This window comes from Anastrepha obliqua, chromosome 1, assembly GCF_027943255.1.
Source record: "Anastrepha obliqua isolate idAnaObli1 chromosome 1, idAnaObli1_1.0, whole genome shotgun sequence".
Lineage (NCBI taxonomy): Eukaryota > Metazoa > Arthropoda > Insecta > Diptera > Tephritidae > Anastrepha > Anastrepha obliqua.
This window is the reverse complement of record NC_072892.1, coordinates 137,464,316-137,571,566: the sequence shown is the minus strand read 5'-3', so window position 1 is coordinate 137,571,566 and position 107,251 is coordinate 137,464,316. Positions and strand designations below refer to the sequence as shown.

The 107,251-nt window shown below is 39.6% G+C and overlaps 2 protein-coding genes and 2 pseudogenes across 2 annotated transcripts; 1 reads left to right on the top strand and 3 right to left on the bottom strand.

Annotated features, from left to right (window-relative positions):
- Nucleotides 1-48,090: 48,090 nt before the first annotated feature.
- LOC129236288 (trichohyalin) lies at nt 48,091-49,890 on the top strand. Its single transcript, XM_054870585.1, has one exon. It carries the CDS (start codon nt 48,226-48,228, stop codon nt 49,783-49,785), a length of 1,560 nt encoding a protein of 519 aa, XP_054726560.1. The 5' UTR covers nt 48,091-48,225; the 3' UTR covers nt 49,786-49,890.
- A 19,691-nt stretch (nt 49,891-69,581) lies between these two features.
- LOC129236499 (U2 spliceosomal RNA) lies at nt 69,582-69,767 on the bottom strand (annotated as a pseudogene).
- A 237-nt stretch (nt 69,768-70,004) lies between these two features.
- Nucleotides 70,005-70,188, bottom strand: LOC129236548 (U2 spliceosomal RNA; annotated as a pseudogene).
- Nucleotides 70,189-95,120: 24,932 nt separating this feature from the next.
- Nucleotides 95,121-96,323, bottom strand: LOC129236287 (alcohol dehydrogenase 2). Its single transcript, XM_054870584.1, has 3 exons — nt 96,143-96,323; nt 95,622-96,023; nt 95,121-95,551 (listed from the first exon to the last, which is right to left on the bottom strand). The coding sequence occupies exons 1-3, from the start codon at nt 96,233-96,235 to the stop codon at nt 95,273-95,275; spliced, it is 774 nt and encodes a 257-aa protein (XP_054726559.1). The 5' UTR covers nt 96,236-96,323; the 3' UTR covers nt 95,121-95,272.
- Between the last annotated feature and the right edge of the window lie 10,928 nt (nt 96,324-107,251).

Here is a 107,251-nt window from a genome sequence, read left to right as displayed (position 1 = left end):
TACATAACGCTGATCCAATTTATGATTCCTGCGGAACTGATTCCGATTATTGGCTCTGTCCCTTGTGTTTGAACCGCTGATCCACGGTTGGCCAATTCATCGGTAATTTCGTTTCCTTGAACACCGGAGTGTCCTAGAACTGATATATGTAAGTACATGCCTGTTTTGTCTTGCGACAAAATTAAGCTTCTTCTTACATTCTTGAACAATCTTTGAGGTTTGCTTCGGGTTCTCCAGGGCCTTCAGTGCAGCCTGAATGTTACTGAAAACTCCAACCTTTTTACCGCTCCATCTCCTCCTCTCCACTGTTTGGAAAACAGTTGCAATTTCCCCCATAGCAGAGTGATACTTATTACTATCTATTAAGTAAGTACCATCCGACTCCAGACCCTATTTCATTTTTGGATTCTGGATTGTTCCATTGCTCACGCAGTGGAAATCAAACATCAAATTTTCTTTCAAATAAAGCTATGGGTATCAGGTCGTCCTTAGGTGCCAAAAACAGTGGATACTGCTCAGATAGCAATTTAAAGATTTCTCTGTGTCCCGAAGTCCGGTCTTCGTGCCAGAAACCATATTTATGGAGTCTACACATTGCTTTTATTGCTTCCTGTTGTATCTTAAGATCCAGGGGGAGCAAATCAAGTATAGCATTTAGGGCATCACCAGAGGTTGTACTCATGGCATCCGTGATGCATAAACATACACTTTTTTGTAGCCTGTATAGTTCCCGGATTGTAGACTTAACCATGCTCCGTCACCACCAGACCACAGAGGCGTAAGTGATGATTGAGCTAATAAACGCTGGGTATATCCATGGGACCACAGCAGGTTTCAGACCCCAAGTTTTACTAAGAGCTCTGCGGCATTGCTGAAAAATCCTTAATGAGCGATTCACCTTCAGTGAAACGTATGACTCCCAAGTCAGCTTCTTCTCCAAGATTACTCCTAGATATTTAACTTCATCGTTCGGGGTATTAAATCACAAGATCTTAATGCCCAATTGTGATTACCTCTTCGCGAGATAACACGGTCCGGAAAATTTTCCCGAAAAAGATCAATGGTTTCGTTGCTTGTGTGGCACGTAGCGCCGTCTTGTTGAAAATAAACGTTGTCCAGATCAATACCATCCAATTCGGGCCATAAAAAATCGTTAATCATCTATCGATAGCGCAATCCATTCACCAATAACACCTGTTTTTGGAAAACCCTTTATTTTTTCAAAGTAGTGCCTTAGCGCATAATAACTAATTATTAGAACTGATACAAGCCAAATCTATTTAGTATAACTCTCATTTTCTAGTTGCGACTTAAATTCAGTGTACTCTCTCCCAACGGACACCTCTCTTAAACGGACATCTCCCTTAAGAGGACAAATTTTTCAGTCCCTTAAGTCCTCTCTACTCTACAAGGCTCTCATCATTCCCGTCTTAACGTATGGCGTAGAAGCGCGGACGTTGGAGTGTTTGAAAGAAAGATTCTGCGCGAGATTTTTTGGACCTTTTCACGTTGGCGACGGCGAGAATTGCAGGCGATGGAACGATAAGCTGTATGAGCTCTACGATGGCATAGACATAGCACAGCGAATAAAGATCCAGCGGTTACGCTGGTTGGGTCATGTTGTCCGAATGGATACAAACGCTCCGGCTCTGAAAGTATTCGATGCTGTACCAGCTGATGGTAGCAGAGGAAGAGGAAGGCCTCCTCTGCGTTGGAAAGATCAGGTGGAGAAGGACTTAGCTTCACTTGGTGTGTCCAATTGGCGCCGGTTAGCACGAGAAAGAAACGACTGGCGCACCTTGCTGAACTCGGCCAAAATCGCGAAAGCGGTTATCGCGCCAATTAAGAAGAAGAAGAAAAATTTCACATAAAAACAATTTTGACTAAAAAAGTTTTAAAAAGAAATGCATCTATTAAATATTTCAGGGACGAAAGTTTGATAGTTCAACAGCGTTCTCTGAAAATACAATGTGGCGCAAAATTAATAAGCCTATTGTGAGATTTATAATTGTTGCAATTGGTTTCGTATGTCAATCATATTTGACGCTAGTTCACAAACGTCCGAAAGCTGATGAAGCGCTTCAAGGTCAAAATAAGGATTTTCAAAATCATGTTTTTGTTTAGTAAAAAATATATTCAGAAACAAAATCGGATGATTAATTTTGTGCCAATTTTATAAAATTTGTACACAAATTTGGTCACCAATCACCTATTAAAGTGAAGATCCGAATTACATACAAATAAACGAACAACTGAGGCTTTTTGAAGAACACTCGAACTGAAATAGGCTGCAGCAGTTGTCACTTTAAAAATATGAATTTTTTTATTTGCTCTAAGCTTTTTCGGAGTCTGCTGTAGGTAGCGGCGCATTTACTTTTTGTGAAGGAAGGAGGCCCTAAAGTGTCAATAAAATGTTGTGGTCAGTCTGCAGAAATAGTTTAATAGGCTTTCCAAATAAATTAGTTTTATTAACATTGCAAGGCTCTGTGCCTTGCTTTATACTCTTAGCACAGTTTTCTTAGTAGCCCCTCTTAATAAAAAAATGTCTTTTTTATGCTGTGCAGCCAAACTGCAAAAATGGGTTCAACCCGCATTTGGTGTTGCTTTAAAAGAGGCGCTAACTTCCTCTCTTTCCTTGCTTCTCGTTAGGATTATTTGCGATAGCATATTCAGCTTTTCTACCCACTTAGGACCATTGCTAATTGCAGGAAAGAACTTTGAGTGCAATCTTGCTGAGACCTAAGTTGATAAAGTGCCCGCAGTCGTAGTTTCGCTGAGGGTTTACTTTATGGCTTTTAAGATATGAAATTCTGCCTGGAAAAGGGCAGTCCCCGTTTCTAGCTACAAAAATGACTGCAGCTAAGCCTTTGGATGTTCTCGAGCCATCTGTGCAGCAATTTAGTATTGTGGAGTGATTAGCCTTATTTTTTAGGTAGGTAGGTATCTGAAATCCCCAAGTAGCACTACAGTGCCGTTTTGATACCATTATGAGACCTCCAATAGGTTGATATCTACAGCCAGCCAGAGCTGATGATGTAATGAAGAAGATTGATGAGATTTATGTTGGCGCACAGCCTCATGCTGTCGAAAAAAGGAACCTCCAGTGACCTTAAACACCAAACCCGGACATTTACAGAGAAAGTGCTCAACAGTTTCCTTCTCTGAATGGTCACCACAGCTTCTGCAATGGGAGTTAAATGGTAAAACTAGCTTTTTAGCGTGTATGCTGATTATCCCATGGTTAGCGTGGAGTCCCCAGAACTTTCTGCGTCGTACGTCTATTGTGCTAAGGCTAAAATGTTTTCGAAAAAGCACATAAAGATATGGAGCTCCATCTTTTATGCGCTTACCTGAGAAATAAGTTGCGTAATTTGCCTTTTAACAACAGTCAGAGGAATGCCGATGACCGGATAGGAGGTCTCTGAGACCAATCCAGGCCGCTTCCTGGCAAGCATGGCCTTCATTTTACTCTATGTTCTTATGTCCTGAATTTGATATCTTCCTTACAGAAGTTGATAAGTTTGGTTCAGCACCATGGCATTGTCGGAGCCTTGATCGCATTTGTATATGCATTTTGCGTGTCTGAAAAACACTAGCAATTTTCGAAATTTTTGAGAAAATATTTATATAAATGTGGGAATGGTGTAATCCCTACTCCTCCTCTCGTGTTTCTGGTAACCCTGGTTGACAACAACGGCGAACGAGAGAGTCGTGTTTTAACTGGCGTGGAAGGTGGTCGATTTCGGGCAAAAAACTAAATACACCATTATTTAATTCCTCAGTAAAAACTTATCTTGTTAATACTTTTATTTTAATAAAAGTACAAACCTATATAAATTGGCTGACTTAGAGAAAATCTCTGCGTCCACTCCTGATTCCATCTTGGAGCCGTCAGTGAAGACAGTGGTACCAGCTTTGGCGCAGATTCCTCGTTAAAATACTGCCGACCTAGAAATTTTGCCCTGGCACGACGACTCTCAAGCTCCAGTAAGCGGATAAAAAGATCTGTCCGAATTTCAGAAAAGTACGATGTTAACTGCCCAAAAATGGTACCGTGGCCTGTGAGATATTGCCGGCAGAGGCCAACCTCCTTTAACCCGAATGCACTTTAAGTAGCGATGGGAATTAAGTGCAGAACGACATAGAGAGCAGCTCTGGGGCAAGTTCTACCTGCTTATTTTACTTGCGTGTGTTTTATTTTCTACTTCTACATGGATTTTTCTCTCAAAGTGCAGGACTTGAACTGTGACATCTTTAGGCAGTTGATCAAGATAGAGCTGTGTTCTAAGGCCTTCCATGTTCCAATTTTCCTTTTTCGATTTGTGACAGCTGCTAACTCTCCTTAAGAGACGATATGTCTACTCAGAAGTTATCACGTTGTTTATGACTTGGCAGCTTTCATTGCTCAACTGTTTTCTCCGCCAACTTTCGCGTGCTTCACACTCAATAATATTCGCACAAGGCTACGATGGCTTGAATATAAAAAGTGAAAGTTGAGATCCTCTATACAAAAAAAAACATAAATTTTCGTAAAGTGGGATTTACAACATTTTATTGACTGCCTGTGCAGCAACAATTGCCTTGCGAAGCGGTGTACATCCCAACATAAAAGGATTATCGGCATGAGTTTACATTAATTTAGCACAAGGCGCAACAACAAATGATTAGCCAAGCGCTAAGTGAACGCGCTAAGTGAACACACCAAGGCTTCTTAGCTCCTATAGCTGATTTGTTGCTTTTTATTTATTTATTTAATTTAATTTCTGTACAATTCTTTCTTTTGCAGTCGTAAAGCGATATCTGCTTCAGCTACCTTTAATTGCACTTTTTTCACCTGCCCGTAACTTCTTGTGGTGAGTTGGCTCTAATGCCCTAAAACAAATTACATTAAATCAATTCCCTTCGAGCCATTCCTGCTGCTTCAAATGCTGGCTGGCTGCAAAAAATAGGTGAAGTCCCCCAAGCACAGCCGTTTTTGCCCGTATGCTGCCACAGTTAATGTTATAGCCATGGCTATGAGCTTCCTGCCTTTATTCTACAACGGATACAACATTTTTTGTTTTGTTTCTTGTGTTGTTTCGATTTTTTGCACTGTTAATTGAAACCTGTAGAGCCATCAGCTTCAGCCTGTTGCAAGCCTCATAAACGTATTAAAGACGAAACCATTTGAATTGCCGCCATTTATGGCATGAGTTAAAGTCTTTTACATAACAGGCACTGTAAAAATGTTTAGCTAAGCTCAATGCAACTCCAGCGCCATTCCTTTGCACACCATCGTAAACTAGATGAGCGTGAATGTATGTATGTATGTATGTATGTATATAACTATGTGGTAGTAGCATCACTCTGACTGACCATTGCTGTTCGCTGCATTTGGCGGCGTGTTGCTGATGATTTTTGCAACAACAATTGCCCTCAAGTGAGCTTGTCTACACGAATGTCTGTGGCATTGCAAGGTGTTTTGGGTAGTCTGAGTTTATGTTTTTTATTGGTTGTTCCAAATTCTTTTTGCAGCCCCTGACATTTATTGCCCGAGATCCTTTAGCCGTGTTTTAACAATTTTATGATCTGCTGTTTTGCTCACATTGCCCTTAATTCGCAGCAGTTAAAGTTGAAATGGAATGGAAACAAAAAGAAAAAAATAATTTAAATCATAAACACGCCGTCGGCCCATTTCTTGGTGCTCTCGAAACAACTATAACACTCATGTTCGTACTTAATTTTCTTTAGACTGTATCGCGCTCTTTAAGAGTTGGCGAATTCAAGTTTTTCTATCTGAATTTATTGCATTGCGTTTTTCGCGAAGGTCGCTTGAAAATTGTTTCGGTTAAAGGCAGAGAAAAAAAATTAGATTTGCATGTATGAAAAATGTAATTTCGCTTGAAACACAAGTCTTTATATGAATTATAGATTATTTTGGTATAACCAGCGCTTTTTCGCTCGAGTTTTTATACTGTCCCTTTGTAGCAAGGCGCATTCATTCCAACAACAATGTTTTGTACGTTTGATTGTCACGGCAAATTATTGGCAAAGTAGAGAACAAAGAACGAATTCGCCTTGTTTCATTCTGTGCTGACAGCCATATGGACACGGCGAAAGAAAAAAACCTATCAGCTGATTTGCCAATTCCACGTTTAATACAATCGCCTTGATATGTAGCACAACTTTCAATAAGAAGATAAATCCCCTCACACTAGAACAGTGTTAGCAAATTGACCTTCCAAGTGAGTTGAAAGGAAATGATTCGTGTCCAACGTAACCAGGTTAGGTTAGGTGAAATGGTTGACCTTGCGAGGCCCCCACTTGGACAAAAATTTAAAATGTGTCCGCTGTGATGTCATACAGGGAAGAAAAAGGAAGACGGGGCTTGGATTAGATGGTGACGACCAACAGTAGTGATTTACGTTTGTATTAATCTCTTCAAGCTACTGATGAATTCCACCAGATGTGTCATGTTTAAACCCGCAATATCCGCCGATGTAGCGAAAAAGTGAGAGCCCAGATATTTATTCCTTTGCCCGACGAGAGCAGAGCAGCTGAGAAGAAGGTGCTGAGATGATTCCACCTCGTCCCCCAGACAGCTTCTGCAGAAACGACTTAAAGCAATACCAAGCCTCATCGCATGAACATATCATTTTGCGATGCAGCCGTCTCCAGGCATCCCTGTTTAGCCAGCTCATCGGCCCAGCAATTTCCCTATATGTTGCTGTAACCGAGAACTCAAATGAGTCTAAGGTCGAAGTATTCCAATGCAATCGAGAGAGAATTTAGGCATTCCCCGACTAATTTCGAACACACATTCAACGAGCCCAAAGCCTTAAGCTGTTTTGCTGTCCTTTACAATAATTACAGAAACGAGAAACGAGAAACCAATCCACTGTTTCTGTAATTGGAAAACATAACAGTGGTCCAAAAGCCTAAATGTGAGCTTGATGGGGAGCTCCTCGCAGAATACTGCAGCAACAGCTCTTCGAGCCATCCGTAAACATGCTTGCCATGCTCTGCCTCCAAATGTTACACCTCACTCACTCTTCCCATGAAGGAATATGAATGGAAAAAGTTCCGCTCAAACCTACCGTGGGAGCACAATGATCCAACACCATGGGGATGAACTCAAAGTTATTAGGAATGCTAAAGTGTCCGTAGCTAAAGTCTAGTTTATGGCCCGAACACCTGAAACTAATTGCGGCGCGTGCAGCAGCAGTTTTTCCTGCAATGTCTTCGGGTGCTACATTGAGCACAGCGTTAAGTGCTAGAGTAGGAATGGTCCGAAGCACCCCACTTATGCCAATGAGGGCAGACCTTTGGACTCTCTCCAACTGCCTAACTGTACCCAAGTTTGTAAAAAAAGTTCGCTAGTGGTCAACACTTGGCGATAAAAAGACTGAGTTTTTCTAACTCAATGTAGGCGTATCGGGAGGTCTAATAACTTTTTCATTATTAACTTTGTTATTATTAACCACATGAATTGTTTAGGGCGTGACTACCTTCAGAAGTGCCCAGGTTCGAATATCCGTGCATGAACATTAAATAACAGAAAAAAGGTTTTTCTTAATTTGCTGTAGGAAAGGCTTACCGAAAGAGCGGAGTCGTGCCCTAGCTAGTCCCGGACATTCGCATAAATAGTGCACAAGACTTTCTTTCACCCCCTCCGCCAGACTGCTTTTGCAGTTGGATTGAAAGAAGGGTAAGTCTGACTGCATGATCCCCCACTTTCCAGTGACCTGCAAGGGTTGCAGTGATACGTAAACTGTTTGGGCGAGAGCATCTTAACAGGTAATTCGTCCTCTGGATGTTGCAGGACGGCCTTATTTTTCTTCTTGTAGTGCATGTAGTTAATTGCTTCCACCTTCTTTCAGCTAAGGCATAGTAGTGTGAAGCAATGGATGGTTTTATTTTGTTGAATGGGGTAGCAACTGCCAACGCCTCTGTTTTGTCTAGTGTCGAACGTCTTCCCGCTAGCTCATCTGATTAATCTCTACATCCCTATGACCGGGAACCCATATCAGAGTCATTTCAAGGCAATGATCAATCAGTTCTAGTTTTTCTCTATACTGGTAAATTAGTTTGGATGAAATAAAATTGGAATCTAAGGCCTTGATTGAAACTGTCTGAAAATACAGCTACTCTTGCACAAGTTTCGTTTCAGTGTTTTAGCGATTTGCATACTTCTCTGATTGCTAGTACTCGTAGTTGTGCCTGGATCTCGCTGGCATAGTCAGGAAGTCGAATTGATTTGGATATGTTGAGCGGCTCCGAATAGAGGCCAGCTCCCACACCACGGTTCGTCTTAGAACCACCCGTTTAGATTTCAATGGCGAATGTGCCAATCACCATCGCTTTCCTCCATTCGGCTCTAGGTGGAAAATGTACTGTAAAATCTTTCTTGAATTTAAGGTCGGGGGTTGTGAAGTATGGTTTGATTTTGAGGCGTGTGAGTCCTTGTAGAAAGATCTTACTGCGACCGTACGATCTTGTTGTACAGCTTCCTTTGTCTCTGAGTCTCACCGCGCTACATAAAGCAATTGTTTTTACGTGGCAATCTAATGGAGAGTGGAGAGACGAGGATGTAAGCGCCCATTATATATATTGCAAATATTATGACAGAATTTAGCAATTCATTCCTTCACAGATTCTGCTTCATACTTTCTTAACAAATTTTAGTATAATGACGACATTGTACCCAAGACGTTTCTGTACCTGTATCAAAAATCCCTACCCAAAAAAGTCTGATTGAACCAAATCCAAAAATTCATTGTTGTATGTGCAATATCGTCCGATTAAAACTCTTTTCATGCATTTACGCATACTCAATGAATTTTCTCGCCACCCACTTTCTGAGAGATTCGTTAATATGGCCTTTTGTAAGTCCACAGAAAGACTGAGGTCCAGTAAGAGGCATGTTAGTGTTCAGAAATTTCATTTCCCTCATATCCCTCATGTCTTGGAACCCAACCTAATAATACCGTGTTGAACTTCCCTAACTTGTTAAAGAAGAGCAAGGCATTCATATACCATATTTCAAGTGATTATAGCTGATAGATACTGGCTACTTGAAAGTATGTAAATGTGGATTCCTCCCATTTTCGTGCGGTGACATTCCCTCGCACATATCTCGGTAGCATGTATTTCTGCCTGAAGGATTGGATCGGTTTTTTTTTTTTTTACTTTAGATCCATTGATTCCAGCTCTATTCTGCCATCTTAAATTTTCGGCCCATCGGCAAATCATATCTGTGAGCCAGATTTGAAGTTGAGAGAATTATTTTTCTATGCCGTTCGTTCGTCTTATGGTAAATTGACTATGTAAGCGTGTGTGAATCTTGCATTTTAGATATTTGAAGTGTTCATAGTACCAGATAAAAACAAGGCAATCATTTTTGTGGAGTACTTTAACTCTCTAACTATTCGAAAGATACATCTCTTTGCCTCGTTTGTGGAAAACAGAGTGATATAATGGGCTACAACGTATCACAAAAATATTTGCCGTAAAATTCTACGAAAAGTCTTTTAATACACCAAAGCGCAAAATTTAATACAAACGCCATGTGACATACTCATAGGGAAGTGAGTTTAAGGGTTAGTTTCGATAGACGAATACATCAAATTTTGGGCGAGGTCGGAACACTTATATATTTTTTGTGGTAGCCGGTATCAAGACTATTAGCACGGAAAATATAAATTTAGGACTAACGAGTTCCGAAACGTTGTATTTCCGGACGAAAAAAAGTTGAACTTAGATGGTTCAGATGGTTGTCAGCAATATTAGCGGGACCTTAGGCAACCACGGCGAACGCACCATAAGCGGAACCACGGTGGCGGGTTTTTGATGATTTGGGCCGCTTTCGTACACGGTGGAAAGTCTCCAATTTGCTTTATTCCGACAAGAACCAACGCAGAATTCTATATTGAAATATTGGAGGATGTTCTCATTGAGTTTGCTAGACAACACCCCAGTCCATACGGTTCGTTTAACTAAGGCCTTCCTATTGTCAAGAAAAATTTCAGTTCGGGATTGTCCGGCACTAAGTCCCGATTTAAACCCTTAAACCCTTAAACCCAATCTTGAAAACTTGACAGACTCTATGCATAAACGTATAAATGATGATGTTACTAGAAAATCGAAAGTTATAGAAACGTTGAAAAAAGTGTAAAGAAAGGTCAATGCACATATACTTATTTCTGTGAGGTATTTGACACTTCTGAATTAGACAGCTTACATAACATACAAACAGATAGACAAAGGAGTGCTTAAAGGTCAAAATGAAGACTTCCATCACTCAAAATCATTTTATTTTTATTTAGTAAAAAGGTATTCAAAAACAAAGTTTTATGATTAATTCAGCGCTATCTGGTATTTATTAATAACGGCTGATTTTTACCTATTATATTTTTAAACAGTTGGTTTAAGGGGGGAAGCTGGTCTAGAATTTTGAAAAAATGGAAAAATTTTTTTTTGTCTTAAAAGGTGCTTTAATGTCTTAGAAATAATATACCAAATGAGGGATGCCAGCAAAAATGTCTAAATGCCCAAATTTTTCATTCGACGGCAGTGCCTCGCAGGTATGCCCCGAACGCTACTTACAACTTTAAACGCGTTTTTCTCGAAATCACTTTTTTTAAACTGGCCGAAGACATAAGTCGAACAAATCTTTACCGATTCTTACGAAATTTTGACAATACATTCGAAATACCTTTCTCCGGAGACGTACGTAGGATTTTTTATTTATATTACATAGTTTTTTTTTTAACCAACAATTTTATGTCGTTCTTTATAGTGAAAATTGTAACTTTTTGTTCAAACGTGCACCATTTCGCGAAAAAACAAAATATCGAAAAAATCCTACGTACGTCTCTTTCTGTTGTTATATAGAAACTAAAAAAATTTTATTTTTTGATCCAGGACAAAAATTAAGGAGTTTACGTCTTCGGCAATGGACCCACTAGAAAAAAAGGCGCCTTAGGAGAACTGCTGGACAGCGGCCATTTTGAAATTAATTCAGACGAAAAATTTTGTATTTGTACCATGAAAGCTATATTATTAAACCTATTTCACAGATTTTCGATTGATTCCTTTGTTGAGTCAAAATAAATTCATAAAATATGCCCATTTTTTGCGCTCTAGACCAGCTTCCCCCCTTAAGCAGCTGACGCACGTTTCGTGGTTTCTCTGTCAAACATCTCCCGTTTGGTCTATAATTTAACCATGAATCGTCTTACAAACGAACCACGCTTGCAAATCATTGAATTTTATTATAAAAATCCGTGTTCTGTTAAGAAAGTTTAAGTTGGCCGAAGATCCATTTTTTTATCGAAAAATTGTGTTCAGCAACGAAGCTTATTTTTGGATCAATGGCTACGTAAATAAGCAGAATTGTCGATTTTGGAGTGAAGATCGGCCAGCAGAATTGCAAGAGCTACCAATATATCCAGAAAAGGTCACAGTTTGGTGCGGTTTATGGGCTGGAGGTATCATTGGACCGTACTTCTTCAAAGATGCTGCGAATCGTAACGTAACTGTGAATGGTGAGCGCTACCGTGAAAAAGTCAACTATTGAACCCAAGAAAAATGAAAATTATATTTTTTTAGATTTTTTTTTAACTAGAATTAAGATTTTTTCTAATTTTTTCCCTTCTCTCAATCTAAGTAAAATTTTTCGCTTCTGGCGCTAATGTGTGAGGAAAATGGTTCCTTTTTTGTTTGTTCATTTCCGAGCATAGCGCCATCTTCCCCGCTTCACTTGCAATATTGATTATCAAATCACTTTACGAATGAATTTAATGAGTAAATAAAAAAAAAAAATGAACAAATGCAGTGCCACATTAAAAAGAAAATAAAACAGAAATGGCTGCAGCCATTCCATTAAATATCTCAGGCTTGGCTGAATGAAACCCAGCTGCGAAACTGAAGTTGTACTTAAAGAAAAATCGACGCATATTTGAAACTCACTCAAATGAGCAAGCACCGAATTAATATGAAAGTAGAACATGACTAAAAAAAAAATTAGATGACGCGCAGTAAAAAAAAAAATGCTTGTAATTTATTAATTTTTTTTATTTATTTATTTAATAATTTACTAGTAATATAACTATAAATTGCAATTACTCGCGCCAGCGACAAGGACTATCGCCCTAGTTGTAATTCAATTCAGACTACAAACAGTAAAGCATATTTTTTTGCTTTAATACAAATTTATAACTTTAAAAATATCAGCGTTAATAAATTTCACAAAGAAATATTTTATTTTTATTTTAAATTAAATAAAAAATGACTTCCGTTCATCAAAAATCTCATTAACGCAAATCAATATAGCCCCGAATAACAAAAAAATGTATTTAGTATCCGAAGAAAAATGTTATTTTCCTTTAAAATTACACTTTGAATTAAAAGAAACACAAATTTTTGCTTACCTATTTTTAGTAACAAAATATTTTTTAAAACCACTGAAGACACCACTAATTCACATTCACATATAAAGTTTTGAAAGTTTTTTGATGCCTTCGTTAACACAAAATACCCAGCGCCCTCATCAATGAATAATTTATAATATATACTTTTGTTTTTTTGCAAATTTTTTATCAAAGTGGGTTCGGATTTTTTTTCTATAAACGAAATTGGCTATTAATTTACTGCATTTCTGTACATCTACTCATTGCAAACTAACTCCCATTATTGCATACATTTCAACCAAGATCACTCTCACAAACATTCACACGCACTTTTGTCTCTTCAAGTTCTTCTACAACTTCCTAATAGTTAGTACGGAGAACGGAGTGCAGCAACGAACTTGCGCGTTGTAAGGTCGCCGTAGAACTAAAGCCTATAACCGAGGAAAAGTGTCGTTATAAAAATTAGAAAACTTCTTTCACTACACCAGCAGCCCAAATATGTGGCAGAAGATATCTTAGAAAAGCCATCAACTACGTACCACTTTGGGAAGTTGTGCTGCATACCACACACACACACACATCTGAATAAACGCCACGATATTGCATTTGACAGAGCATGAGTTACTCTCCAATAACAATTCTTTGTATTTGTTGGTATGTATTTAGTTATTGTTAACCAATATGCTGGAGCTGGAGTTGAGTAAAGAGAAATTTAACAGTGAAGTTAGCAGACAATGATCAGCTGAAGTAGCAGCATCATTATGAAGGTCAAGTAAAGGTAGAGAGCATCATTAGTATTGTAACATTTTTTCTTACATATTTTCATTATGAATGCTTATTAATTAATAAGCATGAATACTAATATTGTGGAGAGATTAAGGTTACATACGTCCAGCAGCGCGAAAAATGCGTTCAAAGAAGAACTAGAAGGCATAACAATAGAAATAAATGTAAAAAAATGTTATACATTGTTATTTAGTACTTGTACTTTATAAAAAAAAGTAGTATAATTTTTCATTACAAAAATTAGTATATAAAAAATCACGTGACCCAAAGTAAAATGAAAAAAGCGAATCCGTGGTGATCAGCTGGTATATGTCTGAGGTCGTTTCTAGCAGATTCTACAACGTTCTGGGTAAAAAGTTCATTAAAACATAGCTCTAAAAAACACTGTAGTAAAGAGGTTTTCATTATGTGTGCTCGAACCTTGACACTGTATAGTATAGCGGTCATGTTGGAAAACTACAACTGTCAAATTTGGGAGGAATATTTATCTAAGTAACTGTAATTTGACCATAGAATACTATGCGGTCTATCGATGAGATGAAATTATTAAAATTTATCATCGAAAACGGCGATCTGTTCGCCAAACGATCCGTATACAGCATGTAGAGAGAAAATCATCTTCTGCGATGAGACGAACTTCTCGTTATTTGGCTTCGTAAGCAAGCAACCTTGCCAGATTTTAAGTGAGAAAAACTTACGACAGATTTTTCATGCCGTTTAGACATAGAAAAAGTGATTATTGAAGCGGGTTTTGCTCCGATGACATTTTCGGCTATTATTTCATTACCGGGAAATGTATTTTAAATATAATATAATGCCATAGAATGCTTGTGAATATAAAACAAATTCTATTGAAGCAATACCATTCAAAATGTTTGCTCTATTTAGTCTCATAGATTGGGGGATCTTAACGCAAAACCCAAAGCAATTACAGACATTAAAAAAAAATTGCAAATATTTGTATCTAACCTAAAATAGAGTGAAGAATATGCAAAAAATTCAATTTAGTTAGTTTTTTTTTTAATTCATTGAAGTTGTAACTTTTTAATCGATTTTTTTAAACAGGTGTATACAGTCACATCAAAATTATATTTGATTTTTGAAACGAATTTTAAAGGAATAGGTTAGGTTAGACGAATAAAGATTCGTCCTTTGTGATACCATTATGAAGAAGGTGAGGTGAAAGGGAAAGACCGATGAGATGCAGGGAGAGGGCGGGGAGAGGCGGTGCTGGGATGGTTAAGAGCGTGCGGATTACGAACGATGACTATGTTTGCGTCAACCGCTTTGTGCTGCTGATGAAATTCGTCAGATTTTTAATGTCAGCGCCAGCTATGTCAGCAGGCGTGGCAACGAAGTAAGAGCCAAGATGCCTGGATCTCCATACATCCAGCGCAAAAAGGACTCGAGGGGATTCCAAGTCCACAGCATGCATTCCTCGCGCATTGTGTCCTGTGAGGAATAAAGGAATAAAGCTTGTAAAAATTGCATCTCATATTTACATGTATAGCAAATACCAGAAAAATATCAAGGCAATTATACGTGTCCGCTCCTTCTTGTAGACCATAGTATTTATAGTGAACTTGATGGGAGTTTAGGAGTTAAAAGAGAGTGAACGCATGAAATGCAGTGAAAATATTTGACATTAAAAATGAATTCTCTGACGCAATTTAGTATATTACAAAAAAAAAATTATATGTTTAGCTCATGGCACATTGGACAGGTAGGATGAGTAAAGGTATGTAGGTAGGTGAAATGGTTGAAATTCCAGTCTGGCACTCCTCAAGTAGCACTGAAGCGCCGTTTTGATACCATTATGAGACCTCCAACAGGCACACATCTACAGCCAGTCAGAGTTGTTTATGTAATGGAATTGATTGATGCGATTCAGGTTGACGCACAGCCCCAGGCTGTCGAAGAAAGGAAAACTCAGTGATATTAGTCGTTTAGCTGCCACACCCGGACATTTGCAGAGAAAGTGCTTAACAGTCTCCTTCTCTGAAAGGTCCCTGCAGCTTCTGCAATGGGGGTTATATGGTAACCCTAGCTTTTCCGCGAGTGTGCCCATTGTACAGTGACCGATAAACACAGCTATGAGCTTAGAAATTGAACGGCGAGGAGTCGAAATGGCTTTTAGAAGCCTTCGGAGTAAAACAGTCTAATTGGTTTTTTTTTTATTAATTTGGTCTCTAACTTGTCCATTTTTATTTAAATATTTTGACATTTCAGTGACCAAAAGCAAAAGCAAAATAATAAATTGCTCTTGTTGTTTTTGCTCTACTGCTACTACATGTTAAATGGCGTAGATTGTTGGCTTAACATAGATTGGTTTAGATTGTTCCCACTGAAAACAATTTCCAGAATTATATTTCATTTATTTTCTACATTCGACCGAATATGTCTCTCCCGATTAATCATTGATTGAAAATACACAATCAAAATATTTTATGCAAAAGCTTAGGTTGGAAAAGGAAACGCTTCTATTCCTTATTGTATGAATTAATATATATCAATGAACACCATTTTACGGCAACCATAGTCAAAATGTCAAAGCAATTCTCAGTCAGCAATAAGCACGCGCCAAACAGTTCTCCTGATATTGACAAAAGAGTTTCTTAGAAGATTGACTTGCTTGCCACCTTACGCACACACACATCAAGTCTCGCATTCCATCACTCATGAGTCGCTCTTTGTTTCCGTTTGACTATCTCATTGTTTGTTAGTGATCTTCAAAACATATCATCAGCCGACACATAATGAACATAATAATGTAAGTAAGTAGAATCTCATTACTGTGCTCAATACTCGGTGCTCCCAATTATGTGCACTCTCCGTAAGCAACTCCCACTTCCGCTGCGACGATGTCAGATGATTTTTGAGCGAGTCACCTGTGCATGCGTTACTGAGAAGCAAGGCTGTTGTAGATATGCATGTGTGTACGTGTGTACGTGCTTAGTTTTTCTGTTTATAGTATGGCCTTTGGATGCTCTTGTCATTGTCGTACAATGACCGTCATAACAGCGCAGGTAATTACATAGAACATACATACATAAGTCGTAGGCTAGCTTCTGCAATGAAGGTAAACAAATAACATTCTCTATAATTCTCTCGCCATCTCTCAGAAAAGTTAATTTAAGAAAAAGTTGTAAAGCTTGTGTTCTCCAGAAGCTGAATTGAGACGTCCGTACTTGCAGGCCTTAATAGCTTTTGATATTATTTTATTTACTTTTCTTTTATTTTCTTTTGTTCAATTTAATATACATTTTTTTATTTTATTTTTTCATTAATTTTATTAAATTTTTGTTATTATTTTTATATTGTTTTATTATAAGTTGTTTTATTTTTGCTTATATATTTTATTTTAGTTTATTCATTTTATATTTTTTATTTTATTTTTTTTTTTTAATTTATTTAATTTTATATTATTTAATGTTTTTATTTTGTTTTTTATTTTATTTTTTTCATTTATTTAATTTTGTTTATTTATTTTTTTTTTTATTTTTTTTTATTTTATTTGACCTTAATCCATCTCGGCTATTGCCGGAGATTACACATCCCGTATAAAATTTTCAAGGGATTGTGCTCTGGTGGAGCGTAGTCCAAGTTCTACGCCCATGCGATTTCTATTGCTTAAATATTTAAAAATCTACGTACTATTGCGCATGTGTCCAGTATGATCGACTTCTGCATGTCTTCTAAGAGGTGTTGGCAGTCATACCTACTTCTTCAAGTTTTTTATTAAATGCTTAGGCACTAATCCAGTGGAAGATATAATTATTGGTACTATATTAACTTTCCTCGCTTTGTACATCTGTTTCAGTTCTATAGCCAAAGCTGCATACTTCGATACTTTGGTGGAGTATGTGCTTTGGATGTTGCGATTAAGGGGCACCGCTATATCGATTACTTCGATCGTTTTATTTGTCTTGTCGAACAAGATAATGTCAGGTTTGTTGGCTGCTGCTGTTTGATCTGTGGATATAAATCTGTCCCAGTACAGTTTAAAATTTGTATTTTCGATTATTGCCTTTGGTTCATATTTAAAATACAAGACTTCTGCTTGTAAGAGACCGTGTTTTATCGCAAGTTGTTGGTGGAGGATCTTTGCTATATTGTTATGTCTCATGACATATTCACGGGGGGCAAGTACGCTACATCCAGCAATTATATGGTCGATTGTTTCGCCGTAAATGCCGCACCTTCGGCATCTATCCTCTATTGCCTCGCCATGTATCGACCTTCGGAAATTCCTTGTTGGAATAACTCGGTCTTGGATAGCGATTGCGAAACCTTCTGTTTCAGAAAATAGTTTTCCTTTTTTCAACCATAAGTTGGATGATTGTGCGTCGATCCATTCCATTTCGAGATCATGGGGATGGGCACCGTGTATTGTTTTTGCCTTCCATGCTGCGATCATTTCTGCGGGGGCTTTAACCCCCTCAGGTACTGGGAAATCCTGCTCCATCAGACTTAGCGGGGTAAAGCCGTTATCTGCCATAGCTATAGCTTTAAATAGATGAGACTCGCTGCTTAGAAAATACGTACGTAGCTTTAAAGTTTGCGAGAAGTGTAGACGCGCTATATTAATGATTCCTCTCCCACCAATGTTTCGAGGAAGCGATATTCTTTCCACAGCGCTTTGAGGGTAATGGCTTTGGAACTTTGTGAAAGTGGTGCGTATCAGCGTTTCAATCCGAAGGATGTCTGTCTGGGACCATTTTATTACTCCAAACGAGTATGTCAAAAGGGGTATGGCCCAGGTATTGATTGCTTTGCATTTATTTCCACTGTTCAGACTAGTTTTTAATATAGCTTTCAGTCGTGCCTCAAATTTTTTAATGAGGTTTTGCTTTACTAGCGTGTGGTTGATTCCTTTAGGTTGTTATTTTATTTTATTTTATTTTATTTTATTTTATTTTATTTTATTTTATTTTATTTTATTTTATTTTATTTTATTTTATGTAGTTTTTGTATTTAATATATTTTCAGATTTTTTTATTTCACTTTATTTCATTTTGTATTAATTATTTTTTTTTGTTGAATATTTTCTTTCATGTAATTCAATTAATTTACTCTTTTAATATTATTTCATCCATTTTTTTGTATTCTTTCACCAAATTTTTCTTTGTCTTCTGTTGAATGATGAGAATGTGGGGCTAAATCACTTGTGAATAGAAAATACTCGCACTTTGGCTATTCACCTTGCCTCTGATTTTACCATTCAATAACCATAAAGTAATAATCATATATACTGCTCTCCTTACAGTTTGCTTACCTCCTGCTGGCTTTTAATAATCTCACTCAATTGCTCATTTTGATCCCAGTGTTTGCCGGCATTTAACAAAAAATAAAAGAATAATTTACCCCATACGAAGATGCTTTACTGACGTAACAGTTAATACCCGGCATGCCTTGAAATAGCACTCAAAAAAGTGGAATTTTTAAGTTTTTGTATACACTACATTTTATGTTTTCCAACTGGTGCATAAACGAGTAAAATTTAGAAAAGAAGGTTTGCAACTGATTGAGTTCGTATAATACATCAGTTGATGTGCATCTTAACATCATCCCCTTTAAACCCATTTAACACAGTCTAAAGCATCGATAATTATATTTATTATGATTGTACTTGCCACAGGAAGCCTGAATGTATGTAGAATATTTCAAAATATCTGATGGGGTCCAGATCATATATTGGAACTTGAAAAAGATGTATAGACCTTTGCGCGTATGCTTTTATCAACGCACTAATATTTTATCGCAATTCGTCCAACTGGCTACGATCACACATATATAGGGTTTGATTTCCCTTTGTTTCTCTCATTTTGAAATGAATAGAAGAAAAAAAAATATGTATCAAAGTTTAATTTGAAATATTATGCACCATATGAAATTTTTATTCGCCCCCATAGAATTTAAGTCACATCACATCACATCAAATCAAATCACAGCACATCACATCACTTCATATCACATCACATTTTCTCACATCACATCAAATCACTTCACATTTACATCACATATGCTTATCACACCAGATGACATTACATCACGTCACACCACATCACATCAAGGCATATATAAATAGTAAAATAAGTTGTAGTGGCCTCGTCTGTCCTCAAGGTAGTGTTCTTGGACCGGACTTCGTTGTCCTTTTTATTAATACCTAATATTGGAACTGGTTCTAAGCATTCAGAATTCGAGCTTTCCGGGGATGCTTTTAGACTTCGCAGTATAATTACATGCTCGTTAGGTGTAATTCTACTGCAAAATGACTCAAACAATCTAAATGAGAGGCGTATCAATCACTAAGTTATCGCTCAACTTAATAAAGGCTTTCACATAACTCTGTCGAACGCTCAAAATCTTATCACAACAAATTATTCGATAGTAAACTTTGAACTTTTTACTGTTGAAGTGTACTTTTTGATTCAGTTTAACCATACGTATTAACTTTATTAACTCAAAAGCTTTTTTAAATCGTCATGCGAGAGATTTTAAGAATTCTTATTCTAAAAATCGCTTTTTTTCTCGTGTTCGTTCCAAGTTGGAGTATGTTTCTATTATCTGGAATTCGTTTTATGCTACTCTGATAGAATTGAACGAGTACAACGCCCTCCAACCTTACATACTAAATACTTTATTATAATATTTTTATTGTCTAGGTTATTAGTGGCTTAATTGACTGTTCACATGACTGGAGAAGAATCTAATTATTTTTATTTTGCTCCCGTTATTAGAGCAGTTAATAACCCTAATAATAAAATGTATAAAAAACTGGAAATACTCTCGGAGGTTTGCCATTGCATACTGGGGTAAAAGTCATACTAGTTTTTAAGATAATTTGCGGAACAGCTCCTATATAATAATGATTTTAATGATGTGATGTAGGAAACACTTCAAAGTTTTATCAAGCAGTCATTTTTAAATGTCGGGGCTTATTTAAAATTTTATTGATACTATTTAGCTAAAAATAGAAAAAAAATCGAATACTAAAACAAAAGCTTAAAAGAATGAACGTAGAAGCATAAAGAAACTATTTTATTTAAATAATCATTTAAATCGAACATCTCCAACACGTTAAGTTTTGTAACCCAATTAATCATAAATTCTTCTTCTTCTTAATTGGCGCGATAACCGCTTACGCGGTTTTAGCCGAGTTTAACAAAGTCGTTTCTTTCTCGTGTTAACCGGTGCCAGTTGGACACACCAAGTGAAACCACGTCCCTCTCCACCTGATCTTTTCAAAGCGAAGGATCCCTTCTCTTCCTGTCATCGTCCGAACTTCTGCGTCATACGATAGAGCGGGCATGATCAGAGCCTTGTCGAGTGTTAGTTTTGTTCGGCCGAAAGAGGACTTTATTACTCAATTGCCTACTCAGTCCATAGTAGCACTTGTTGGTGAGAGAGATTCTACGTTGGATTTCAAGGCTGACATTATTAGCGATGTTAACGCTGGTTCCTAAATAACGAAGTCTCTTACAACCTCGAAATCATAACTGTCAATAGTGACGTGGGTGCCGATGCGCGAGTGCGCTGATTGTTTGTTCGATGACAGGAGGTACTTCGTTTTGTCCTGGTTTACCATCAGACCCATTCGCTTTGCCTCTTAGCAGCTTAGAAGAGGCTGAAATAACAGCGTGGTTGTGCCTGGGCGGTGAAGTTTTACGACTCGTACCATCTTTGCAAGCATCAGGTTAAAGAATTCACACGACAGCAAGTCACCATGTCTGAAACCTCGTTTATTATCAAACAGCTCGGAGAGGTCCTTCTCAATTCTGATGGCGCTGCTGGTGTTGAGCAATGCCAGCTTGCATAGCCGTATTACTTTTGCAGGGAAATCACAAATTTCTTAAGTAATAATGGATTAAGTATCTAGGATGATTTGCCAATGATATTTGCTCCAGAAATTAGCGCTGGTGCAAGAAACAGCAGCAAGAGTGGCAAAACAAAAGTGATGCGTATCAACACCACCAGCACGCAGATATTCCAAAGTAACAACATAGAACTTGCTATGATCTGCTAACGGTGGAAGACGTTTTTAACCGCCTAAACAACCCAAACAAGCTTTCGGCACTCTTAAAGCAGTTTGTAATTCTTAAAAATATTTAACTCCAACGTCAAATCTACTCCTTTCTACGATTTGGAAACTTGGAGTTCACTATCTGCGGACATGCAAGCAATACAGGTCTTTATAAACCGATGTCTTCGCATAATTGTACGCATCTATTGGCCCAACACAATATCTAACACCAATCCGTGAGCCAACACAAACCAAATACCATTACGACTAAGAATTACAAAAAGGAAATGTGGATGACTAGGCGTAATCGATTGGGGATCCGCAAGGAAAGCAGCGAAGGGACAGACCAGCTGGAGAAGGAGCCTGAGAGCAGACATAACTAGAACAGGCAATAGCTAGGGCAAAGTCAAGATGTTGGCGCTTGATAGAAATAAATGGAGGAAAACTGTTGTGGTGCTGTGCTGTCGCACAATATAATAGGAATTAATGCAAATTCTGTCAAAAAATGCCGGGTATTGTATATACACTAGGGCGGGTCGATTTAAAAATCACTCAATGCTCTGTGAAAATCGTATTCTAGGGATCAAAATAAGAAACTTTGCCGAAGGAACCATACCTCTAAAACGAATTCTGATGTCCCCCAATTTGAGTCGAACGAAAAATCCCACTTTGACCCATTTAGAGTGCTCCAATCGAGTCCAAATGTATGACCGACCCCCACTAATTTTGGACGGCCGATCCACCCATGCCAGTGGCACAACCCCTAGAACTCCCCTGGGGGATTCCCCATAAAATCATTTCAAAATATCACTAAATATCACCAAACTAAAAAGTTCGAATCAATTCGCATCACTTTACACCATCAATTGGGCCTGAGACGCGTTGCTGCTCGACTCGTTCAAAGAGAGTTGAATTTCTTGCAAAAAATTCATCGAAAGACGTTTATCCAGCGCATCTTAACAGGTGACGAGGCATGGGTATATGATTTTGACATACAAACCAGTCAACAGGCGGCTGAATGACGCTATCCACATGAGCCAAACCCCAAAAAACCACGCAAAGTCGGTGAATGGTGAAAGTCTGCTACTCGTTTTCTTTGATTATCATGGAGTTATGCACTCGGAATTCATTCCAAATGGTTCTACGGTAAATAAAGAATATTATTTGGAAGTTATGCGACGTTTGAGGGGGAATGTGCCTAGGAAAGGGTAGAATTTGTGGAAAGAAAACCCATGAATATTGCACAATGATAACGCACCGTCTCACAAGGCTCGTATTGTGAACACTTTTTTGACCAAAAACTCGACAAATCCCCGTAATCATGGAACAACCAGCGTATGCACCGGATTTAGCCTCCTGTGACGTTTTTCTTTTCGCAAAACTTAAATTGCCACTCCGCAGACGCCGCTTTGAGTCGTTAGAGGTCATTAAGGAGAATTCGCTGAAGGAGCTGAAGAAGATCTCTTCAAATGCATTTAAAAGGTGCTTTGATAACTGGAGTAATCGTTGGAATGTGTGTATTGCTTCGAATGGAGTCTATTTTGAAGGCAACAAAATAAAGTAATCCTCCTATCAGAAAACACTATAAATTTTGCGATTGGCCCCTAATGTCAGTTCTGTTTTGACATTTGTGTAGTAAACACATGCGAAATACACGTTAATAAACAATGTTACGCTACACTGCTCCAGAACGCGGAATATTGCTGACTATTTATTTGACCAATAATCGGTCGGAGACTTTGGCACAACGTGAATTTCGTCGCAGATTTCCTCGCCGTCCCACGCCTACTGGTAAAACACTGCGACGTTTAGCCGCTCGTTTCGAAGAGACTGGCACAACACGAGATGCTGCCAGACGTGGCAGACCCCGGAGTAGCCGTTCTGCAGAGAATATTGCTGCTGTAGCCGAGGATGTCATGGAAGCGTCGTCGACATCGACCAGACGACGTGCCACGCAAATGGGTATCAGTCGACGGTCTTTACAGCGAATTTTGGTACAAGATTTGAAGATTTTTCCGTACAAAGTCCAGACGGTGCACCAGCTGTTAGCTGCTGATCGCCAATCGCGTCTAACATACGCTCAAGCCATCCTTAATCACCACCAAGAGGAAGATGATTTTCCATCAAAAATAATCATTCTCATCTTAGCGGGTACGTAAATAAGGAAAATTTACGCTTCTGGGGCACTGAAAGTTCGCGTGTAACCCAAGAGGAGCCATTACACCCGCTCAAAGTCACTGTATGGTGTGCTGTTTTCGCTGGAGGAGTCATCGGACCTTTTTTCTTCGAAGACGTCGCGGGCCAAACGGTTACTATGAATGGTGAGCGCTACAGAGCAATGATCAACGAGTTCTTTTTGCCGCAACTCAATGAATTGGGATTGGAAAACATGTGGTTCCAACAGGACGGTGCAACGGCACACACTGCACGTGCCACAACCGATATGCTGAAGGACGCATTTCCCGGGCACCTAATCTCCCGTTTTGGCGATTTGCACTGGCCAGCAAGATCGCCTGATTTGACCGCTCCAGACTTCTTTTTGTGGGGCTTTTTGAAGTCGCGGGTTTATGTCAACAAGCCTCAGACTCTTGCAGCTCTTAAAGATAATATCCATCAAGAATGTGAGAACCTATAGCCGGAAGTTTTGGCCAAAGTGATGGAAAATGCCATAAAAAGGGCTCAAATGGCAATCAACTGTGGAGGTGGCCATTTACATGACATCATATTCTCGACTTGATGTAAAAAAAATTAAAAGACCAAATAAAAATAATCCACAAGAAGAATCAAAGTTTTTCATTTTTTTTTTTTTAAATTACAGCCAAAAAACATCGCAAGGTTATTTTTGCGCCACCTTGTATATCTAGGACGTCTTGCCCGGTAAGCCTTTATAACATTAGTGGTATCAACCAAAGGAGAAAAATATGAGTCAAGCTTCAGACCTAGTAGCTATAGCTTCTTTAAATAAATATATAAATAATGGCAACAACACTTTATTGTTTATAAAATATTTTATGGGATACAATTTATGTTGCATATTTCAATTTAATTACCTTACCAGATATTCCCTATTAGCTTAATTCTGCCTTAGTTACATATTTCAACTATAAATGAGAAAGACATTACTCTTGTTCACCACAATTTTTCTCAGACCAAGAAGTCATAGTTACAAAATAAGAATCGATATCATTAATTTGACAGCAAAAATTGCTCTGTGAACATTTGCACTGAAGCGCCCCTAAATTTAGTCGCCCGACTAAAACTCTAATACAAAAATGCAATGAAATTCAGCACTCACATAAGTTCAAGGGAGAAAATTGATCTCAAGTAACCGCACACGCAGCTGGACATGGCCTAACATAAGTATGTATGTGTGCACAGACAATAGCACAAGCGCAAGAGCTAAACAAAATTATCAATGCACTTAAAGAAAGATATGGCTGCAATGAAAGCATCGCGCGATACGAGTGTTCAACATGTTAATGCAACTGTATATATAAACATATAGGTATACATTTACACACATACATATACTCCAAAGAAGTATGCACGCAAGTGACCCAATTTCCATGGACAAGCTCGCTTAACTGTACTAATGCGCCGATACGAAATTTAATGTTGCCACAAACGCCCTCAAGAAAATATTCATTAACATCAATGTCACCACTGCCCAAAAGCAAAGCGAATAACTTTGATACACACAGTTCAGCGGATTAAGAGCAGAAAGGAGTCAATAAGTTCAGTAAAAGCAGTTAAATTTATTTTATCGGTTTTAGATAAGACTTAATTTGTTCTGCTGAGCTGTGTTGGCATTTGGCTATAGTAATGGAATTACTAAACGAAGTCCACATTCATATCCTTACTTCGACGAGAGTGCAATGTTTGCCGCGTGAACAAAATATTTGTGCTGGAGTATAACTAAAAAAAGCGCCTTTGGGGAGCTATTCTATTGGCCTGCTGAAGTGGTTCGCAAGGCGACCAAGTTGGCCCTTGGCGTGTTTAGAAATTATATTGGAGCAGACTCTGTAGCTTTCTAATATTCTAATAAACCAGGCAGCCCCTCCAGAACAATTTTAATTCACTTAATTTTTAACTAATATATAAAAATATAGTAAAACTTATAAAAAATATTCCCATCATGCATCCTCCAAGTTCTAATATATGCTGATGGTTGGTTGCGTTATACCATACGAATGCATTTAAAGGCTTGAATATTCTAAGTGATTCGATTTGGTACCTGACAGTGGTGCGAGGTGTGGCTATTAAATAATTTAAGCATTTAATTTTAAATTCAAAAATTTTGCCTTTATTATAACAATTAATATCATTAATCCCATTAATCAAAATCGAAGTGCGGCCTCGGTAGTCTAGTGTAAATGCACTAAATGTGGGTTCGAATCTCATGTAAAGCACGATCCTTGCACTCTTTCAAACTTATCTACTCCCCTAGTTTCTCATAAAAAAGATAAAAAAATAAAAAAAATTAATAATGATAATAATTTCATTCCTTAACCCCAACAACCTTATCCTTCCAATACTTACTCCCGCACAAAAGTTAGCGCATTACTGGCATTGTGGCTGCTATTATAGAACAAGCAAAAAAAAAAAGACAAAAGAAAAAGACACAGTTACACAATGCATCAGTGGCGCCAGCAAGCGGGCAATCGCGGTAATAGCGCAGACACACCAAATTTAGCGAAGCCCTCAACCATCTGTGTGATCGCTCCGGCAGAAAAATGTGAAACACAGATGGCGCTCTAAACAGTTAGAAGGTGTTGTTCCTAAGCAACACAAAATCAGGGTTGAAAAAAAGTTGTAAAAGTACACGCCGGTATTTAAAGCTTATAGATGTTGAGTGGATTTCGGCACCATACACATTTTTTATATCTTCGGAGTTTCTACGATCCTAAATTCAAACTCAAGTCTTATTTTGAATAATATTTTTTCAATATCGTGCAGTCCAGATTGTGATTGAAAGTATAAGGACTAGTCCTCCTAGAATATGACTGAACACAACATTTTTGAACATTTAAGGGGGGAAACCGGTTTAGATCGATCACTTATACTCTCTGCAGGGAGTTTTTTTCGTGCTTCTTGCCCCAGTGCGTGAGTCTTGATGTTGTTCTACAAAGGAGAGCATCTACAATTGTATGTCGCCTTCGAGTAGCAGATGGACTTATATACTGCTTCTATGTGTGAAAATAATACAAACTTAATAACCTAATAACCTTGACTATGGCGTTGAGACGGTCCAGAAACGAAACGCTAGTAGCCCGAATGTAACTTGCAGGTGTTTGGGCCCACTCGCGGACAATGACTTTTTTCAGCTTGCCGAGACTGGTGAACCTGATAGTTCGGACCTCGCTCCCCAAAATAGCCCAAAGAGAATAATCCATCGGATTCGCGTCTGGTGAATTCGAGAGCCATTGTGTGGACGTTATGAAATTCGGAACGTTGTTTTTTAACCATTCCTGGTTCACTGGAGCTTTGTGAGACGATGCCGAGTCCTGTTGAAATGTCCATGGCCTGCCACCGAAATTTTTATCTGTTCACGGCTTCAAAGCAACCTCCAGTATACTTTCCCGATAATATTTCGCATTTACCTTGACGCTAGGCTCGATGAAAACGATTGGAGAGCGCCCATCTGCGGTTACAGCGACTCAAACCGTTATCTGTGGCGGGTGCTGCCGCCTGGTTACTCAAATTCTCGTATGAACGAGCGGTCAAATGAAACCTATCGTTTTGGAAGTTAACGAATTGCTTAATTTGAAAAATTTTCTCCTCAGAAAACACAGTTTTCGGAATTTTACTGCTTTCGGCCAAGCGAAGTAACTCCTTCGTTCTCTCAAGTCTGACTTGTTGCTGCTTTGGTGTGAGATCATGCGCCGTTTGGATCTTGTAAGGCTCGACTTTGAGAGCATTTTTCAGTATGCGGCGGATACTGCGGTCAGTTATTTCAGTTCTTTCGCCATTTGATTGGCACTTCGTCGGGGGTTTCGCTCAAGTCACTTCTTCTCTTTTTGAACCATTTCACGTGACGTTGCAGACTTTTGATAACCGAATCTATGACGTTTCGCGATGCTATTGTACCACAATCATTGTCATAAGTAGTGGTGCGATAAACAAAAACTTTATTTACTTTAAGATGATCGAGCTCGCGAATAATCGCCGGTTATGATTTTCCAGTCAAATATAATGCAATCACACTAATACGTTTGAAATCCATCACTGATTTTCTTTTTTTCGCGTTTACTCTCGGCAAAATGTTTCCGCGTGCTTGTAAACAATACTCTGGACTGTCATTCAACCAACTAACAGACAGCTGATGCCCGTGCATCTGCTGCGCGAGCGGTCTGAAGTTGGTTCCACTTCGAGTGTTGGACCCTGTAATGCTGTAGATCATTTTAATAACTGCGTTCAGCAGCAGCTTGCAAATCTACACCTTCCGTAACCAAGCGACAACGCTCACAGATATCTCGTGTAGTAGAAGAAAAACGCTAGGCGAGAAAGCATTGGCAACAAACCAGACACCCTGGAGGCAAAAAAACTTTGAACTCTCTTACACAAGAATTCAAGGAACTTCTCAAAAACGAACGTAACTGTCAACTACAAAACTATCTCAGTAATCTCAAAAAAGCTCAAATATTTGCTCGTCACTTTACCCCACATGACATCGAAGCTTCTCTAATTAGTGCTCAAAAAGTTAAATACACCCTGGAGCTCATCCAACAGGTGGACCCATCCACGTTAGGGCTCGTCGTACCAGCGTTTCATAGTGGCTAAGTGTGATGCTTCACTATCAAAAATCGATTCGAAATCATCAAATCATTTTTTGAAAATTTTCACGAGTTAATTCCTTCTTTTGGGCGAGACGATCTTTTCAAATCACAGGAAAAAGAACAAATAACGGTCGTAAGTGAGAACGTTGTATGTAAGTTCATGCTAAAAAATACCAAATTTTCGATAAAAATACTGAATTATAGCTTAACGCGCGGAGTGTTGCAAAGGCACAAAATATAAAAGGCAACCCTCGTACAAATGTGTGGATAAATGGGAGAAAGTAAGTCGCATGAGTATTGAAAAAACAAAAAAATATTCTTATTTCTCTAGTAAACTTAACGTTTTGCTGCGAAAAAATAACTACGAGCGATGCTGCGCACTTGAAAGAGAAGACTTGCCGCTAAACTGCTGATGGTCGCTTGCCTTTGGCGCATGCCTACCTTTTCTATAACAGTGCTAGCCTCCTTATTTAATAGCTACACCTCGCAAGCACATATGTACGCATATAGAATACATATTTACGCTTCTCGTATTTCCTCGCAATTGGCAATGACATTTCTCGCGCTCCGGCAAGGCATTACATTAATTTATTTAAATTATCTCCATTGAGTTGGTCTGCATTTGTTACGGCCATAAATGCTACAATACAGTTACCACAGTGGGAGTGCGAGGGGACGACGTTTGAATGCACATGTTTTCGTAGCACACACATACATATCTATGTGTGCATGTACATATGTTGCAACGTCATGCATATGTATGGATGTGTAGAATGCAATAACGGCAATTTCACAGCACAATTTACATTTGCAAATGTGTTTAAATTGTTGCAATATTCCATGGCATTGTGTTTGGCCATGACTAAAGGACAAACAAAGGTGAATAGCAAATGTGTCGGCGTGTTTCGGGTGAGGGTGTCAAAGTTGTTGTTGTACATGTGTAGAAATCTATGTACATTTGTATAGGCGTGTGGCATGTTTGATATAAGCACTCACAATTTAACCGTGTTTTATTTTCCATTTCGCCAAATGCTCACTTTTTTTTTTGCATTTACTTTTGCTTTAATTTTTCCTTATGTGACCACTGACATTTGACAATTTACTTTTATGCCGCTCACCTGTAAAAGTTGCAACATTAAAATTTAACATTTAATTCCAATCCAAATAGTCAAACTATTGTAGTATAGGTAAGTGTGTATGTGTTGCACGCCAGCTCCTTTGTCGGTCTCTTGATATGCCGAAAAGTGCATGTGTTTGTGTGGGCGTCTACGTGTGCGCTGTTGCTGGCATAAGAATTCGTTTCTCTGGACTGTCAAAAGTTCGTCGCACGAATTGGTACTGATTTTGTTTCTGAATACAAATCTTTTTCCATTTGCCTTAGATTTACTATTATGCCACAAAGTCAAATATTTGTATGCCACATTGCTTCTACAGCACTGCAGGTTAGTCATTGCTTTGTAATTGTAATCAAGTGGCAATTTTAGAAAAATTATCTTATAAAAGAGTGTATTAAGGAAAAAATAACTTATTTCATATTTAAGTGAGACAAATGTGAAACTTTCTTTATGTGGCGAAAATACGCCGTACACCTTCTATGTTGATGAAGTGGTTGAATATTTCCACTGAATAATCCTAATTAGTGACCAGCAGCGTTTTACTATCACTGTCCTCGTGTGATGATGTCCTGCTTTTTTGCTTTTTTTTTTGTTTCCTTCCAAGTCAGATCCATTTATTGAGGTCCAAGTATAACACCAAATCCTTTATCTCGATGTCTGAGATCTCATTAATTTGCTATAAGAAAAGCTTACCGAAGGAGGGGAGTCGTGACCAAGCTAGCCCTGGACATTCACGTAAGTAGTGGAAAAGACTTTCCTTCACCGCTTCCGCTTCGCAGCTTCGGCAGATGGGATTGAAGGGGAGGTTGAGTCTGGCTGCATGGTCCCCTACTTTCCAATGACCTGAGTTATACTTTTATAAAAAAATAATGAACATTCCAAACCAAAATGAAAAATATTGGGCATGGGAATAAGTTTCTGTCTTTTCTTAGCCAAAGTTGCGAATTATTTAACACTTAAGGGGTTACATATGTCCTGCAACTCCAAAAATTCGCTAAAAGAAAAATTGTTTTTAGAAGGGATAATAGAAATAGATAATAGAAATAAATATAAAAAAATTGTACATTGTTTATTAGTACTTAAACTTTATAAGAAAAAGTATTTTAATTTTTCTTTACAAAAATTAGTATATAAAAAATCAGGCGACCCAAAGTAAAATGAAAACAAAGTTGATCCACGGTCTGCATTATTTTCCCTGGAAATGTTGATGGATCTGTAAAAAGTAAAAAAATTTGCTTAAAATAAAGTTGTAGTTATAGTCTGTCAAGCCGGATTTTTGAACTTCGAAAAATTTTGCAATTTACGGCATTTAAAAAAAAGCATGCGTTTTACGTCATAAATGTCAGACTTTAATTATGTTTATAAAATTTTTAAATAAAAATATCAAAATTCAAATATTTTGAAAAAAACTGCATCAAAAATTATTAAAAACTGTATGAGTTATCATGCAGGCCGTGCCGGAAAAAGTAGTTTCGAGATGAAGGAGTTTAAAGTTTGAGGTACAGGAGCGCGCGGACCGCTCTCTATCTAGTTAATAGGCTGTAGAAGCTATAATATTGGGAATTTCCGCATGAAAATTTCACAGTATATTCTTAAGATACAATACTTTCTTGTTTCTCAAAAGAAAATCGACTTTTTAAAATTCTGGGCATATGTATCCCTTAAAAAGCGCATTATATTATGTGAACTATGTGCCAGTGGAAGCTACAACTTTACTCCATCTTTCAGGCAGCATACGGAATCCTCTGACGAAAAATTCGAGTTCTTTTGACTTTATCCATTCATTGAGCTAGTTTGCGATGCTCTCGTAAGAAGTGAGCCAATAAGGGCGCACTGCATTGATCGGAACAGATGTTAATCCGAAGGTGCAATGTCTGGGAAATACGACGGATGGGGCAAAATTGCCCAATTCCGTCCTTCTAAATAATTCTGGACCGATTTAGCAACGTGTGGCCTGGCGTTATCATGCAGAAAAATCAGTTTGTCATGTGAACCATCCAATTTCGGTCGCTTTTCTTTGAGAGCTCGATTCAAACGCATTACCTGCAGTCGGTAACGATCGCCAGTGATAGCTTCATATGGTTTATGGGGTTCATAATAGATGACACCCTTCTGATCCTACCAGATGCACAAGACAACTTTTGAAGCATGAATATTTCTTTTCACTGTCGATGGACCTGGTTCATCTGGCTCACTCCAGCATTTTCGACGCTTTGATTATCATAATAGATCCATTTTCCATCGCTAGTGACGATGCGTTGCAAATAACCTTTTCTTTTCTGCCGTTCAAGGAGCATCTCACACAAATTCAAATCCATTTTTAAAACCTTAAAAAATCCAAAACTTGTGTAGAGATAAATTTAATCAAGACGGCGTATTTTTTATAAATGCCACGGAATGGAGATACAATTTTGGTAGGAATGTTAATCACAGATTTGCCAACCTACTAAAAAAAAAAAACAGAACTTAAATCAGTTGACTTAGCGCGTCACTTGGTGGTTGTTCTGGGAACTTTTTGATCAAGGTAGTACTACGAAAAGGTGCAGTATTATGGTGCATGTTTCTCAAAACAGCATGCTTGGTTCAAATTTGTATCTTCTCAAGCTAAAAATCTTCATGGGTTACCTCCCTCTCTTATGAAGTTGCACCATCTGTCAGTACCAGGAACCGGTCATTGACTCACTTGTCATGAGCTACTTAGTATCCACCAGTAAGTCAAACCCAGTATAAACGCATTGCTTTGGGTACTCGTATTTAATATTTGCATGTCCTTACAATGGAGATGGCAAAATACATACATGCACGGGGACAATCGCCACCTTTGCATTACCCTTCGTCCGTCTTTCGTCAGTCTCTACGGCTGAATATGCATATGCAGAAGGACTGTGGCTAATAACAATTAAAAATGCAAAATAAACGTGCTTGTATAAGGTGGCACCAAATTAATCATGCAATCCAATTTTCCAATCCAATTTTTGAATAACTATTTACTAAATAAAGAAGCAAATTTTCAGTAATGTATATTAAATCTTTATTTGGACTTCCAGTGCTCCCTACTGCCTGTTCGTTTACTGCAGCTGTCTAGTTAATTAATTAATTTATGAGATATTAAATAAAAAAAAAAACACTTACCTCTTAACAACCATCTTGGATTATCCACAAAATTATATTGTTACAGCTTCACTCATGATAAAATGACTGAAAACTGTGCAAAGAAAATCACGCAACAATAAAACAAAAGATATTTTTTAAGTTCTTCTTCGTCTGAAGCTTCACGCACTTTATAGTAAAAGTACTCTCAAGAATGTTTGGCCCTATATGCTGCAACAGTGGAACTTACCGAATATGCTACAACGATGAGTGGCCGAGGAGAAGAAGTCGTTAAACGCATTAAATCCCAAAGACTTCGATGGTTAGGACGCACTGCGCGCAAGGAAGACAGCCGCTCTCAAAACTCCTATTTAACAACAAACTTCTTAACGACCAGGGCCCGAGGACGCCCAAGGTTAACCTGGCTTGACCAAGACATAACCGACCTGAAAAAGCTACGAGTGAAGAGCTGAAAGTCTATTGCCATGAACCGTGCAGATGGGAAAAGGATTATGGACGAAGCTAAAGCTCACCCTGAGCTGTAATCGCTACATGATGATGATGATGATGAAGCGTACATTTTAAAATACCAAATGTCTGAAAGCACAAACAAATCGCAGCGGTTGCTGAGTACTTGTTTAAGAACATAGTTTTATTTTCGCTTCATTCTGCCTTATGCCTTTCGCGTGGAACAAAAAAAAAATAAAATGGGACTGGCAAAATGTGATGCTAGACTCCTAGCACATATTACATTATCTACAATGTAATGCTGCGGTGGCGATTAACTCCGGCAGACGCAAAATTCTATTTACGAAAAGACAAGAAAGCTCAAATTTAAAATATTTTTATTTCATTTTATTTAAGTACGCGCGTTGCTACGCCAACAACTAAAATAATTTTAAAGAAAAATCAGTACACAAATATTCAATTCATCCTAAAATTGTGACATTACAAAGTTGAGTTTCAATTCATTTTTTGTGCTTTGTTAACAGTCATTGCGAAAGCGGGTAGTACCGGGAACTGTAAACGTTTGAATTTGAATGGCATATCTGTCGGGATCATTGGGATACGTGGCAACAGTACGTCTTCACCTTTCAGTTTTCCATTCAAAATTGTTGCCTCGATAACATTGTTCATCATTTTCTTGACTGAGAGTCTTATTCCGTTGCAAAGTCGTGGTAGTTTCATGTTTCGAAGAAGAATGATGGGTACGCCAATTTTCAATGTAAGAACGTGCGGCGGCATGCCTGGAAAATCAAGCGAATTCAAGCATTCAGTTGGATAGTTGACAACCTCGTCTTGATACTCCACAGTGTCGATGGACTTATATGTTGTCGTTTCAGTGGGTACTCCATGCTGAATGGTGAAGTTGATGGTAGTATATATATAGTGAAGTATATCGATGTTTAGGGCTGCTAATATAGCACGCGTACTGAGCCACTGATGGTTTTTGTAGTTTTGTGCAATGTACTTTCAAGTCTTGGCAATTTCGCACAGCTCTCTAATGTCGTCGCCATAACAGCCTCTACATTTTCCGGTATAACCCGTTTGGAAACGCTAGCTAGCAATTGAACATGTCGTTTCGTTTCTTGTATGTGTGATTGAATTTTTGGATAGTTAAATGGTGGATCATCTTGATTAAAATATTCTTTCAATGTATCGTATGGAATGCTTCGCGTGAATGGTGGTTCAAATACGATATTTATATCATTCAAATTGATCAATTCCGTATAACTTGTGCAATTAAAGTTTATATCTGGTTTTTTATAAACTCTAAGTTCCATTGGCTCGTCAACATCGGTTCGATAGCGTAGCATTTTCTTGATGGCACAGTCGCGCTTTTCTTTGCTTTCATCAAACAACACTGACAACAAGATATTTTCCGAATGCGCATAATATGAATTATCTTTAATTACTTGATTGACAATTTTGCGTAAAACGAGAGATCGTGACCAACCAATGAACTTGAAAAATAATGCACTGCCGTACACGACAGAGCTGTAATACTTGATATTGAAGTACATTGGCACATAACATTTAATTATAAATTCAACCAGAATTCTTAAATTTGCATCTGGATTTTCCGTTGTCACATATAATCGAAATAATCTAGCGGCCTTGGTGAGCCTCCGAGAATGTACAATTTTCCCTGGTTTGATGTTAGCCAGATCCACCGGAACCACGCCGCTGGAAATTGCCATGTCGTATAAGTACTTCGAATCGGTGGAAAATTCAATTTTTTCTGGAGCAGGGGGCATATTTTGCAACTCAATTTTCTGGAAGCCGTCCACCACCTGAAAATATATAATAATAAAATAATTAAAAATGGTTGACAATTATAATAAATGAGTGATAGCAATAACTTACCGGAAGAGTTTCACAAGTTTCGATTTGACGGCTCAGTTTTCCGGTTGCCGATCTTAGTCCGGTGCTGGTTGATTTATCCAAAGCTTCAAACAAATGCCGAAACGGAAGTTCGTTGAAGTGTAGAAGGCAAACGAACCAATGCAATGGTCTTTTTAACAGCAATTCGAATCGTCGTATAATTCTACCGTGTGGGCCAGTGTTTGTTGGTTCACCGTCAGTGCATATTTCAATTAATGTATAATGCATCCAGTGATATATTTTTATCGTTGAAAAAACCATTTAATTTGGTTGTTTTGTATTCAGCGGTTTCATGTTCCAGTCTTACGTAACCAATCAATTCAGAAATGCGAAGCACTTCTTGTCTGCATTTCTCTTTTTCTGTGCGAACTTTCGATTTATCCATGATGAGCGGTTTCCCATGCTTATCTTTAATTTTAAAATCTTGTAAAAGAGTGGTTCCCAATGCTGATGCTACTCTGTCAGGCACACCAAATCTGTCACATACCAAGGCAAAGTTAAAACAATCGTATCTCTCTGTGTATTGTGAACTTGTGCTTCTATCTATATCTTCTTGAACCGGTCGCGGTGCGTATGTTGAATCATCGGGATCTTGGTATGTTGGCATTGATGACATAGACGTTGCTCCTTGCTCTTCAGTTTCTATCACAAATGCATCCATTGTTAGTCTTCTCTGATTATGTTGATCGTGCATGAACTCTTTGAGGCGTTCGGGAACCCAGCCGCATGCACATGGAGCTGCCTTCAAATCGCATTTACATATTCCAATGTAAAAAATTGTTTCCAGAGATTTTACATACTCTGTAAATTGTTGGGTGCTGTTTCTTCTCTTGATTCGCTCTTGATATTGTCAAGCAATTTATTCAATTTATTAAATACACTTTTTTCAGCATTATTTCCATACCAAGTTTTTCCCAAATTCCAATCAACTTATCTTGTACTTGAATAGTGAATGATTTATGGGAAAACTTTTTTTGTTCTGTTTTAGCACGTTCGCTTAAGGAAAAATAATATCTCAAGATATCCAGATGTGTTGGTTAAGATCAGTTAAATCAGTAGACACACCAAAAACAGTAACATCATGCTTGGGTATAAGAATCATTGGGTTTTCGATAGTTGTTGGATTCATTGTAAACTTTTTGGAATGGTCACTTCACTTATTATTTTTTTTGAAATATTTTTTTATCTGAAATTAGCACTTCACACTTTGAGTTCTTCATAACGACTTAATGCATTCACAAAAACTGTTGCGTTATATATGGTCTACGAGACGAGGTAATAAGAATGAAATGGTAATTTCAATTCCACCTGCTGTGTATTGTGGTTGCTTAAAAAAAACAACACAAGCAATTTTACGATCTGCAATTGTGTCACAGTGATATGTACCTTCATTGTTTAAAATGGTTGCGGTGCATTCCAGTGATACCTTAATTGTTGAAATGGTTGCAAAAAACGGGCATTTTTTAAGAAGGCCCCTACCCAAAAGTTCGACCCAAATTGGGGGTCATCAGAATTCGTTTTAGAGGTATGGTACCTTCGGCAAAGTTTCTTATTTTGATCCCTAGAATATGATTTTCACAGAGCAATAGGTGATTTTTTTGCCTCCCCACAAATCGACCCGGCTTAATACTTATATACCCATTTTTATAATAATCGGTCCAGTAGTTTTTGAGTTGATCGATGACATACAGACAAACATTTTTTTATATATAAAGAAGAAGATAGGGCTTTTAAAAATTATATCCACACAAATATTATTTAAATGTTCACTGTTGTTGAGAACTGCCTGACCGGTCTCATTTTGGAAAAAATACGGCCCAATGATGCCGCCGGCCCATAAACTGCACCAAACAGTCACTCTTTGTGGGTGCATTGTTTTTTCATTCGCCCAAATGCGGCAATTCTGATTATTGACGAATCCATTGAGGCGAAAATGTGCCTCATCACTGAAGATGATTTTTTTCGAAAATTGGTCATTCACTGTTGCCATTTCCTACCACGATTCTGACCATTGACGATACTTGAAATGGTCAGGAGGCTTTAGTTCTTGAGTGAATTGCACCTTGTAAGCGTGTAAATACAAGTGTTTATGCATAATGTTCTTCAACGACGAGCGAGAGAGGTGCAATGTTGGGCACGACGACGAGTTGAGGTGGACGGCTCTTCAGCCACACCAACGCGAACAGCAGCAACATTTTCTGCAGAACGAGCTGTACGAGCATCCACTGGTGTTTTCACATCTCCTACAGACCCGGTTTGCTCAAACTTTTGCACAATTTTTCCGATTGGTCGCACATTTGGACGATTAAATTTACCGAAATAATCACGAAATCCGCGATATGCATTTTGATTTGAACGCCAGTTTTCATAATAGGTTAGGTTAGGTTAGCCTGGTTGGCAATAAGCCGCGCATAGACCTTTTGGTCCCTAGCGATACCAGATGGAGACCGACCTCTATGAATACCTGAAGTAGACATCATGTAGGATGTCAGCGCTTTTAGCGAATCTAAGTAGGGCTGGGAGCTCCGCTTTAGAGACGTCTTCCAGACCCTCAAACAGTGGTGCTCCCAGGCATTTTAGTCGCGTTTTTAGTAATGCCGGACAAGCGCACAGAAGGTGTTCTAAAGTCTCCTCAACATCCTCTCTGCATTTCCTGCATTTGTCCGTGTTAGCAATCCCTATCTTGTACGCATATGCAGCCAGTAGATTGTGGCCTGTTAGCATACCTATGATAGTTCTGCATTCCTTTCGCGAGAGCGTAAGTACGAATGGAGTCAGTTTTTTGTCGTTAGTCCTACACATGACTTTTGCCGTTTTGCATGTGGTCAAGTTAGTCCACCTAGCTTCCACTTGCCTTTTCATGTGGTCGTCCATTTCGTTGTATATTGTGTTTAGCGGTTTTGGTATGTCGTTCTCTTGATCAAATGGTAGCCTCACAGCACTTTTTGCTATCTCATCTACTATTTCGTTCCCCATAATGCCTTTGTGACCAGGTACCCAGTAGATATGCAGCCTATTGTTTCCGGCTAGCCTTTCTATGGCCTCCCTGCTCCGTCGAACATTTTTGGACTTAATACAATATGAGCTTATTGCTCTTATTGCTGCTTGACTATCCACGTATATATTAATTGTTGAGTTCTTTCTTGTTCTAGAGTAGGCTAGCTCCGCGGCCTTCCCCACAGCAAAAACTTCCGCTTGGAAAATACTGCTGTGGTCTGGTAGCTTGATAGGCTGCCTTATTCCTAGTTTTGAGCAGTAAATACCTGCTCCCACTCCGTCTGGAGTTTTCGAGCCGTCTGTATAGATGTGAAAAGTTCTATGGCCAGGCTTCATGCCTTTGTGCCATCCCTCCTCTTCAATTGTAGTGCGAAACCTTCTCTCCCAATTAAAGTACGGAGTCATGTAGTCCGTGCCACCTGAGCTCCACTTTCCTATTGAGCTGTGACCGAAGGTTCTGCAGGTGAATACCCCCGCAGCCATTAGCCTCCTCGCGGATTTCGCTGCCAGGTTTTCCGCCATGAGGTCAATAGGTGGCATGCTGAGTATCTTCTCCAGTGCCGCCGTTGGAGTGGTTTTCATCGCTCCTGTTATGCACAGAGCAGCGAGGCGTTGAATCCTTTCTAGCGGCATTAAGTATGTCAGTTTTTTTGTCGCAGTCCACCATACTAAGGTTCCATACAGCAATATCGGTCTGACTACTGCTGTGTAGCACCAATGCATCAGAGAGGGTGATAGACCCCAAGTAACACCCAGCATTCTTTTACATGCGTACAAAGCATTACTGGCCTTCTTCACCCTCTCCTCGACGTTGTGCTTCCACAGCAATTTGCTGTCCAGTATTACTCCGAGGTACCTCGCATAGTCTTTGAGAAGTAGTTCGTTATTGCCCAGCTTCGGTAGGTTCCACGCCGGAACTTTGTACTTCCTGGTAAAAAGTACCATGTCCGTTTTTCCGGCGTTTATCCCTAGCCCTGCGCGGGATGTCCATTGGTGTATCGTTTTGTGAGTGTTGTTCATCACATTACTGATGGTGTCCAGGTACTTTCCCGTAACTATTATAGCTATGTCATCGGCATAAGCCACTAGTTTAGGTGCCCCTCCGTCAAGTTTCTTAAGAATTTCATTTGCTACAAGTAACCATAATAGCGGTGATAGTACCCCACCTTGCGGAGTACCTCTACCTGCATATTTGGTGACGCTCGCATCGTTCCATTCCGCTTTTATCTTTCTGCTAGCTAATAGCTGCCTTATCCATAGATAAACCGCGGGTTGCACGTTAAGTGACTCAATGCTGTTTAGAATAGCATCTTTTGTTACGTTGTTAAAGGCTCCTGATATATCTAGAAATACTCCTAGAGCATACTCCTTATATTCTAACGCCTTTTCTATGTTTAGTATAAGTGAGTGAAGTGCAGTTTCAGTGGATCTGCCTTTAGTGTAGGCATGCTGCGCCTTGGATAATTCGTCCGGCGCAATTGTGTCTCTAATGTATGTGTCTAAAATCTTCTCTAACGTTTTCAGGAGAAATGAGGTCAGACTAATGGGCCTGTACTCCTTTGAGTAAAGAGGGTTGCTTTTTCCCGCTTTTGGAATAAACACAACCCTCGCCTCTCTCCACAATACAGGAACGTAGCTGAACCTCAGGCATCCCCTGAATATCGTTTTTAACCATGGTACCACAAGATGGCTTACCTTTTGGAGCATGGCCGGGAAGATTCCATCCAGTCCTGGCGATTTGTATGGGTCGAAACTTTGTATAGCCCATTCTATTTTGTTGTTTGTAATTATGTTCGTCGGGATTTCGTGCACAATATCTCCTCTAGGTTCGAGATCTGCAGTGTCCGCACACCCTGGAAAGTGTGTACTGACTAGGTCTTCTAGAGAGTCCTCACAGCTGTCAGCCCACTCCCCGTTAGTTTTTCGTATTGTTCTTGGCATAGACGGATTCTTGGATAACAGTTTCCTAAGTCTAGCCACATCGTTAGTGCCTTCCATACTGCTACAGAAGTCTTTCCAAGATTCTCTCTTGGCTTTACGTATCTCTTTCTTGTATACTTTTAGCAGATCCTTATACTCTTTCCAACAGAACTCATCGTCAGCCACTTTTGCTAACCTATAGAATTCATGTACCCTACGCCTTTGTGCTCCTAATTCCCTGTTCCACCAAGGAGGCTTCACCTTGCGTCTATTACGTGTTGGAGGGCAGGATCTTTTAAAGGCTTTAACAAGCGTAGTTGTAAACAATTCAACCCCTTTCTCAAGCGCGATGTTTGTCTTGTATTTCCGGGGTATTATTGGTGTTTTTGATAGTATATCCCTATACAAGTCCCAGTTCGTATTCTTAGGATTTCTAAAGGATGTAAGCTTGTTTTTTGAGCGAAATATCACCTGAAAGCTTATGTATCTGTGATCAGAGAATGAGGGCCTACTCAATACTTCCCATTCCTGAACCATAACATGCCTGCTTGTGTAGAGTGTTAAATCGAGTACATTCTTCGAGGTTGGTCCCACATATGTTGGTTCCTCACCTCTATTAGCTATTTCTAGACTACTTTGAAGAATATAGGTAAATAGTGACTCACCTCGGTCGTTTATGTCTGCACTTCCCCAGACTGTGTGATGTGCGTTTGCGTCCGTCCCTACCACCAGAGCATGCTTCTTTCTGGCAGCTGTTTCTACCAGCTTCCGAAGTTCCGCTTGTGGTGCTTCCTCATCATGTGGCATATAGCAGGACCCAAAGAGTAGCGTCTCATCCTTGCAGCCCTCCAGCGCCACCACTGTCAGATCGTCTGAAGAGAGATTGTGATCAATATAAGAACATATACTTTTTTTGACTAATATCGCTGTTCTTACCTTATTTTTTACAATCGGGATGTATGTGTTGTAGTTTTGTGACTTTAGACCGGAGACTATGTTGCCCGACGCTATCCATGGTTCCTGGACTAGAGCCACATCGTAGCCGACTCCCTCTATGTTGAGCAGGAGCTCGGCTGAGGCGTTTTTACTTTTGTGGAGGTTTATCTGAAGGACTTTCAGCATCTAGCCTCAGTACCTCCTCGGGGTTGGATACTACCTCCAAGTCGCCCTTCTCCACTTCCTGTATATTGAGGGAGGCTTCCAGGATCTCTTCTATGCCGAGATCCTTTTCCACCTCCCCCGCAGCGAGCGTGTTGTGATTGTCGTCTGCCGGGTTGCGCTTTTTGAGGCGAAGGTGCACGCTACCAACTCCCCAGGCCATCCTCCCGAATCGCGCGTAAAGCAGGTCCTCTGCCGGCTTGTTGATTTGGATAATGTAATCCTGGCCACCATCAGCAGTTGTTGGTTTTGCCACGCTCAACACTTTCCAATCGTCTGTCGGCACGTCCGTGTTTTGACGTTGTAGTAGTCGCAGCGCATATTCCGGTTTTACCACTCGCGGAATGAAAACCTTTGCCTTCGGTATTGAGGGAATGCAGCTGCGATCAACGATTTCCAGTGATGCCCCCTCCCACAGGCCGCGAAGCGTTCTCACCGCTTCCTTTAGCCATGTGAGCGTGGGGTCATCCTTGCACTTTATTATTTTGACGCCGCTGAACCACCCTGCTCCGTCGAATGCTGGCATGGGTGCGTTCGGCTCCGCGTCCATTTTAGTAAACAAGGTTTCCAGTAGCTTCATCTCCACTACCTTCCACCGTTCCTGCGACATTCGCCCCAGCTGGTCGCTGCGGTCAGTGAGTGCCACTATGAGATGCCTCTTGGCAATTTCACTGGCCGCTACCGCTGCTTTCGACGTCGTAGGTCCTTCGTCTCCGTTTTTAGGTTTAGCCGTCTCGTGCCTGTGCTTCTGCTTTTTTGATGGCCCTGAGGCCTCACTATCCGCAGAACGCTGCCTCTTGATGGCTAGCTCTTCTTCGATTTTGTTCGCATATTTCGGGTTCGAGGCTGCGAACATTGGCTTTGCTGCGTAGAAGGCCCGGCCATTTTTGATCTCCTCTCTGGCCCAAGCCAACCGTTCCTCCTCTTGCTTCGTCAGGTTGGACTTGCTGCCAAATCGGTCACAAACTTTGACCGCAGCCTTGTATCGGGCTTTGGCCTTCAGCTTCTCTTTATCAGGCTTGATCCTTGGTCTGTTCTTGCTATCCGAAGCAGCACCACTGGACTTAGCCGGAGAACGCAGAAGAGCCTCTTCCTCAGCTGTATTGATGCTCCCGGCGCTTTCGTGGTCCGAGTCTTCGTTGACAACGGCACCTCCGCGCTGAAGAGCGTTCTGTGTGTGTTTGGCAGTGGGATTGCGACCACTGTAGCCTGCTCCCGCTACAATGGAAGTTTTGTTGCTTGATTTTTCATCTGTATTCATCTTTTTCGTACGACCACCTGCTCGACGAGGCGAGCGCAGTGGTCTATCTGTATAATGGGGAATTCAAAACGGTCCACCACGGCAGCGCCCCATACCGTGGCAAGGCCACAGTTACTTCCTAAGGCGGCCCGGTGTTAGGAAGGCGCCGTTGAAATACAGCCGGTCTGGTGAACCCCCTGGCTGCAAACCATCCAATGGGCACGGTGTCGCATAACACCCTGGATTAGGGGGTGGGCTAGGAGAGGAAATAGCGGGATGTGAGGGGTTTGGGGATGGCAAAGGGATCTTCGTCGGTACGGTGATCTTCGCATGGTGATTGGTTGGCCACCAGGTTCGCCGTAAGGCGCTTGCAGAAGTGCCATAGCGGCCATTTTGAATATTTTGACTTAAAATTTTTTTTTCAAAAACTTAAATATATAATAAAGATAAGAGTTTAAATAGATTTTATGTACGAGCAATATTTTGTTAGAAATAAAATCCGGAAAATAAGCCTGTTTTTTCCCTTGTCACAGTAGACTTCCCCCTTAAATATTTTCCAGATGAGATTCGAGAAAATTTTCTCTAGTTATGTTTTTTTAGGTTCACATTGAAATCTGATCAAGACAGCACCGATATGGCAAAATGGAAACGACGTCAGCTTCCATGCTGAAGGTAATAAATATCTTCCAGGCTACGGTTTTGTCAAAAGTAGAGAACAGGCTGCGCTTTTCAATCAGATATTACCTCACACACTCACACCCACACAGCGACATTAGTGACTTGCTTTGGCGTAGAAAGGCCGAATTCACACGAAATAAAGTGATTAGAGCTGCAATCAGCTGATTTAATATATTCTCGATTTTTGGTGGCTTGAATGTCAAAAAGATTTGATTTTTCTTATGTTGCTTCGTTTGTTTGTTTACATTCTGATTGAAATTGTCTTCGTAATTTTTCTTGCCATGGAATAAATTTAATGTTCATCAAGAAAGTAAAATGTTTTGCTTCTGGGACATTCTAATGTACGCACATTTTTCACTTTTTTTTTTGGTTTTTGGATATTTCTCTAAAATTTTTACTACTTGCATATCGAACATGAATAATTCTCAGCGGCTATGCAAAGCTTTGAACTTTTCTTCTAGAATCCGGTATTTTCCAAAGTCATGCCATTACCACCAATTCGTTAGTCTCAAGGCATCAAACGCAACCCTATGTAACCAAATACAAATCGCCATGCCGCCAGAGTAACCACTTTCTCTTAAGAAGCTGAATGCGTAATTCATGAAGCCCAATGAAATAGTTATAAGAAATAAAAGAACAAACAATCATTATGACTGACAACAACCATACGATTGTTACAGCGGACGTTTACAATAGTTAGAGCAACAACAACAAAGGTAGTCATAGTCGCCAATTATACATCTGCACATACACACACACAGTACACATCAATGTGGCAACAATGACAGTGGATACAAGAACAAATTGCAAACTGATGACTTCCAAGCAATTGCATGACAAACGTTTTTCCAATACTCACTATTAAGAAGACGTGAATACTTTTATACGCAGGCGCGCCACTAACTGCTGTCGTTTTCATGGCGCAATGCCATTGCTGCGTTGCCGAACAGCAAAAACTAGTAACCAATTTGTATGAAATAGCAGGAAAAACAGCAATAGCTCAAAATCCGAGTCAATGACATCGCCTCAAAGTCAAATTCAAAGCCAAAGTCAAAGTCAAGTCGAGAGAAATGGTTCCACTAACGAGACACTTGCATTGCTGTCAATCAGCGGCGAAATTCTCGGTAATTTAAATTTGTAAATGCGATTTATGCTGAGCTGATATGGAGAAGTTGGTTGGAAAGGACTAGGGCCAGGCGAATGTGTTCAAAGTGATAGGTACAAAAAAAAATTTACATGTTTTTTTTCTGTGCTTTTGGGTTTCCGATTGTCAAAGCAAGCTGATTATTTCTAAGGCAGATGAATGCGCTTTGACAGAAATAATTTAATTTTATATCATTTTGTGTGATTGGATTAGAAAATATAAACATAAATTTATACAAAATATTAATGAAAGTGCCCCACATGCAAGGTGGCGCAAAATGAATTTCCCTATCCGCAGATTTATACTTTTTGGAAATGGCGTCTTACGTCAGTCATATTTGACACTTGTGAACTAGACAGCTGCAGTATACAAACATACAGTATACAAACATACTTTTTTTCATGAGTTGGCAGCACTGTTAATAACATCTAGGCCAACTTTCATGTGAATGTCATTATCAGTAATATATTTACGCTTGTGTTTACCAAACGACCAAGAGTGCATTTTTCGATTTTTACAATGTCTGATTTGATTGAGCAGAGAAGTGCCATCAAATTTTGTTTGCGGAATGAAATTTCGGCTGCGGAAACGTTTAGCATGCAGAAGGCATTTGGTGATTTGACCATGTCGCAGAAAAATGTTTATAAGTGGTACAAAGACTTCAAAGAGGGTCGAGAACGTGTTGATGGCTTGGAGCGCTCCGGACGACCATCGACGTCAACAGATGACCAACACGTCAATAAAGTGAAGGAGTTAGTGCTCAAAAATCGTCGGTTGTCTGTTAAAGACCTTACTGATATGATCGGAATATCAGAAGGATCTGTGAAAACCGTTTTGAAAAACCATTTGGGCCTACGAAAAGTCAAATCTCGTTTGGTACCGAAAACTCTCAATTTCTTGGAAAAAAGTCGTCGCGTTGATGTGTGTGAAACAATGCTTTCAGACTATCAGGACAAGCTCAAATGCATCCTTATGGGAGATGAGACTTGGACCTATGCTTACGACCCTGAAACAACCGACCAATCAAGCGAATATCGTGCTAAAGGCGAAGCCTGACCGAAAAGAGCACGTCAAAGTCGTTCAAAAATAAAGGTCATGATGACAGTTTTTTTCGATTTTCGTGGTGTGGTGCACTATGAATTCCTTCCACCTGGCCAAACTGTTAATAAAGAATATTATTTGAGCGTTATGCGTCGTTTACGTGAAGCAATTCGTCCAAAAAGACCAGAATTATGGGCCAACAACTTTTGGTTTTTGCATCACGATAATGCACCGTCTCACACTGTACTCGTTCTTCGTGACCATTTCGCCAAAAAATCCACGCATATCGTTCCGCAACCACCGTATTCGCCTGATTTGGCTTAGTGTGACTTCTGGCTATTCCCAAAACTCAAGAGACCACTCCGGGGAACGCGTTTCGAGTCGATTGAGGAGATAAAAGCTGAATCGAAGAAGGTGCTGATGGCTATACCGGAAATGGACTATTTGTCATGTTTCGGGGATTGGAAAAATCGTTGGCATAAGTGTATTTCATCGAGAGGGGATTATTTTGAAGGGGATGAAATTGATTTACAAGAATAAATAAAGAGTTTTCATTTTACAACCAAATTCATCTTACTTTTTGCCCACAGTAGTACAAGCAATGGAGCGCGTAAAGATCGAAATAAAGACTTCCGTCACTCAAAATCATTTTTTGTTTCTTAACTAGTAAAAAAGTTATTCAAAAACCAGATTAGATGATTAATTTTTAACCATCTGCCAAACTTGCCGGATGCACTCTGCCTCAAGGGCATGGGTATGTCGACCTTGTTCTGACAAATTTGAGGCGAGAAGCTAAATCTAGCTAACTCATCTGCCTTACCTTCAATGTCAGTATGTCCGTGCGCCCAGAGTGGATTAATAGAAAAATACTGTGCAAGTATTTTTAATAATTTCTAACATTCCTTTACTGTCTTAGGCGAGTAAACGAAGATTTCGCTAACTGTGACTACACTTTTATTCAGCAATAAAAGGTTTTCTGCGATTGCCAAGATTTCGGCTTGGAGTAGGCTGCAATGATCAAGCAAGCGAGAGGATATATTGGCGGCTAGTTGTCTACAATAGATGAACTTTTAGGTCAATTGGCAATAAATGCAGCATAATATTATATTTCGAGCCGAAGTTGTAATTGTTTTGAGCGCCCCAGTAATACTGAGGCTAGCCGCTCTTTGAATACTATCTCGCCTCTTGATTGCCGTTTTCTTATCAAGGGTCAACCACCAGACCATTAGTGCATAGGTCATAACTGATCTGAAAAAGCCATATTGGGTTGGAGAAAAAGTTCATCAGGTTTTTATTTATTTTTTTCTTTTACAAACGATTTGCTTGCCTTGGGAACAGGTTAGGAATTCATTCGATAGAACTCTTTCTGCTCTGCTTGCCTTGGGAACAGGTTAGGAATTCATTCGATAGAACTCTTTCTGCTCTACAAAACTATGTAAATTGTTTTTTTTTTTTTTAATTATTTTATTTTTTATTAGTTTTGAGGCTTAGAGATGGAATAGGTAGGAGGCACAAATCAACATTTTCGACACCTGATCTTCTTTGCTTTTCAGCGAGTTCAAAAAGCAGCCTGGGACATTTGCGATGTGTATGGAAAAGGTATCATAGACGAGTCTACAGAATGGAACTGGTTTGGAAGATTCAGAACAGGGGACTTTGATGTCGATGATGCGTCCCGCAGCGGAAGGCCTGCTGAATTCGACGAAGAACATCTCAAATCACTTTCGAAGGGGAACGGTCGACAAATCAGTCGTGAATTGACGGAAAAAATGAACTGCAATTATAAAACGATTCTCAATCACCTTCGTTCAATGGGATTTATCGAAAAATCGGGAGCCTGGGTGCCTCACGAGCTCAACAAAAAAAAAACAAAGAAAGTCGCCTTCAAATTGCTTCTCAGCATCTCGCTCGCCATCGAGCAACACGCGGTCATAAACAGCGCTTTTTGTACCAAATCGTCTCGGGAGATGAGAAATGGTGCCTATACATCAATATGAGGCAAAGAAAGGAGTGGGTGGTTCCAGGAGATACGCCAAAGCCGAGAGTCAAGCCGGATCTTCATCCAAAGAACATCATGTTATGTGTTTGGTGGGACTGGGAGGGCAGGGTGCACTGGGAAATGCTCGAAAAGAATGCTACCGTCAACAAGCATGTGAATGTGGCTTTACGACCGAAAAGACCTGATCGACATGATCAAACCATTTTCCTTCATGACAACGCCTGGCCCCATGTTGTAATCGTCAAAGCAGCACTCCAAGAGCTCGATTGGGAGGTCCTTCAACATCCGTCGTGTTCTCTGGACCTTGCACCGACCGAATACCATCTTTTCCGCTCCCTGTCATACCATATGAAGGGCGTTACCTTCGATAACAAAAAGGTCCTTAAAAACTGGCTCAACAACTTCTTTGACTCCAGACCAGGCGATTTTTGGCGGAACGGCATCAACAAATTAGTCGAGAGGTGGGAAGAGGTTGCAAATAGCAACGGCGAATATATAATTCATTAACTTATTGATGTAATCATTGCTATTTGTTTAAATGAAAAGCCTTCGGTAAAAGCGCTACGGACTTATTCCCCAATTCAATATTTTGGGGGCTAAGCCTCATTTTAAGCATCCTGTTTTTACATGAGTAGAGCACCGTAGCAACCTTCTTCACTCTGTCCTGAACATTCAGTTTCCATGAAAGTTTCCTGTCAAGGGTTAAACTTATGTAGCTTACTTGTCACCGACCGGCAGAAAAGTTCCAATGAATGTCGGAAGCCAAAGGTCGGGAATTTTATACTTGCTTGTAAGCAACCATAGTTCAGCCTTGGTAGCATTGAGGCTTAAACCACTCGTTTAGCGCAGGTATCTATGTGTGTTTAAGGTACTTTGCATTAATACTACAGAGAATGTCTGGAAACTTCGACAGAAGTAAAGAAAGTGCGGAGTGCCTTCAAAATTCTCAAGAATGTTATTTCTCTACGAATATTTTCCAAAACAAGGTAAAGAAATTGGCGATTATGTATCTCTTTTATCGATATAGAACTCGTAGAAGAATTACAACCCAGTCTAAGGCGAATCTATCAAAGGTGGTATTGGTAAATCAGCTGATTTGTGTTTCTTCTTCGCCGTGTCCATGTGACTGTCAGCACAGAATGAAACAAGGCGAATTGATTCTTTGTTTTCTATTTTGCCAATACTTTACTTTGAAAATTAAACGAACAAAACATTGATGTTGGTCTAGTGACACCACTTTTTGCGCCTTGACTCCTGTATGACCTTGCCTACAATCCACAATTAATTCTTCACTTTACATTTTTGAAAACTCTGATTTCTGTCTAATATTCGAAGTCAAACTTTTTTTTTTTACTGACATTACGTATTTTTTTACGATTGCACAAATTTTATATTAATTATTTCTGAAAATTTTTAAACATTTTTTTTAGAGAAATCATTTTACATTTTATCTAAAACACAGCCACAAGCGTAATTGACTGGAGATGATAGCAAGTGCGGATATAGCAAGACATTACTTCATTGAGCGCACAGACCGTAAGAGTTTATACGCGCACCTCAAAGACCTTGTACAAACCGCGCAAGATGTAGCGGCTAAAGAACTGGAGCAACGCCGTCAAACGTTGCGACGCATGCTAGAGCATGAGGATAAGGTCTACGAAGAAGAATTTGCCAAAAAAGTCAAGTCACGCATTGACGAAGATATCCAAAAGCGCAAGAACATTTTGCTCAGGATCAAAGAGGAACGCAATCGCCAGGAGCAGACATTCCTGGAGCGGAAGAAAGTGCAGCAACAGTTCGAGAGTTGTTATGAGATACGTGAGGCGCTGCGTCACAAAGAAACCTTACAGGTGAAAGAAACACAACTTGAACAAATAATTGAGAAAGAGCGCGCTTACATGCGTGAGCGTCAACAGGATGAGTTTTGGCTTAAAGTTCGCGATGCCACTGCCCAGCAGTACGATCAGAGGCACGCGAATGAGAATCAAGTGAAATGTGATTTGAAACGCAATACGCGCTGTGTACTTGAAGAACAAATGAGAGACCACCAAAGAGAGATTGAGAGGCAACGTGAGTTGAAGCGTGAGGAAGCCAAGGAGTTGGCCAGAGTTATGGAGGAGATGCGGTTAGAAGATTTCGATCGCAAACGTTTAGGCCAACCTGCGAAAACGTTCATCTATCGCAAAGAACTGCTCGATATGATGGCGGAAAATAAGGCACGACGCGATGCTGAAGAGTGTGAGCGCGCAGAAGAGCACCGCGAACTGATGCGTCAAGTGGCGAAGGAGGAGCAAGAATGGAGCGCATCAGTGATGCAGCGTAAGCGTGCCGTCTACAATGCCACATTGGAATACCTCGACTATGTGCGACGCATGCGCAAATTGGAGGAGAGCGCGGAAAAGTTGCGAGACGCGCGCATTGATGATTTGCGGCATGTGGATATCTGCACAAAGAGCAACATACAGTGGGAGGCGAAACGCAAGGCGGAGATCGCCGCACTTTGCTATGCCGAGCTGCGACGTCAAATATGCGAAGAGTACGAGCGGCGATTACGTGACGTGCAAGAACAACGTGAGCAAAAGATCATCGAGAATCGCTTTGCTCGTCCGGAGAAGACACGCGCCGATATTATGGCCGAACGGTGGAAGATGCGCCAAGGATTGGATGAGCAATTGGCTGAAAATGCACGAATACAAGCCGAGGAGGAGGAAAAATATAATAACAGCTTGAAGTTGGCAATCAACGATTCCGAATTCTGTCGGCAATTGGCAGAGAAATATTTGAGTGCGGGTGTCGACTATTTGCCGCCGCACGCCAATTGGCTGATATTCGCGTGTCCACAAAAAGACTTTGTTGGCAAGCACGCGATGGAGGTGATGGAAGAAAAGGCGCCTGGTGATGGTAAATCTGATATCGTTGACACTTGCGTTAAGCCGTGCGGCTGCAATGTGCGCACTGGCATCGAATGTACGCAGCACAATTGGGCAATAATGAAGCGCGGACCAGACGCCGAAAGAAAACGAATAGAGCGCGAAACTTGCTAAAGTGCGGAATGGTTGCGAAACGTTTTTAAATATTTGCTCTTCTTTTTTTTCGGAGAAAATTACAAATTCAAAATTAAAAACAAAAAAAAAAATATAAATGCATTTTTAGAAATATAGACAAATTTTTTTATAATTCGTTTTTTTTATTTAGAAATTTTCGTAAAACAAAATTAGAAAAATATAAAACTCCGTAAACTTTGAAAACGAGTCTAAAAAATTGCATTGTATGGGCTATTAATATTTATAATCCGCAATACATGCACAAACCACCACCATTAGCGCTAATGGCTTCACATCTTCGAGCCATGCGTTATTTTGTGTTAATTTCTGCGTAAATTTCTGGAGGTAATCAGCTCCAAATCAGCAGAATTTGCCATGATAACTGTTTGCCTGTTTTGCTTAACTACTTAAATGTTGCCCCCACAATTTCAGAAGGGTTTGCATCAAGCGACTGCGCAGGCCAATCCAACAAACAAATCCCATTCTGCTGTTTCACTCTACTCGGTTTCTATGCTTGAGACCGTTCTTCTTCTTCTTAATTGGCGTGATAACCGCTTACGAGATTTTGGCCAAGTTCAACAAAGCGCGCCAGTCGTTTCTTTATCGTGCTAACCGGCGCCAGTTGGACAAACCAAGTGAAGCCAAGTCCTTCACCACCTGATCCTTTCAACGTAGATGAGGTCTTCCTTTTCCTCTACTACCACCAGCTGGTACCGCATCGAATACTTTCAAAGCCGAAGCGTTTGTATTCATTCGAGCGACATTACCCAGACAACGTAGCCGCTGGATCTTTATTCGCTGCGCTATGTCTATGTCGTCGTAAAGCTCATACAGCTCATCGTTCCATCTTCTGCGATATTCGCCGTTGCCAACGTGCAAAGGTCCAAAAATCTTGCGCAGAATATTTCTCCCAATCACTCCAAGCATCGCTTCATCGGATGTTGTCATCGTCCACGCTTTTGCCTTGGGACCATTGGCTATATAAAATCCAAGGTTGGCTAATTCATTCAAAATATTAGTAAAAAAAAAATTCAAATACTTTTTCCGAGAAGCAGTCCCAAACAGGAGCCTTGCAGCCCGGAATTAAAAACGAATTTTCTGACAGTATTGCTCGGAATTTTCTTTTGGACTTCAGCTACACGGAGGTCAGTTCCATAACGGTGTATTCTGCATTTTTAGAAACTCTCTGGTAAATTTGAAAATACGCATAGCAGCGTTATTTGATGAAATGTAAAATTTTCACTGAATAACGTATTTACTTGGCCTACAGAAACATTTTGTCTGTGGATCTCTAAAGTTAATTTTTTTCATAGACCATGTGAGTCATCTTCTCATCTGAAAATATATATTTTTGTCGCTCTTCCTCCCAATACTGGTACGCTTCAGCGAGGTTTCATCTGTGAGCGTTTGCAGAAATATCTTGAGGGGCCAACAGGACTTGAGGAGACTTTAGGCGAACAAGATTCACTGTCGACGCCTTTAGACTGATGGCCGAAATAGCGAACGAGGCCGTTAATAGAACAGGTGGGGCATTCGGCTCTATGAAATACTACATTGTCATAACGCTAGACATAAAGAACGCTTAAAACTCAGCAAATTCGACGCAAATTCTTTTAGCACTAAGTGGTCTTGGAGTGCCTTCGTACCTCTTTCGGATTATCCAGAGTTATTTCGATGGCAGAATCCTTGAATACGACACCGATGACGGACCTCAGAAATACATGGTGATGGGTGGTATACGGCAAGGCTCGGTTCTTGGCCGTATTATGTGGACGGCAATATACGATGGCATCCTCAAATACTCATGAATGCGACACTGGTGGGATACGTAAACGAAATTGCGCTGCTTGTAACGAGGAAACATGTCACTGATGTGGAACTCACCTGCAGCGATGTGATAGCGAGGATTGAGCGCTGGTTATAAAATGCCAAGCAGTGTAAAAAACTGAAGCAGTTTTGTTGAGCAAAAGGAAGAAGAGGTAAATGTTGGAGGTCTCAACATCCCGTTTAAACCGGATATACAGTACCCAGGGTTTACGATTGACTCGCGCAAGACCTTCAGAGAGCACGCGGTGAAAGTCAGTATGGAAAGCGTCGTATTTACAAATGCTCTAACACGGTTGCTGCCGAACATTCGGGAAGCCCAAGATGCAAAGAGGAGCCTTCTATCTACTGTGACAGACGCCATCCTGGTATATGCCGCTCCCATTTGGCGGGAGACGGGAAACAAGCCAGGCAGGTTTATAGAGTCAGCGCTTTGTGAGTAGCCTGTGCTTACCGGATAGTATCGGAAGATGCGATTTGTGTGATTATGGGAAGAACTCCACTGGATATCCGAGCACATAAACTAAACCGTCTCTATTCAAGGCAATCAGCAAAACCAACAAGAGACCAACGTTGGAACAGCGAATTGTGTTACTTATAGAATGGCAGCGAAGATGGGATCTTGCTCCTAATGGCCGCTGGACACACAAACTCATCATTATCTTGCTACGTGGTTACGACGAAGACACGGATAAGTGGATTACTATTCTCTCTGATGCTGAGCGGACACCGCTGCTTCCAGGATTATCTTCATAGGTTTATCTCTCCGCTATCCTATTTGCCCAGAAGAGTTTGAAGACTCGAGACGCGGTCTAAGGTTCGAAAGAGAACGTGCAGAGTTAGCCACGTTCTTTGGAATACAGCCAAGTGAACCAAATTTAACTGGCAGTATGTGCAATTCAAAACATTGCTGGGATGTAATTAACATGCATTTGCCAAGCAAGTATTGCATACGTTACACAAGCAGAACGAAGTAAGGCGAACAATAGAACTGTTTCAGTAATGGCAGCCAGAGCTAATTAATATCAACGCCCATCTGATCTCATCGAGCTTCCCGACAATGACTGAGGTGAACATGAAACAGTGCTCCAGAGGAGGTCGATCCAGACGTACCGATGCTTGAGTTAGCGACTCACGACCATATCAGACGCAGACAAGACGGTAATGCACATGGCATTACCGCAGAATTTCGAAGTTTCATCTGCTTCATAACGAAAGTAATGGAAACTATCAGCGACGTATAACCTCCATACGTCATAGGTAGAGAGCCTCGATGCAGGTTTCTTTTGATATCCACAATCACAACTCCACCGTCGATGTAGTGCAAATGCGGTCCCGGGGTGGAAGTCAGTCGAAGAGAAGAGGTCGGTTTTAGTGGAAGCATGCCCCACATATCATTGGCGCGACGACATCAATCGAATGTTTCTGATGTTTTTATTCTACCATAAAACCAAAAAAACCATGAGCCTTATGGTTTTCTAATAGTTTCCTTTATGGCCATTATTTATTCTCTGTACACCACACGCCATCTTTGTTCCACTTCGCTCAAGGGTTTCGCGCGAAGAACTCAGAAAACAATTTCATTATTTTTCTGCTAAATAATCCTTTTTCAAAACAATTACTTGAAGTAAAAGTTATAGAATTATAAGCCCACAAACTAGATAATTTAACAGTAAGTTAAGATTTTGATAAATTTCACACTTTGTTTCTGGTTTCACTCGCCAAGACATATGAGAAAAATAGTAGCACTTCCCAGGTATTTTGGGGTGCCACACCTTCCAGTTAATAATAATTTTTAGTGGTTCAATTTAGAATACAATTAATTGATAAAAATGTTTGCTTTCAAAATTATTTTCGCCCCTACAGAAACTGGCATCAGCTGATTACAAGTAAACGCCTCGACAGCTGTGGCACGCAATCATTTGCAACAAATTTGCTATAGCTGCCAAATTGGATGAGGAAATGCCTATCTAATGATGCCAACATTATTTATTTTATTTCAATAATTTATTCTAATTATAGGGCCATAGCTAGCGGCTGTTGGCTTTTGACTGGCCGCCTGACGTGTGAGCGTCGACAGCTTCCGTGCTGGCGCTCAGTTAAGTTGCCACACGCAGCCGCACAGGCATTATGTACGGACGCAAGACTAGTGATTATAATGCATGAACAGTTAAATTGGTAACAACAACAATGACAGCGACAATGACAACCATAATAAAACAACATGCTTGCAATTTTCCGAATGACGTAAATGGACAAACCAAGGTCGGTGGCCTTGAGACATACGACCAGCGTACACCTTTTCCACGCTGCAACATATACTTATGCATACATAAGTACATATGTAGTGGTGCCAACACAGTGGCAAGTGGCAATATAATTAGCTTACATAATCATTTTGTTGCAAGGTAATTCCAGAAAAAAAGTTCTCACGTGAAAACGTTAATTAATTATTTCATATTACATACGCAAATAAAACAACCGGGGTCGTAGTTGACGTTGATCGAGATGAAGATTAAGATAAAGTTGGGAGTGAAATGAGAATTGCAGTTGCCATTGCAGCTGAAGCTTTTAAGGTAGATGAGTAATCAGTTGCTGTAATTTGTTGTGTGTTTTTCTTTCAGTCAAATAGAAAACCGGCATTTTTCTTTTTCAGCTTCCTTTACTTACTTTGTAGCCGCATTTTTGTTTTTTTTTTTATATCCTTGTTCACTCCGGTCGGTAGCATAGGGCCTCCACAAGACCCTTTCATCGTACACATTTCTGGGCTGTTCTTTTTGCGCCGTCCCATGAGATGTCGGCATCTGCTAGTTCACGCAACATCGACCTTCTTCAAGTAATCTTTGGCCAACCGCGACTTCTGCTCCCTTGCGGGTGCCAGTCCAATGTCATTCTCGCGATGCCGTCTGGTGGTTTTTTGAGCGTGTGATCTACCCATTGCCACTTTCTTCGTTTGATTTGCCATAGGATGGCGTCATCATTCGTTGATCTCCATAGCGCGTCATTGCTGATGGTGTTCACCAAGGTGAAGCCCAAGATAAACAAGACTGGCGTCATAAAAATGTTTTCGATAGCGCCATCTTTTTAATGAGTTAGTGCTTTGGAGTTACATCCCCTGCTGACTTCCAATGAAAGCTTGGTGACATGCGGTTCAATGGAAGCGAAGTTATTCCGTCTAAAGTGTCAGTATGTTTGTGTCATCGGTACAAAAATGAGTTTCGAGCAAAGAGCTAATATCAAATTTGGTTTTAAAATCGGTAAAACGTTTACCGAAACCACAGTTCATGAGTGGTTTACACGTTTCAGAGATGGTTGTGAGGACATAAATGGGTAATCACCGAAAATTCCATCGAAATTGTACCTAAATTTATCAAAAATTAACCGAAATCATAGCTGAAGTTCATGGAATCGGAGTTGAATATCTCCAAGACATCGATTTATCGCATTTTAACTGATTCTTTGGGATTACGAAAGGTCTATGCACGTTTCATTCCGTACAAGTTAACTGAGGTCGAAAAAATCTGCGAATTCAACATACGAAAGACCTCATTAAATAGGCGAGAAAAGACGAGAACTTCCTTTACAACATTGTAACTGGTGATGAAACGTGGTGTTTTCAACATGAATCTGAAACTAAGTGTCAAAGTGCCAAATGGAACGTCCCAAACGAGGCATCACCCAAAAAATCACGTTTAGAGAAGTCAAAAATCAAGTCGATGCTCATATATTTTTACGCTTCCAAGGGAATTGTCCACAATAAGTTCATACCAACGGGCCAAGCCCTTAATGCAATTTCTATCTTGGAACTTTGAAGCATTGCATCGCTTTCGTCGAATTGCCCCGAATACCGCAAAGGATAATGCACCATCTCATCGATCCACTCTTGTGACTGATTTTTTGACTAGAAATCGCAGTTTAACAATCTATCACTCACCGTATTCGCCTCATATGGCTCTCTGTGACTTCAACCCATTCGAAAAATTGCATTGGGCCATTAAAGGAAAACGTTTTGCGGCCGTAGAGGCCATCCAAAAGGCTTGTACCGACATCCTGAAGGACATTCCGGATTCCGGTCAATGACCTGAAACACTCTTTCGAAAAGCTTTTAGATGGCGCAAAACAGTGTTTCGTAGCCAGAGGAGACTATTTTGAATAAATAAACTCGAAGTTATCAAAACAAAGCTCCAGTCGTTTATATTGAAAACACATTTATTTAAAAAAAAAACGCGCACAGTAAATTTGTTATGCATACAAAGCTCTTTAAGTAATTGAATACAAATTTGGAACTTTCTATTCTTTAAATGGAATTTTATTGCTTTCTTATATCCAAAACTAGACAACTCTGCAGTTGCGAGAGAGATATTTGACTGCTCGAAGGAGAAGAAGAATAACAAATTTGGAAAAAAAAGTGTAAATAAACCGAAGAAATGTCACACACAAATAAAGCAGCCATAATTTTGAGTATAGGCCACTCTGCATGATAGATACGATGGGTAAAATCCTGAAGAAATTAATTTGCATGCGCCTGGAGCCGCACCTGGAAAAAGTGCCGGCTGGGCTATCTGAATACCAGTTCGTCTTCCGAAAAGATCGTTCAACTTTCGGCGCGGTCAGGAAAGTGACAAGCATGGCGTGCAAGGCCACTGAGGGTGACAGGTGGATGTATGGCGACAAAGAACTTGCTTCGGATCATAAGCAGATATCTGTCGGCCAGAGTACTTCTATACGATACAGATGAAGGCCCTAAGATATATGCAGTGACGGGCGGAATATCGCAGGGATCTGTACTGGGCCCGATCCTAAGGAATGTCCTATGTGATGGGGTACTGCGACTCTCAATCCCGAGAGAGGTGCAAACGATACGCAGACGGCATTGCGTTGACGATAGTTGCCGAGAAACGGGAGCAGTACTTATCACGAGCAGGAAAAAGTTATAAACGACCACGCTAAGCATTGGTGGGTATAAGGTCACACTACCGGCACTAAGATATCTGGGCGTTATGATAGATGCTCGTCTAAGTCTCAAGGAGCACAACAAAAAACCATGTGAAAAGGCAGCCATGGTGACGGCGGCACTGAAAAGAATTATGGCCAACATTGGTCATCCCACTCAGAGTAGGAGAAAAGAGACACCTGATTGACGAGAAGGAAACAGAAGCTTGTACGAAGAGCCATAATGGCCAGCTTGGCCCTGCGAAGCAATGCTTAAACGGCGGTACCGCAGAAAATAAAAGTTATAGAGGTCGAAGTATTGAGTCTCAACCGATCCTCTCGATTTGTTTCACGTCTGTGACCTGCTTAACACTCGCACAAGTAACACACAAATAATCCCCAGCACCAACAATGCAACCAGATGATAAAAAAAAAATGTAGAACTAAATAAAAATGACTGAATTATTGAACTGATTAAAAACAAAATGTATATTTTTCACAATTATAGGCAATAAGTTTTAATAAGAAGAGGCTAAAAAATATCAGGATAGAAGGAGGAACTAAAACTCCGACGGTAGAGAACAAAAAAATAGTAAATTAAGTTACGAAAATATTAATCTGGTCACACTGATCACTAATAGGGCTAGTGTGACGTCACGAAAATCAGCTGGTATTTTCAAACGCGCTGAGAGCAAAGCAATAGCAGTACGGCAGGTGCCCCCTTATTATTCTCTTCATCGTGGCATGAATGTATATCTATGCGGCCGTAGTGCCCGGTAACGAAGAAGCTACTAAAATTTGCCTCAGTCACAATTTAACATAGGAACACAATTGCGACGTTAGGGCACGCTTAGTTGCGTGCTGTCTAAGAGCGAACATTTTCCAATTTCTATAAGTTTCAATTAATTGATCTCATTTCAATTATTGTAAATAAGCAAACCTGTGCATTTCGCGATTATCCCTCAAACCCGCTTAAGAACCTTCTCAGAACTTTTTTCCATTGAAATTTCAGTTTCGTCGGCTAATTAGAAATGCAAACAGGTGAAATAGTAATAAAAAGCGCTGCCAATGAAGTTACATGCAAAGTCACACTCAAATGCAAACATCATTCAATTCTACCAATGAGTGACTTCCTGTAGGACACAATGTCATGACAGAGAATGGCAAAAAATGCCGGTCGGCAACATTTAGCACTTCCACAAATCGCGGAAGTGTCAAAGCCGTAAAACTACAATTGGCATTTAAAATTGGCAACCCATCCACCTAACCGCAAAACTATCAGCCATTCCAAGCATCTTTTCATTTACTCGTCCAAGTAACGAGATCAGTCAGACTCATTGTTTGGTGAGTTCGTCATTCCTGACATTACGCCAATCAACAAAATTGCCCTTTGGTATTATCCTGTGTATTGACAGCCATTGCCTCTATCGGTTTCTCTACTGTTGCGTTTTTGTTTTTGGTTTTATTATTGCTTATGCACTTTGTTGTGGGCGGACATTTAAGTGGACTTGGGCAAGTGAATGCGAAAATTATGCAAATAATGTCGCTGTGGTGCTGCGCCTGCAACAGCGATAACAGTATTTGGCTACTTAGCGGTAAATGCAGGGACGATTGACCAGATTTTGTATAGATTTGAAGCGGATTATAAACGATGACAATTGCATTTAAGCAGCGAAGGGCAATAGTGGAACTGTCTAGCATAGCGCACCTCTGAGCTATACATACCTACATATCTACATACACACGGAGGCACACATAAAATGTTGGCTGATTACTGCTGCTGTTACAAAATGTTACTAGTTCGAGTCTAGGTGAAGGATAGATGCAGTTTTTCGACTTGAATAAATGTGAGGGGGGAAAGGTCAGAAGGTGTGCTTAATCTGGACGGTAAATATCGCCTGACAAATAAATCAATCTGGCAGAAAACATCAACTGTGTATGAATAGGTTATTGTGTGTGGAGAGACTGAAGATAGCGGAAGCATTACTTAAGCTTCCGGGTAAGCTCATTTTCTGCTTTCTTAACTGGTGACGAATTTCAAGCGCAACTCCTTGAAAGAATGAATGAAATTGTGGTTTGCAGTATACATTATAATGGAAGTTTCTTTACTTGTAGGTAGGTAGGTTTGGCAGCCGCATCGCACATAGAGACAACGATGCCACTTAGACCACGGAATGGGTCCGTTGTGAGCCGCGGGGGCTGGGCTACATTTCCCTTTCCATATTGAACCATCCTGAGCTTTTGACAAAGCGTAAAAGGTTGTTGATACCTAAAGTGTATAGATTATCTATATTCGTTAAGAAGTAGGATTTTAAAAATCGGTTTCTGCTTCTGGCTAGAGCCGGGCATGTGCAAAAAAGGTGTTGAATTGTTTCCAATTCCTCCTCATTTCTGCAGCTACGACAGAAATCATGCGTGTATACGCCTAATCTCCTTGCATGATTTCCTATGAGACAATGTCCTGTGAGGGCCCCTACTAAGGTCCTGATTTGAAGTCTACTCAGTTTTATAATACTCTTGGACAGACGTAAATTTAGCCTTGGCCATATTTACCTAGCAATTTCGCAGGTGTTAGTGCTAATCCATCTCTGATTTTGCAGAATTGATTAGTGCGTCCTTAATGAGAAGCTTACAAGTTGCGAGAGGTATCTCCATAAAATTACTTATGCCTGGCATACAGGTACCTTCCCTTGCAAGCTGGTCTGCCATACAATTCCCTGGTATATCTCTGTGGCCTGGGACCCAGCATAATATTATACGATATTGTTTGGCCATCTCATTTAGAGATTGGCGACAACGTAAGACACTCCTTGATGTTGTTTGGAATGCATCCAGGGCTCGTAGGGCAGCTTGGCTGTCTGATAGAATGCAGATATCCGTTGAAGATATTCTGTTTATCTTTAACCATTTTAAGGCTTCATGAATAGCGTTTATTTCCGCTTGAAAAACGCTACAGTGATCGGGTAATTTAAAGGATTCACTAATAAAAAGCTCTTCGCAAAATAACCCTGATCCTACACCGGTGTCCATTTTGGATCCGTCCGTGTAGATCTTAACGGGTGTGTTGGGTGTTGGATCTTCTTCAAGCCATTCCAGTCTAGAAGGGATTTTCATTAGGAAATTCCTTTCGAAGCAAAGAATGGGAGGGTGATAATCACAGTCACTGGGTATATCCGTGTAGGAGTCTAAAATGGTTGAATGTCCATGTGTGACAGTTCTCCATTGTGAGCTCGCTTTGAGCCTTAAAGCGGCTTTACTTGTATGGAGAATGTAAATTGTAGACTTTCCGAGTGCAAACCAGCTGACTGCAATGCGGTGACATTATGGCATTCAAACGGTCGAAAAACGTTCACTGTTTATTCTGGAAAATGCGCCTTTTAAAAATCAAGAAATCACTGAAATGTTTGGAGTAACATCTACCATCTTTTCAGAACATCATCCATCATCATACATATCAGATGATGAGCACAAAGATGAATGCCAAGAACAACCACACTTCTTTAGAAGCAGCAGCTCGCTGCGTATTCATGATAGGTCGGACTCAGGAGGCAATAATAGGAATAAGCTTATGAACCGGAGAGCTTAGCCAATTGGAGTTTTGGGTTAATGAATGAAAAATAGAGATAAACATAAAAATAGACTCATGGTACGCTTTCTTTGCATGAAAATTCAAGCAATTGGACCCAATACAGTAACGAAATCAACAGCGAAATAGTGATTCCAATTATTCCGTCCTGTTAGGTCAATGTTTGAAAATGTTGATCATAAAAATTGTCAAGCCAAATAAAATGAAAAATAAAATCTTAACATACAAATCTTAAAAGAATAAAACAGTTGAAATTCCTTTAAGCATCACTAAAGTATTCGGTTATTGTTTGCTCAACCGGCGTCGGTATTTATATATGTACATATGCATGTATGTACAATACATATGTATGGTATGTGCTTGGTAGCAAAATAATTATTAGAGAGCAACTTTGTAAGAAGAGAACGCAAATAAACAAAATAAAAAGATTCTCCTAAAAGTATGCAACGCTTTTCGCGTAACTCAATGTGATGATAAAAGTACTTGTTTGAAACTCGCATACACTAAATTACAACAAAAACATGAGATTTCGTTTTTTTTATGTTTGTATGAAAAAAAAATAAAGAAAAGAAAAAAGAAATATTTTGTTTGTTTGTCTATGGCAAATGCCAAATTTCACATCTCTGCACATACACAGCTTCATATAATGAATGCTCCACGCATTTTTATATGGAAGAAAACACCGCGTCCGACAACTGACAGCAAAAAATTGTAAAAAATCAAGGTGATTTTTGAATCACTTGAGAGTTGCACTTTAATCAGAATTTTCCAAAAAAATTCAAGTACGCAGTTTTAAAGGCCATTAAATTTTAGTCTAAAAACATTCAAGTTTCAAGTGATTTACAAATTGCGTTGATTTTTGACAATTTTTTTGCTGCCGATGGTCAGCTGGAGTGTTTCCTTTCAAAATTTCGAGTATTCGAAGCTAATTCACAAGACCACTAATAAAAAAATGTTCATGAATCAACACAATTTTTCACCAACTGTAGGCCTGTACTTTGTTATATAAAAATTCAACACTTGAAATGTTGTAAATATGTTGTTATAAATTCTGATCAAAGAGTTTTGATGAAACTTTGTAGAATATTTGTTCTCTTTTATTTTGAATTTGCAAAAAGTTTAAAACTCAAATTTTAATGGCTGTTGTAGCAGAATGGGTTGATGAGCAACTACCATTCGGGATTCACAGAGAGAATAAATCTCAGTGAAACACCAAAATTAAGAAAATATTTTTCTAATAGCGGTCGCCCCTCGGCAGGCAATGGCAAACCTCCGAGTGTATTTCTGCCATGAAAAAGCTCTTCATAAAAATATCTGCCGTTCGGAGTCGGCGAGAAACTGTCGAATATATATATGTGACCTGGTCTACGAAAAGGTACCTTACGTGCGAAAACATGTTTTCGAGAAAACAGCGGTTAAAGTTTAAACTTCTAAAAACCCTTGTAACTTTTTTAAATAATAATATTTTGCAATCCGGTTTGGCTTATTTTCTTCAGCATAAATCAAAGTATCAATAAAATCACAGAAGCAGTGAAAACCATTTTTTTTATATATATATAAATAAGGAAAAGTTAATGCAAATCGCAGAAATCATGACAAAAAAATCAGTCTTTTTCGTATTTGTACTTTTCTTTTTTTTACTTTTAACAAACTTTTAAACAAATTATGACTTTCTGGTTTTCACCATTTTAAAGAGCCTTTCACACACTATTCGAATCAACAAAAAAGTGAAAAATGATTTTTTGACACGTAAGGTACCTTTTCATAGACCAGGTCACATATATGTAGCAGAATGAACCATATTTTCATAAAAAAGTATTAAAATTAAAAAAGGAAAAATTTAAAGATTTACTAAGGAAAAAATGTATAGATATTGTACACAAATTACTGACTAATCATTTTTCATAAAATTTTAAAATGTTTTAGCTTTTTTACTATGAATTTCTTTATCTGTTGATTGCATTTCTTTGTGTACGGATACTTTTTCTGGCAAGTGTATATCAAATTTGCAAAGTTCAGACAACGTAATGCTGCAAAAGAAACAGATTTTGTACCATTTGCCTATAATGAAATTACGAAATATCAAGAAACTGCTTAATATACGAGAGTTGCCGTTTTTATTTAGTGCCCAATAATTAAAACATAGTAAAATATTAATAAAGTCTTAAAAATTTACTTTAGTAAACAAATAAAAATTTATAAAAATGGCTTTATTGTTTGTCAAACTTTTCTCCTTGGCAGTAAATACACTCTGCATTCGCTTGAACTAATTTTCGAAGCTCATTTGCCCAAAGTACACTCAGAAGTGGATACCTCCAAAACGAGCTGGTTAAAGGCTTCAGCAGCGTCTTTAAATAGTAAAAACCAATTATTGGTTGCCAAATCAGTAAAGCAAGGCGGATAACCGATAAATTCGACCTTTTGAATGCTCAAAGTGCTCAAAGAACTCTCTTGTGTCAGCCGATACGTGAGAGTTCGCATTGTCTTGGTGAAGGATGATTCGTCTTCGGCGGTACGTTTTCCTTAATTCCTCGAAAACTTCTGGCAAACAAATGGGTGTGTACCACTAAGAATTGATCGTTTCAAGTTTAAAGTTTCTCTAGTGGTGCAGTTGCGACATGACTAGATTTAAAAAAAAAAATCGGTCGACCATTTGCTTTGTGGTACTTCTTCCGCGAACGACATTTGTTGGATTAAGCTTCGCTTGGAATACTCATACTGTCGATTGCTGTTTTGTTTCCTGTTACGATGGCATAGATGTGCCTTGAACTACCGCGGCTAAATTGTTTCAACATTTTTTTACACCAGTCGAGTTTTTGGGCAACAGGCGGCATTCAATGAGAACAAATCTGGTTGAGTACCAAATGTTCATGTAATATTGCATGTATGCTGGCTCCACTAATGTCCAATGATAACTCTATCTCACGATATGTTACATGACGACGCACAGCATAAATTGTTTCTGGCTCAACCACCGTTTTTGAACGGCCCTCGCGAAATTGATCCTGCAAAGATCGACGGCTACGTTAAAACTCATTGTAGCAGCGTTTCACAGTCGCTAAGTGTGATGCTTCAACGTCGGTAGTCGAAGTAAGTTGATCAATGCACTGCTGTCTCGTTAATCCACATCGAAAATCGTTATAAATCATCACACGAAAATTTTCCCGAGCAAATTCCATCTTTTGGGCGAGATGAATTTTTCAACTCACTGAAGAAAGAACAAAAAAAACTCGTTAAATGTAAGTTTATGCTGGAAAATACTAAAATTTTCAATGCAAATATTAATATTGTCGGTCAGAGCGCTTCCCAGCGAGCCAATTTTTTGCAATAGTATTTTCTTCTATACAAAATATGCCTGTATTCAATAACAGACGGGTCGAACAATGAGTTTTTTTTTTTTTTAAACTGCACTGCCAGCACCAACTGCAGAGTAAACATTTCAGAATAGGAGTAATCTTTAACTTGCTCAGAAAATATACATATCTATTTTTTCTATATTCCATTCAAACAAACACACAGTCAAGGTTTTTAAAAATGTTCTAATGATATTTTGCTGTACTTGTAGGTGGCGCAAAATTAATCATCCAATTCTTGTTTTGAATAATGTTGTTACTAAATAAAATATATATACATATTTGGCGCGTACACCCTTTTTGGGTGTTTGGCCAAGCTCCTCCTCCTATTTGTGGTGTGCGTCTTGCTGTTGTTCCACAAAGGGAGCGACCTACAGTTTCAAGCCGACTCCGAACGGCAGATATTTTTATGAGGAGCTTTTTGATGGCAGAAATACACTCGGAGGTTTGCCATTGCATGCCGAGGAGCGACCGTTATTAGAAAAATGTGTTTTCTTAATTTTGGTGTTTCACCGAGATTCGAACCTACGTTCCCTCTGTGAATTCCGAATAGTAGTCACGCACCAACCCATTCGGCTACGGCGGCCGCTTACTAAATAAAAACAAAAAAATAATTTTGAGTGGACGAAGGCTTTATTTTGGCCTTTACGAGATCCATTGCTTGTCTATTTGTGCAGCCCGCAATCCCAAAAACGTATACATACATAAATTTTTTAACATTTTTCGATAAATTTTCTATGTTTGACCTTGAGCCTACCTTAAATTAGACTCTGCCAGGAAAAACGGACAATCATTTCGACGAAATGAACAAAATTAGTTTTTAAATTTTTAGCAAGTTAGGATTTGATTTCACCCCTTAAGGCCTTATGGGATTATATACACTTAGAAGGCCGAAAAAAAGCGAATTTTCCAGAATTTTTTCTGAGAAAACTTTTAAATTTATTGGTCTAAAAATTTGTACACATATTACGTTATCTTTGAACTGTATTTTAAGACTTAGAATTAGTAAAAATATTTATATGGAAAGGAGCTACAGCTGATCTCCAGGAGCTCCTCTCAAAAAAGACGTTTTGCGGTGACCACTATATCTCTCAACTGGATCCTCTGAAATTAAAAAACCAAACAGATTTCGTTAAAGTAATGTTAAATCTAGTAATTCATTGAAGGAATACGCAAAATAAATTTTTTTTTTTGACAAAATGGCGGTTTCTCAGAAAAAAAAGTAGATTTTTGACCCAAATTTCGGTATTAAATTGTTTATAAAAAAAAATATTTATCGGTGAGAAAACATCTTCGATTAATTACAAAAAAATACATTTAATAAGCTCGTGTTAAAATTTGAGACTAACTGGCTTAGCTGATTTCGAGTAATCTTGGTCACCGACTTTGAAAACAACGTTTTGAGAAAAACGCGCTGCCGCTTCGAAATAATATTATAAAATAAAAAATATAATCGGTTTCTTAAAAATTCTAACTGTATATAAGCGACTATAGTACAGACGCCGCAGCTGAATGCGTTGGTGCGTGACTCGGGAGTGCGTAGGTTTCAATCTCCGTGCATGAGCATAAAAAAAAAAAATTTTTTTAATAGCAGTCGCCTCTCAGAGTTCTGCCATGAAAAAGCTCCTCATAAAGAACCTTTTCCGCGACATGGAACTGTAGGTCCGTGCATTTGCGGAAAAACATGAAGGTACACATCATAAATAGGAGGATTAGCTTGGCCAAACCCATAGCAGAGGGGTACGCGAAGGGTTGCTTTTTTTTATAGTACAAATGGATTAAAGGTTGCTTACTTGAAACTTTGTGAACTGTAAATAAAGGAAAACGGACTTTAAACTCTTTAAATTTTAATTTTAAACGTTTAAAGTTTAAGCTGAAACAGCTGAATTCAAGCTTTGCAAGCAGAACTTTGGTAGTTTGCTGATGGATGTATGCCTTAAATGCAGGTGTTTCGGCAGAAAGGATGAAACACCACCGACATCTTCCTGGGATACCTTATTGCGATCCAGCTCCCACATTGCTTAATAAGCAATTATTGTTTTTTTTTTTGGCAATTCTCTTATGAAAAATAGCTTCCAAGTAGTTTGAGTGCCAATCGTTCATCGAAGAGCGCTACTTCAGCACGTTCGCATGCAAATTGATTCGAATTAGTTGCGCCTAATTGGAATGCCTGTAATCACAAGCTCCGCCAACCAGTCAACATGTCTAGCAGGTAGGCAGCAGTAATATTCTCAGCATTTCTCCATGCGTATTTTCAGCTGAGCAAGTTTATATAGCCCAACGCCTTACTTGGTACCTGATTGTCTGCAAACGGACGCGCGGTCGGTTGGTTGGTAAATAAAAAATGACAAATTTCGTATCGTTTTCTAATGCCCTTTTTAAAATGCAATTTGCGCGCTGAGCACTTACGACTTCCTTCAATATGACTTGCCAGCGGGTGCAGTGTTGATTATGACCATGGCGGGGCCTTGGCTATTAGTGGAGCAGTGCTTGTGGCAGCTGGTCCCACAATGTGCGCCTGCTTGCTATTCTTGCAAGTGTGAACGGAAAATTTGTTGCAACGGCACTGATGCAACAACGCCTTTTCCGTGTTGTCCGGCGTTCTTGATTAATGAACGTAATTTCTCTTTGTGTATAATCTGTTGTGTGTTGGCAGAGTCGCTAAACCGGGTGAAGCACGTACTTTTCCAACGCTGGGAGCTTATATCTTTTTCTAAGTGAATGCACAAAAGGGCAACTTACTGTTCAACACGCAGTCTTTCGATTTGCTGCCACTGATGCGGTGTCAGAATTTATTGGTAAATCCGGCGGACGCGTTATGCCAATGGGTGTGAGTGGGAATGTTTTAGTTTTACCAGCACACACACACATGCACACTCCTTTATAACTGTTTAAGCCGCTCTGCAAACGAGCTTGAATGATTTGCTTTGTTAACTCATTGACCAGCCGCCACTCGAGTGACTTTCATTCTAACCAGCCTGGCAATAACAAAAAGCAACAACTTTCTTTGCTTATGAAATTACCGATGGGAGTGTTGGTGGGTAAGAAGGTGTAACATCTATACCAGGTGATTGCATAATTTATGAGAAAGTAACAGACAGTTAGTTATACAGGATGCATTGGCCGGTGCAGGAAGCATTCGTGGTGAAGCAATATAAAGCAACGGTTTTTATACTCCTAAGTACGTACGTACATACATACATGCATACATATATATATTTGCGCAGAAAACTGAAAGTTATAATAGTTTGGGGGAAAGTCGACAATTGGAGACGAAATTCAGAGAATTAAATGAAATTATTGTAGAAAAAATATTATTTAAAAATGCGTATAAGTTTAAAAAAGAAATAATACATTCTGCCAAAAAAATGTCGGGAATTGCTCATTTAAAGAGATGCATGGCAGCTCGACTCGTTCAAAGAGAGTTGAATTTCTTGCAAAAAATTCATCGGAAAAAGGTGGCTGAAGACATGCTTGAGCAAGTGATTTCGGATCCAACGTTTACCCAGCATCATTACAGGTGATCAGACGAGGGTATATGAGTTTATCATGCAACCCAGTCAACAGGCGGCTGAATGGCGCTATCCACATGAGCCAAACCCCAAAAAACCACATCAAAGTCGGTCAAAAGTGAAAGTTTTGCTACTCATGCTACACTTTTCTTTGATTATCCTGGTGTTGTGCACTCCGAATTTATTCCAAATGGTTCTACGGTAAATGAAGAAAATTATTTGGAAGTTATGCGACTTTGAGAGAGAATGTGTGTGTCCAATTTGTGGAAAGAAAACTCATGGATTTTGCACCATGATAGGGCACCGTCTGACAAGTCTTATATTGTGAACACCTTTTGGAGCAAAAACTCGACAACCACCGTATGCACCGGATTTAGCCCCTGTGACATTTTCTTTTTCCCAAAACTTAAATTGCCACTACGCGGACGCCGCTTTGAGTCGTTAGAGGCCATTAAGAAGAATTCGCTGATTGAGCTGAAGAAAATCTCTTTAAACGCGTTTAAAAGATGCTTTGATGACTGGTCTAATCGTTGCTTCGAATGGAGCTTATTTGGAAGGCGACAAAATAAATTTTGATGGTTAAACATTTATTTTGCGTTTTAATGAACAATCCCCGATACTTCTTTGTCAGAATATTAACGTAAATATAAACGCTTTTTATTTTCCAGATTGAAAAACTGCATGTGTGTGAGTTTTATCATCGATTAAAAAAAAAGAAAAAGATTTTTTGAGCTTAGAAAACTACTCTTGACATTTACCAACAACATCTAAGGCACTTGGGTAAACATCGCAAATGTTTTTGGTACTTTTTGGTTTTTGTTTTTCTTTTTTGTATTGCTGCATGTCTATGCCTAAGAACACTGCGAAGCATTTTCTCTGTAGCTCTCCGGCGTTTGCTAGAGTGACTTCAAACCAATTTTTCTTACCATCCATATTGTATCTATCCTGTCTTCGTGACTGAGTGCTTGGACTAGTTCAACCCCTCACAAATCTAATCTATAGGGTCCGGCACTCGAAGTGTAATCAATTAAAATGGTCGTAAATTTATTTTAGAAAATTACATTTATTCAATTTAAAGTACAAAATGTACGAAAATAATACAAAATTAAGAATCAATTTACTCCTGCTCGATATGACCACCTTTTGCCTTGATTATGGCCTTGAGATGGTCCCGAAACGAATCGCAAGCTACCCGAATGTGACTTGCAGGTATTTTGGCCCACTCGCGGACAATGGCTTGTTTCAGCGCGTCGAGACTGGTGAGTCTTTTAGCTCGGACTTTGCTATCCAAAATGGCCCAAAGAGAATAATCCATCGGATTCGTGTCTGGTGAATTTGAGACCCATTGTGGTTCACCATTCTTGATTCACTCGAGCTTTGTGAGACGGTGCCGAGTCCTGTTGAAACGTTCATGGTCTGTCACCGAAATGTTTGACTGGCTACGGCTTCCGAGCAACCTCCAGAATTCTTTCCCGATAATATTTCGCATTTACATTCATGTCAGGCTCGATGGAGATTGGATTGGAGAGCGCTCATCTGCGGTTACAGCGGCCCAAGCCATTACCTGTGGCCGTTGCGGCCCCTTGGTAACTAATCGATGACTCAAATTCTCGTATGAATGATCGGTCAAATAAATCCTATCGTTTTGGGAGTTTAAGAATGGCTCAATTTGAAAAATTTTCTTCTCAGAAAGCACAATGTTCGAAAATTTAAAAAAAAAATACCAGTCTAACGGTTAGACTTGAAAGAAGTGAAACCTTCCGTAAAACAAACTGAGAGAGAATAAGACGAAAGCAGCATTAGGAGGGGGATAATTATAGGATCATTATAATATTGCTATAAAGTTCATATTTTATTTTCTTCATTTTATCATTATTCATCCTCAATGTTTTCAATTTCAACAAATGATACGAGTGGCTTATGATAGATAAAATATGATACAAATGCTTTGGTTTCGATGTTGTCAAAAAAAATACCCAAACGGACCGAAGAAACAGACTTACAAATTTCTTCCATTTTCGTCTACTTGTATTCATATAATTTTTATAATTTATGTCTCTTCCCACCAAAGCTAAATGTATTAGTATATTTTTTCTTGTATTTATTCAAGGCTGAAATCCAAAAAACTGTTTTCAATAAATAATCAGAAATGTCCTACAATGCAAATTTCAAAAAAAAAAAAAATTTTATTTCTTGTGATTCGAACCAAGAATTTTGGATCGGAAGCTCACATTGCTAGCCGCTCAGCAATCGCGCCATACTGTCGGTGTTGGCCTAAAAGTTATTTAGTTCGTCGCTACGTTTATATGTAATTCGTTTCACTTTTTCCCAAATCACTCCCAACGATTCTAAAGAAGTTTTCACTTCAAAAATTAATGTACGAAATATTTATACCGATTCACTTAAACTGACTTTCAGTATCTAAACCAAAAATAGAAAAGCCAAAAAACTGTTTTCAATAAATAATCAGAAATGTCTTACAATGCAAATTTCAAAAAAAAAAATTCCATTTTCGTCTACATGTATTCATATAAAAATTTATGGCTCTTCCCACCAAAGCTAAATGTATTAGTATATTTTTTCTTGTATTTATTCAAGGCTGAAATCCCGGCGGTACTGCAATACCGGGTCAACCCGTGGCAGAGGCGGAGCAAGCCCATAAAACACTCCGCGCATTTCCAAAAATTAGTTTAACATTTGTTGTCCTTCGATGGAGGATCTATCAGATGTTAAGCTGATAGGAACAGATACCACACTACCTACTTCAATAGATTTTCTAATAAACCTTTTGAGAATTTACACGCTCACAAAAATTAATGTACGAAATATTTATACCGATTCACTTAAACTGACTTTCAGTATCTAAACCAAAAAACTGTTCAATAAATAATCAGAAATGTCCTACAATGCAAATTTCAAAAAAAAAATTCCATTTTCGTCTACATGTATTCATATAAAAATTTATGGCTCTTCCCACCAAAGCTAAATGTATTAGTATATTTTTTCTTGTATTTATTCAAAGCCGAAATCCCGGCGGTACTGCAATACCGGGTCAACCCGTGGCAGAGAAGGAGCAAGCCCCTAAAACACTCCGCCCATTTCCAAAAATCAGTTTCACATTTGTTGTCCTCCGATGGAGGATCTATCAGATGTTAAGCTGATAACCACACTACCTAGTCAATACATTTTAAATAATAAACCTAATAAAACTTTTGAGAATTACACGCTCACAAAAATTATTTATATCAACATATAATATAACGCTTCGTAACTAAATAACTTTTAGGCCAGCGACGACAGCATGGCGCGGTAGCCGAGCGACTAGCAATGTGAGCTTCCGATCCAAAATCCTTGGTTCAAATCACAAGAAAAAATAAAAGTTATTTTTATTTATTTCGTCGCTACTTTTATATCAACATATAATATAACGCTTCGTAGCCAAGTTGGTCGCTTTTTTCGTTTCACTTTTCCTCAAATCACTCCCAACGATTCTAAAGAAGTTTTCACTTCAAAAAAAATTTCGGCTAAGCGAAACAAGTCCATCACTCTCTCAAGTCTGATTTGTTTCTGCTTTGGTGTGAGACCATGCGCCTTTTGGATCCGGTAAGGCTTGACTTTGTGATCATTTCACAGTATGCGGTGGATGCTATGGACAGATATTTTCAGTTCTTTCGCCATTTGATTGGTACTTCTTCGGGGATTTCGCTCAAGTCACTTCTTCACTTTTTCAACCATTTCACGTGAGGTTGCAGTCTTTTGATGAGCACCTCCATGACGTTTCGCGTTGCTACTAGTATCATTGTAACTAGAAATGGTGCGATGAACAAAAAATTTATTTACTTTAAGGTGCTCGAGCTCACGAAAAATCGCTGGTTGTGCTGCAATCACGCCATTACGTTAGAAATGCATTACTGTCTTTCTTTTTTCGTGTTTACTCTCGGCAAAATGCTTCCGCCCACTTCTAAACAATACTCTGGTCTCTCATTAGCCAACAAACAGACAGCTGATATCCATCCATCAGCTGCGTGAGTGGTCTGAAGTTGGTTCAACTTCGAATGCCGGACTGAAATTATGAATATTGAAAGCCTGATGAAATGTTTAAATTTTTTTACAAATTTTTGAGTTTTTCGTTATATGGTTTTTATTGTACTTGGTACTATCTTTTATAAAAAACAAAAAATAGTGGAGAGTTAAAAGTTAACTGGGTACGAGAATCTGCATGTTGGTTTGGAGTATATTCCCAACCTGCAATGCCCAGTTAGAAGTTCTGTGTCTGAATTCTGAAATTATTTTTATTTAACTCCATATAAATCCATTGAATCTGTTAAGATTACTTTTCCGAGTACTTTTGTCCTGTTCCGCAGACACCTGTCCCTGCATCTTCCTCGATGAGGGATTCAAATAAAAAAAAAATTATTTCGGCACACTCCCGGGATCTCGGAATTAGAAAATAAGCTGCCGAAATTTCCGGGATAAATGAAATCCGGAAATATTCCTCTCCTATATATGCGTACATATAAAATTAGCCACCATACCACCATGCAACATGTTGCATACGCTATAATTTACTTTTAAACGATACAATGCCGTTACATAACATTAGCGCAACTCATTAGCCACATTGCCACAAATGTGGTCCCTCCATTAGGTAACGTGAGCCACGAAAAGGTCATTAACTAGGCTTCAAATCGTCTTGCACATGGCCAAATAGCAAGTGATAAAATTACGGTATACAGTCAGCAACACAACAACAGCAATACAACAACAACAACAACCACACAAATTACAAACAAACACAACTCTTTATCACCATTTATTGCTGGGAAACGAATGTTGTAACGAATATCCTTTATTGAAATTTAAACCAAATCAGAGTCAAGCTTATGAGTAGCAATAAATGGTGGCAGTAAAGAGTAAACAAAAACGCAAATAGCTGAAGCAACTTCAACTTGCATTTGTTGTAGACTTTTATTGCTGTGCATTTTTATGAGCATTGTTCGTGTAAATATGCCTTTTTTGACTTTTATGGCGCGGTCACCCGGCCCCGGCCCCGTCCCCGTCCCCAGCTCCAGCCCTCCTGGTGATGGCGATTAATGTTTTGTATGATTGGAAATGGCAAATGGTAAAGACAAATGCGCTTACGCTTATCAGAATGACTGCCGGAAGATTCAAAACATTACTTAGTCAATTCCATACAAATTAACGGTATAATATTTACTGAAAAATTCATACGCCCACCCTGTAGAGAAGGTTGAACTGGAAAAAGTGATAGGTTAATGTAAATTTAGCTGATGCGGTATAGATTCTTATATGAAAAAAAAGTCAGAGAAAGGTTTTTGCATTCTCCGCGAAGGCAGTCACCTGGCATAGTGCGGGGCTTAGCCGTTAGTCATTAATCCGACCAGACCTTATTGTAATGTGGTCGTTTAAATAAAGGGTGATCAGATTGGAGGTATATTTTCCAATACGGGTGTTTTTGACAGATCACAAGTGACTACTACTAAAGACATACTTTTTTTCAGTATTCATTGAAATTTCATGATGGAAAGACCTAAGACTCAACAACGCTTACAAACTGTACAATTTTATTACGAAAATGGACGCTCTGCGAAAAGTTTCTACCGCGCGCTCAGACCAATTTATGGTGTACATAACCGGCCTACCGAACGCACTATTCGGCAAACCATCGGCTATTTGAGAATAATTTTACATTATTGGATAATACTCGACCGATTAGACCACGTACAACGCGAAGTAAAAATAATATAACGGCTGTAAATGAGAGTATTGCTGAAGCGCAGGAAGAATCCATTCGGCGCCGATCTCCACAACTTGGCCTATCTTAGGGCACTACTTGGGCGATTTTACTTACAAAGAACTTGGTTTTAAAGCATATAAAATGCGCAAGTCCGAGATTTGAAGTCGGCTGATCTTCCAAAGCGTGATAATTTCAGTCGTTGGACACTTGAAAAACTCGCCGAATATCCGAATTTTGTTCAGCGATGAGGCCCACGCTTGGTTTAATGGCTACGCCAATAAGCAAAATTGCCATATTTGGGCTGAAGAGCGACCCGAAGCCATTCAAGAAAGCCATTCTCTTCTTCTTAATTGGCGCTATAACCGCTTACGCGATTTTGGCCGAGTTCAACAAAGCGCGCCAGTCGTTTCTTTCTCGTGCTAACCGGCGCCAGTTGGACACACCAAGTGAAGCCAAGTCCTTCTCCACCTGATCTTTCCAACGCAGAGGAGGCCGCCCTCTTCTTCTGCTACCACCAGCTGGTACCGCATCGAATACTTTCAAAGCCGGAGCGTTTGTATCCATTCGGACGACATGACCCAGCCAACGTAGCCGCTGGATCTTTATTCGCTGCGCTATGTCTATGTCGTCATTACATCCATTAAAAACAACCATTTTGTGCGGGCTATGGCTCTGGGGATCATCGGCCCATATTTCTGCAAAGACGACACTGGTGGCAACGTAACAGTGAATGCGCCAATGTAAGCAAAAGTGAATGGCGAACGCTATCGCGCCATGATAAACAACTGCTTAATGCCGTGATGTCGCAGAATGAAGTGCGTGATCTCCACAACATTTGGTTCCAACAGAACGGCGCTTCTTGTCATACAGCCCGTAAAATAATGGATTTACTGCGTCCCGCCTCGGTAAGGAATTTAACTCTCGTCTCGGACCAAGACCACCAAGATCGTGTAATATCACACCTTTGGACTTTTATTTGTGGAGGTTTGTTAAGTCTAAATGCTTTGTGGATAAACCAACTTCGATTGAGGCATTGGAGCCAACATAACTGAAGTTATTCACAAGATACCCACCGAAGTCCACCAGCGAGTCATTCAAAATTGGTGTTTACGGATGGCCGAATTACGGCGCAGTTGCGGCCAACAATTGAAAACGATTATCTTTGAAGAATAAATGTCATGCATGGTTATACACAAAAATAATCAAGCTTGCCCAATAAATTTGAATTTTCGTGGTTTTATTTCAATTTAAAATACGATATCTTTAAAGTGATCACCCTTTACATTCCAATAGTGAGCGAGTGCACTCCGTGTCTATGGTTTTTTTGTAGCGCAGAAAGCATTTTTTCTATTAGCGGTCACTCCTTGGCAGGCAATGGCAAACCTCCGTGTATATTTTCATCACGAAAAAGTTTCTCATAAAAATCCATCTGCCCTTCGGAGTCCATATAAAACTGGCATTAGGTCACCACACTTGTGTGGTAACGTCAAAACTCTGGACCGATATTGGATTTTAAATGATGGTTTGTAAAATACGGAAGACTTCCCTTTAAAATGCATTACCCCTCGCTGCGGTAAACAATTCAGATTAGCCATAACCTTCGGTAGCATTAGAGTTGCTTTTTTGCTTCGCCAGAAAAATGTTAATGTGTGTCAAAATTCGTACTTTTGAGCCTCGCAGAAATGTTTCGACTGAAATCCATTGAAAATTACTCAAAATAGTTGGAAAATAGAATAATATGTGATGGACTGTGAGTTTTTATTTCTTGTACTGAAACGAAGCGCTAGTTTATTCACTGGAAGCCCAACTTCCCCAAAAAATTGTTGTTTCGATGTTTATAGGAATGTACATTTTCACTGAATTCCTAGTCTAAGAGAGCAGTTAATCACTTAGGACATGCAGTGTGTACGATCTCATCTCTCTTGCCAGGGTTACGAAATGCCTGGAAGGGCACCAGTTTGAAATCAAATTCCCTGCAGGGTTCGCGTATATCGGCTCTCATGTGTATACGAGTATGTAAGTATCTAAAATATATGTATGTATGTATGTAAGTATGTAAGTATGTAAGTGTGTATGTATGTGTGTATGCTGAAACACATCTGTATGCAAGCATTCATATTTGTTTTATATATTTGTACAGTGTGCGAGCATGAGTTTGAGATGCTGTTATCTTGCCTAAGTTAATATGCAGTGAAAGATGTGCGTATGTATGTGTGTATGCATGCAGTGGCAATTAATCATTTGTTGCTGATTAATAGCTAACACACTTTATGATGCATAATTTTAATATTCCTGTGAAGCTTCTTATCATATTTGACTTGAAGCGATTGTTTTTCACGAAGACTATTTATAAATAGAAAGGAATTTGAAATTGAAGAACCAGAAGGTATTTGTGCATGCTTTTATAAGTATAAGTGCGTTTTGTATAATTTTCACTTAATTTCTGTTTGTTTTATTTTATTGGCTAGATTAATTTATGAAACCAATATTGAAAGTGCGCTGCCCAATCCATAAGAAGGGTGATCCTGCGATCTGTGCCAATTACCGTGGAATTAGTCTTCTAAATATCGCCTATAAGGTTCTAGCGGGTGTATTGAGTGAAAGACGGAAGTCCAACATCAACCGACTGATTGAACCTTATCAGTGTGGCTTTAGGCATGGAAAATCCACAATCGACTAAATATTCACAATACGTCAAATCTTGGAAAGGGAACCTATGAAAGGGAATCGACACCCACCATCTTTTCGTCGACTTCAAAACTGCATTCGACAGTACGAAAGGAAGTTACCCATGTGCCACGAGGTCTGTAAGGGCCTATCCAAGTCGTTTGATACCAAACGAGATTTTAGACAGGGTGACTCGCTGTCGTGCAATCTCTTTAACATGATTGTGCGAGCCGCAAAACTTAATTGCTAAAGCACAATTTTTTATAAGATTGTACAATTGTTGGTGTATACCGATGCTATTGACATCATCGTCCTTAACAACCGAGCTGTTAGTTCTGCCTTCTCCACACCGGATAAAGAGGCAAAGCGAATGGGTCTGGTGATGAACGAGGACAAAACGAAGTACCTCCTGTCATCACACAAACAGTCGGCGCACACGTCACTGTTGACAGTTATGATTTCGAGGTTGTAAAAGACTTCGTATACTTAGGAACCAGCATTAACACCGATAACAATGTCAGCCTTGAAATCCAACGTAAAATCTCTCTTGCCAACAAGTGCTACTTTGGACTAAGTAGACAAATGAGTAGTAAAGTCCTCTATCGACGAACAAAATTAACACTCTACAAGGCTCTCATCATGCCCGTCCTAACGTATGGCGAGGAAGGTTAGAAGATGACAACATCCGATGATGCGACGCTTGCAGTGTTCGAGAGAAAGATTCTGCGTAAGATTTTTGGACCTTTGCACGTTGCAACGGCGAATATCGCATGCGATGGAACGATGAGCTGTATGAGCTTTACGACGACATAGACATAGCGTAGCGAATAAAGATCTAGCGGCTACGTTGGCTGGGTCATGTCGTCCGAATGGATACAAGCGCTCCGGCTCTGAGAGTATTCGATGCGGTACCAGCTGGGGGGTAGCAGAAGAAGATGAAAGCCTTCTCTGTGTTGGAAAGATCAGGTGGAGAAGGACTTGGCTTGACTTGGTGTGTCCAACTGGCGCCGGTTAGCACGTGAAAGAAACGATTGGCGCGCTTCGTTAAATTGGGCCAAAATCGCTAATTAAGAAGCAGAAGAATATTGAATTAAAAATTTTGTATTTAATTCTAAAAGCATAGAGTACTCGCATAGGAACTTATTTTTGCGTAATATTTTAGTTGAGCATGAAATTTTTTCAGATATATTTGGAAGACTTCGTTTCTACTCTTATTTGAAGCATAAGGTTGCGCTTTCAATTTTTGCATCTAAAGTAAGCCTGAGCTGTTTTACTCCTTACTCTCCAAATTAAGGATAATTCTCGTTTAGAACATGACCTAGTAACAAAAATCAAAGAGAGGCTGGACGCAGTTGAGTACACAATGGGAGTATTTCCGTATATTCAGCTTTTGACAACGCGAGCATTGACTCTAGATCTACAAGATTGCAGACCGCGGCAAGAAACTGCCCTTTGTATTATGACAGAGGTGTAGAAAATCCCTCAGAGCGCGGTGTTCTCATCTCTCTTGTGGTGTTCGCTACTGGACTCGCTATTAACAGAAACAAAAGACTTCGTTCACATACAAACTTACGCACAAACTTGTGCACTTTATTTCTAATTTTCGTAAACCCGTGACGTGATGAGCAACTGTGGACCACAGAATAGCGTTCAACGTACAAAACTACTTGCCCTAACCACTATTAATTTATACCAAACATATCGTCATTTCTTTTATAAAACTAAAGGCCATGCTACAAAAGGGCTTTTCAATAAGAGGTGTTAGAGAGGTAAAAGATCAATGGTTTCGTTGCTTGTGTGGCACGTAGCGCCACATCAATACCAGACAATTCATTTTCGAAAAAGTAAGGTCCAATGACTCCGCGGGACCATAAACTGCACTAAACAGTCACACGTTGAGGATAGAGAGGCTTTTCAACAATAACTCTTGGATTTTCTGAGACCCAAATCCGACAATTTTGGGCCTCATCACTCAAGATGATTTTTCGATGGAATTCCGGATCATTTTCATGCATTTCAAGGACCCAATCAGCAAAGACACAACGTTGTTGATGATCGGTTGGCTTGAGTTCTTGTGTTAACTGGACTTTATAAGCCTTAAGACTCGAATCTTTATGCAAAATACGGTGTCATGACGTTTGTGGAAGGCCTTATTCTAAAGAACGACGAGGAATGGACAAGCCTGGGTTTTCTTCAACACTTTCGGCTACAATGCGACGGCTATTTTCGGCTGTTCTTGAGCGACGTGCACGGGTTTATTCTTCACATCACTAACTTGTCTCAGCAGCTCGAATTTTTTCACCAATTTCTGTATTGTGGTCCGACAAGGTGCTTCACGATGACCCAAAAATGTTCGAATTTTGAAATCACCAAGAGACTTGGCGGCTCCTAAACCACTCAGGCTAAAAAGCTCACTGTATTTAGAGCTCTGGAAACAGGGTAGATAGTCAAGGTAGATAGGAGAAAAGTATCAGAGAAGGGGATAGGAAAGAATAGAGACAAAGAATGGAGATAGTTAGTCCTCTGAGAATTTTCCAGATTCTTTGGAAAATCTGTAAATATCCTCCAGTTTTAGATGATGATTTAGAATGAATATTACTCATTCTCCCGACATCGGAACCCAAAACTCGTAGCCGTGCAGGGAGACTCACAGAGAAAGTGCTCAGTGTTATCCGCCTTCTCCAAGCACAACACGCACATTGGGTTATCAATGGTGGTCATATGTTGACGCCACGGATTGTGTACTGTAATAATACCGACCATTAACCGAATGTCTTTCCTACCAAGTTTTAGTAGAAAGTTTGACAGTTTTCTGTTCGGATTTGTCACAAAACACATTGCAGTTCTGCAGTGTTCTAGACCGGACCATTGCTCTTTATGTAGATTGCCTACATAATCGCTGATCCACTTCATGATTCCTGCGGAACTGATTCCGATTATTGGCTCTGGCCCCTGTGGGGTAACTGCTGATCCACGGGAGTGTCCTGGAATCCATATAAGTACATGCCTGTTTTGTCTTGTGACAGAATTAAGCTTCTTCTTACATTCTTTGAGGTTTGCTTCGCGTTCTTCAGGGCCTGCAGCCTGACTGTCACTGAAAACTCCAATCTGTTTCCCGCTCCATCTTCTCTCGATTATCCATTCGGCTACTTTCAGGATGAGAAAAACTTCCGTTTGGAAAACAGTTGCCATTTCCCCCAAAACATAGTGATACTTATTACTATCATTTAACTACCATCCGGCTCCAGACCCTATTTCATTCTTGGACCCATCAGTAAAGAAAATATCCGTCAAACCTCCCTGAATGCATTCTGGATTGCTTCATTGCTCACGCAATGGAAATCTGACATAAAATTTCCGTCCAAATGAAACTATGGGTATCAGATCGTCTTGAGGTGACAAAAACATTGGATACTGCTCAGATAACATCTTCAAGATTTTTCTGTTATATATATATAAATATAATTGGCGCGTACACCCTTTTTGGGTGTTTGGTCGAGCTCCTCCTCCTATTTGTGGTGTGCGTCTAAATGTTGTTCCACAAATGGAGGGACCAACAGTTTTAAGCCGATTCCGAACGGCAGATATTTTTTATGAGGAGCTTTTTCATGGCAGAAATACACTCGGAGGTTTGCCATTGCCTTTCGAGGGGCGACCGCTATTAGAAAAATGCTTTTCTTAATCTTGGTGTTTCACCGAGATTCGAACCAACGTTCTCTCTGTGAATTCCGAATGGTAGTCACGCACCAACCCATTCGGCTACGGCGGCCATTGACCCTCCCAAAAATTTGGACCTGGACGGTGCTGTCAATTTTGGCACTTCTATTTATCTGAAACACAAAAACCAAAAAATTATTAAACAGTATGGCTGTAGCTAAGTGCCGTGCTAGAATAAAGAAACACATTTGACAAATTGGCGTGGTTTTGAATTTGGCGCTCTAAAAATAGGGGTTTTTTCAGTTGATTAATAAAAAAAAACGAAATAAATGAAATAATAATATGATTCTAGTACAGGCGATAGCCATTGATGTTGTGAACAACATATAAAAATTTCAGACGATTCGGTCGAATACTTTTCTTTGTTTGACAACACCAGGTAGAAAAAAGTCGTTTCGAGATAAATGAGTTTAAAGTTTGAGGTACAGGAGCGCGCGGACCGCTTCCTACCTAGTTAATGGGCTGTCGAAGCTATAATATTGGGAATTTCCGCAAGAAAATTTCACAGTATACTCTTAAGATACTAAACTTTCGAAATATCGAAAAAACAAAACAATCGACTTACTTACGTCAGAAGCCGTAAACAGTCCTCAAAGCGCGTAACCGATTTATGACTATTAGTTTTCTGAAGTAGACATTGTGTTCAATGCATCTGCCGCAAACAAACGGACCGAGATAACCACGGTACTATACCACCGTTGTTTGACATTATTCGTGCCAAACCGGATACTCGATGGCTTCTTCACATCATGTTCTATGCAAGTGCGTTTTAAGGTTTAAATGACTATAAATCATTCCGTAGGGTTTTCTATCTATTCTATCTGATTACCTGTTTATTTATCTATATATATATCCATCATTTAGGTTAGAGAGGGAAAGCACAGGTAATCTATCTGACATCACTGCCGGTTACTGCTTAGGAATCGATATTACGCCAAAAGCCTTACGGCCAGGGCTTCCGTAATGCCACATCCTTGCTTAAGACAGGGTCGGATACCATTTTTTCCGTGAAAACTTTTCTAACTTTCTGGCTATTATCTGCCAGTGACGATCTATGGATTTGAGGAGCAAAGAGGACGTGAATATAGCCTCACAAATAGTTTCGTAAATATTTCAAGTTGATTTGCCTTCGCTTTAACTTAATTTAGCCTAAATGCGTGTGTGTCTATCAAGCCCGTTTCGGTCCGAGCTCTGGTTAATTGTAACGTTTGTGTGTAGATGGTTCATGCGATAGTGCAATTTAGCTATTTATAATAAAATGTAAAGAAAAGTGCTGAAATCATTTTTCGTGCTCTGTTAGTGTTTTTATTTTTTTGCTGTTACTGTTGCACTATTAACATTAATTTATATGTTTGTATGTTTGTAAATGCCACACACTGTACGAGTAAGAAATGCACTCTGTTTAGCGGTCAAAGTCATTTCAAAAATTTGCACTGAAATATTTGCCGCTTTTCATGTACAGATGTCTTTCAGTTTGTGTGCAATACATTGTTGCAGAATCGCAGAATCATATGGCAGTTTGCCACCATCGTCACCTAGTTTCCGCCAATTCACACCGAGCTAATTTGCCGCAACGAGGAGCCTGCTAACAAGCACACACAGTTCCCTGTAGGCAAAAATACTTGTTGTGAACTGGAAGAACATCAACTTGCTTTTCAGCTCAACTATTCCCGTGATATATCTTTCTTCCATGTAAGCAAGTGGTATATTCGTCGATGTTGCACGAAATGTCAATTCTGGCTATGCATTAAGAAAATACCAGTTCATTACCGAAAAAAAAATTGGGCTAAAAATTTGAGAAAAATTTTAAAATCACCAATTTTTGACCAGCTAAACTACACAACAAAACAAAAAACAAAAAACGTTTTAAAATATTTCATTTCGAATGCGACGTGTCCACAGAATTTGTTTTTCTTTAAATGAAATGAAACTTCTTCTTAAAAATTCATACTTACGCTGTAAGTTAATCCTTTAAAAATTAAAACAATTTCTTTAAGAAAACTAATAAAGGAAAGAAACTGAAGGTATTTACTTTAGGAACATTTACTTCTTCTTTTCTTTCTTCTGGTCCTCAATTCCTTGTGAACCAGTAGCCATCAGCCACGCCTGCACGCCATCTTGTTCGAGTTTTGGCAATGTACTTTTATTCGCTCCAGCTCTTCCCAATGCTTCTAGCCTCCTTTTCGACTGTCCGCCTCCAAATTTCCATTGACCTACCATGGCCTCTTTTTAACCTTTTTTATCAAATCAGAATTCGCTATTGTGTTGGGCCAAAAAGTACGGAAAATGTTCCACAGGCGGAGATTTAAGAAAACGTGGAGGATAGAAGTGATGGATTTGCTCACATTTTATGTGCGGCAACCGTAAAACAAAACTGCTATGGGTATGGATTTTAAAAACCTCAATTTAGTGTGAGCGTTAAGGTTGTTATTGCGCAACACAGAAGAGAGCGCTTCTTGCCTTTCCAATGCCAGATTTGACTTCTTCATCCATCCCACCAAGAGCTGCTACCACGATGGAAATTGCTGAACACTTTCCACTGGAGCATCCGAAATATTATTATTTACTGTTGCCGCTCGCTCCTGGACCTCCAACTTTAAGCTCATTTATCTCGAAACGACTTTTTTCGCCTGGAGTTGTCAAACAAATATTCAAAAAAAACTGTTCAACCGAATCGTCTGAAATTTTAATATGTTGTTCGAAACATCAATGGCTATCGCCCGTACTAGAATCATCTTATTATTTGAATTATTTCGTATTTTTTTTTTATTAAAAACTGATAAAAACTCTGATTTTTAGAGTGTCTAATTCAAAACATCGTCATTTGGTCAAATTTTTTTTATTCTTTTTATTTTTGGTTTTTGTGTTTCAGATAAATAGAAGAGCCAAAATGCACAACACCGTCCAGGTCCAATTTTTCGAGAGGGCCAACTTCAGCGCCATTTTTAAAATTATTAAAATAATAAAAAAATATTATTTTTCATTTTGTATGTAAAATAAGTTAAAACAAAGTTAAACATCGTTTCTAATTTTTTTTATTGTAAAAAAAAATCCTAAAAATGCCCAAAATTTTCGAGCTTTAGACCGCCGGGACCCCTTAAACCTTTGTTGTAATGCGGAAGTAGGGCCGCCTCTAAGCCATCTTCAATAACCAGCAAAAACAGCACAGGTGATAGGATACGTCCTTGGCGTACGCCGCTTTGTTTATCAAAGGAGTCTGACAGTTTCCCTCAATCTAAAGGGTGAAGACTTTGAAGATACTTTTCCCAGTAGGGTATTTCTGAAAGATCACGCGTGACTACTGTCAACCTAAAAACCCAATTTTTTCACTACTCATTGACACTTCATCATGGAAAAACTGAGACCTCCCAACGTTTACAAATCGTACAATTGAATTACGAAAATCGACGCTCTTTGAAAAGTGTTGATCGCGCGTTCAGGCTGACTTATGGTGTTTAGCGATGAGACCTATTTTTGGCTATATTTTAATTGCTGCGTTAATAAGCCAAGTTGCCGTTTTTGGGCTAAAGAGCGACACCAAGTCAAGAACAATCCATTAAAAACAACCGTTTGGTGCCGCATATGGGCTGAAAGATGGATTAGCCAGTGGATTAACCAACAAGACCGTGTGATATCACACCTTTGGACTTTTATTTGTGGAGATATGTAAAGTCTAAATGCTTTGTGGATAAACAGGCTTCGATTGAGGTATTAGAAGCCAAATTTACTAAACTCCCTCCAGCGAGTCATTGAAAATTGATGTTCACAGATGACCGAGTGACGGCGCAGTTGCGGCCAACAAAAAAACAAAAAAAAAAAAAGAAATAGTAAAGATTGTCGAATCAATTTGAATTTTCGTAGTTTTTGAATTTAAAATTCGATACCTATAAATTGATCAGCCTTTAGAACACGGCAACAAGCATTTTTATAATTTAAAATAAATTATTAAATATATAATTTTGTTAGCAGCATACATAAATACAACTATGCTAGTTAAATTTCGGACTTATTTTTTATGTGGGGTTGGTCCTTTTTTGGAAAAATTGTACTTTATTCGATTGAAGCCCTTTATTTGAATTGCATTTCTGGTTCATCGACGCTAGTAAAACTGAACATCCAATTTTTAAATTTCTGAATGTGGTGCCCTGAATATTTTTTATTCAAAAATTCGTCTTCGGTTAGCAAGTTAAATAATTGGCCCAGACACTTTTGTTAGCTGTTTGGCCGAGCTCCTTCTCCTATTTGTGGTGTGCGTCTTGATGTTGTTCCACAAATGGAGGGACCTACAGTTTTAAGCCTACTCTGAACGGCTTTATGAAGAGCTTTTTCAAGGCAGAAATATGCTCGGAGGTTCGCCATTGCCTGCCGACCGGCGACCGCTAGTAAAAAAACTTCTTCGTTTTGCTATTTCATGTACGAAGATTTGAATCTCCGCACTCCCGAATGGCAGTCATGCACCAACCCATTCGGCTACGGTGGCCGCCGTGTTATTAGCTTTTCTGGTGATTTTTGTACATTTGCTACAATACTGAGATGATGCCTGCGTGAGTGTACCGCAAACAAAAGCTTTTGCAGGGGGGTCGCCTTTAGACGTTTTAAAACTTAAACTGAGTTAGCCATTCATTCCAATCTCATTGATTTGAGACTGCTTACAAAATGATAAATATATCGTGTAAGTATATCTATATTAATTAATGGCTGCCTTTATTCGTTAGGCTCGGTTAGACATATACGACTATAATCTTCTAATCATCGCCATGTATTGGTGCTAGCCCTAAATTTTCTTACCCACCTAATTTGCAGACAAGTTGATCATTTTACTACTGGTCAATCACGACCTAGTGCGACTTCTCCTATTAGATCCCAGTACCTGAACTAGAACATTTCCACACTAATTCGGCTTTTCCCTACAGGGGTTACTACAGTGTCATATATGTATGTATATCGGTATATAAACAAATACCGCTGGTATGCACTGTTCATTTTCAATTTTTCACGTTCATTGCCACAAATATGTATTCCAATTAAAGCAGCTGAAAGCTCTCGCGTGGCAAATGCATATCTTTACATTTCATATCCGCTAACAGAGGCAGTCGAAATGTTTTCAAGTGATGTGGAAAATTGTGAAATAATGCTTGAAATAAGTTTATATTTTTAAACAATATTTTCTCTGGCTCGTTTGCGTTGTTCTAAGAAAAGAATTTACATTTAAAAATTAGTTATTTTTTGCACAGGAATCTTGCTCACAATTTTGACAGTAAAGAAGACATACTATACTGGTATTTTTGGATAAATGCGTGTTACGTTTTACTACCAGTTCCATTATAAACCTAAATCCATAAATCCATTGGCCGTAACCTATTTTGGTTTTATAGATCATTTACTATGAAGAAAAACTTCTGACCATTTACCGCCACATGAGCCATATCTCACGGTATGGGCATTGCAACGGATCTTACTAAACGAAATTTTGAATGTGACACTTCGGAAAGACCTAGAGCAGGGGTTTGAGTTTGGTGAAGCTATCTGTGTGTTACAGTGTTACAGAGAGAGAAAAAAAGAGACACTTCGATACATTTTTCAGTACCTCTAAGTCCTAGATAAAAAGTCGTAACAACTGGTTAAACAAATTTACGATGTTAAGGACGGTTCCATTCTGGTATACCATTCGTCGAATATTTAATAAAAAACGTCGACACGAACTAGCATGGGTGTACTTATTCAATTGTCTATGATTCATTTTCAGGAAATTTCTGGCGGTGCAGAAGGAGTGCAGCACTAACGTAGCAGCACCTATAGAAAAATAGAAGCTTAAATTTTTACAAAAATGGCAGGAGCGTCGGAAAGAAATGAAATTTGAAAAAGGCGGGCCAGGAACAACCGAGAGAACAATAACTCCTAAAACACTCCGGCTAAAAAGCATATTGTATTCGAAGCTCTGGAAAGTAAAAGAGTTCATAGTCAAGGTCAAAGAGGAGAGAATGACAGAGAGAAAGAAATAAAATAGAATAGAGACAGAGAAAAAGATAGAATAGAATAGAGCCAGAGACAGAGAGAAAGAGATAGAATGGAATAGAGACTGAGAGAAAGAGATAGAATAGAAAAGAGACAGAGAGAAAGAGATAGAAAAGAATAGAGACAGAGACCGAGACAGAGATAGCTAGTCCAGTGAGAATTTTCCAGATCATTTGGTAAATCTGAGAATATCCTCCAGTGTCGCAAAACATTTTGCAGTTCTGCAGCGTTCTAGACTGGATCATCGCTCTTTATATAAATTGTGTACATAATCGCTGCTCCAATTCACTTCAATAATCCACTTTAGACTACGCGAGTTGCATTTATGCCCAGTAGTCATGAAGAGTCCGATGCAAGGCTTTTTGTATGCTTCATGGAGGGATCTCTTTCTGAAATGCACAAAATTGCTTGAAGATTAAACTAAATGCAACTTTGACAGACTGCACGTAACGATTAACTGACGTAGAGCCTAGTATTCAAACCGCCGACGATTTACTTAAGAGTAGTTCCGAGAAGGGATTTTTACGTGGATGATAAGAGATTTAGTTCGAGTTAAAGCCCAACACTGACGGGGTAAACTCTCTTGATACCTCCTCCTCATAAGAAATACCTATTTACATAAGACTGGTTTCCAGAAGAAGTTCAATCGATACTTAGATGCCACACGAATTGATCAACAAGAAGGTTTTGCTGGGAATTATCTACTATCGAAAAGTACCAGTATAAAAATACCGATCGACCAGTATAAAAATAATATTCAAACGCTATATAAGTGGGACATCGAAATAGTTGGGCAAATCCATGGTGGTTGGTCTTAATGAGACTGGCACAGAAGCTTGGACGATGACAATATCTAACGCAGTGTCCCTTGGAGTGTTCGAGAGGAAGATTATTGATTGAACCTTTGCATGTTGGCGGCCGCGAGTGTTCTAGGCAATGCTGTATGAGCTTTACGACGACATAGACATAGCGCAGCGAATAAAGATCCAGCGGCTGCGTTAGCTGAGTCATGCGTCCGAATGGAAACAAACGCTTTGGCTCTGAAAGTATTCGATGGGGTACCAGTTGGTGGTAGCTGAGGGAGACAAAGGCCTGCTCTACATTGGAAAGATCAGGTGGAGAAGGACTTGGCTTCCCCTGGTGTTTCCAACTAGCGCCGGTTAGCACGTGAAAGCAGCGCCAGCTCGGCCAAAATCGCATGAGTTGTTATCACGCTTATCAAGAAGAAGAAGAATGCTATATTAAATCCGTTTTTGTCAAGTAAAGAATTTCTCGAGTTACCTTTTGTATGTTGTTTTTGCAGATATATCGTAATTTAGGCACATAAATGATAAATAATTCTCATTGTCTGTCCTATGTGACCGCTTATAGTCGCTTGGTGAGAATTTGGCCGCGCTCTTCTTCCTACTTGTGATGAGCGTCTTACTGTTTTTCCTCAAATGGAGGGACCTACAGTTTTATGCCGTCTCCGAATGGCAGATTGTTTTTATGAGAATCTTTTTCATGGCTGAAATACACTCGAAGTTTTGCAATCTCCTGCCGAGAAACGTCAGCTATTAGGAAAACTCTTTTCTATCATTTGGTGTTGCATGCAAACAGTGCATTTAAAACACGGGTCGTGTCGAATGTAGTGGCACACAAATTCAGCTTCCATTAGCTTCTATTTTCAGGAATAGTGACATTTTTTTGATAGCTTTTCGGTCAAATTCTTGGCTTTTCCCATCCTAATGCTATTGCTAAACTCTAAAACTTCTGGACGTTATTTTCTGAGCTGAATTAATTCTAAAAAGGTAAAAATAATTTTTCAAACACACTATCCCTTCAGCCGCAATAACTTCCCTCTACTCCCTTTTACTTCCCTTCTGGAAATTCCTACAGTACATCAATTGCAGATATATTTTCTCTTGGCAACCCACTGATTTTCATCTTTCGTGGAATTTGCCAATTGATATCCAATCAACACACGGAATAAATGAGAAAGGCTACCTCGCTTCGAATGTGGCATACAGCTAAATTGTGGCAATATCAGTACCGTTCTAATGTTGCAATAATCTCTTAGCAACTTAGCACTATTCCTTGAGAACATCAATCATCTGAAATATTTATGCTAGCGCAGCGCATGTTTGTATGTATGCTGATATTTATTGTTGTAAATGTTGTATGTGTGTGCTATGGCGGCACAAATTGCTGCATGTTGCATGACGCTAAGTTGAGCGATTACACTATCGTTGAGTTGCTGTTGCAATATGAGCGTACGGGTATAAGCAAAGTGTCTGCAAGTAATAGGCATTTGAAGTTTTGAGGAGCATCTCTTACGGCATATCAACGCATTCACACGTCAACGGGTTAAGTGTGTATGTGTGTGGCAGGTTAAGTTCAGGTGCTGCATAAATGAAGAAAAATATTCCAATGCGAATAAGACACGAGTGAGATTATATAACGCTAATGTTGCTGCTGTTGATGCTGCTGGTGATTGCGTTGATGAGGTCGCGGCAAGTGGCAAATGGTAAGTGGCCGCAGCACGCAGTGCCATTTCATAACTGCAGATGATAGCGAAAAGTGTTAAATTAATGAGATGTTGTCATGTTGCACGTGCGTGTCACACTCTTGTAAAGTTGCACACATATTCATAGATATTTACATATACATACGGAAAAACGTATGAGAAGAATATTCTGCTAACGATTGTGCATCTTTTGCTAGGATTACGAAATCTATATATTTTTAATTTTTAATTATTTTAAGTATTTTTCTAATATTAAATAGCATATTCAATATAATAAATATATACATATACTTACTAAAAATATTACTATACAGTAGAAGCTCGATTATTGCACGTAATGAAAACGGGGCTTGGTGCAAGTTTCGAGGTTGCCGCAAGTACTGACGTTTTTTTTCATACAAATTAAAATAGTCTTGTACTGATAGAAATGCAATTTTATTTGTTTTTATTATATTAATTAAATAAAAAAAAATTAATTAAATAAAAAACGTGAAAGAATAGATAGTCAAGGAGGAAAGGAAAGAAGCAACAGAAGGAAAAGATAAGGATGGAATAGAGAAATAGAGGTAGTTAGACCTGTGAGATTTTTCCATATTCTTTGGTAAGCCTGAAAATATCCTCCAGTTTAAGAGAACGAATTTTACACGCAGCCTTGCTTCAGTAAATGCAGGACACTCACAGAGAAAATGTTCAGTGTTATTGGCTTCCTCCAAGCAAGACAGGTAAATCGGACCCTCAAAAGGTCATATGCTGACCCCACGGATTGTGTGCTGTAATAATACCGAATATCAACCGATTGTCTTTTCTACCAAGTTTATGAAGCAAGTTCGATGGTTTTCTATTCGGGCTTGTCACAAAACACTTTGCTGTTCTGCAGCGTTCTAGACTGAACCATTGCTCCTTATGTACATAAATTGCATACATAATCGCTGATCTAATTCATAATACCTGCAGAACTGATTCCGATTATTGGCTCCTGATCCCTGTGGAATAACCGCTGATCTGCAGTTGTCCAATTCATCAGCAATTTCATTTCCTTGAACACCGCGTGAAAAAAATTGTCTCGCTAGTATCGAGGTACGAAGTGTGTTCAAAAAGTATCGCGAATTTTGTGTTTTTTTCAAAAATAATTTATTTATTCATTAATATCTATTTTGTCCCCTTCAAAGTAGTCCCCATGAGATATTATGCACTTGTGCCAACGATTTTTCCAATCTTCGAAGCACTTCAGCTCCTCTTTCGATGCCGTCTTTATCGTAGCGTAGCGTCGTCCTTTCATGGGCCTCTTCAGTTTCGGGAACAAGAGAAAGTCACAGGGGGCCAAATCTGGGGAATACGGTGGCTGTGGCATCATTAGTGTGTTGTTTTTGGCCAAAAAGTAACGCACAAGCAACGATGTATGAGCAGGGGCGTTATCGTGAAGCATGAGCCAATTTTTGTTCTCCCACAAATCTGGGCGTTTTTGACGCATTTCTTCGCGCAATTTGCGCATAACTTGCAGGTAATATTCCTTATTGACTGTTTTACCCTGTGGCAAGAACTCATGATGCTCAACGCCCCTGCAATCGAAGAAAACGGTAAGCAAAACTTTTACATTCGACCGAACTTGGCGCGGTTTTTTCGGTGTTTGTTCGTGCGGCAGCTTCCATTGAGATGATTGAGCTTTGGTTCCTACGTCATAACCATAAACCCACGATTCGTCAGCAGTTATGACCCTCTGGAGCAAATTTGGGTCGTCGCGGACAGAGTCCAACATCTCATTAGCAGGGTTCATGCGATATTGCTTTTGGTCGAAATGGAGCAGTTTTGGTACAAATTTTGCGGCGACGCACCTCACGCACCAATACCATTTTCTTCACTTCATCAATTTTTTCGTCTGTTGTTGAAGCGCTCGGGCGTCCGGCTTTCGGCGACGCTTTTCGTCGTTCACATCTTCTCGGCCTTCTGAGCACATTTTGTACCACCGATAAACGGTGCTTTGTTCCTAAGTAGCTTCTCCGTATGACACAGTCAACATTCGAAATGCATCCGCGCACCTAGTTTCGTTTTTCACACAAAATTTGGTACAGGTTCTTTGATCCATCTTTTTGAATAGGTAAAAATCGAGGACGAGCTGGAACACGTGCAAGCAAAGCAGCTGTCAATAATTGACTGAACATTCAAAATCGCCGAACTCGTCGGCATGAGTGAGAGACATGAGTACCAACATAACGCCACAAAAAAATCGAAAATCGAATATACGTAACCTGCGAAAATTCAAAATTCGCGATACTTTTTGAACATACCTCGTACAAGAATCGAGTTTCTACTGTATAAAGGTTTTCCGGAAAATTTCAATTCTTTTTTCTCATGAGTTGACGTAGGAAGAATTTAATGAAAACCCGTAAAATCAAAAAAGTCGGACCTTTGAACTAGCATTTGAAGCAAAGTGGTCGTAAAAAAAGAAAACTAACAAAAAAAATGTTTTTTCAAATAATAATAATATATAACATAAAAAAAAAAATAAATAAATAATTGGCGCGTACACTTCTGTTAGGTGTTTGGCCGAGCTCCTCCTCCTATTTGTGGTGTGCGTCTTGATGTTGTTCCACAAATGGAGGGAACTACAGTTTCAAGCCGACTCCGAACAGCTTTATGAACAGCTTTTTCTAGGCAGCAATATGCTCGGAGGTTTGCCATTGCCTGCCGAGGGGCGACCGCTATTAGAAAAATGTTTTTATTAATTTTGCTTTCACCGAGATTTGAACCAACGACCTCTCTGTGAATTCCGAATGGTATTCACGCACCAACCCATTCGGCTACGGCGGCCGATATATATATAAATATTATATATATATAATAATAAATAGTAAATCGAATGCTTTGAAAATGGTTAAGCTTTGGACTTCATGCCATAGAACTTTGAAATATATAATATTAAAATTAATCAGAAATGGCCTAAATAATAATACCTAAGAACATTTTTCCAGTGGCCAATTATATATTTTTAGGTACAATTTGTTCAAAAAAATAATTTATTGTCCCACTAAAGTCTGGATTTAAACCTAAACATAGCCGTTCTACGGCTAGGATCGAAATACTTAATGACATACAGGTAAGGTGGCAGCTTGACCATTGTGACCTATCTCTTCTTTGCATTCTGGATTTCCCTAAGACATTTGATTCAATAATTATGACCTTCGTTGCAAAAAGCTTATTTTTTTGAGCTATTATTTAAATGGCGGGATAGAAATCCTCAAATTGCCAAGATATTCCTCTTTATTTTTGTTCTATTTAAACATCAAACTGAACTTTTTTGCACATTACTTGACTGTAAAAAGCTTAAACACATTTTTGGACTTTCTGATTTTCAGCGGGAACTCAAAAGATAATATGCAAGGCTGGCTCCTCTTTGGCTCTGGTGTGCCCAAAGTTTCTGTCCTTGGCAACATTTTGGTTTGTTTTTTCGTGGTTGATGTATTCTCTTTGTGCCAGTATTTCAATGTCCATGCTTATGCTGATGATATACAATTGTATTTGTCCATTAGAATTAGTCTAATTGAGGACTTGAGTTTCAAAATTAATAGTGACCTGCCTGTAATTTTAAAATGAGCCTACGATAATTGCCTTAGCCTTAGCCCCAAGTCATATTTATTGCCCATTAGTAACACTTTAGTAGATGTGGAAGATATTCCCAAATTATTTGTTGGTAATAGTACCCGAATGATTTAAAAAAACATTCCTAAAATAAAAAAAAATTGCGTACGCTATTGACCTTTGAGCAAACGAGAGCAAAACCAAATATTTGTTGAAATCGAGGCAGTTTACGAAGGTTCAAAATCTTCATGTGTGAGCCTACACTTTTGTCTGTTTTAAATGTCTGGGAGTTATGTTCACATGTAGCGGTGTCTCAACTCCTACAGTCAGGGAAGCGCTTCAATGCCACCAATAAAGTGTGTTATGCCTAAGGTGGGCTTAGTCCAAGTCTCGACTCGTACTATGTGCAAAATTCTTATCCGACCAATATTAACGAATGGATGTAAAGTGGGGACTTTTAAGGTTGCGCACTGCGCACAGATTGCTAACATGGAGAGAAAAATTTTGAGAAAGATTTTTTCCCTATAAGAATGTATAGAATCCAGTATAACTCGAAACTAAACCATCTTACTCAACTGAGTGATTTGTGAAAGCGCAGCGCACGAGATGGTTAGGTCACGTTACCTGAATGTCTGCTGACTGTACCGTGAAGAAAACCATGACAGCGAAGCTAAAAGGCATGAACACCAAAGACAGACCGAGGAGGCAATAGATAGACGCATTGGAAAACCACCTCGAAAATTTGGGAATTCGTAGCAGCAAAGCAAAAGCTCGAGCAGCATTGTGAATGAGTAGTTTAATGCCACCACCGAACGGTAGTTGTTTTCTTATGAGAAGCTTTTTCATGGCAGAAATAAGCTCCGAGGTTTGCCATTGTCTATCGCTCACCATTGGGCGACCGCTATTAGCAAAAACCTATTCTCTTATTTGGTGTTTCATGCACGCAGAGGATTTTGATTCCGAACACTACCGAATGGTAGTTACACACCAACCCGCTGCGTGTGAGCTCAGGAATTATTGACTCCAGCCAGTGAACGAGTACGTGCCAGTCAGTGTGGTATGGCCTAAGAATAAGCGAGTCTCATTAACATTTGCTTTAATTAATTTTCCCTCAGATTATTTTCCTAATGGCGCGAAAGGTTATTCTTTAAGGTTGTTGCCCGCTTCCTCGTATACAAAAAATGCATGCAGGTATTTTCCCAGCTGTTCTCTAGTTACGTGTGTGGTACCTTGTTGCTTAACATGCTGTGCGGTGTTTAGTTCGCGAACGCTATGCGAGTATACTTGTCATTTCTATGCCGCCCGCTGGCAAACATCGAAATATTGAATTCATCAAGCCAACGGAAAATAGATGGAAATGCTGGATCATTTTTCACATGGAAACTTTCGGAATAGATATTAACATATTGCTTGCTTAAATATTTTTGAACATACTACTAGGGATGTCAGTCCCGTAATCCCGTTTTTTTTTAATCCCGCAAATCCCCAAAATTTTCAGGGTTTGTAATTTGAAGACAGAAAAATACATTTCATAGCAAAAAAGCAGCAATGCAAAGCACTTTGCGATTGCAACACTTTTGTGATGGAAATCAGATGAATTTTTTGTGTTCAATGTTCAGCTCTTCAAAGGAGTATTTTTGATTGCCACATGTCCGTTTGGGTTCTCCAGTACTCGATTAGGCCTCGTTGTTCCCGCTTATGTAGAAAGGCACTTTTGAGGCTGTTATTTACGCCGCAGAAAGTTTTAGGATCTATAAAGAGAGTGTTTGCGCTCTTTTTCGCTGAAGGGCTCGCAATTTCATTCCCTTCGTACCCCGCATGTTCCAGTACCCATATCAGAGTAACAAAGTTTCTTGATGCTAGAGTCTCAAGAATTTTAAAGTAATCCTAGACTAACCATGATTAAAATGATAAGTTATCTAGTGATTTTAGAGCTAATGAACTGCCAGAGAGAATGTTGATGTTGGGACAACGCGTGTCTCTACGAAAATATTATCTGGCACATAGCTCTAAGTCCTGAACTTTCGCCTGGGCCTGGTCGTTTTCCATTGCAATTGCCTTCTTGAAAAGTGCTCCGACAATTCCATCTCCGGCACTGCAGTATTCCATTTTGGACCCCTCTGTAGACCACACCTGTGCACCCTGTTTTAAAGATAAGTATTTCATGATTTCTTCACTGATGACCACCTTGAAATTCTTGGTGAATTATAGTTTTCTTTAAGTCTTGTTACAGACCGTCACGCACGGAGAGTTCAGGATTGGACCCAGAATTCTTACATGTGTCGTAGAAGTGCCTTTTTTAAGATGAAATAAATTAGAAAGCCTTACGGTGGCACTAGCTGCCCACCGTTTGACTACAAGGTGGAGTGGAATGAGTCCAGTGACCATTCTTCTTCTTAATTGGCGCGACAACCGCTTACGCGATTTTGGCCGAGTATAACAAAGCGCCTCCGTCGTTTTTTTCTCGTGCTAACCGGCGCCAGATGGACACACCAAGTCAAGCCAAGTCCTTCTCCACCTGATCTTTCCAAAGCAGACGAGGCCTTCCTATTCCTCTACTACCACCAGCTGGTACCGCATCGAACACTTTCAGAGCCGGAGCGTTTGTATCCATTCGGACGGCATGACCCAGCCAACGGAGCCGCTGGATTTTTACTCGCTGCGCTATGTCTATGTCATCGTACAGCTCATACAGCTCATCGTTCCATCGCCTGCGATATTCGCCGTTGCCAACTTGCAAAGGTACAAAACTCTTCCACAGAATCTTTCTGTCAAACACTCCAAGCATCGCTTTATCGGATGTTGTCATCGTTCACGCTTCTGCGCCATACGTTAGAACGGGCATGATGACAGCCTTTTAGAGTCTTAGTTTTGTTCGTCGAAAGAGGACTTTACTGCTCAGTTGCCTACTTAGTCCAAAGTAGCACTTGTTGGCAAGAGAGATTCTGCTGGTTTCTAAGTATACGAAGTCCTTTACAACCTCGAAATCATAACTCTCAACAGTGACGTGGGTGCCGATACGCGAGTGCGCCGACTGTTTTTTTGATGACAGGAGGTACTTCGTTTTGTCCTCGTTCACCACCATACCCAGTGACCATTACTACGATTCAAAACTACTCATCTAACCCCATCCCTTTGGATCCAACCTGTTGAAACAGCAAGTTTCTTGGGGCTACCGTTATATGAACTAGACGAAGACGAGCGGTAATTTACATTGCACTGACAGGGTTTAGTATTGCTGCTTCAACAACAGCAACCATTCCTATAGCCGTTGTTGGCCACGTTCGCATTGCTCCCGTTCCGCTCAGACATGCTATTCTGTGTACCATCTGAGTCTTAATTTGGTCTACTTTTGGCCCTCATACCATCAACCACGCCCGATCATTGGCACTATTATTGTCTTATAAGACCAAGCAGATGATGACTTTACCTTAAGTGGTAAATCTACGTCTAGATAGAGTAGGACAACGGCACAGTAGGTGCGAGATCATCTCTTCCTCTTGGATGCGAGCGAGGGAAGAGAAATTGTCAACCGATCCCCACAATGTGTGGCGAAATAAATTCCAATCGATTGCCATGATTTGTTGCGTGTTTGTTGCCCCCACAAGCAGATAATAAAATGAAACAAATTTTCCACAAATATATTACCATATCTCTTTCAATGTCGCCACCTGTTTACTTACTTGAATATGTATGTACACCTGCAGGTAATGCATTCTAAGTTCATTTATATTTCCAAATGCTATCTTGTAAGTCAGCTTGTCAATCAATCACTTTCTCGACACTAATGTTCTGTATAGTTGAGCAGTTTAGTTGGCGTTAACCTTAACCAGCATCATAAATGGACTTTTAAATAGCTCAAGGTTATAACAACAAATGCGGTTACAAGTCACGTTTTTAGTGCATAACTAATCAACATTTATTCAACTCAGACTTTAAGCTTACAAAACTAAAAAAACAAAATATTTACAAGTTCTTATGTAAATATTGCAACAATGTTTGTATATACACAGTTGCAAAGAATCTCAGATATTCGCCGTTCTAATAGGTGGGCTGCCAGTAGACGGTGGGTATGACCTTGGACAAACTGCCTTGGTTGCTGATGTAGATGCCGCCGTTCTCGTGCGACACAACCACTTCAGCTAAGTGACCGCCACAAACTTCGGGTTTCTGTGTCTTGGTGTTATTCAATTCCTCACTAATTGTCTTCGAGTATTCAAAGGTGTATTTGCTGCCAATGTTGTTTTTCAATGGCGTTTCAGTCAAGCCAGGACAGAAAGTTACCACAGCAACACCGGTGATGTTGTAGTAGTAGGGGTCCTTAAAGTATGATAATGAGAAAAATCAATTAGTTTTATTTCGCATCTTTTTCGTTGGCATTTTTACTTACAGAAATGGAACGCGTGAAACCCATAACACCGAATTTCGATGCACAGTACACAGCCGCTGGTGGGCACGGTTCCAGACCCAACACGGAGGCAATGTTCACGATCAAGCCACCGCGTCCTTGCTTGTTCTTGTCCATGTACGGTAAAGCTTCGAAGGTGGTGTTGATGAGACCAATTAAATTGATGTTCATCGTCAACTCAACATTAGGATCAGCCAAGATGCCGGCACCGTTAACGAGTACATCGATATACTTGACCTTGGACACCACATCAGCAATGGCGCTTTTGATGGAGTCCTTGTTGGTGATGTCGAATTTGGTGTAATAAACTTTGGTTTTGGGATTGAGTGCCTGCAGTGCCTTGATATTCTCAGCATTTTCCAAAACGTCGAAGACGAAAAAGCTCTGCAAAAAAAAAAGATTTTTCATTAAAATCATGTAGCGCTTTAAGTACTGGTAGACATTTTGCTATGGAAAGTTCTTGAAAATGTTGTAAAATCATTGAAGTGTCTATTAATACTTACCGCCATATTCTTGGGCATCAATTTTTTGCAGGCTTCGTAGCCTATGAAGCCCAAACCGCCAACGAAGATAACATTCTTGCCGCTCAAACTCATTTTAATTCAGTCTTTTTGTACTTTTATAAATCACTCAAATCGCTAATGAATGTGCTTATTTGCTGAGACACTGCACAACTAATGCCATTCCCAAGCAGAACTTGCGCTTATATAGTCTCAAAATTGAAGGTATGCTGTCATTCAAATTTGAAATTATCAGCGAGTTTCTATTGAATATTCTTAGCTGATATGAATATAAAATACAATACGATTCCCATCGAATTATCAAGTGCAGACCAATATAATCAGGCGCATTAGGCTGTGCTCAAGTGGGGCAACTTTTGTCGCTTTAACTGCTGAATAGTAGGAGAGGGATAGGCGCGAAAAGGTAAGAGGTACTAAGACGCTCGTGCATGTTGTTATTTTAGCCGCTTATAGGTCCCTGTTTACAGCGGTGAGAGTCGGGGTCATCGTGGTCAGTCTCATCTAACCATAGGGATAGGAAATGCTCCATTTCGACGGGCTGAAACCAAGGCGCAGGGATTGTTCGAGGAGTGGAATATAATGGAATACAATGGATTGGATTTTCTAAGCACTCAAAGTAATATTGGGCCTAGAGAGAGAGATGATGAGAGGAAGGCTCCTCAGGCTGCCCTCAAGATTTGTTTAAGAATATGAACAGTTTGTCGAGGGACCTTAGAATAAATGGCTGTCCTTCAAACTTCAATATTGAAACTTTGTCCATTATGATACCATACAGGGAGGGGAAGGGGAAAAGAAAAAGGGAAGTAACCAGACAGGTGGAAAAAGGGAGAAGGGGCTTTGTGTTAGAGGATGACGATTTTACGATTTACGTTCGAACTAACCACTTCAAGCTACTGATGAATTTCACCAGATGTGTAATTCTTAAACCCGAAATATCTGCAGGTTTAGCGAAAAAGTGAGAGCTCTAGAGTGTCGAGGTAAAGGGAATTTAATTCATCCACTCTCAGCTCCAAATACCAACAGCGGCAAAGAAAATGTTCCATACTACCTTTATTCTCGAAAAAATGGACACAGTGGATCGTCGATGATGGCTGTGGTGATCATATGTTGTCCTCATAGGTCTCGCAATTAGTCCATCATGCTTAGTAGCTCACTCCTCTTCTGTCTGAGAATAAATTTTTCTCTCACCCGGTCAAGCTTTTTCAGGAAAAACTTAATTGTTTCAAATAGTTGGTTAGTGTTATGGATGATAAAAAGCTGTGGCTAACATCAGACCGTTAATTGGCTCTCAGCGATTTTGAAGTAATCAGCTGATTTCCTGACGTAACCCGGGTTATGAGAGCGGTTTGCTTACAACAGAGGTCGGGAAAAACTGAGTTGGTGATTGGTAATATACGAAAACTCAGCGCAGCCAACACTTAAGTTACCTCGTTGGCGTCCGAACAACGACTGATAAGTTGAGTGTAAGAATAAAGATGAACTGAGCGGGCATCTGTTGTTGAGTCCCTGATGACGTGGCAGCCGAAGTTATATATATATATATATATATATAAATATATAAATGGCTCTTACAGCTTATTTTGTTGGAAGTTTGGCCGAGCTGTTCCTTCTCCTATTTGTGGCGTGCGTTGATGTTGTTTCACAAATGGAAGAACCTACAGTTTTAAGCCAACTTCGAACAGAAAATGGTTTTTTATGAGCAGTTTTTTCATGCCAGAAATACGCTCGGAGGTTTGACACTGGCTATCGAGGGGGGTCCGCTATTAGAAAACACTTTTTCTATCAGTTTTTTATGTTGCATGCATGGAGATCCGCACCTATGCACTTCTCCATTCGGTACGGCGGTCGCCTTACTGTTACAATTTTGCTTCATATGGCCAAACCTGTCGGAGTCAATTCTCGATTAAAGGTAGTTTAGCCAGCTACAGTATCCAGCACGTAATGGCAGTACATGTGTATTTATGCTACTCAATATCGTTTAAGTTTGCTCGACACGAATTTACAAGCCTTTGCAGTTAAACTCTTTTCCATTTTTTCATAATTCAATTAATAAAGTTTTGTTGACTTGTGACACTAGAGTTTTGACACTCCCTTACAAAAGGTCGCACTTATGAGGGTGAAAAAAGTGGAAAAATTAAGTCCCTTTTTGTCACAAAACAATTCAATGATATTCTGATCTTGTTTCGGAGTACCTACTTTTTTTGAGCCTCGTTTTTAACTCCGGTATAACATTGCACCCATTTACTTATGAACGCCTGCGACTTCTTTAAATATTGGTAGTCGAAAAAGTCTTTTCGTATTTTGTTAATAGATGTCGTTGGAGTCATCTATCGGCAGTGCTACCAATCACATTGTGTCATATCATATGGTGTTAGAAAGGTGATATTTTAGGCTTCATTTAACCAAAAAAAAATTAAATTCGGAGAAGTTGAAAAGAGTTATAGCTCTTCAAAAATGAGTGAAAATAATGAAGAAATTCGCTATATTTTGAAATTTTTGTATAAAAAAGGGAGGAATGCCGCGCAAGCCACCAATGAAATTTGTGAAGTTTTCGGAGACGATGCTGTATCAGTTCGTGTAGCACAACAATGGTTCGCCCGCTTCCGTTCTGCAAATTTCGATGTGAAAGATGCATCTCGCTCCGGTCGACCTATCTTTGAAAAAGTTGATGAAATTATGGAAAAGATTGACCAGGACCGTCACATAAGCTGCCAAGACATCGCCAAGGCAATAAAAATTCATCATCAAACGGTTTTGAACCATTTAAAAAAGCTCGATGTTTGGGTACCACATGAATTGTCTGTGAAAAACTTAATGGACCGAATTAACATCTGCGATTCTTTACTGAAATGAAATGAAATCGAACCATTTCTGAAGCGAATGGTAACAGGAGACGAAAAGTGAATCAAATACGACAATAATGAGCGGAAAAGATCATGGTGTAAGGGTGGTGAAGCTCAACAAATGGTCGTGTGTTTGGTGGGATTGGAAAGGAATCATCCACTATGAGCTGCTCCAGCCTGCTCGAACGATTGATTCTACACTTTACTGTCAAGCACTTTACTGTTAAAGCAAGCAATCAAAAAAAATGGCCAGAACTGATCAGCAGAAAGGGCGTCATCTTCCTTCAGGACAACGCTAGGCCACACAGATCTTTGATGACTCGGCAAAAACTGGGAGAGCTTGACTGGGAAGTTTTGATGCATCCAGCATATAGCCCTGACCTTGCACCATCGAACTACCATATGTTTCGGCCAATGCAGAACTCCTCTAATGGAGTAAAGTTGGCTTCAAGAGAAGCCTGTGAAAATTACTTGTCGCAGTTTTTCGACGAGAAACCACAAAAGTTTTACACTGATGGAATAATGTCTCTAGAAGAAAAATGGCAAAAGGTGGTCGACCAAAATGGTACATATTTGGTTTAATAAAGTTCATTATAAGTATAAAAAAATGAGTTGAAGTTTGATTAGAAATACGAAAAGACTTTTTCGACTACCCAATATTTTTGCTACAGATACAAGTAACATTTTTGGACCTTTAACATTTTTGGACCTTTCTAGGAACTTGCTTCAAGTCGTTTTTCATACGAGGAACTCCTTTTGGAAGACGGACGTACGCTTTCTAAATTTCTTATTCTTTTCATAAAATCAAAAGATTGCACAATGGGTATTGCGAAAAGGATACGTTTAGCATTTAAATTTCTTTTTTTTAACAAAACTATAAGTTTGAGTTTTGCCGGTAACGCTTCCATTCACAGCTTGTATATTTGAAGGACAACGGCCTCGTATTCTCAAAATATCCATCTTTCGCGCGCTTTGCCTAAAAAAAGCGGTAAGTCAGGATGTATTACATATCGTACTGGTCCTGGGCTTATCAATGAAATTCTTTCTCATAAGCGTTCCGTTTTGAAAACGAAGTGCTTTTCCTAAAAATCTTACTCTTCCTCCACTCTACGCAACATTTCTGGAACTAGCGACCCAGTGCCTTGCTAAGCGAACCAATTTGACAATACTGAGCAAACATTTTATTATTGAATCATGATGAAGTTTTTATGAGGTGCAAGTTCGAAAATGTAAACTTTCATTCCTTTGTAACTTTTCGGTGAATGCAGTAGATTTGAATTAAGATTTGACAGTGAATGTAACAGAATTCATAATTCAAACGGAGTTGCCTACTCTCTTGGAGCGCGCGACACTAAAAAAAGAGATTTCAGCGCAAAAGTCGCTTTATGGGAGCATAGCCTTAGAAGATTGGCAAACTGCGAGCATAACTTCTGCGAGCGATAAGCGAGTGCAGGCGAGCCTACAAATACACGCATACTTATGTGCATGTGTGTGCTAGCTGTACAGAGTGTGTTTGGCAGGCGCATTTATATTATAGAAACACAAACAAATAAAAAAAACTTTGGAATATTGTGTTCAGATTTGTAAGACCACATAGTCATGCTGCTGCTGATAACAGAAAGGCAATTTGTACAGGCGGCTTATCGCACGCCGTGCGCGAATGTCGTGTCGAAATAATAGTGTCAAAAAATGTATATAAAACAATTAAATTTTTTTTGTGTCATCCTAAGTGAATTTTTGAAAATCATACACAAGTATGAATATATGTACATATGTATGTACATACATTTTTTTAAATACTTTGTGCAAATATTATAAGCAGAGAACCTCGGCAGGTGGTCTTATCGGTATATTTTAATAAAACCATATAAATTTTATAAGTGTTTATGACCCCCCCAAAACACTGATGATAATTCTCAGTTCATAGCGGGTCTTCCATATCAGCTTAAATTGCTTTATTAAATACATTTTGATTAAAATTTGCAATTTATGTTGTGCATGCATTTCAAAATATAATACATTGGAAATATTTGCTGCACTGCTAAATATAGTTTTTAAAATATCTGCGCATGGCATACGTTTCCTGTTTGAATAATAAAAAAGCTATGCAATAAAATTGTTGTCGTTATTTGCCTAAAAGCCAATGATAACCTATCGTTCATAAGATAAGATTTTTCTATTTGAATTTTTATATTATAAATTTCTGGGTCTTTGATTCATTTTACTGTCTGTGGGTAATCTCGTCCACTTGTGGCTTCAAACCACAATAAATTTGGTGTTGAACTAGATTTTAGATTTGATTTGTGGGGGCTGGACAAGTCCGAGCACTCAGTCAGTAGACCATTGTACTACACCCGGATAGATTTCAGTAGAAAGAATAGAGATAGGAATGATAAAAAGTGGGTGGTAAGACGGATAAATTAGTTTGAAGTCACTCTTCCACAAATCTCTCGAATTCATTGATGGATTTTAAGATATTCAGAAGAGGAGGATTGTTTTCCATTTTTATACCTCAGGATCTGCTGTAGCTGAGTGTTTTGGGCGAAATTCTGTAGTAATTGTAGATCTTAACGACCATCTATCCCTTAAATTCTCCATATATGTATGATAATATGATAATATTCTCCATATATGTACGACTTTCTCCTAAGAAAGCTGCAGATTCCGGGCCCCATTCAAAGAAAACACTTCCTAAAGCATATACCTCAAATTCCCACTAGAGTCGCATGACTCGCACCTTAGGGCTCGTGTTCGTGAACACGCGGGATGCCACCCGCTTCGAGTTGTCTGCAGCATGGGCAATATGTTTTGAAGTATGACAGATCTTTGAAGAAAAAAAAATGTCCAACTATTTGCGCTACTTTACTGGGCAAGCAATTTTGGTCGTTAGTATTCTTTTGGATTTGGCACGTACACCATTTTTGGGTGTTTGACCGAGCTCCTCCTCCTATTGGTGGCGTACGTCTTGATGTTGTTCCACAAATGGAGTAACCTAGAGTTTCAAGTCGACCCGAACGACAGATATATTTTTTATGGGGAGCTTTTTCATAGCAGATATGCACTCAGAGGTTTGCCATTGCCTGTCGAGGGGCGACCGCTATTAGAAAAAACTGTTTCTTCATTTTTGGTGTTTCACCGAGATTTGAACCTACATACGTTCTCTCTAAAATACGAATGGTAGTCACGCATCAACCCATTCTGCTACGGCGGCCGGAACTGTCTTCTCCTTCTTCTTAATTGGCGCGATAACTGCTTACGCAATTTTGGCCGAGTTTAACGAAGTCGTTTCTTTCTCATGCTAATCGGCGCCAGTTGGACACACCAAGTGAAGTCTTCCTCTTCCGCTGCTACCACCAGCTAGCACCGCATCGAATACTTTCAGAGCCGGAGCGTTTGTATCCATTCTGACGACATGACCCAGCCAACGTACCCGCTGGACCTTTATTCGCTGCACTCTACTCGCCTATAGTATCTTCTTCTTCAATATCGGTACAGCTTCTGCATTAGTCGTTATAGGGTGCTCTCTGTCTGCTGGCATGCCTGCCAATCAGATAATGCCCTGTTAGTACCCCGAGAAGATTTCTCATGTTCTTCCTGTTTAGTTTCAGCAGTCAATTTATGCGGCCCATGTTCCATTCCGGTGATGTCATTCTACTTGTTTCATAGGTCAGGGAGTGAGTCCATAAAATATAAGGCGATTTAAAGCTTTCAGGGCCGATTGGCTATCTGAATATATGTTTATATGTCTTGTGGTGAGGACACTTTTATTTAGGGCTAGCAGGCCTCCCCTGATAGCCAGAATTTCAGCTCGAAATACACTGCAGTGATCCGGTAACCGGAATGAGATGTTGGCATTCTTTCCTTCAGAATGAAGGCCTTCGCCTACTTGATCATTTAGCATGGAACCATCAGTATAGATTCCGTCGGCGCCCGCGGCTTTGTTGTTCTTTAGGTTTGAATAGCTCAGCCGGCAGTCCGTCGGCGCCCGCGGCTTTGTTGTTCCGGCTGAGCTATTCAAACATGGCGGCGAGGAGCTGGTAAGGTGCATGCATCAGCTCCTATGCAGAATATGGTCGGATGAAAGCATGCCTGCCGATTGGAATTTAAGTGTGCTCTGCCCAATCCATAAGAAGGGTGATCCTCCAATCTGTGCCAATTACCGCGGGATTAGTCTTCTAAATATCGCCTATAAGGTTCTAGCGAGCGTATTGTGTCAAAGGCTGAAGCCCACCGTCAACCAACTGATTGGACCTTATCAGTGTGGCTTCAGACCTGGAAAGTCTACCATCGACCAACTATTCACAATACGCCAAATCTTGGAAAAGACCCATGAAAGGAGAATCGACACACACCATCTTTTCGTCGACTTCAAAGCTGCATTCGACAGTACGGAAAGGAGTTACCTGTATGCCGCTATGTCTGAATTTGGTATCCCCGCAAAACTAATACGGCTACGTAAGATGACGTTGCTCAACACCAGCAGCGCCGTCAGAATTGGGAAGGACCTCTCCGAGCCGTTTGATACCAAACGAGGTTTCAGACAAGGTGACTCGCTGTCGTGTGACTTCTTTAACCTGATGTTGGAGAGCATCGTACGAGCCGCAGAACTTAATCGCTCAGGCACAATTTTTTATAAGAGCGTACAATTGCTGGCGTATGCCGATGATATTGACATCATCGGCCTTAACAACCGCGCTGTTAGTTCTGCCTTCTCCAAACTGGATAAAGAGGCAAAGCGAATGGGTTTGGTGGTGAACGAGGACAAAACGAAGTACCTCCTGTCTTCAAACAAACAGTCGGCGCACTCGCGTATCGGCACCCACGTCACTGTTGACAGTTATAATTTTGAGGTTGTAAAAGACTTCGTTTATTTAGGAACCAGCATTAACACCGATAACAATGTCAGCCTTGAAATCCAACGTAGAATCTCTCTTGCCAACAAGTGCTACTTTGGACTAAGTAGGCAATTGAGCAGTAAAGTCCTCTCTCGACGAACAAAATTAACACTCTACAAGACTCTCATCATGCCCGTCCTAACGTATGGCGCAGAAGCTTGGACGATGACAACATCCGATGAAGCGACGCTTGGAGTGTTCGAGAGAAAGATTCTGCGTAAGATTTTTGGACCTTTGCACGTTGGCAACGGCGAATATCGCAGACGATGGAACGATGAGCTGTATGAGCTTTACGACGACATAGGCATAGCGCAGCGAATAAAGATCCAGCGGCTTCGTTGGCTGGGTCATGTCGTCCGAATGGATACAAACGCTCCGGCTTTGAAAGTATTCGATGCGGTACCAGCTGGTGGTAGCAGAGGAAGAGGAAGGCCTCCTCTGCGTTGGAAAGATCAGGTGGAGAAGGACTTGGCTTCACTTGGTGTGTCCAATTGGCGCCGGTTAGCACGAGAAAGAAACGACTGGCGCGCTTTGTTAATCTCGGCCAAAATCGCGTAAGCGGTTATCGCGCCAATTAAGAAGAGAGATCAGTATAGATTCTGATTCCGCTTTCAATCTTCTCTCGTTGGGAAAGTTGTGGTAAAGGATGTATTTAAATGCAACTCTATTGAGTTATAAAAGTCTGTCGTTTGATGTAGGAAGGGATATTCCTCTAGTATTCTTGCGTGACCCCTTCTGTTAGTTTCTAAGTTAGAAGATTCTCCTAACCTAAGTGCCGATTTCGCCGCCAGCTGTTTGGTGTAGGCCTCAATCGGTAATAAGTGCAGCATGACATTCATCGCTGCCGTGGGCGTAATCTTTAGTGCCCCGCTTATGCAGAGACTAGTACCCCTTTGAATACTTTCTAGGCGTTTTACTGTTGTTCTTTTCTCAAGTGTTGGCCACCAGACTAAGGCACCGTATGTCATGATAGGCCGTACCACTGTTGTGTATAGCCAGTGTACTATTTTTTGGAGTTAGGCCCCATTTTGCCCCCACAGTTCTTTTGCATGTACATATAGAGTGCTGTGGCTGCTTTTTTACTCTATCATTAATCGTTTATTTCCGCGAGAGCTTCCTATCTATTACTAGTCCTAGGTAGCTTGCCTCTTCCCCAATTGACAGTGTGATTCCCTCAAGGGTAGGGTGGTTCAGAACAGGTATACTGTGTTTTCTGGTGAACATTTTGTTTTGTTGGGATTTACCCCAAGATCGCCCGACACAGCCCATCGGCTTACATCGTTCAAAGTATTTTGCATTATATTGCAGAGGGTATCTGGGAATTTTCCTCTTATTAATATTGCAACACCGTCTGCGTAGGCCACTACGTGTATCCTCCTTTCCTCTAGCTTCTTCAACAATTGATTCATTGCCAGAATCCACAGCAGAGGAAAAAGTACATCGCCCTGAGAGGTACCCCTCCTGGCGGATTTGCGTATCGTCGAGGTGTCCAACGTCGAAATTACGAACCTGCCTTGTAGCAGCTGTTCCGTAAATTTCACAAGGCTCTCGGCGACACCCAAATCAGTCATCTCGCTTGTTATGACCTCCCGTAGGATGTTGTCGAAATCGCCTTCTATGTCTAGGAAGGATACCATATAATCCTCCTTATTCTCTATTGATTTCTTTATCTCTGAAACTAGTGAATTTAATGCTGTCTTTGTGGATTTACTTTAGAGTATGGATGTTGTGATCTCGCGAGTAGCGACGGTGTCATATTTTCTCTTATAAAGGTATGTATTAATCGCTCTAATGTCTAGAAATGAGGAAAGGCTGATAGGTTTGAAGTCTTTAGGTTTCGTATGCGAGCTCCTACCAGCCGTTGATATAAAAACTACACTGACTTCTCTCCACCTTAGGGGGACCTAATTTAGTAGTAATGTTGCTCTGAATATGGTTATCAGCCATTTCATAATGTTGTCCCTTGTCTGTTGAAGTTGCGCAGGGATTATCCCATCTGGTCCCGGTGTTTTGTATGGTTGGAAGTTTTCTACAGCCTAAGTTATTTTGGCTTCTGTGACAATGTTGGGGATGTCGGAACCTAGTACCGCATCCGACGTTGGAATATTAGCGGTTATCGCTTTCTCAAAGTTACCTGGGAAGTAAGTATTTAGTAATAAAAAATAAATAATTGGCGCGTACACTTCTGTTAGGTGTTTGGCCGAGCTCCTCCTCCTATTTGTGGTGTGCGTCTTGATGGTGTTCCACAAATGGAGGGACCTACAGTTTCAAGCCGACTCTGAACGGCAAATATTTTTATGAGGAGCTTTTTCATGGCAGAAATACACTCGGAGGTTTGCCATTGCCTGCCGAGGGGCGACCGCTATTAGAAAAATGTTTTTTTATTAATATTGTTATTTTATTATTAGTATTTAGTAATAGATCTAATAATTCTTCGCTGGATTCTGTCCAACTGGAGTTTGGCTTCTGGATATACCGTCTGGGTTGAGCAGACTTGGTTAGGATTTTTCTCAGTCGAGATGAATGAAAACGACCTTTTTGCTTTTCTTATTTCTTTTTTATATATGTGTTAATGCTGATTCTTATATAAGCGAAAACCCTTACAACCTCGAAATCATAACAATTAGCAGTGACGTGGGCACACTTTCTCCTTTCTACTGCGTTATATTTTACATCTTGCGCGGTGGCGTTTCAATCTCAGTAGCTTGGTGTTTTCGTTTGGCTGTATACTCAGCGCAAGCAGCTGTAGTCAGCGGCAGATATAGTGTGCGAAGCTCTACCTCTACCTGCTACACATCTCAGCAGGGAAGCTCACAGAGCAATGGCCGGTGATGATACCCAACACAGCACGAATGTAGTGGCAGTTAAGGGAGTCTATAGACTTCGAACCTAGATCAAGTTTAGCCGGAAATAGAAGAAAGTTTGGCTTAAAGCCAGCCCTAATGGTTCGGAAACCGCAGACACGTTTTTTGGGAGAGCTGAGACACTATATACCGCGACAGGCTGGGACCCTGTTCGTTGTGCACGTTTGCTCTAAAATGTTGTTTTTTCCAATAGCAGTCGTCAGAAGAAGGGCAGTGGCAATGCTTTAAACTATGAAAGACCACCTTCTGAAACCCAAAAAATCAGAGTGGCGAGGCTACTTACGAGGCATGAGCCTTCTAATAATTTGCGAACTCGGGTTTATTACGAATTTTTTGTCTTTTTTTAATTTTGGTTTTTAGCTCCTTAAATAACTTACACACTTTTTAATATCCTGTATAATACAATAAGCCTATTTCGTCGAAATCAATGAAATCTCAGTGGGATCCTGGAGCATCTCAAAATCGATGGGGTTCGTCCAGTAGGAGGAA

Excerpts from the sequence above, each read along its gene's own strand:
- LOC129236288 (XM_054870585.1), top strand. The coding sequence starts at position 48,226 with ATGATAGCAAGTGCGGATATAGCAAGACATTACTTCATTGAGCGCACA.
- LOC129236287 (XM_054870584.1), bottom strand. The coding sequence starts at position 96,235 with ATGAGTTTGAGCGGCAAGAATGTTATCTTCGTTGGCGGTTTGGGCTTC. Across the intron at positions 96,024-96,142 it reads TGATGCCCAAGAATATGGCG|AGCTTTTTCGTCTTCGACGT; the intron begins GTAAGTATTAAT and ends TTTTTTTTGCAG. Across the intron at positions 95,552-95,621 it reads GTTTCACGCGTTCCATTTCT|GACCCCTACTACTACAACAT; the intron begins GTAAGTAAAAAT and ends TCATACTTTAAG.